Source organism: Rhinichthys klamathensis, unplaced genomic scaffold, assembly GCF_029890125.1.
Source record: "Rhinichthys klamathensis goyatoka isolate OS25496 unplaced genomic scaffold, OSU_Roscu_1.1 h1tg000263l_1, whole genome shotgun sequence".
Taxonomy (NCBI): domain Eukaryota; kingdom Metazoa; phylum Chordata; class Actinopteri; order Cypriniformes; family Leuciscidae; genus Rhinichthys; species Rhinichthys klamathensis.
The window spans coordinates 238,258-382,436 of record NW_026606784.1 but is presented as its reverse complement, the minus strand read 5'-3'; the positions used below and the strand labels follow the sequence as shown (position 1 = coordinate 382,436).

The window sequence follows — 144,179 nt, the reverse complement described above, 5'->3', positions numbered from 1 at the left end:
TTGTGGTGCTTAACTATTTTGGGGGAAACCGTCACACTATTTTTTCAGGATTCTTCGATAAATAGAAATCGTTTATAACAATATAAATGCCTTTGCAGCCACTTTTGATCAACGAATGCATGAAAAAAAAAAGCTTACTCTAAACTTTTGAACAGTGGTGTATTTAAACGCACTGAGAGATGTTACAAAAATGCCTCGCAAATGGCTTCCAGTATTACATGTATAGCCTATGTTGTGTTATGATGAATCTGAACTGCCATCATAAATTCAGTGTTTATATTAAGCGCGGGGAACGCTCCTAAACAAGAAATGCATTTTGCCACTTTTTTTTTCTTTCTTTTTTTACATCTTCAACTCCACTGACTTCTTCAACCCACGTGCGCATCTGCGTTTTATCACTCACCTCCTTAAACCTACCTTCAGTTTAGCCTCTTTTCCCCACGGGTCCACAACATGTGTAGTTACTGAGTCATTTCGGTACCAGTACCACATTGAGGATGCTGAATCATGTCTCTCATGAACCTGCCGTGAGCGATAAGCTCTTCTGCCGCCTACTCGCTCAGTGCAGCATCCCTATATAAACCCATCGATTAGACCTGTCATTTGCATGGGCGTTTGTTCCACACACACACACACACACACACACTCATGGGAAAGTCCCACTGCTATCCATTTTGCTCAAAGTGCAAAGATAGCCGTAATTGCACAACACACGTATAGCCCATGATAATAGACCCACGTCATACCACCGACTGTTGCAATCACGTTTAATGGATAAAGGTTGATCGAATAACATCGTTTTTCCGTCGGTATAGCCTGTTATTGCAGACGAGGCGACGTTTAAGCGACGCTGCTGGTGTTGAGAAAACCCCAACCGCCAGAGCAGGAGGAAATGTTGGTTAAGTATTTAACGCACCATTTCCGCTCTGTAAAGTCCGTGGGTTGAGACGGGGAAATCCTAACCCTGTTCGGTTTGCCAATCAAGAGTGCCATATCTCGTCCTGCAACTGTCGCATATGGCCATTATTAGATGAGCTTTTTCACGTTCCTGATTCATATAAAGAGTTGTTGTTCGTCCCAGTTTCGAAGAGTACCAAAACAATGCAAAATATCAAACCTCCTGTTTTGAATATCACTCGCTTTCACTGCGTTTCCTTACGAGAATGCCCTGCATTCAGCTTTATACACTGTAAAAAGTACTAGTAACCTATTTCTATCTGATTCAACCCAAAAATGTGATTTGTTGGTTGGCCATATAAAGTAATGTTTGGTTCAGTTGTGTTAAATAATATTGCTGACTAGTTCATTTAGATGTTACCGTTTTAGGTTACCACTTTTCGATGAATTGTAACCATTTCATGCGTTTCTTAACCATTACAACAGCAAAAATATGTCTGTAAAGGTCACAAACAAGCTGGGAATGTCCTGACATGACTTTTCGTGAGTTGTTTTTATGATATCGGTCATCATGACTTTTGGCCATCTTGCGCCACTGAGTTTTGTCTCTCGTCACATGATGACAGAGGAAGTGAGTCAGGCTACAGATGACCTGAAGTCACAGGCCACTCATGACGAGAACACAGCGTATAAATAAACGCTGACCTTTAAGAGTGCGAACGTGTGAAAGCAAACATATAAGACCACTTCGAGACGCCATGGCCTGGTTTCACAGACAGGGTTTAGATTAAGCCATGATTAGGCTTTAGTTCAATTAGGACATTTAAGTAGCTTTTATAAACGTGCCTTAGAAAAAAACAAACATTTAAGATATTTCAGTGCAAGTTGCTTTCAGTTAAAACAGCTCAAGCCTTGTCTGTGAAACCGGGCACAAATGTTTATAACCAAATAAGCATTGGTTTTATGTATTTTGGGTGAAAATGTCAATGACTGCAATATTTAAAACTGTATATTTCGACAATATTTCTTTCTTTATTGTATTATTTTAAGAAATCTTAGAAATGTCACAAATGGTGCAAATCAATAAATAATGGTTTCAATTTTAAACATGATATTAAATGTATTTGAATCTATTGTAACCTTTCAGGGTACAAGGGACATTTCCTGGACATGCATCAAGTCCAATCATCAGGTTCCTGGCACTGGTCATTGTGATTTTCTAAGAAAATCCCTTTTAATCTTGAGCATAATTATTATTGTTTGGGAAATCAGTGGCTAAAGGGGAATTTCTCCCTGACCCAGAACTAACTAATAACCAACATACAGTCTGACTGGAACTCTATTTAAAATATCAAAAGTAAAGTAAAACTACAACTCTAATTTCTCTACCAGATTTAAATGTGTTTAATTGAACTATTTCATGTTTTTAATATTTTTATTTATATGAATTGAATCTAATTTTATTGAATTATTTAATACAACTCATTGTTCAAAAAAAGATAATTCTCTTGTGCTTTCCATTTTTAAAGTAGCCTATTATACATACATAATGCAGGGGAAATATTAATTAAGTTGTGACTATGCTGATATATTGCAAGTGCAATAGGAGCTCTCAGAAAATTCCCAGCTCACAAGTTGTAATTACGAGCTCTACGAGAACTTGAACACTTTTTACAAGTTGAAATCCTGTAATAATTTCGAGAACGTGTCGAAATACTCCTTTAAACAGGACACTAACAGCTATTTGTGTCCGAAACCATGGTGGACGTTATTGAGTGCACTCATTCAATCCCATAATGCACCGCAATAACGAGTGTGCAACGGTTAGGGAATACCCATAATGCACTTTGAGAGTCGTGGAAATGAATTCATCCATCCATTTTCCAAACTGCGTAATATCATACAGGTATAAATTCCTTTTTAATTGGTTATTAAATTGTTTAAATAAGATTTATACATAGTTCCATGACCATCCACTGCAAAGTTATTATTATTATTTACTATAATAACACTATACTTTGTATTATATAACATTTACTTTAAATTACAAAAAAACTAATTTCGAATACAGTGGATTAGGTCCAAATGACATCTTTCTCTCTTCTGACTGCCGTTATCAATCTCTATCTTTATTTTGTTCCTCTTTTTGAAAGTTGTGAAAACACTATTGTGAAGTTTTTCTTTTGCTATTTGAGAGAATAGGAACACACACAAAATAAAGTAATCTCTCATTCATCGCCATTCAATTTGACCCATGACGACTTCCACTTCTGAGAAACCTGGAAATGTCAAATGTACCTGCCAGATATCACCTGACTCCTGGCTGAGAAATCAAACCTGTGAGAGCCCTCTTTACAGTAAATGGAAATTAAAAGTAGTTAAGCCATCTTTTAGGCATCTTTCTGTCTGTCAATGCCTTAAAATGTCTTTGAAAGGCGGTGTTTTAAATATGCCGTACGATTGAAGGGACTGGACGGTCTAAATCAGTCGCTGAAATCGCTTTTGGCACCTTTTAACTTCCAATAAAAACTAAATCTAATAAGTTGGTTTCAAGAAGCCGTTCCATCTTTGTGCTTTAGCATCCCGGTTGAAAGAATGTTTCTCCTATTCCGATTGGTCAGGCATTTATATCGCTCCGATTGGTCAGAAGAGAGTCTCTCAGAGAGTCTCTCTTGCTCTGATTGGTCAGAAGAGAGTCTCTCTTGCTCTGATTGGTCAGAAGAGAATCTCTCTTGCTCTGATTGGTCAGAAGCGTGCGCATGAAAGATCACGCGCCCTTGTTGTTGCCGGTGGACAGTAGCAGACATTTATGCGTATAGCTTTTAAGCGACATTTATTAAAATCATCTCATACTTTGCGTGTTAATTCCTTTCTATTACAAAGCTGAGAAGAAATGCATAAAGGCTCGTGCATTCATTTAACAACTGTTAGCTTGAGCGCACGTGCATCCTCTGTTCATTGGAAGTAACGTTAGTCTCGGTTGTTATAAACAAACATGAATCAGTATCTGCTTGTTCTTCTTTCTTTTGTGCATGTATTGTCGGATTCGGATTTTGCTAAACAAGATGGTGCCCCGCCTTCTAAAATAGGTAGGCCAAAAAGTGAGTGATATTAATAATAAAGGTGTTTATGCTGCAGTGTGAACACTCGTGCTGGTGTGTTCGCAGCTGTTGTTGGAGCCGGAATCGGAGGAACCGCTACAGCTCATTTCCTTAGGCAACACTTCGGGCCAGAAGTGAGAATTGATGTATTTGAGAAAGGCTCAGTCGGTGGTCGACTGGCAACTGTTACCGTAAACCAGCAAGACTACGAGTCCGGGGGATCCATCATCCATTCCCTCAACCTGCACATGCAAGACTTTGTCCAGCAACTGGGTTGGTTGTAGTCATATTGCTAAAATGTTGAATTGAGTTATTAGTGACTGAATTAGTCCTCCTCCTGAGAAAACACGTCTTCAGTTGCTCATACTTCGAGTAAGGTGTTTGTTTTTAGTCATTCTGTTCTCAGCCCCACTTTATAGGTGTCTTTAACAACTATGCACTAACATGAATCATTTGATGCAATGCGATTATTTTGTTCATACATGTTTTTACATTGTACTTTCTATGTAAAAAAAAAAAAAAAATACCTGGATGTAATTGCATCTGTAATTTCACTGTTGACCCTTCCCTTACACCTTAACCCACCCTTAACCCTTACATTACCCGTGTCACACCTCAATAGCAGCACAAGTGTTTTGTAATACAATATGAACACACAATAAGTACACTGCACTTAAAGGGATTGTGAAAATTCTGTTATTAATTACTCGCCCTCATGTCGTTCCAAGCCTGTCAGACTTTCGTTCATCTTCAGAACACAAATGAAGATATTTTGAATAAAATCTGAGAGAAGATTTCTGTCCCTCCATTGACAGCTACACACTTTGACGCTTCAAAAAGTTCATAAAGATATCTAAAACTATCGAGCGGTTTAGTCCACATTTTCTGAAGAGACTCGACCGCTTTATATGATGAACAGACTGAATTTGTTAGTTCGAATGTTTTGAAGCATCGAAACTACATTTTGGTCCGAAAATAACAAAAACTAGGACTTTATTCAGCATTGTATTGTCTTCCGGTTCTGTTGTGGATCCGCGTTCAGTGACGCCGCTGACGTAAGACGCTGCTGACGTGTGTCTGGTGTGTTCATGTATTCGGGTTCAAATAAATATGGCTGGGCAAAAAAATGCAAGTCTTCCTCTGTGTGGAAATCCTTAGACATGTTTGCGAAGATTGTTTTGTTTACAGCGTGTGTCTCCCTCATACTGTAAATGAAGCTCGGGCGCACCAGACACACACACACACACACACACCAGACACACGTCAGCAGCGTCTTACGTCAGCGGCGTCACTGAACACGGATCCACAACAGAACCGGAAGACAATACAATGCTGAATAAAGTCGTAGTTTTTGTTATTTTTGGACCAAAATGTATTTTCGATGCTTCAACACATTCTAACTAACCCACTGATGTCACATGGACTACTTTGATGATGTCTTTATTTCCTTTCTGGACAAGGACAGTATACCGTACATACATTTTCAATGGAGGGACAGAAAGCTCTCGGACTAAATCTAAAATATCTTAAACTGTGTTCCGAAGATGAACAGAGGTATTACGGGCTTGGAACAACATGAGGGTGAGGCATTAATGACATAATTTTCATTTTTGGGGGAACTAACCCTTTAACATTTTTATTAACGCTAGTACAATTAAAGACACGTTATCTAAAGTGTGAGCCTGTTCTCGTCAATGCTCATCTCATGCCACCCGTCCACAGGGCTGAAGTACCGTAAGAGCGTGGCTGGGAAAACAGCCGTGTTTAATGGAGAGGAGTTTATCCTGGAGGAGACTGACTGGTACCTGCTGGATCTGTTTCGCCTGTGGTGGCGCTACGGGATCAGCTTCATCCGCCTGCAGATGTGGGTGGAGGAGATCATGGAGAAGTTCATGAGGTGAGCGAAAGGGTGGAGGACATTAAAATCCTTTTACTGACAGGTTATAATCTTTTTAAATTTGCTTGCGTTTATAATTAAGGACACAATTCACCCATTTACTCACCCACAAACCTGTATGAATTTCTTTCTTCTGCTGAACACACAAGAAGATATTTTGAAGAATGTCGGTAACCAGACAGTTGATGGCCACTGACTTCCATAGTATTTGTTTCCCCCCAATCTCTGCCTGTTAGAATTAAATGTTATAATAACCACCTGAAACCAGCGCCGCCGCTCCCACCACGCGCATCACGCGCTGTGCGTAGGGCACCAAGTGCTGAGGGGGCACCAAAAATAGCCTAATGAAAAACCAATCATCAAACTTCTTGTTATAATCAGATTCAGCGCGTTCTTCCTCTTCACTCCGCAGCGGCGCCGAGCAGAGACAGAGAGCACGTCAGAAACACAGGACAGGGTGTGTGTGTGTGTGTGTGTGTGTTCATGTGTGTGTTCATCTGAGCCTCATTGGTCTGTCACTGCTCGTCAATGTCAGAATATTTGAGATGACCAATCAAATCAAAGTAGGCGGGCTTTGTTCACAGACGCTGAGCGCGAATTTTAACAGTGCAACTCGACGCTTCAGTGTACGGTCAAGTGCGAGATAAGATGTAAGTAGCTAAACTTAACTTTATTTGACAGTTTTTTTTAGGTCATAAATGTTAAACGAATGACAAAAAATAATTAGCCAAACTAATATAGTTTTGTCTAATTTCGCTATTTTGAACTGAAAATAGGCCTATGTAACATGTAGCCTAGTGTAATAGTTTAGGCTACTGTCATTGTGAGGAGACAAGAAACATGAACAAAGCCGTTTTCATCATGTTAGGCACAGGATTTATAATGAATGTGTACATATTGAGAATAAAATACAAATTGTAACCTTTAGTAAATTAAAAAAGCCAACTTTAGGAGGGGAAAAGACAGGGCAAGATAAAAACAAAGAGAAAAAGAGTGTGATGCTGATGAGGAGAGAAAAATAATCAGCTGCCTACTGACATGGTTTTAAAGCTGTTGTTATCGAATTTTTTATTTTTTTTTGCCTTCACAACATCTTAAAATGCACATCTGTAGTTCAGAAAAATCCAAAATTTCCCCCGAACACCCCTAACTAACCTGCCTCAAATTCGGGATCCCAGTGATTATAAAACCATGCCATTGCATGGTAATGAAACTAGTTAATAGTAAGCATTAGACCCTAATCTAAAGTGTTACTTTTTAGCTTTTTAATTTTTTTTATAAATTATACCCTCATTGGGGGCTTAGCCCCCCTAAATGAAAATCCTAAATGAAAATGTTTTTTTTTAGGGGGGGCATCATAAAGGAATTATGCTTAGGGCACCAAAATGGCTAGCAGCGGCACTGCCTGAAACTGAATAGCAAAAGCAAGAGGTTTTGTTGGGCTGCGACGTACGGCTGTTGCATTTTAAAGTGCCCCTATTATGCTATTTTAAAGGTTCCCAATTATGTTTTGGTTGTCTCCTATAATACTTTTACATGCATCCAAGGTCAGGGAACACTTTATTTTCTCATAATATACATTGCAGCAACATATTATAGAACATAGATATTGTACAACTTACCAAAATCCATATCATGTTATCACTCAATGAGTGTTTCAACCGCAGAACGACGTCAATTAAACAGCTTGTAAACACTATGTCACGTAAAATCACATTAACCTCAGAAAAAAACATATTTAGTGACCTTAACTCGTTAGTCTAGAAAGGAGCATTTTGATAAATATATGCACCACATTACATATTCATTATAATTTTTAATGTTCTTAAATATTTAATGCATGTTTGAATAAATCTGTGAAGTTTTTAAGACAGCCACCATTTAAATGTTTATATTTAAAAAAAGAAAACTAATTGGAGTAGACATATGATTATGTAATTGTAAAGTTTTTATCTTTAATATTATTTAAAAAAAACCATCCCTTTTAATGGTTAAATTACATTTTAGTAATAAAAAAACATAATTAATTAAATCTAATTACTTGAAATCATGAAACTTTAACAATTTATTAAAAGTTTAACAAAAATGACATGTTTATGGCCCTATGATTACTTTTTATTTTCTCAAATTCCGTTTTCTTTTTACCAAATTCTGTGTTTTCTGTTTTAAGATTCCATTTTAATTCAATTTTAATAATCAAAGTGCATGTCTAATTAATTAAATCCGTGAACTCATAATTCATAATGTTTAAAAAATATATTTCTATATAATGTTTGTTTTTTCCCTCCTGAAATTCTGTGTTGTGTAATTTAATTTTTCCAGCAACAGCTTTCTCTAAGATCTTAGCAAATAAAAGATAGATTTGAAATGGGTCTAAAATGAGAGCGATGTCTTTTCAACATCGGTCTCATGTTTACAATGATCTGGAACAGAACCAGAGAGAAAGCTCTTGTTTACAATCGATAGGATACAAAAAAATTGTGCAAATATATAATTATGCAAATTTGTTACACACCTACATAGGTTCACGCCGGAAGTAAGACTGGAATGACTGACGACTCGTTTCAGGAAGTTCAGGATCGCTTCTTTCTTTTGGGACACAATAACTGTGAACTTTGATCTTTTTACCTTTGCAGACCTTTTACAGTCACAAACAGCTTTATTACACACTGCATGAAAGCTAATATTCGAAAAAGCACAAAAGGGGCACTTAAAAAAAGCCTTTTGATCAAATCCTCAATAGGTAATACTGAAAAAACCTTGAAAGAAAGAGGCACTTCTTGGGAAATTATCCAGTTGATGCATTCTCTGTTATTTGAAAAAGACATTACATACGATGATTTAACTGTAGTGTTGGGGAGCCTTAAAATCGGCAGTTCTGTTCAGCTGAGTAACAAGTTTTTGTATTTGATTTTCATTTACCGAATGAACCATCATCCTCTCTTTTCCTGTCAGGATCTATAAATACCAGGCCCATGGCTACGCCTTCAGCTCGGTGGAGGAGCTGCTGCACTCTCTGGGCGGTTCAGGCTTTATCAACATGACCCGCCGCTCTCTCTCCGAATCTCTGCTCGAGCTGGGCGTCTCCCAGCGCTTCATTGATGAGGTCATCGCCCCCATCATGAGGGTCAACTACGGCCAGAACATCAGCATCCCTGCGTTTGTCGGTACGCACAGCCCTTTCTTCATAGGGGTTCGAATTATTCTCTTTTATATTATACTCTACTTTTCATTCTAAAAATGGTGAATAATAATCACATAATACATATTTAAAGCACAAAGTGTATAAATAGCTAGATATAAAGAAGAGTATATAATAAACCTCAAACATTAAAGGGCGACAAGATCTTCTTATTAAAAATCGTAAGGTGTCTTGTCATCATGTAAATATTGTAAAGTTTTTGCACCAAAAACATAAGCATCCTTAAAAATCTATTAAATATACACGACTATTCAAAAGTTTGGGTACAGTATTATTATTATTTTTTGAAAATGTAGCATTTTTAATGCATCAAATGTGGCAGTAAAGACATTGCTACATTTTTTATTAATATAATGAGCAACTGTTTTAACAATAACATGTTCATCTTTGTTATCACGGGAATAACTTGCATTTTTTTAATTTACTCAAACACAAAACAGCCATTTTTAGCCCTTTAACTTAAAAAAAACAAAATATTTTGAAACATTGTACATTTTTTATATATTAGTTTATTTAATTTTGTGACCATGTACGTGAATTTTTAAATGTTAAAAAATTAAACAAGCTGATTTCTTAATGTTTTTTTTTTGTTGCTTAGTTAAAATGAATGGGTTTTGGACAGAGTTCAAAAAGTTTATATGGTATATGACATCAAAGTTTTAATGATTTGCCACTTTTAATACCGGTAACACTTTATTTTAAGGTGACATGGTTACGTTACTACATGTACTTACTATAGTCATAACAGTAAATGATGCATAGTTACAAGTAACTAGCCCTAAACCAAACCCTAACTCAGTCCTTCCTTATTTGAGTAAGTACAACGTAACTACATCACCTTAAAATAAAGTGTAACCTTAATATCTTATCAACAGTAGAAGAGAAAGTTCTGAATGATCCTGCAACAAAATGTTGGTCATAGGCCATGTTTAGTGGTGTTCTCTCCATGTGTGTGTTTCTCTGTGACAGGTGCCGTGTCTCTCGCTGGTGCACAGGCCAATCTCTGGGCCGTGGAGGGAGGAAACAAGCTGGTTTGCTCAGGACTGCTTAAACTAGCAAAAGCTAATCTCATCCAGAGTCCAGTTACAACCATTAGCCTACGATCAACAGGTATTCCACATGACAATCTCTGAAGACCTCTGAAGGTGTGTTCATACTGACAGGCAAAAATACTGTTCGTGGATCTAATTAAAAAAGCTTAGAAAATCACGCTTTTGTCAAAGACTTTGTCCGGATCGGATACAGAACAAACAAAAAAGGCAGTTTGAATGAATGATTCAATAAGTCGCTCATAAATACTTCTTGTTTCAGTACTGGATGAATCAGCATTTTTGAACAAATCTCTTGAATGAATGATTCAATGACAAAGACATTGGCTAAATCCAAAACCGCCGCCTATACCCTCAAATAGGGCGTTATTTGAGGGGGCAGCCATTTGTAGTGGTGTCCCAAACCATAGTGGACGTTATTGAGTGCACTTATTCAATCCCACATTGCACCGCAATAACGAGTGTACAGCCGATGTACGCTCAACTACTGTCTGGATTCGCTCACTCGACACGTTACTTTTAAAAGGTGATTTTGCTCTATTTTGATCTCTACCGTAGACATCAGTGTTTATATTCAAGCTATAAACTTTTATCCTAGTACTTCTGTGAAAATATGAATTATTGTAACACAGAAATTACGATTCTGTGTGGTTGAAAAGACTGTTTGTGAATCATGCCGCTTCTATCCAGTGTTGCCAACTGTTTTCAAAGGAAACTAGCTAAATCCTGCCCAAAATGTCACTAGATGACGTCATGCGTCATCGATTAGCGTATTCGTGACATTGTGTCATACTTGCATCTTGTTTTCTCTTCTTATCCGTGCTCACACATGTCCAATAAAACTGTTCTCATTTACATATTTTCTGTCAGACAGCAGAACGAATATGATGTTTGTCCAAAATGTCACTAGAACAAACTTTTTTGGGGCAAAAAAGTCGCTTCTTCTGGGTTACGCAGATCTTCCTCCATTGTTTTTGGATCAGAAGATTCTGTACTATTTCAGAGGGTCAGTAACAACAGTGGAAACATGGATTGCCTGAAATTTGTCAATGGCAGGAAAGTGGTGTCATAAATGATGGAAAATCTCGCCAATGGCAGGGGAAGAATTACGGATTTTTAAGAATTAAGTTTTTTCACATGGTTTTCTTATCTGTATCTGTGAGTGTTACAATGCAGCAGCGCATTAGTTTAGAACGGCGATTAACTTGCCTGTGCAATCAGCTGTTTAAACCATTCACCGGTCAATTTTGAGCATCCAGATGGTATAATGCCAGTGTGAACGCACCTTAAAAATGTGGTGGTCTTATTGAATAATAGGGCTGTCACTTTACGTTCGAAAATCGATTGCACAGTCGATCGGACCAACCAACACAAGTTTCGAAAAAACGAAAACAGGGAATCGATTTTAACGGCCTTCTCTCGGAGCGCGTCCAGCTCGTCACGATACGCCCGCAGCGAACGCGCGTCACACAGCAACTGCAGGCTCTGACAAACACACATAACAGCAAACTATACTTCTGCATAATGAGTCTCTTTTTACAACATAAATGTGAATTCCGACGGTATCCAGACAGTCTCATGGATACAGATACAGAGTCGGGCTTTTCTACAATCGCCTACGCAGGTGAAATTTGTTTGACATTTCTAATCGTAAACGCAGCCATGTTGAAGCCTGCAGTTATGCTTTTCATTGATGTTATGGCAGTCCACTCTGCTTATTGTTTTTCGAGAATGTTACACACCTGTTTGTCATTGTGCACGAAACTTCACGCCAATAAATCATCAGAAATATTGCTGACTTGTCTCAAGCGCCCTCTTTACGTTCGCCCTAATGCCTGTTAGGTGTCCGTGGATTTGCCTATATTTGGCGTTGAAAATGGAAACGTCTTTAGACGTGGAAAATATCGATTTTACAATCGATTCAATGAACATAAAAAATCAAACAGGATTTTTTCACAAAAGTGACAGCCTTATTGAATAATAACTAAAACTGCAGTTTGTTTCCTCAGGAGATTACCACCAGTATGAGCTCACCTACGACTCTCAAAATGAAAAGACATCGGAGCTCTACGATATTGTAGTGGTAGCAACGCCTCTCCAACAAAACGTCAACTCCGGCATCTCATTCCAGGGCTTTGAGCCACAACTCCCAGAAATGACGGGCTCCTACCACCAAACCGTGGCCTCCATCATCCACGGCTACCTAAACTGCACCTACTTCGGCTTCCCCGACCCAAAGCTTTTCCCGTTTTCAAGCATCCTTACCACAGACACTCCCGGACTGGTCTTCAACAGCGCTGCCAGCGTGTGTCCCGTCAACATAACCTCCGGCTTCCGCAGGAAACAGCCTCAGGAGGCCGGGGTTTACAAGGTGTTTTCCCCAGTGCCTCTGGGGAAGAATGAGCTGAAGACCCTTTTTAAGTCCTATTACTCCGTGCAGGTCACGGATTGGTTGGCGTACCCTAGTTATGGAAGCACACAGGGTTTGCCACCGGTGGAGCTGCACGATAACTTGTACTTCCTCAACGGAATCGAATGGGCTGGAAGTGCGATGGAAATGAGCTCGGTGGCGGCTAAGAATATAGCACTGTTAGCATACCACCGCTGGAACAGACAACTGGAGATGATTGACCAGAAAGACCTCATGCACAAAGTGAAGACAGAACTGTGACACATTCATCACATGTCGTTATAAAGACACTCTGGAATTTAACAAGGAGGATTAAACTTCCACAACAGCCACACAACACGGCGCATGTCTCGGTTTTACTATTTTGATGCAAAAACAGTTGCATGTCTGCCAGATGTTTGGCGAACACGAACAGGAGTGTGGTCTCGGGCGAAACGCTTGATCTTTAATGTGTGGGACGTCTTCTCCATGACTGACCGACTTCATGGGTCAGTCATGAAGAGATTTAAGTATTTTTATGTTTGCTGAAGAAGTCGTATGCCCTATTCGGATGGGATTTGTTTAACAAGGGTAGATGGAGTAATAATGTAATTTTACCACAGGACTAACGTTACTGTAATATTAATGGCCAATACGCACGGTATTAGAAATCTCAGTAAAGCAGCAGAAGTGGGAGGGGTAACTCTATTTACACACCGCCGTCACTCCTGTCGTCATTTGCTTCCTAATATCACCTGCGCAAACACATATAATCTATACAACCTATATAATAGGTACTTACCTAAAGCTAAAAATAAGTTCCTGAATGGTTTTGTATGTGGAAAACATTTTTGTCACAGATTGTCCACCTCTAGAACACAACTGAATGCTTTTTCAAGCGCCTCCATACCTGTAAAAACCGTGGAAAACTACTTTTAATCAGGAAATGGCGGAATATTTACGTACATATTTACAGCTTGTATATTTAGACGGCATTAGTATAACCTGAGGTCATTTTTCTGGACCTTTTTCCAGAAGGTAAAAGTCACCGTAATATTCACTGATGTTGTCCGTAATGATAACTGAGATGGCACATTCAGACGGGACAAAAATCACTGGAAGCTCTGGTATTTATTACTTTACCCCTCCTCTCCATGTTAAACTAATCCAGTCCGAATAGGGCTTTAGTTTCACAATTTTATGTTTTACATGTTATGTATGTGGAAAGTCTTAGCAGGTATTCATCTTTAAAAACGATTTATAATGATAGCTTAACTTTCTCATTTCAATAACGGTTGGCTTGTGGTCATCTTGTGTCCCGTGTGTTGAATTGGATTCTGCGTTTGGTATCTCCATGGTGATGTAATACAAGTCAACTAAAGGATTGGTGAATGCGAAGTTTATTGAGACAGAATACAAAACAAACCTTAACATCTAGAACACATAATTTAGACCTGACGAAGACAAATCTCAGCAACAGTGAGTGATTACATGAACAAAGCTAGCTATTTATGCACAAAGACTAATGATTAACAATAAACCAATGAGAAAACAGAACTGAGAAACACATGACTAAAGCAACCAATCAGAACATGACAAGGGAAGCACATGAACTGCATGACAAACAGGAATGACTCTGAATTTTTACAAGACATGAAAACAAACTAAACAAAATGTGACTGGTGCATAACTGGTCTTGTAATGTATTTAATTATTTTTATTTATTAAAAAAAAATGTTATGTCCATTCAATTACATAAACGTTCTTATTATAATCTTATTCGATCGTAAAATGTATGTTTTTCAAAGAAGTCTCTTCTGTTCTCCAAGGTTGCATTTATTTACAAAAATATATAGTAAAAACTAATATTTTGAAATATTATTGTGATTTAAAAGAACTTTTCTATTAAATTTTAAAATACAATTCATTCCTCTGATGGCAAAGCTGAATTTTCAGTGTCACATGATCCTTCAGAAATCATTCTAATAAATAAATAAAAATAAATTGTGATTCTTAATATTATTGTGTAAACGGTGATGTTTCTTCAGTATTCTTTGATGAATATTCACTGTTTAAAAATAAAAATGTAACCCATCTTTGCTGAAAAACAAAACCAAACAAATTGACTGATGTCAATGGTTGTACATATGAAGCAGACGAGGACAAATATAACAATGGACCAGTCTTTAATGAAATATCTCGCGTAACCGGTAGAAACAACCTCTAATACCGAAGTAGACTGAACAGAAGAACACAGGGCTTAAATACACAGAGCAAACGAGGAACTAAACGGCTAATTCACTGGACAACAGATGAACGGAAAACATCAATCACACATGAAAACTGGGTCACAGGGAAACAGGGAAAAACACAATGAAACAGAATATATACATTACAACTGACCACAGGCTTTGGAGTATATAATGTATGTATGTATACAGGACTGTTCTTTTGTTTTTCAGTCTCAAAAACTTGATAAAATATTCCCATACTGTATTTATCAGATTAGTAATTATAATCAAGAAACTAACATTTCTTTAAAAATAAATTATAGACAATATCTTTGTTTTCTTTTTTCCTGTTTAATATCAGAAATGACAGAGGAGGGCGCTGTTTCAAGAGATGAAGATTTTCCGCAAGATTGTCTAGTTTCTCTGCTCTAAGCTTGTGGAAAACATAAAGGCCTAGTCATAGTGTGTTAAAATGCTGTGAGAAACTACAGAGATTATGAGCGGCATTAACAATGTAAGCTTTGTCTGCAGATGTGGGACTTTTAATAAAGACACTGAGCAATGCCTCTACGTTTGGATGCCACACAGTGCTTGTTCTTTGGTGGAAAAACGTCAAATGTGTGGAGTTTCATAGATTAGTAAAGGAAAGGGGTTTATGATATTAATAACTGTAAAATCCATGCAAATTGTATTTATTGTGTCTTAATCAGTTTAACAACCTCTCAAAATACTTGCACAAACAAAGAAAGCACACTATCACGGCGGCAGTGACGCATGGCAAAATGTAACAATTACGGTAATTTTTATGCCATTCTTAAATACTCAAATATTCTCTAATACTCTAATCAACGATTCTGTTGTTTTCTGATATTCAGTGCTCTGATGTACACACGCCCAGGCATCTAACGTCTAGTGTGAGCAGAAATCCTGACCGCTGAACTGATTAGAACAGTCCATCCAGACAAACACTAAACCCTTCTTTCCTCTTCATTTGTTTGCTGAATCTATTTACATAGTAACCCGCTCATAAATACTGAGCTCATTTCGAAACCATATTCTGCTTGTCACTGTGCTATTGTGTCCACAGAGCTGTAGCTTCAGGTCTTCGGGAGACTAAAGACAGAGGAGTGATGGTTATGCTTGCGTGTGTGTGTGTGTTTGTACTTACTTAAAGGTGCTCTAAGCGATGTCACACGTTTTTTAGCCCAAAACATTTTTTGTCACATACAGCAAACATCTCCACACTATCCGCTAGCTTTGTCCCCTGAACACACTGTAAAGAAACGCGGTCTCTGTAGACACCCCAGGCTCCACAAACAGCAACAAAAACAAACTGGGCAAACCCCACCACGAAACATAACAAACTATTCAGCCGATAGCCGACAAGAAGGGTTTGGGGGCGGGGTTAGTGTGCAGATGAGGAGGAGGGAGGGTCGAGCTAGCCTCAATGGCTAGCCTCTGTTTTGTTCATAGACGGTAAAAGAAAGGTTTTGTTTGACAATACTTCGAACGTCAACAGGAAGTGACGTCAGCCGACACAGTACCTTTAGGCCGGATTCACATATAGCGCCTAAAAACTACTGCTTCCATTATGAGCGCGCATACCGCGCGCCTACATTTGAAATAACGAACTTGAGCGCGCAAAAGACGCGATATGTGAGCAGGCCCTTAACCATATTTTACCAAGTGAGTTTTAACAAACCTGACAACTTTTTTTTTTATGACATACAAATAAAGTAAATGCATTTAATTGCAAGTCCCCCTGCGGTGAAAATCTACATGTGGTGTCTTCGTAAAACTGCAGTGAACCAAAAACAGTGGTTTGAAATTGCTGGTGTTTCTGATGTCACAAACGACCTTGTAACCAATCAGGTCAACGAGTGGATCTCTGAGCTGCTGTGAGTGAGTGGAGGCGGGGCTCATTTGCATATTCATAGATCCGCGTATACTATATGAGGTAAGGGTGTCGAGTTTAAGCCATTTTAAGGCATGAAGAAAAATATTTCAAGGGAAAAAAAATGTTTAAGTATGTCATTTTGGTGATCAAAGATGAGTTTTAAGGGATAAACAGTGACTAGGGGGACTTTAATTGTAAAAATGGAGAAAGTTTTCTGGTAGGGTTAGGTTAAACAATGTCCCCATTTAGATAGCTAAGTGTGTGTGTGTGTGGTTCAGGTAAATAGACAAAATATCCCCATAAGGATGGCAATTTCTGAAATCCTTGTGGGGATTTTTTTTTTTGTCTTAATCATTCAGAATTATGTTGTTTAAAAATGTAAAAATACAGAATGTTTTATGTGATGGATTGGTTTAGGGGTAGGGTTAGTGTAAGGGGAGAGAATATACAGTTTGCACAGTATAAAAAACCATTATGTCTATGGAAAGTCACCATAAAACATGAAAACACAACGTGTGTGTATAAATGGGAGACTTCTTTAAAACTTAAAAATTTAAAAATTCTTTGAAAATGATATATATATATACACTCACCTAAAGGATTATTAGGAACACCTGTTCAATTTCTCATTAATGCAATTATCTAATCGACCAATCACATGGCAGTTGCTTCAATGCATTTAGGGGTGTGGTCCTGGTCAAGACAATCTCCTGAACTCCAAACTGAATGTCAGAATGGGAAAGAAAGGTGATTTAAGCAATTTTGAGCATGGCATGTTTGTTGGTGCCAGACGGGCCGGTCTGAGTATTTCACAATCTGCTCAGTTACTGGGATTTTCACGCACAACCATTTCTAGGGTTTACAAAGATTGGTGTGAAAAGGGAAAAACATCCAGTATGCGGCAGTCCTGTGGGCGAAAATGCCTTGTTGATGCTAGAGGTCAGAGGAGAATGGGCCGACTGATTCAAGCTGATAGAAGAGCAACTTTGACTGAAATAACCACTCGTTACAACCGAGGTATGCAGCAAAGCATTTGTGAAGCCACAACACGCACAACCTTGAGGCGGATGGGCTACAACAGCAGAAGACCCCACCGGGTACCACTCATCTCCACTACAAATAGGAAAAAAAGGCTACAATTTGCAAGAGCTCACCAAAATTGGACAGTTGAAGACTGGAAAAATGTTGCCTGGTCTGATGAGTCTCGATTTCTGTTGAGACATTCAGATGGTAGAGTCAGAATTTGGCGTAAACAGAATGAGAACATGGATCCATCATGCCTTGTTACCACTGTGCAGGCTGGTGGTGGTGGTGTAATGGTGTGGGGGATGGCACAAAGCACAACAGAGGCAAAAGCATACCGGTCACAGTCAAAAAATTAACCACCGCATATCCTACTAATCGAGACGGAGGCAAGGAGCAACACTGTTCATGCAAAGCTGGGTAGGTCTCTATTCACTTCTATAATCGTTTTTACAAAGCAAACGGACTACGCGAGTATAACGTTGTATTTATTAGCAGCGTGTGCTAGCTAGACGACACTTGTCAGGATTTGACTTCGGTTTTGGGAAGGGAAAAAAACGCACACCCCCCTCCAACCTCTCTGGGAAACACGTATCTGTGTTACAAATTCCCCAGGCACAACGTTTAACCATATTTTTGATAAAACTACGACGCTAATAGCCTGCCGAGACCAAAAATATGAGACGCCTGTGTTAAAGTCAATGGAGCGCTGTGAAAAAGTGTCGGACCTCTGTGGGAGCTCGTTCTTGGCTGCGCTGTCATTGGTCAATATACATTCTAGGGTGTGGCTTAGCCAAAGGCGAATTGGGCATCGTTTAAATGCCACGGCCTACCTGAGCATTGTTTCTGACCATGTCCATCCCTTTATGGCCACCATGTATCGGCCATCCTCTGATGGCTACTTCCAGCAGGATAATGCACCATGTCACAAAGCTGGAATCATTTCAAATTGGTTTCTTGAACATGACAATGAGTTCACTGTACTAAAATGGCCCCCACAGTCACCAGATCTCAACCCAATAGAGCATCTTTGGGATGTGGTGGAACGGGAGCTTCGTGCCCTGGATGTGCATCCCACAAATCTCCATCAACTGCAAGATGCTATCCTATCAATATGGGCCAACATTTCTAAAGAATGCTTTCAGCACCTTGTTGAATCAATGCCACGTAGAATTAAGGCAGTTCTGAAGGTGAAAGGGGGTCAAACACAGTATTAGTATGGTGTTCCTAATAATCCTTTAGGTGAATGTATATACAGTATACACTGATCTATATAATGTCATTCTATATAGATCAACGACAGTGAGTATATATCATTTGAAAGTATTTATAGCAGTAAATTTACTGCTGATTTAGTTTTTTAAATATTGTATTGAAGTATTTTTAGTGAGAGGCATGACTTCATGAGAATTATCATTATGGGAAAAAGAATTACAAAAACACGTCCAAATGCATTACGCTAATGACAGCTGACAATGAGGAAATAATGCCACAATGCTAAAACTATTAATAGTTCTTAATAATGCAATATATATATAAATATTTATTATTATTATTATTATTTTGGGGTGAAATAACATTCTGGAACATTTCTAAAAAAAAAAATTAATAATGTGTCAGTACTGTGGTGGTATTTCTAATATATTTGAAACTTTCCATAGCATGTGAAGGATCGCTTTTAGTTTATGCATTGAAACTCGATACTTAATCGCATTGTACATCTTTGTCCTTCCATTTTTGTTTGTGTACAATGCGTAACCATGGCGACGTGGACCATTCACTCTCTCGGAATCCTAAAGAATGCAGAGTTTTGCACACAAAAGCAAGAAAGCTTTTGGATTTATTCTGACATCACTGTTCTTGTTCTTTCTCACTGGCCCAGCTGATTCCCTTATTTGGAGCACCACGGAGCAATGACACCATTACATACCTGCAGTTCATGACACTAAAAGTACAAAACCACCTTGCTTAGACATTAAATCCAGCTTCTGCACGATTCAGAACATTTTGAGGTCAGGTGACGTAAAATTTGTCCTATTATAGCCTACAGTATGGCCCTGTTTCTTTTGATGGATAGGTTACACTGGCAGCAACACAAAGCCTCTTTCATCTTCGTGGAAGTTTAAGTTTTGTTTCCTTCTTGGGAGTAATAGATGCTATTATTTACTAAAAGGTTTGGCGTGCAGGCTCCTGCGGCCGGACCCAAGCCATGTGCACAAGCAAACCGGCCCTTCCCTCTCAAGGAATCTTGTGCTCGTTCCACTTGGAATCAGTGAAACTTCTTAAACATATTATATATTGAAATGCATTCTCAATTCTAACCTTTTAGGGCTACATTTACACAACAACAATGTACTAAAAATGCTATATGATTCATGCCAGATCAGTAGTTGGTGATGTGACTTTGCGAAGAAACACTACGTGCCTATAGACTGAATACACATGCGCCACCACCATTTTCACAAATTTGCGTTCGGAGATAATAACGCTATTATTTTCAAAAACTTGCACTTTGAAACGGTAGCCGGATGGTTAAAGCAAACCTTTCCACATATACTACAGTGCTCACTGATCTATTCAAGAACATCTGGAATAAAGACATCATCCCTGAAGATTGACCTAGCATACACATAAACATTATAGACTTCTATAATTCAATGTTAGGCTGCATAGATTAGGTCAGCCGGAACTGGGAACACTTCCCTTAAATCCAGATGTACTCGTTACATCATAAGAAGAATGGCATCTACGCTAACTTTAGTGTCTTTGTTTATACCGAGGTTTTCCCGCAGCCTGCCGGATCCAGGCCGTATCCAGATCTGACGAAGGAGATTCGTCTGGACCCGATGACAATGCAGTGCTGCAGTGTCAACTATCCTCTCCCTATGGAGGATCCCTTTCCCACTCTACAGATAAAGCGTTGTTGAAAATCCGGTTCGCGTACCCCGAAGTGATAAAATAAAACAAAATTCTTTATCAAATGTATAGGCAAGACAAGTAGTTTGTTTAGGCATGGTTTGTAGGGAAATTACAAACCTGCGCACACATATTCAAACGAATATAACTATAGAATCAATTTTTAATGCGCATTTGAACGACATCAGGTCACAGGTTCGCGTTTAAAGTCTGTTTAGAGAGAACGCCGTCGTCTTAGTGGCCCCTAATTTGATAACAAATGATAATTTTGCTGGAAGAGAATCAATCAAAACCAACTTTAGCTGGAAATAACATTATTCAAAATCGCTATAAAGCCAAAACAATCTCTGTTACCGTAAATTCAATTGTATGTTTATCTCTGTAAAGCTGCTTTGAAACAATCTCCATTGTTAAAAGCGCTATATAAATGAAGATGACTTGACTTGAAGATTGGTCCAAATGCCTCATTATCAAGCTTTCCAAGAAGGGCAACCTTCAAAATTGTGACAACTGGCAGCGCATCACACTACTTTCAATACCATCAAGCGAATTATGCAGAATCCTTCTGTCCAGAATTGACGTATTAGCCCCTTGTTGTTGTGACTTTTATTTTGATGCCACTTCATTAGTTTACAATCTGTTTAACAGTCCTGTCTAATTCGTTATCTGATAGAACTGCATACAAAGAAAGTCGACAGTATATGAAAAAGTATTAGCGTTTGCCGTGTGGTTGACGCTCAATGTCGCTAGCTGAGCTGAAATACATAATCATGTTTCGATTGGTCCCCTCAAAGTTGCGTTGGATTTTCTCCTTAGCGTAGAGGTTAAGAAGTCCATCACTGTTTTCCATGTTTTTAGAGTTAGTTTGTGGAGAAATGGAGAAAGCTTTCTGGTAGGGTTAGGTTATGCAATATCCCCATTTAGATAACTAAAGCCGCGTTTCCACCGAAATTACCCAGGAACAATTTGTCCCAGGAACTTTTTGCCGCCCAGACCTGTTGCTCTCCGCGTTTCACCACGGTCTAAAGTACCGTGAAGATTAGACAAATTATTCCGGAGACGTAGGACTGCGTGGACCACAACATGGTGAAATTAAATGCTGTGTTAACTCAACCAATCAGTGTGTTCAGTGCCCATGTCCCACCCCTGAAATTCATGAACTTTGAAAAATTACTACCTCGCAAGCAGGGACTTTCTGAGCGGGAAATTCATTTAGACCCTGGTTCCTGCAGTCGAAAACACACAGAGTACCACCCCAATGTCCCTAATTCCTGGGGAAAGTTCCTGCGTTGGAAACACCGCTTAAGTAAGTGTGTGTGTGTGTGTGTGGTGTTCAGGTAAACCTTACGTTATTAAGACAAAATACCCCATAAGGATGGCAATATCTGACATCCTTGAGCTTGTGGGGACATATTTTGGTCCCCATGAGGAAAACAGCTTATAAATCATACACAATTATGTTTTTTGAAAATATAAAAATGCAGAAGGTTTTCTGTGATGGGTAGGTTTAGGGGTAGGGTTAGTGTAAGGGCTGAGAATATACAGTATAAAAACCATTATGTCTATGGAAAGTCCCCATAAAACATGAAAACACAACGTGTGTGTGTGTACATGTTTTTCTATCCCGGTGGGGACCTGAATGCACACGGACTCATGGGGACTCATGTCACTGTGGGGACCTAAATTGAGGTCCCCATGGGTAAACACTCTTATAAATCATACAGAATGATTTTTTTTGAAAATGTAAAAAAGCAGAATGTTTCCTGTGATGGGTAGGTTTAGGGATAGGGGCTGTATAAGGGGAGAGAATATACAGATTGTACAGTATAAAAACCATTACATCTATGGAGAGTCCCCACAAAGATAGTAAATCAGACAGGTGGGTGTGTGTGTGAGTGTAAATGTACTGCTGATTTTTTTTTTTTAAATATTGTATAAAAGTATTTTTAGAGAGGGATTATAATGAGAATTATTATAGGAAAAAGAATTACAAAAACACATCCAAATGCATTATGGTAATGTAAATACATAGGCTATAATCTGTGTGTGTAAATGGCTTTTTCAAAAATGGCGGGTGCTGGCGTTTCGCGTGTGTTCAGCTAACAACCACCGGTAGTTCCTATTGTGCTGGGTTAGACCCCCGAAAGTCGTTCCTAGAACTAAGATCGTTTTCAGTTCCTGCGGTGAAAACACACCAAAAAGTGGGTACTTTCACCATTAGTTCTAGGAACATAACTGGTTCCTCCGGTGCGAAAGCCCCTATTGACCTCAGGCTGAGACAAGAGCAGGCTGGTTTCAGGAAGGGGAGAGGTTGTGTACACCAGATTTTTGCTCTAAGAAACATCATCGAGTAGTGTCTGGAGTGGAATATGTTAACTTCATTGACTTCAAAAAGGCTTTTGACAGCCTAGACGATGTAGCTCATTTGTCATTTACGCATGCCCACCTACAAGAGAAGACTGACAGTCAACTTTGCCAAGAAAATAGGCAAGGCAAGGCAAGTTTATTTATATAGCACATTTCATACACAATGGCAATTCAAAGTGCTTTACATAGAAGAAATTAAAATAATCAAAACAAGTAAGAATAATTAAAACAGTTTAGAATAAAAAATCAAATAAAGTAGTACTGGTCCACCCCTATCTGAGATGGAAGAGATTGAGCCGGTTTACGGTGCCACTGGACCTCTAGCCCAGGGACGTACTCTGCTGGGGTGGTGCTAAACCAGTAATGCCCAGCGGGGCCCCCACAGAGCACGCTTCGTGTGCGCTGTCTGCTGCCGTTACCCTTAACGACTCTCTCAGCGACTTCTTATACAGCAGTATAACTTACTCCTTCACTCGCCTCATCGGAGTGAAGACTCTCCCGCTCTCCTTCAAAATCTCTTCCAGAGATGATAAAAATAAATAAATTAGAAATTAGAAAACAAACAAAGACAAAACCAGTACAGTAAAAACAGTCGGACGAACAGTGGCACAGTGCTCATTCAGTAAATGCACAGCTAAACAGAAGTGTTTTGAGTCTGGATTTGAAAGTGACTACTGTAGGAGCACATCTGATCTCCTCTGGAAGCTGGTTCCAGCTACGGCTGGCATAATAGCTAAAAGCAGACTCTCCATGCTTAGAGCGAACCCTTGGTATATCTAGCTGATGTGATCCTAATGATCTGAGTGATCTGTTAGGTTTATATTCAGTGAGCATATCTGCAATATATTGAGGTCCTAGCCCATTGAATGATTTATATACCAGTAATAATACTTTAAAATCAATCCTAAATGTAACTGGGAGCCAGTGTAAAGACCTGAGGACTGGTGTGATGTGTTCATATTTTCTGGTCCTGCTCAGAAGCCTGGCAGCAGCGTTCTGTATGAGCTGCAACTGTCTTATGGTCTTTTTAGGAAGGCCAGTGAGGAGTCCATTACAGTAATCCACCCTGCTGGTGATAAAAGCATGCACAAGTTTCTCTAAGTCTTGATTGGAAACAAAGCATCTAATTCTTGCAATATTTTTCAGATGATAGTATGCTGATCTAGTTATTGCTTTTCCATGACTACTGAAACTAAGATCTGACTCTAGAGACACACCAAGATTCCTGACTTGATTTTTAGTTGTTAGACCCCTAGCGTCATGCATTCACCTTGAGAACTTCATCTTTGTTTCCAAACGCAATGACTTCAGTTTTGTCTTTGTTTAACTGAAGAAAGTTTTGGCACATCCAACTGTTGACTTCATCAATGCATTGGCACAGGGAGTCAATGGGGCTGTAGTCGTTAGGCGATAGGGCTAAGTAGATCTGTGTGTCGTCTGCATAGCTGTGGTAAGCAATTTTGTTCTTTCTCATTATTTGGCTCATTGGGAGCATATACAGGTTGAATAGGAGTGGTGCAAGAATTGAGCCTTGAGGGACTCCGCAAGTCATGGATGTCCACTCAGACTTATGGTCTCCTATACTCACATAATAACCTCTCCCTTCTAAGTATGACCTGAACCATTTTAGGACTATCCCAGAAAGCCCCACCCAGTTTTCCAGCCTGTCAAGAAGTATGTCGTGATCGACAGTGTCAAATGCAGCACTGAGGTCGAGTAGTACCAGCACTGATAATTTGCCTGTATCAGTATTTAAGCGAATATCGTTTATTATCTTTATGAGCGCTGTCTCTGTGCTGTGATGCGATCGGAAACCAGATTGAAAATTGTCAAAGTATCCATAGGCCTCAACATAAACACCACCTAAACCCAAGTGATGCGCATTAATGTAAGATCTCATGAACCAATTATTCTGAATGGAAATCCACTTGAAGATGTTGAGGAGTTCATCTACCTTGGCAGTCTGTTGAGCAAGGATAATGCTGCACATTAAAGCAAGACTAGGTAAAGCCCGCAGTGCATTCATTAGACTCCAGCCCATCTGGAAATCTGCAGAGTACAGCCTCAGAACAAAGAAAAGACTATACAATAGCAATGTCAAATCGGTTCTGGTTTTCAGACATCATGAGAATAACGTTATACTTGGTATTTTAACGTGACATGTTATAACAAGAATATCAATAGCAAGAGCTCTTTTCAGTCGCTGCTTTCTTTTCCTCATGATGATTTTAATTTTTCCTTTGCAATCCGCTGTAAAAGTATGAAAAAGGACAACATATACGGCACATTTGTGGTCTGTTCTCCCGAATTTAATTTACGATAATAATTCACTGGAATGCACGAAGAATCTCTCGTTATTCTCCTCAAATCCTCACGTTTCTTTCCAGGTTTGTTTTCCAGGTGGGTCGCAGGCCAATGTGGGCCGGCCCATCCGGTACACAAATATTTTTTAAAAAATCGAAAATCATAATATTACATCTCTTTTCTACGCAAATGGATGAGAGAGTCGATCGCGCGGGCGCGGCCGATAAAGAGTGTGTTTTGTGTGCATGTGAGTGTGTTGCCCTCGCTAGCTCCCTCCCTGTTAATTAGTTTGGTCTACTCCATTGTATCTTGAAACACGCCCCCTTTCACGTCTAATTTACAGAGAGAGAGATTGATCCATTAAGCCTGGAACACACCAAGCCGACGCCGACGGATTATCGCCGATGAAAGCCGACTGTGTTGTCGCCTCTCGTCGGGGTAAAAAGCTGCACTTGAACACACCGAGAGAACTACAGCCGACTGTCAGCTAGAATGCGCGTTCTGCGCCTGCGTGTAAATGAGACAACTGTCTATTTCTGCAGATATATTCTCTATATTTGTCATTCAAAAAGGGGAAACCGACGCTGTCGGCTGCAGATACACAAACCATAAACAAAGCAGTGCGTGCTTACCGTTTTAAATATCAATCCTGCTAAACACTTAATTTATTCCACTCCGCTCGTGTTAATATTGAAATATTCGCCAAGGAACACCCAGGTAAGATGACATAACATAAGAACAGCCTTAATTCTATCTGTAGAGTTTTGACTTCTTTGCTCGCTATTTTGCTATTATTATTCTCTTTCACTAAGCTGACCAGCCAATCAGAGTTCCCTCTTTCACCGACGGCCCGACGCCGATTCAACATGTCGAATCGGCCGAAACAAAGCCGACGAGGACCAATTTCAGCCGACGGCACGGAGCCGTGCGGAACACACCGAGGAAACTCAGTCGGCCGACGCACAAAAACTGCCCGACGGCGACCGTCGGCTTGGTGTGTTCCAGGCTTTACAGCGAATTTCTCTGAGCAGATAATTACAAATAAATGTCCATGGATAAAACGGGGAAGAAAAAAAAAGGTGGAGCTGAAAAGTTGTTCCGAGCAATAAAACAATCCAATATTGTTTTCTTACAAAAACGACTTCCTTGTTTTATGTTTTAAAATTTAACTTAATAATTACATAATTTAAGATTTTGATGATCCTCGAATGTTTAAAATTGAATAATTCGCATGTTATAGTGTTTGAGAGAAATTGTAATTAGCTACTAACCTTTAGATTTTGTAGCTATCTTCATTGCAGATAGGACCAACTTACACAATAAGTTTGCACCTTTTTGTCCATGTGACTTTCTGGGCAGGTTTTATGAGTATTAGCCTAATATTATATGTCTTTGGCTATTTGCTTTGTACTTTATTTTACATTAACAGATATTTATTACAGATAATGCGGAATAATCCCTAATCTGTTCACTGTAAAACCTGATGAGTTAGTTCAACTCAAACCGTTTGAGGAAACCGATTGCCTTAAATCATTTAAGTTTATTAACTCAAACAATTTAAGCTTAAAAAAAATTGATTTGTGTTCAAGTAACTCAATAACTTATTGTTAAGATAACTTGGGTAAATAAAGTTAATAGTACTAATTCCATGCAGTTAATATAACTTAAATCTATGAAGTACACTGTTAACCCTAACTGAAGTACTAACTGTTAAGTTGGCAGAACTCAAAATACTTTTACTAATATAAACTTAGTTAGCTTTAAAAAGCTAATCTACTAACAAAGTAAATGCTAACATATTAGAAATAGTATGTTATACAGAAACACTTGCTGTATGAGTACAGCAATATAAATGTATTATTTGCTCTCAAATCAAGCTGCACGCACCACTTGTCACCATGATGGTAACTATCCTAAAGCCAACATTAACAGAAATTCTTCTAAATTAGCATAACAAAACATGAATCACTACTAAATCTCACACATAACAATAATCTTACACACACAAAAACATTATATTACACTTAATTTGAGCATTTACTCTCCCTTTCGAGTGCCATCGGCAAAGCATGCTGGGAAATAGACATCCCAGCTGTTTCAGTTAAACTTAAGTTCGTCTAAATTAAAAGAAATAATTTCATAAAACTCAAAACAATGAAACAGTTCAGTTTACTTAAAATATATCAGTTCAGTGAACTTGAAAGAAAGAAAAAGAAAGTGCTAAATACTCATAAAAGTTAATTTGACTGAACTAATTTGTTTAATTTAAGTTTGTCCTACTCAAACCAATTAATTATTTTGAGTATTAGGGTTTACAGTTTTGTCTCCTTCAAAGGAATCATTTCATCTCTTATACACACAAACTCTGTTTCTCATACACAAGCTCATTCAAATGTACACACACACACACACACACACACACACACACACACACTCACAAGCCATCTCCTCCTCCTCCTCATAAAACTCTCTCTGCTGAATTTTCAAAAATATAAATATTTTCACTCTTGATTCAGGAGTTGTACAGCTGAGTGGTGCAGCACTAGGTGTATCTTACACTGCACTCAAGAGGACTAGCTGATTTGCTGTCTTGATAGTTTTATATTAAAGGTATTGTAGGTAGGAATTTTTTTTTAAACTTTTTGCCAAATTTGTTTAAACTTTCTATATATATCAATGCATAATTAAAATATAAGTACTCTGGAAAAGAGAGTATAAAAATCGAGTGTCTGTAGTCCTCTCAGGGCTGTAATAAACACAGCTACTTATCTCCATTCACTTCCACCCCCTCCATTCTGGGCTCCTTCCAAAACCACGCCCCCAAAACACATGAACGCGCGATGCCGACAGCTCACAGCTGGAGGACGCGCTTACCAGCGCCGAGCAGAGAGGAGCAGTGCATGTAGTGACATCATGTCAGACTCACATGTAATAAAATACCTAACTTTATCATTATGAATATAAACAACTAACATGGCTGTTAGTACTCACTATCAAGCTAGCATATCGATACTGGTAAAGTTTAAAATATATTGAGTTTGATTCGTTAACGAGCTAGTAACATAAAGCAAAGCTAAAAACAGGTTGCATTGATACACGTTTTCCCATTACAATCAGTTACACTGTGATGAAGGTGAATTTCGTGTAAGATTCATAACATATACGCCGTGTTTTGCATGTAATTGTGTCTCTTACTAGCAGTGGCGTAACGAGCCAACACCGGGCCCTTATGCAGGATTATCAAGGCGGGCCCCCTACTACAACACGTGATGACGCAATGTCCACGAGTAGGCTTTTGCATGCAATACGCAAGGAACTGTTTACACCTGGCCACTTCATGCTTTTTCTGTGATCGTATAGCTATCCGATCGTGAAAAGACCAGGTGTAAATTTCGAAACGCATTCGAGACGGATTTGAATCCGGTCGCTCAAACCACTTCAGGAGGTGGTCTGGGCCGCATTCCAGACGAAACTGGACAAGTGTAAATGCATCTGGTTGTTGAAACCACATATGTCAATTTTACTCCTCTAAAAATGCTAAAAAAATAAACGTGTGAGAGCGTGTTATAGGCTATATGTCATAGTCAGATATGACGACGCTTCTGCAACAACACGCATCACCGCAGATGAGCATCTCTTCATCAAGCCAACGCACAAACTATCGCAAATCAAAGTGAAAGTAAGTCGCAGACGCTCGCTTAACACACAATCATCTTCATTAAAAGTAAAGAAACGAAATGATCTTACCAGTACTGTTGCCGCTCTCTCTAATTGCGGTCTTCGATTTAGAAATTTTAGCTGATGATCAATAAAATGCAGCTTATCTGTTGCTTTCGGTGACGTGAACTCTATTAAATCTGCATATAGCGCAGAAATTGAAGATCGGATTTATATCTGTTTTGCAAAAACACATTTATGTGACCAGCTGTAAATGGAATCGTTTTGATAAATCAGTAGCCATCCGATCTGAGAAAACGCATGAAGTGGCGCGCGCGTGTAACGTTAAACAGCCGACCCGGGGATTCCCCAGTCCCAGCTCAAAACAAATTACACCAAAATCCATGATTGTTCGTTTCACACATGTATTTAATGATCTGTAAAATATGTTGTTGTCATTATTTATTTAAAACAAAATCGTGATAAAGTAAAATGCGATCAAACTAAAAGTAGTAATATGCGATAGGGGGCCCCGGCTGTCAATCAATATCTTCCAGTCAAGCGGGCCCCTGATTGGTCCGGGCCCGTAAGCAACCGCGTACCCTGCTTACCGATAGTTACGCCACTGCTTACTAGTCTCTTGCCCTCCTCGAGTCAAACGAGTGCGCGCATGTGGGCAGCGCATGTAGCAGCGGGGGTGTTGCCATGGTTGCGAGAGAGTGACAGTCGCCTAAGCCAATCCATTGTTTCGTCCCGGAAGGAAATAATGAGCTGTGTTTAGTGCAGATTAAACGGTCTAGAGTCACTCGATTTTTATACTCTTTTTATCAGAGTACTTACATTTTAATTATGCATTGATATATATAGAAAGTTTAAACAAATTTGGGAAAAAGTTTTTTAGACCAAAAACGACCTACCCTACCTTTAATAATGTTGTATGTCTTAATGTTATTCTGTTTGTTTCCCTTTGTTTTACAAATATGACCTAATATATGGTGCGTTACTTATAAATAAATGTTTAAATAGCATTTATTTTTGTATTGTGTTATATTTTTATGCTAGAAGTGGTGTTAAAAACTATTCTGCACATTAATGAGCCAATATGTGGTGGGCTGCTGTGGGCCAGAAAGTCCAGGGCCACTTTTTGGTCCCAGTCCGCCCCAGGCTGCATCACAAGTCAGATTGTGGATTGGTCTCAGTCAGAATATTTCATCCGGCTCCGTCTTCTTGGAGATCGGGATATGTCATGCTGGCATGTGGTGGGGAGTTGAGCCTGGCCTGGGTCTGTGCAGAGGACTAAAAGCTGAAATGAGCTTTTAATCTAAGCCTAGTTGTCTCTGTTGTACAGTTCAAAAATACATAAACATCCCCCCAATAAAAGAATAACGTACCAGTACATTTATCTGTGAAATATCATGTGTATTTTTCCGCATAGAGAAACCGGTGTGATCCATAAAGCACAAGCCTTCACTATATGGGCTTGGGTATATTGAAGAATGCCTGCATTGACACCATTATATGAGAACTGAACTCAGCTGGACGATGACATCACTGTTTTCTAGAGCGGCTGTATAAAATAACTAAATTAATATCTTTTTTACTACAAAAAAAGATATAAACATCAAGCTGAACTACAATATTTTCTTCTGGAAACAAACTTTGTTGCATTATTTTCCTGTTATCTCTGTAAAGCTGCTTTGAAACAATCTGTATTAAAGCACTATATAAATAAAGGTGACTTGACTTGACTTGGATACAAATATTGATTTAAAAAGTTGATGACAAAAGAAAGTTCACTTCTAACCTAGATTCCTGTTCTGAACACTGGGCTTTCACTCAAACTACTTGAGGTACATCCTGAGATACGGTTCCAACATTCCTGAAGGAGTTCCCATGTGTGCCGAACACTTCTTGGCTTTTCCTTCACAATCAGCTCCAGAAAAGGTAGGTTTGGTAAAGAAATTCACACAATGGCACAGCAAAGCCAACAAAACTTTATTACATTACATTTTATTGTATTACATTACATTATATTATATTATATTATATTACATTATATTATCCCTGGTGTTTGTATTCTGGGGGTACAGACATTAGAGAGGCTGTGGGGAAAGGCAAGGAAAGTTGTAGGTCTCATTTCTTGGTTTCATGGTGAAAATGGTGTGTTTTTGTGAGTATTTTAATGTCTGGTGACATTCTTTGTTAAGCTTGCGGGCAGCATTTAAAAAAAAACATGACCTGTTGTGGGAAATCTACTCAGCTTCAGATAAAAGTTGATATATTTCACATATTTACAATATTTGGATGGGGCTTGCATGTTAAAAAAGTTGTTGTATGCGTATGTTGAAATTTTCTGTATTTAATTTTTACATTTTTCAAACGTTTTTATCTCAGAGGATATGTTGCCCTTTTGGGGTATACAATGGCTTTGCATTGCAAAATACTGATAATTAAAAGTTCCCCAAAAGCCTTTCGTGTCTTATGTAACATTAACATCATTTTTCTTTAAAGAATTAAAAAAAATTGTGTATGAATAATCAAGTAAACCCGAGTTGATTCAGTCCAGTAAAGGTTAACAGTAAAATCTTACATTTACTTTATAAAAATACTTTATTTGATAAAAAAAAAAGAACTATCAATCAGATGACAGGAGTCATGAAGTAGATTGTGTAACAACAGGTTTTTTTCAGCAAAGTTTTGATCATATTGATAATTTATAGGCCATAGAAATTTGCATATTAAATATCATACAGTAGGCTAATATATTCATAAATAGGCATTATACTTATTGTTCAACATAATTTTTAAAAGAATGTTTAGTTTAAGTCTTGAGAGAATACTTTTTTTTTTTTTACAAATGTCGCTAAAATGTAATAATTGTAATACACATTACATTCTTTTTTTAGTGAATTTATACCCCCAAAGGGGGCGATACAAACATTAATAAAAAAATAATAATAAAAAAATCATGAAATTATATCATTTGTGTCCTTAATAAGATGGAAAATAGCAATAAATTAATTTTCTGATGTCTCTTTATGGTCTTGTTCTTTTTGGGGTTATACTAAAATATAACATAATGTAATAATATAATTATAATATAATATAATATAATATAATATAATATAATATAATATAATATAATATAATATAATATAATATAATATAATATAATTAATATTATAATATAATTAATAATATAATATAATATAATATAATATAATATAATATAATATAATATAATATAATATAATATAATATAATATAATATAATAATTGTATGAAACCCCACTTTCCAGTCGAAAGTATTTAAATAACTTGTTTTGGGACAAGAACGAGCGCTCGCCTTGATTGGTCAGCGCAGAACCACGTGACAAGGGAGTCACGCGCTTTCCAGGAACCCGTCAGGAAGAAGATAAACAAAACAAACCAGAGAGAGGAAGACGGCGTGGATTGAGAAGAAATGACATTAAGTTTTCATAGAGACGATTAAAATTGGGAGTTACTACCATTTCTTCTAGTAAATGGGTTGCTTAAAGGTGAGTCATCTTTTTTAACTATGCCAACGCCGCGAAGTGTGCAAGGATAGTTGTTTAATGATGATAAAAACAGTGTGTCTTGTAGTTAGCTCTCTGGCTAAGTTATGCTAGCAGAGGGGAGGGACGCGGAGGCCATAGTGTTGAAGCAGCGCTAGTTCCTCTAACCCGTTCTCGTCTGTTTATCTCACTGGGTTCAGAGCGATATTTTATCGTGTTTCGCAGCTTGAGGTGCCCGTTTGTCCTTTCAGATCAATATTTTCCCCGTGTTTGCTTAGCTGGCCAGTCATTGGTGCTGAGTAAGGGCATGAGGTGTTGGTTCGCTTTCAGTTACGTTACACAAGAACTTCTAGAACATTGCAGGACCCCAGAGTTTTCTTTTAGTGTACAAACCCAGTCCAGATATCGACTAATAAGCTGATAATATAAATTAGATGCATTAAATAAAGCTTCTCCGAATTGGGAAATCAGAGATTTATAGATTTTTTTAAAAATATTCATAGATTCTTTTACGGTGTCTTACTATAAGTCTGCAAGGGTACACGCCCCCATCATGCACGATGCAAAGCGAAATGACAAAACACGATAGTTTTTGCGTTGTCTAGAATGTTTTTGGGACATGGACACCTATCCCAACTGATTTTAATGTGTTTTGATCGTGCACCAAAAAAAAAAAAAAAAAACCCGCATTAAAATGCAATTTCTGGTCAGTTTGACCGAGTCTTTTAATCTCAAGTTCATTTGCCTGCTGTCTTGGAAAGGATTCAAAATTGAGCGTTTGTCTGCAAACTAAAAGTTTGCGGAAATAATGTTTTGCATTCCATCTGTTTACGTAACGTGTGGAGGCCTGCGATATTGTTTGTTGCTCGTCGTGTCAACCGAGCTTAGTGGGGCGGGTCTTGATTGACTGCGAATTGGTGCAATCATTAATACGCGGAGGCGGGTTCTGAGTTTGCTCACAGCCAATCAGAAAGCGCCGTTGCGTGGGTGTTGGCGCAGTTTCGCAGTGGGTTAGGTTGACGCTATTTGTTTTTGAAGGGTGCCATGTTGAGTTCAGGGTGTTGTTGTGAAGTGTTAGTAGGTCAGAATAAAGTAGGATCTCGCCCACAACGCTAATCTTTAAAGCAACATTCCCTTGGTTTAATGCAGTTTTTGCGGATGTGTTAAATCTGTGAGGTCTCAGAAGTGTAGAAATGTGTGCAGTCGAGAGATGTTTAGTAGGTCATTCTGTCTTCATGTAAACATTGCAGGGGCGGTCACCTATAAGAGGGATAGCATTACATCTGCTTGCTATATATTCAGGTTTTTATTAAAAACCCATGTGTAGCCTGATGAGCAGACAAAAAAGTGAGCAAGCACTGAATTTTGAGTGCAATGTCATGGCAAAAGGGTTTGACTGGGACTTCACCAAGAGGCCTGTACTTATAGTAGATGAACATGTGACTTTTTTTTTTGCCATGAAATATTAAAGTGCTAAAAGTCAAACAATCAGCTATGAAACGGAGCTTGTATTTCCTCTAAAGAGTGTTTTCGTCCTAGTTTGAATAAGTAAATGATTATGTGTTTTACCCAACCTAAGGTTAGAATTTGTCAAATACCTGTTGTAAAATCAAAAGATTAGTTCGCTTCAAAAGTTTAACTCATTTATTTTTTATTCACCTTACCCTCGTGCAGGGGCAACCTTCTTCAGTCTTAAAAAAAAAAAAAAAAGGATTCAAATATAAAATAATCCCATGCAACTCGTCCTGTATTCCATGTGTCCCGAAGGCATACAGTAGTTATTTAATTAATTATCAAAGAAACATTATTTTACATTTCAGTGTTTCTGTAAAAAAATTATTTAGGTGCTTCACTAATGTTGATTATTAAAAAATTCTCCATTTGTATTTCATATGAAATTGTGTACATTTAGTATGACGTGATGAAGTAAATTATATATATTTTTTTTATAATTATACAGTCAGTCAGTAGTTTAAAGCAATAATCCACAACCTAATTAAAATGTTCAGAGAGCTTCAGTTGTCCTTGAGTGCAAACCTGAGAAGCAGAGGCATTCGCCTGTGTGTAAGGAGTGTGTGTTGCTCTCTCAGCGAGCAGAGACCTCTGACATTTGCAGAATAAGTCTGTGCATTTGAAGCCTGGACTGCAAAATGCAAGCTTGTTTGTAATTAGCTCAGACTGTCATTTTCAGGTGCAAACAGACATTGGAGCTAATAAGACATGTCTAAACATCAGCCTAAGCAAGACTGTCTCCAGTCATACTTCCTGAGTATTAGCCACAGTGTGTCTGTACTCTGTAGATTTAGTGCAAAGGCCACCAGTTTGATCAAAGCACGCCTACGCATAAGATTCTTCAGCTTGTGCATAACAAAGTGACGACCTGCAAGTGCAAGCTGCAGAAAACTAGTATGTAACAAAGTGTTTTAGTTTATGGACATTTAGGGGTGAGTGATGTGACCAAAATCTTATATCACGATATGAGTAATTTATTACACGATAATGGTATCACAATATATTCCGTAGGTTATTTTTTCTTTAAATAAGGTTTTTATGATATTACAATTTTGGATACCATTTGAAGTTTCATAATTCTTGTCACAATTTTCAATATCACAAAAAAACTAATACTAGCCTAAGTAAAAAAAACAAAAAAAAACTAACAAGCTTACTGAAGATACGTAAACTGTGAAAAAGAAAGAAGAAAATGATTACAAGCATATAGGGGGAGAAAAGAACAAAAACTCAAATTAAATACACCTACATGAAAAACTTCAAGCACTAGAAATAAATATTTCATAAAATCAAATCAAATCGGTGCCTTCACGGTGTGAGTAAATATATACATTTTATAAAGTTACAAAAGTGATTCAGTCAAGAGCAGTACGAGATTTTCTCTTTTTTGAAATAAAATATTTTTGTTGTTGTTTGATTAACATTAATAACAAAGACAGCAACATTGACAGACACAATTATGCTGCTGTCACTTTAATAGTGATGGTGAAAAGAAGCATTGTGAAGCACCAAGGCTTTCCCCTCAACTATCATAAAATGATTCATTACTCAAAGCTTTTCAACATGGTCCACACTAGCGACATCTTGTGGTCAAAAGGAGTAAAATCGGCATTTTGCGTCCCAGACGACCCAGCCATTCTTCATTGTTTTAAATAATAATTCAGTTTGTGTTGCGAAAACCATATAACGCAATGCAAATATTGAATCTATATAAATAACAGTCTTTCAGGTGTCTTTACTTGCATAATGTACCAATAAATGTGAATAAATATATGAAAAAATACATTTACAAATCAATAAATTAACTAGCCTAATTGTGTAGGCTACTTTAGTGTTGTACAGTAGCCCACTGTAGCAATTTTCTGCTTCGATCAAGCAGCCTTATTCACATTAACTTTTGCCAAAGTCCTAAACATGAGTTCATAGACAAGGTTCGTGTAGGAATATACGATCAAAATAAATGAATATTTTTGTGGAATGGTCAGTTGAAGTACTTGTGAGCTGGGCATTAATACTGAAATTGAAAATGCACAAAACTACACATGTAAATATTCGTATTATGATTTATTCTTATAAAAGAAACGAATGAAACTTGAGCTGCGCAAGGTGTTCGCGCTATTTCTGAATCCGCATACGAATCAGTCACGTGGCTGTGTGCGAAACCGAAGCTTTGGATGTCAGATCACGTGGTTATGGCAAAACGAATCAAGCTCCGGTGCAGTGCTTCAATGTGAGATGTCAAGTGCGCATATCTCTCAGACAGCACTGAGAAACAGTCTCTCTGACAGTATGTATAGCAAAATGAGTTGTCTTGCGCTGCTTACTGCGCATCAACAGTTTAAAATTGTTTTTAAATCGCAGTACTGAACTCATGCATCAAGCTGCCTCGGTGTGTAGCTCCACAGTTGTTTTACTGTTTTTGTTAGTTTGTCCTGTCTTTAGTTATTCCTCTCAGTTTCACCAGGGACGAACTGGTGAACATTCGGAAGTACACACCACACAATCTTTCACCGGTTTTCATTATTCGGACTGTGGCCGGCAGGGCGGGGCTGAGAGCCACGAGAACGGAGCGAGGCCGGTGTTGCGAGTGCTAATAGCGTCACCTGCGCGCCACCGTCTCGAGTCTTACGGAGGAGCTCTGGAAGGATAAAAGAAGGAGTGACGACATTGCAAGATATGAGAGGATCAGGCCTGGACTTTACTTTGTATTTTGTTTATGTTTGTGCGGCAGTTGTCCCTGAGGGTTTGCCGCTTTACTTTAGTTTTATTGTTTGTTTATTTTTGGATTAAAGTTTTATGTTAAATGTTTGTCAGTTCTCTCCTCCTTCTTCCCTGAACTATGTACTTTGTTACATTGGTACCGAAACCTGGGAGGAAGGAGAGAAGCGCTGTCATAGAGCCCTCGCCGCTGTGGGGAAGTCGAGGTGCCATTGAGTTGGATTGAGCAGAATCTGCCGCCGAGGATGCTAGAGGCGGTGGAGCTGGAGGGATCGGTGAAGGGACCGATATACTCGCATCTGTCCACCAAAACATGGAGGGGTGGCGGCCGTTGGGTCGGAGGAGACGTCACCGTTTGCCAACATCTGGGTCTGCATCCAGCCGCCAGCATGTGGAGGAGAAGGTGCAGCGTGAACTGGGCCTCGCTGGCGGACTCCAACGAGGAGGAGCCGTCACCGGCCATCAGGGGAAGGGGGGAGAATAAGGCCGTCCACCTTGGGGCATCCGGTGCGAAGAAATTCTCTCAGCTGGTTGGAGACCTAGCGGCAGTGCAATTTGGGAACCGGACCAAGAATTTTTGATCCCTCTCTCTCCTCACTCATCTCTGTCTCTCCTCATCCTTCCATCTCCTTTTTTTTCACCTCGTCTGTCCTTACCCCCAGGTTCTGCGGGCGCCGTGACGGGCCCCCCAGAGGGTGGGGGAGTAGAGCGCCCCCTGGCCTGCGAGGGGGATGGGAGTATTTGGGAAGCAGTGCGGGGCTGAGAGCCGTGGGAACAGAGCAAGGCCGGTGGCTCGAGTGGTAACGAGCGTCACCTGTATGCCACGATTTGTGCTACCCGCTGAAATATTGCTACCTCCCATTAAAACAGTGGGTAGCACAATTCAACAGCGAAAAATACTACCAGCATCATTTTCATGTGGTTTTAGGCTTTATTAACGTCCATATCAACCCTGCCCTAAACCTACCCTTAAAACAATGCAAAAAAATGGTTGGTAGCACAATCTGATAGGTAGCATTATTTGTAAGAACACCAGCGTGCAAGTGAAGCTCTGACAGCGCTGCTTCAGAACGGTGTTGCCTAGCATCCATCTGGCAAACCTCCGCAACGAACGGACAAACTTCTTCTCCTGTCCTGAACAAATAAGGACTTTTTAAAACTCTGATGCTCATAGCAGACCGATTTCTACATCTATGAAAGGTGGTGTACAGATGTTAAAGCACTGAAGAAGATGTGCTGTCCCGATCTAGGATTACTCTTCATCAACTGAAAGCATTGAAGAAGCATTCCTGCCTTTCTACTCACCGTGGGAGTTTTCCTTGTTCATTCTTGCAAGTGTTTACATTCCTCCGCAAGCGTGTGTGAACGCAGCGCTGCAACAGCTGGCTGATCAGACAAAACCCATTCTCTTTTATAATTATTCTTTGGGACTTCAGTAATGCAAATCTCTCTTGTGAATTGCCAAAATACAGACAGCACGTTACATATCCCACTAGACTAGAGACAGTAATATACTGGACCACTGCTACACCACAATAAAGGATGCACATCACTCTGTCCCACATGCAGCTTTGGGGCTCTCTGATCACTGTCTGGTTCATCTTATACCTACCTACAGGCAAAAACTTCATCTAAAACTGTAGTAAAGACTGTGAAGACAAGGACCAAAGAAACAGATCGGGCATTACAAGCCTGTTTCGAGTGCACAGATTGGAGTTTTTTTGAAGCTGCTGCCACCGATCTGGACAAGCTCACTGAAACTGTTACATCATATCAGTTTCTGTGAGGATATGTGCATTCCTACCAGGACTTAATTAACACAACAATGACAAACCATGGTTCACAGCAAAACTCAGACAGCTTAGTCAGGCCAAAGAAGATGCCTACAAAGGTGGGGACAGAGTCTTAATCAGGCGAAAAAGACACTCACAAATCAGAGTGGCTAAGAGAAACTACTCTACAGTTTTCAGCCCACGACTCTGCATCAGTGTGGAAAGTCCTGAAAGACACCACCAATTACAAGACACCAACGCCATCCCCATACTGTCGAATCAACAACTGGCCGATGACCTGAATGAGTTTTATTGCAGATTTGAAAAACCCGGTATTACGCCCCACACCCGATTTAACCTTCTCTCCAAGCATTCATTAACACCTTCAGCAACCCCCTCTCTCAACAATCTGTGAAGAGGATATGTGGCAGGTCTTCCCGAAACAGTAGACAAGGAATACACCAGGCCCAGATGCCGTTTCACCAACCTGTACCTGACCATCCGGCCCATCCGGCCCCAGGTCACTGATGTTATGCGAAGTACGTTCCTGCTTCAAATGCTCCACTTTCTTCCCCATTCCAAAGAAACACAAAGTCACAGGACTAAATGACTACAGACATGTTGCTTTAACGTCTGTCGTCATGAAGTCATTTGAAAGACTGGTGCTGGCACACCTGAAGGACATCACTGGACCCTTGCTGGACCCCCTGCAGTTCGCTTATCGGGCAAACGGGTCTGCGGATATCAACATGGGACTGCACTACATCCTGCAACATCTCTCCAGACCTGGGACTTATGGGAGGATCCTGTCTGTGGCCTACAGCTCGGCTTTCAACACTATCATCCCAGATATCCTCCTGACTAAACTTACCCAGTTCTCTGTACCCACCCCATCTGTCAGTGGAGCATCAACTTGGAAATTCACATCCAAACCCTGCACCATCAACACTGGCGCCCCCCAGGTTGTGTTCACTCCCCACTGCTCTTCTTCATGTACACACCAACGACTGCACTGCAAAAGACCCCTCTGTCAAGCTCCTGAAGTTTGCGGACGACACTACACTCATTGGCCTCATCCGGGACGGTGACGAGTCAGCTTACAGACAGGAGATTAAAGACCCACTCCGATGAAAATAATGTTTTTCTAGGTGTTAACATGTTCTTGTGGCATTTTTCTGATGTTAGAGGACATATCTTGAGAAAAATAAGCTCAAAGTTGTATTTCAGAGTATTTCTACATTCAAATGGCTGTGAATCAGTAGCAGACGCCAAAATGCCGGCTAAAATAGACTGTAGTTGTGACGTAGTAACTCCACTGGGCGTCTCCACACGCGACGTCTTGGAGTGAAATAGTGATCGGTGATAACTTTGATTAACTTCGGATAATAATAATTAACGTGTATATAATACTGTTGCCCCACCGGTATTGGGGGTGTAAGCTAGCGGGAGAGACAGAGCTCTCAGCAACGGGCAGGGGGAGGGTCGTCTCCGTGCCAACGGCTCCGCCCACAACGCAGAGGCGAATTGCTAATGAGCAACTGCCGCTCTGCTGAAGCGAAGACCCAGAAAACGGCACAGGTTTTGTGATTTTGGCTAAAAATGGCATAATCATAATTTAAAGACCACTGGGAATGTTTAAAAATAGCTCAAAATATGATCGGAGTGGGACTTTAAAGAACTGGTTATCTGGTGCAGTCATAACCTGGAGCTGAACACGCTCAAAGCAGTGGAGATGATTGTGGACTTCAGGGGGAACACCCCAGCACTCCCCCCACTCACCATAATGAACAGTACTGTGGCAGCAGAGGGGCCATTCAGGTTCCTGGGCACCACCATCTCTCAGGACCTGAAATGGGACACTCACTTATGCTCCATTGAGAAAAAGGCCAAGGCAGAGGTTGTACGTCCTTCACCAGCTACGGAAGTTCAATCTGCCACAATCTGCTACTCTTCAGTCTTAGAGTCTGTCATCTGCACTTCTGTAACTAGAAGTTACAGGCTCGGCTACCAAATGAGACTTCAGAAGACTACAGCAGATAGTCAGGACTGCTGAGAGATTCATCGGTTCTCATCTGAGAATCATCACCAATTCCCAATCTCCAAGAATTATACTCATCCAGAGTTAGTAAAAGGGTTGGCAAAATCATTCTGGAACATTCTGGATCATTCACATCCAGGCCACTTTCTCTTTGAACTGTTGTCGTCTGGTCGGCCCTACAGAGCACCGAGAACCAGAACAGCCATATATATTTATTTTTTAATTACTTATTTTATTTTTATTATCTGTGTTGTCGCTGTCATTCTGTTTGTGCACTGGAAGCTTCTGCCACCAAGACAAATTCCTTGTATGTGTTATGCGTACTTGGCAATAAAGCTCTTTCTGATTCTGATTCAAACGATAAGCCTTCGTGACTGCGTAGCACAGCAACGTCATTTGAGCGTAACTGCGATAGAGACGATAGTCCAAAATCTCTACCGGTTGGCAGATTTCTACCTTTATACAGGCAAAGTTTGAATATTGCAGATAAAGTAGATTATTTTTTAAATATCGATTATTTTCAAGGTTTCATTCTTTGGTCATTTTATTCATTGTTTAATACATTTCATATAATTTCATTTCTCATGACAGGACTGCAGTTTTTTTTTTTTAACCGTTCATTACAACTACTGCATTTCTGGTAAAAGCTTTCAGTGGCTTTCAGAGCTATTTCTTTTTATGGCTTCCAGCTGATTAAAATAATAAAAGAAAAACAATTATTAGAATTGTTCTGTATTAATGTGACTCATCGAAAATATTGATTCAGCTAAAATTCGCCTTATGCTAAAAGTACATTTTTGCATGCACGCACTTTTGATCATTTTTTTGGGCGCACAAACGTTTGAGCTTCTGACAATATTTGATGTGCACTATGTATGTGCTGCGTAGATCAATGTTTATATGTGAATAAAATAAATAAAATCTGTTCATCATAAAGTGATTGTGTCTTTTCTGAAGACTTGGATTAAACCACTCGCTTCATATGGATTAGTTTTATGATGCCTTCATGAACTTTTTCAAGCTTCAAAATGTTGATTGCCTAGACTTTTAATGAATAGACAAAAATTAGATTATTGATATCGTCATTTGCGTTACAAAAATGAACAAAAGTCTTTTGGGTTTGAATGACATTTTCGGGTGAACTAGTCCTTTAGTTAATAATTTGGCAGTAAAACAAAATAAATAAAGGAGTGACTTTGTTCATATAATATTATTCAATCTGTTATATCAGTGGTTCCTAGTTGACTAGAAAAGCAAAAGACTCTTTAAAATGGTAGGAGAAGGGATTTCTGTGTAATAATCCATTAAATTCAGCTGACGCTTGGGAGAAACTAGACAAAATAGGCAAATACCAACATGGATAGGTAAATGAGAGGACAAACGAGACTGCATTAAAAACAGGTTTATCATGGTTTGTGCTGACCACAGTGGGTTTTGTGTGGTGAATTATTTGCTGCCAAGAGCGCCATTGAACCAACTAAATGTATATATATATATTTTTTTTTTTTTTTTATAAATAATTGGTAATACATTTCAGTATTTAATTGTAAGGATATTTTTGTGTAAAAATGATTTAGTATGTTGGGTCCACTTGCTGGATTTGAAGTGTATCTGTTTCACTGGTAATAATCTCTTTACGAGTCTCCTAAGACGCTGTTGGGCGTCCTACATTTTGATGGAAGTGTATGTTTATAGGAGCCACTGTGTTTGGGTTTTTCCTGGAACTAGGCAACTACAGCAGATCGTAAACACACTTGACCGGAAACGAGTGACCCATAGTATTTTAAATTGGAAGTATGTCATGAAGCTCAGTGTAAATAGTTCATTCAAAGGGTTGATTTTAAATCTACAAGCGCTAACTCAAAAGTTATCCATTTTGGTTTTCTTTACAGATTTTATTTTGTAATAAAAAAAAGGTAAGCGTTGCTTTGATTTGTGTCATATAAATTGCCGGATATGTCTGCACAATCAGGGAAGGCTCTTTAGGCTGTGTGTGTAGTCAAACATTCGTTCAGCTTAGGGGCCGTTTACACAACACCATTTTCAACTAAAAACAGAAACCTTTTTAGCCATTAATTTACACAACAGTGGCATTTTGGGGCCCTGAAAACGCAAACTTTTGAAAATGGGTTTCAAAGTGCACTATTTTGAAAAGGATAACGTTATCGTTTCCATGTAAAGTACAAAAACGCGAATTTGTGAGAACGACGACATCATGCGCATGTATATTACGTGTTCAGTCTATTGGTGCATAGGGTTTCTTTACAAAGTGGCATCGCCAACTACTGGCCTGGCAGCAGAATACAGCGTTTTTAGGTGTTTTCGTGGATCCGTGTGAAGGGGGATCGCTTTGACAACGTTGTCGTCTGTACGCGTTGTCGTGTAAATGTACCTTAAGTGTTGTAAATGGAAATTAGAGGAAATGAATGATTGAATTTGGTCTGAGACAGTACAAGGAGCTTTAATGGGTTTGAAAGTAACTTTCTTTTCACCTTTTGTTTGCTTCACTAGTACAAATGTGCTTTGAATCAGATCCTTGTTTAGTTCTCAGCTAATTATAAACCAGGACCTGGATCATTACCTGTTGGACGTGTTTGTATTCAGTCTGAATCATGAACAAGTCATTCAGACCAGTTTTGTGAACCTGTCCAACTCATTTCAAATATTGCTGCTAATTGTATACACCACCTATAAAATAAATTTGGGACTGTAATATAAAAAAAAAAAAAAAAGAAATATACTATTTTTATTCAGTAAGGAAGGAGGTATTATTGATTAAAAGTAAAGATTTGTTACATTGTTAGATTTGTATTTTTTAAACATTTTAAATAAAATTTCTATTCATCAAATAATCATGAAAAAATGTATCACGGTTTCCACAAAAATATGTGGAAGCAGCACAATTGTTTTCATCATTGATAATAATAAGAAAAGTTTCTTGAGCAGCAAATCCGCATATTAGAATCATTTCTGAAGGATCATGTGACATTGAAGAAGAAAAAAATTAGCTTTGATCAAAGGAATAAATTACATTTCACAATGTATTCAAATATAAATATTAATTTTTTTTCTTCTTTAAAAAAATGCAGCTTTGGTGAGACTTCTTTCAAAACGTTAAAAAATTATGAACCATAATTTAAAACTCCATCAAGTAACATTTTAGCAAGGGTATTCAATCCAACACCAACACCATAATTTCTAAAGCTGAAATCATGTTTCCTCTGGTCTATAGTCTGTCACTCCCAGATCATATTTCCTTTCCTATAGACCTTTCATTACAGCCGCTCAGGGACGTGTATTCATGAGAACAATGCTTGTTTACTACACAAGATAATCAGTATCAGCTGCTGTCTTTTCATCCGTCCTTCTATATATTTTCACATCATCCAACGTGTTGCTATTAGTCTTTGGTAAGCTATGGCCTAGTTTTGATAAATAACATGAAGGCTGATTTCTTCAGTGAGACTGCACTTTTGATGTAAGTCTGCTGGGTAGACGTTCCTCCGCATTGCCTTCCTTCCCGTGATCTTGCTGAGATTTTATGAGTTATATCACAACAGGTGGATAACATATTATGGCAGGATTGCTCATACAGAGAGCCTGTCTCTCGTCCTCATTTCAGTTTCCTAAGGCAGGTGTCTCATCACTCTTGACTAAATTGCCCCATAATGTCCATCGATAGCCCAGCCCTAGTTTTGACCAATGTGCGTGTTGGTTGTTGTGGTAGAGCTCAATGCAAACCACTATTATTATCACTCACTCACTCACTCACTCTTAAAAATGAAGGTGGCTAAAGTTTTTTTTTTTTTTTTTTTTTTGGCAGTGTTGCCATAGATTAGAAGAACCATTTTGGTTCCCCAAAAGAACCTTGTGCACAGTTCTTAAAATAACTATCTATTTTTCTTAGTGTGAAGAACATTTGGTAACACTTTACTTAAAGCCTTTATGTATAATGCATTATACAATTATTTTTAATTTTTCACAATTGGAATTTCGTCATAGTCTTTCGTAGCCAGACCTTCAGACTGACAAGCAGACAGTGTTAACTTTCAGCTTTTATTGGCCAAGGACCACACAAGAGGCCGTCTGAATGACATGTAAGGCAACCAATCACAGTTCACCGTTGTGTTTAGGGGGTGTGACAATAACAGACCAGTGTCTATGTATGCTGTGAAGTTCACATACTTTTGAAAATCTAGAGTTTAGTTGATCACGATAAGCGCTCAGTGTAACATAATCTTGTTACAGTTGTAAACACTACTGCTTCCTTCTTCCAAGATGTGGTTTGGTGTCACGGCAGCTTTGTTTCCAGGTGGACCATTAAAGAACGTGACACACACGTCTCCCAGAAATCCTGTAGAATTCAACCAATTAGATGACGACCTCAAAACTCCCAAAGTGTTTCCCATTGTGTGCCTTGTGCTGCATCCACACGGGGCATCAGCATCAACGCTTGACGGATGGCGTGTCTGAAACTTGGTGCTGACGCGACCGTCATAGTGACGACAACAGCCAATCACATTACTTTTCTGGTGTTGCATGAACGCAATTGGCTAACGTCTGCGCTGGGGTATTTGCATAGGCGATCTGATTGGCTGACACCTGCACGGCGCTTAAAAGTTTTCAACTTCTGCCACGAGCAATGCCGGTGACGCGACGCAACGGAACCGAAAATTCAGTTCAACTCTCCAACTTTCCAACTCTTCTCCCCTGGCCTCAAGTGATCGTAAAGTGTCCATCAGATGCATACTGTAATCTCGGTGGAAGTAGTAGGTCATCCTGGCACTTTTGCCTACAGCTTTATGAATACTATTCGTGCGTTCAGGTCCTCTTGGGAAGTTTCCATTAACGAATTGGGAAGTCGCAATTACGGCATTAGGTGCGTTCAAGTCGCTTTAGTCAGAGCAAGATGGCGATGTAGTCAAGTCAAATATATTTATATACCGCTTTTCACAATACAGATTGTATCAAAGCTGCTTCACAGTATCAATCAAAACAACTTAACAGTGTTTGTTTATTACTGGAAAAAGACATCCAAGTTTGGTAGAGCTGATCAGTGGTATGATGGGTCATTTAATTTGAATATCCCCAACTGAGCAAGCCAAAGGCAACAGTGGCAAGGAACCGAAAAACTCCATCAAGTGACCCGATGGTGTCCTAAAACTCCATCAGATGACCCAATGGAGAAAAAAAAAAAAAACTTGGGAGAACCCAGGCTCAGTCGGGGCCAGTTCTCCTCTGGCGTTTATGAAGTAGAGGCCGAATTTACTGTACAGTAACTGTAAGATAAAAAATTTAAATGAATGCCTGGCTAAATAGATGCGTCTTTAGTTTTAAACTGGGAGAACGAGTCTGAGCAACGAACAATATCAGGAAGGCTATTCCAGAGCTTCGGAGCTAAATGTGAAAATGTTTTCTTAAAAAAAATATATATTTTCTTAAAAAAAATTCTTAAAGAAACTCTAGGCTCAAAAGAAAATTCACAGTTTCCCGCTCATAATTACGACATCATGATGGCTTTTCCGTTTATATGGATCCAGTGTGTATACACAATCTTTCTGACGTGACTTGAACACACCATATGAATCCGGAGATACTACTCCATCCATGTACTGTTTTTGCTTACTCTATATTAGGGAAGTAGGTATTTTCGAAAGGAGGGACAGCTGTCTTTTTGCTAAAAATGAGCTATACGAAGAAACGCTTTTGTATTTAAATACAATGGTGTGTGTAATCTCATATCATGAACAAGATGAACAATTATCAATGGTTTAATCAAACTTGATACGTTTTTTCATGCTTATTTTTAAAATTCTGTGTATAGAACAGTAAAATCACAGTTACATGAACTTGCCTCAAATACAGTATCTCGTTGGAGACGTGGGCATGTGAGCTCTACTGACGTCACTTCATTTGGTAGTTCGTTTGCATGAAGTTAAATTTAAAAGGTAAATTCCCACACCATGTTGTCAGTGGTTACACTCACTCAGTCGTTGAAAATGACTTACTGCAGGTCGCTTTGTCGCTGCAGATCGCTGTCATTGTGAACACTCATTTTGGGCTAAGAAAAATAATGATACCTCAAATTAAGTGGCTTGTTTAGGCCAGTAAGTAACTACCCTAGCAATGCCCTAGAAACCACCCAGTGCACACTAGCAACCTCATAGCAACGTGCAAAAAAACCCAACCAGAACACCCTACAAATCAGTCAAAACAAACCACATTTTCGTCAGAAAGTGTAAATCAGTGAGTATGCAGTAGAATAGTGAAGCACTAAAGGAAATATTTTTCTCACTCTGTTTCTGTTGGCTGTATGCAAACCCTGCCGTGCACAAAGCCAAAGGGTGATAAGACGCTTATTTGACTTGCTCGGTGCACCAGGAGGAAATGATGTCATCAAGCACAAGAGAGACAGGATTGTTTTGCTCAGCGTTGAAGCTGGCCAGCACAAGCCTCACATGCTCTGGCATATTTCTGTTGATTTGTTATGCAAAGAGTGTCCAGCGTTTCGGGTCTCACTGCCTATGGCTGTCTGCGAGTCTAGGGGAAAGGGTGCCGCTGACGTCGTTTTAAAAATAGCCATAGTGTTCGATGCTCCTGCACTATTGCTGCCCATCAAACTGATACGATTTAGGGCTCCCTTCTCTTCCTCCATGGATCTCAGGCAACCTCCCGAACTTTTTCGACCACGGCCATACAAAAACCACAATGTTTCTGCGGATGTTTGCAGATGCAAAAAGCATTGATGCCTGTGAGACGAACCTGTCTGCTGCTGTTCTAATGTCAGCACACAGTTGTTGTTAGTGTTTCATAGTCTGTGCCATTTCGCAGCTTGTAAGTGACATTTTGTTTCATGGACTTGCGTTACCAGACTGCGCAGGCTTAATGTCCTGTATTGTACACTGGTGTTTGTACAGATAATGCGTGTTAGGGTAATATTTGTGCTAGCTAACCTCTCTCCTGTTCTGTTTTATTTCCACAGACAACCGTCAACTGAGGAGGACAACTCAGCCATACTTAAACGTGCTGATAAATCCTCCATATTCAAAACAAGAATTCTTTTCTTTTAATCCTTAAAATCTAATTTTCATCCAGAGATTGACGAAAAGTGAGGAAGATTAAGACAGGTCGCATAAAAGTTTCCTTCAAGGAACTGAAGATCTGTGCTTGGCAATGCCTCAGGTACAGGCCCTGTTGATCAAATTTGGTATCAAAATTGAAACATTCAGATTGAGGTGTTAAATATGTCTCATGGCATGCTTCTGCTTCTTGCTTTCATCTTATAGCCCAGCATTAGCGGTATGGAACCTCCCTTTGGGGATGCATTTCAAAACTGCTCTTTTGCTGACCAGGCACTGACCAGTACAGACCTGTTGGCCAACAATTCTGACCCAGATTTCATGTATGAACTGGTGAGTAACCCACAGTACCCTCAATACCCACAGTTTTATTTATTTATTTTCACATTACAGGCCCTGCACATAACTTGCAGCGGGGAAAACCCCCCAAAGAACAGAACAATTATATTATGGCGTTGTATTGATTTGTTCCCTTGCTTTAGTTAAATCATGGCCACAATTTCACTTAATTGAAAAGAGGAAACGACCTAGTACAACATGGCTGCGCTTTGTCTAAAACGTTGAAATCTAATCTCAATCTGTGGCCACGCTAGCTAATTTACATGACTTCTCCAATTCTAAAAAAAAATCACATTTTTAAAATTATGCTACCTAGTTGGGAACCCTGGTTCTTCAGAGAAAAAAGGTAGTGAATTAAAATAAGAAATACCTTGATTGTTTAGTTACTTTTGCTTATTTTAAAGCTTGCTTTATTTATTTTTAAGTCATCTTGGGGCCCTTTTGGAAGATTGATGGGCCATGTGAACTGTGTATTTAACAAGAATTATTTGATTAAATTTGAAGATTTGATTACCCATTGGTCAGTTACATTTTTCATGTTTATTTGTATAGAGCTTTTCCCAATACAAATAATTTCAAACCAGCTTTACAGAAAATGCAAAATATTACAGTCAACAAGCCAGAGGTGACCATTGGCCATTAGGTAGTGGAGAAAAACCTTGAGAAGCTCCAACATCATCAGGGGAAGCTCATTCTCTGGCAAAAAGTAATGTCCATATGGCTGTAATATACAGTTCATGCAATGGAAGTCATGACTTTATGAACATTGAGTGACAAATTGACTGCATTACTTTTGTATAGAGTTTCCGAAAACTGTCAGAAGTAGTTGTGGTGACATTTCCACAAAGGGATAAGCAGTTATTAAACCAGGTTGCATCGTGTACTTGTGCGGTAAAAGTTACTAACCTCAAGAATGTTAACCCAGGGCTTACGAAAGATCAGTGTGAAAAGTTGAAACCTGACAGCCGAGCATAAATTACAAACCCAAGGTGAAGTTTAGACATGCAACAAGATTTCCAAAGGGTTATGTAAATGACACTGGGTTATTATTTTCACGTGTTAAAAGCCCGCCAGTTTCTTTAGTGTGCCGTATAAAAGAAGTGACATTTTTAATGTTCGCAGGATCGGGACATGACTTGCCGCCAGAGCCCTAGAGGAGACATTTTCACAGTAGGGGACTGCAAGGACATGGACAGCATGGATCATCTACCTGAGCTGGCAGACAACGACCCCGCTTACAGCTCAAACTTTGAGCAGTGGGACACGTACTGGGAGGACTTGACGAAGTACACCCGCCTCACCAGTTGTGATATCTGGGGCACCAAAGAAGTTGATTTCTTGGGCCTTGATGACTTTTCCAGCCCTTACCAGGACGAGGAAGTGATAGGTCGGACGCCTACCCTTGCCCAGCTCAACAGTGAAGACTCACAGCCAGTTTGCGACACTCTTTACCATCCGGACTTGTTGGTGGGTCAAAAGCAGCTTTTGTTTCCACCTTCCACCATGGCAAAGAACGCCAACAGACTCAGCAACTCTGCAACCAGCGCCTCATTGAGTCGCAACCCTCTGCCGGACTTCGCCGAGGGATCCCAGAAAGCGACCTGGCCTGTTGCCTCCAGCACTGACACAATGGCCAAGGCCCTGTTTCAGGGCCCTTTCAAAGCCCCACCTGGGACTCCAGACAACATGGATTACGTTCGCAAAGCCAAGGTGCGCATCAGCGTACCGCGCAAGCCTTTAGTTGAGAGCTCTACCCAGCAGGTTATTGTTTCCACCGTTCCTCAAATCGAGGAGCAGGAGTCGACAGCTTCAATGGTCTGTGAGGATACAGCCATTGCCGCTAACATGGCATCCTCCATTATCTGTGAGAAGAGCGTTGAGACTCCTAAACGAGAGGTACCACGCAGTCCTGGTCCTGAAGTAGCGACTCTGAGGGCAGTGCCACACAAAGTCCACTTCCCTGCTGCTGCCGGAGGTGAAACCAGCGCCCTCGGATCTGACACTTCCGCCGCGGACAAAAAGAAGGAGGAAGAGCACAACTACTCGTTATTCTTGACCAGGGCCAGACTGGCAGCGAAGGCCACTGTTGACATGGAAGAAGAAGAGGAAGAGGAGGAGGAGGAGGAGGAGGAAGAAGGCGGCGAAGAAGAAGAGGAAGAGGAGGAAGAGGCAGAAGGACTGGACCTAGATGATGAAGACCATGATGAAGGGTTCGGCAGTGAACACGAGCTCTCAGAGAATGAAGAGGAAGAGGAGGAGGAGGAAGATGAGGACTATGAAGGCGACAAAGATGACTACGTTAGTGATGCATTCTCAGAGCCAGGTGCGAAACTACGTTTTTTTTTTTTTTGATGCTGTTATAACCAAATGCATAAAAACATACTGGTATTGATACAGATCTGATGCTGTTGCTCATGTGCTGTATGTTCTGTACATACAATGTCCTTTTTAATTCAGAACCCTAAGCGTCACACTTCCAAAGGTACAATATTCAGTGGCACCAAGCGAGTACACAGTACTTTCAGCACACAGACCTAAAACTAAGCGAGCTGGAAGAGCGAGATCTTAATCAGGGTAGCGTCATATTTGAGTTTTGACAGGAATGTAAACGAGGCTGTGAGGTTGAAGTACAGTGCGTTCAATGGATTGTACTGTTGTTTAACAGCTGACAAATGTCTTTTCGGGGGGAAAAAAACAACAACTTTCAATGGACAAAACTCCATAAAACCATTTTGGAAGTTGTTAATGTGAAAATTAATTGATCTAGGACTTTTAAACGGTGCTTGACATTGTAAAGACTGTAAGTCTATCCCTCACTTTCTTGTTTGCATCCACGTTAAATATAATATGGCATCTAATCCGACTAAGTCTGTGTCACGTTGGTTCTCCTAGAATGTCATCGCTCTCAATTAGAATTGGGAAGTTCGTTTTAGGACTTGGATACTTGGAAAGTGCATCGTAAGGTTGTGTGAAGATAACCCAAGGGAAGTGAAAGTAACAGTTGATCTTACCCAATACATTTACATGTATGCATTTGGCAGATGGTTCTATTCAAAGTGACTTACATTGCTTTCAAGGTACTCATTTTATCAGTTCTTGCTTTCCCTGGGAATCGAACTCATGACCTTGGTGTCACGCGTTTACACGTAAAGGGTCTTAAAGGCACAAATCTTTTTGTGAGCGGCATTATGGAGCTAATAATTTAAGCATTTTGCAATAATGTGTATGTCTGTTTGTGTACCTACTTAAAGGGATAGTTCACCCAAAAATGAAAATTCTGTCCTCAGTTGTTCACCCACATGTTGTTCCAAACCCATAGGACTTTGGTTCATGCGTTGCAATAGCATCTTTTAAATTGAACCTGAGCGATTTCTGTCCCTCGATTGAAAGTCCATTTCACCAAAACGTGTCAAGAAGCTCAGTAATCCATCTGATTTGATTGGTTTAATCCTAGTCTTCTGAAGGGATGTGATCGCTTTATGATGAACAGATTTGATTTAGCTCATAGGCTCTTGTGTGTCAAGCAAGCACATGTCAGTGTCTGTTTACCATATTTGATGTCTATGGAAAGTCTCCATTTAGATAGCTAAGTACACATGTGTCTGTAATTTATTTATTTATTTATTTATTATAATTTGTTATTTTAAAATGATACGTATGGTTTACTTACGCTTTTGACCTCATTATATGATTAATTACAGCAGTTTTTTAGGGTTTGGATGATGCTTTGGCGAAACCTAGTGACTCTTGTTAAGAAGCCTGAAATCTTTCAGATAGGGATTGTTGGAGTGTCATCATTTGTGTCCAACCCTAAATGTGTCCTCATCCACCAATCCTGTTGGAAACTGAAGAGACCCAAATTTCCACCTGTCAGAATTTGTTTTTGGAAACGCCACTCACTGCAACTTTTTCCCAAAGTTTTTTTTTAGCTTGTCAGCTCAAATTAAATGAAGCTTCTTTTCAGGTTGCTCTCAACAACACAGAAGTGTTGCAAACATTTTGTTTGTAAACATTGTAATTCCACCTATTGCCTAATGATACTGCAGTCTCCTGTATTTGCTGTGGAAGTTGATATTTAATGAAAATATTAATCATCAGTCTCGCTGGACTGTCCTCGAAATTTGTAGCATTCCTGAAATACAGGTATACGTAACAGCAAATGCCAAAACAGAAGTATCAGTACTCGTATTTTTCCAAAAAATTATGAGAATTATGACTTTTCATTTGCTAGATTAAAGTGATTCTATAAATGCATGTTAGGAAGATATCATTGCTCGTTTCTTTCTTCCTCTCATTACAATCTCTTTTAAACAGGATGTGACACTGATATGGTTGATGATGTCAAAGGCCTGACAGCTGGGATTTCCAGGAAGAGGGGAAAGCGTCGATACTTTTGGGAGTATAGTGAGCAGCTCATCCCGTCCAAACAGGAGCGCATGCTAAAACCCTCCGAATGGGACCGAGAAACTCTTCCCAGCAACATGTACCAAAAGAATGGCCTGCACCATGGTGAGATATTTACTGTCCTTCTAATAGGTTCCCTCTTTACATTTATGGTCGATTCAGTTCATTCTACAGATTATAATCACAGAAGATCACAATATTTAAAGCTTTTACAGAATGTAGGAAATACTAGCAATTATTTTGAACATCTTCCAGTATCTCCCAACAAGCCTTATATATATTAATTGCAATGCTTGACCGACTTGTTTAGGAAAATACGCATTGAAGAAATCACGCCGGACGGATGTGGAAGATCTCACTCCAAACCCACGGAAGCTGCTTCAGATTGGCAATGAACTCCGGAAGCTCAATAAAGTTATAAGTGACCTGACGCCCGTTAGTGAATTACCACTAACAGCTCGGCCTCGATCTCGCAAGGAGAAGAACAAGCTCGCATCCAGGTAAAGCCTTGCTATTTGAACTACTACTAGCGCTTTCATTTCTCAAAGCCAACACCCCCAATGACTTCTCTTAGATTATTTATTCTTATGCAACGCAATACCAGCATAGATAGACTGGTCAAACTGTATAGTCAGTGGATGGATGGTTAGTGAATAAAATGCTAAATTACAGTGCACCATAAAAACTCTAATACCTTTATTAATGAAGATGGACATTTTCTTGATTCTTCTTTTTGGTTGTTTTCTCCACCAGGGCCTGCAGGCTGAAGAAAAAAGCTCAGTATGAAGCCAACAAAGTCAAGTTATGGGGCCTTGGAACTGAATACGGTATGTTTTGACATTGCAATCAAATGTTAAAGGAAGTGCCTGAGATTGTTTATTATTTGCTAACCAATGGTGTGTTTCCCAAAAGCATGGTCAAAAGCCAACTATGGTCGCATCCTTATCAGCGCAGTTCAACGAGTCGTTCAACCATCGTTCCGACGAACATTCGCAAACAGCATCACAAAGTTGTGTGGTTGGAACGACAGCAAATCCTTATCTTGAGCAAAATAAGCAAACTGACAGTCAGTGCAACCTGTATATTTCATTTCGGAGATATACAAATCTTAGTTTGTCAAGAGATACAAAGCACCGTTTTTGAAGAATACGCATGTGCGTACGTGCTCTAGTTCGTAAGAACGAGCCTATGATTGAATCTGGAAATAAACCAAAATGAGAATAAGTCTGTCTGCAACTTATAGCAAAAAATTGCATTAATTTGATCTCAAATGGACAAATTAAAAGAAGTTATTACACCACCACCTGCATTAACCTACGCGGTCGTGTGACAATACGGTTTCGGGAAACAGTCGTGACTAGCTAACCGCTAACGCATTGTTCTATGGTAGTTAAAGGGATAGTTCACTTTGAAATTATTTTTTTATATGTTTTAGCTTACCTCAAGGGCATCCAAGATGTAGGTGTCTTTGTTTCCGCAGAAGTTTCAGTTTTTATATTTTTAGGTCAAACCGTTCTTGTCTGTCAGTCATATAATGCAGGTCTATGGTCACCACCTCAAAGAGCATGCACAGAGAAGTCCAAATTAAACATGATTTAATGACTCGTAAATGTAAGTACACATTGATGGTCTAAGACACGAAACGAGCGGTTTGTGTGAGAAAACGAACAGTATTTATATCGTTTTTACCTCTTGTAAACACAGCCACGTCCAAGTGATCTGAGGGCGCGGGCGCTTCGGTCTGTGCGTTACAAGAGGTAAAAACGATATAAATACTGTTCGTTTTCTCACACAAACCGCTCGTTTCGTGTCTTAGGCCATCAATGTGTACTTACATTTACATCAAAATTGAAACTTCTGCCGAAACAAAGACACCTACATCTTGGATGCCCTTGAGGTAAGCTAAAACATACCAAAAATGTATTTCAAAGTGTATTTCATCCCTTTAAGCAGCGAATTACATTGTTGTATGGGAAATGGTGTAACCACCATGCCAACCTTTGAAATAGGGCTGTTAAAGGAACACTCCACCCATTTGCATTAAGCTTTCCATTGTTAGAAACCCAGTCATACTATTGAATGGTCGTGAAACACTCTCTCATTTTCCCCTGAGAGGAGAGAAATCCGCTATTTACCTTTTTCACTTCCTCCTACAATGACGCAAAAATCGTCATTTTACGTCATTGTAGGAGGAAGTGGAAGAGGGGGGGATTTCTGTAAAGACTACAAGCACTAGTTCAAACCCGCCCATAGGGGGTTGGACCTAATGCGCTAACAGAGCTATCACAGATCAGTGGGTGGGACTTCACTTGTAGATACTGAAATCAATATCAGCCATCTTGTTTATAAGCTAAGCTAACAAGCGCTGTGGAGATAGGAAGTTATGACAATGACGGAAGAAACTAAACATGATATGGAAGAAACTAAACATGATATGGAAGTAGAGGATTTTGAAATTCTGCTGCTCGAATCCGCTGTTCGTGGCTATCTTTACGAGCCGCAATTTAGTGAAGAGCAGCTGAGCCTGATGGAGGAACAGGAGGCGGACGAGGAGCCCGGACTGGGCGGACTGCTGGTGCCTGTGCTCTCGCTGTGCGCTGTGGACACAGATAGAGTCCGTCTGCTGCAGAGAATTTCAACGATAGCAATTTCTCCTGGACGGAATCTCTGAATCAGACGAGCACACGGACGTTAGTGTTGTGATGTGAACCATCCAGGGGTGTAATTTGTGGGGGGGATGGGGGGGATATAACCCCCCCAATATTTAAATCTATGCATTACAACCCCCCCCATTATTTATACCATGATCACAATATCAGGAGGCATACCCAAACTTCAACCCCCCCAATGTTCAAACCAAATCTACGCCCTTGGAACCATCCTAGTGTCGCACCGCATATGTTCTGACTGGAACATCCAGGTATCATGCAATAATTCACCATATAGAAAGAAATACAAACGAGGAGTAATTCACTAATGAGTTTGCCAATGTAACGGGGTTCGTTGTCGTGGGAAGGAGGAGGCGGGAACCGGCGCACATTTAAACATTTTAATAGTAAAATAAACAAATACAAAACAAAAGTATAAGCCAGCTGGCCACACACAACAGAAACAAAACATAAAATCAGGCCTGTTCCTTTTGTGCTTCCGCTCCTCCGTGAGAGATATGAGACCGCTGCGTCTCACAGGTGTCATTCATTATCACTCGCGCCGTCCTCTCACGTCCCTCGTCCTGTCCGCCACAGCCAACTAACTAGACATTTTGTGTGAAATGAATTTCAAACTCTTTTGGCAGCAAGTCTTGTAGACGGAACGGAAGAGTGATTTCTCTGTTTGCGCTGTTCTGGATTAGTGGGAGTGGCTTGCGGAGCTGTGCAATGTGGTGCATTGTGGGAGTTGTTGTCTTACATACAAATGCGCCCTAAAGTTATTTTCTGTCTTTTCTCGGTCAAGATGGCACCAAATTCAAAATTTCTTTTACATTTCGACTACATATATAACCCACTTTCAATAAAGATTAATGTTGAAATGGGTGGAGTGACCCTTTAAGTTTTACAAAGTTTTGCAAATGCATCCATGTATGCCAAGAATGAAACAAAAATATGATTATCTTCTTTTTTTTATCAGATCGTTTGCTGTTTGTGATCAACGCAATCAAAGAAGAGATAGTCAGCAGAGTTCAGGATATCTCAAATGACAAAGAAACAAGCATGACGGAGAAGTTGGATAAACTCATTGATGATACCTTAGGTAAGAATATGTGCTGCATTACACCTGCATTACACATTATTAACACCTGTAAAAGGGCATTTAGCATTGACTAATTATGTGTGATCTTGCACAAGCTGTCTTCAAGTTTTCCTCAAGCACACTAGTAACAACTAGATCGGCATGCTTTACAAACGTGATCAACAAGCAGCTGATATCCTTGTGCCTTCAAGAATTTGAAGAGCCTCCACTTTGCTTTGCTCTGTTCGCTTTTTGTTAGGGACAATGAGCAAATCACAACGCCACAAAATTGACCCTCATCCTACTGTTGTCGCACTTATCAAAACAACTTTAAAAGACCATAAGATGAACGTTTTAAACCTCTTCTTGTCATTATCACTGAAATATTTTCTCTTAACCGGGCCAAACTGAAACCACACAACAAAACAGGGTGGAAGCTCATGAACTTGTCGCCCAAGGCTGGGAAATAAACTCTTCGGCAATGTTGGTAAAGTTTTTAGAAATGGCAATCTTGTGAGTTCCTTTACTTTTTATAGGAGTGTTTATACAACCTCAATTGAAAATTGAAATTTCACGACGAGGTGCAAAAAAAAAAAGTCAATTTTCCATTACTAGTGTAGCGATGTATGAAGCACAGCTCACACATAAGCCACTTTCAAACCAAGCATCTTTCTGTTTATCAACGTGGCGAATTCGCGTGACCAACTTGAACGAAATCTGTGTGGGGAAATCTTCCGCCCTCACGTGACATTCCGATGGATTTCACGTGGATTCCTATTGAAATGGCTGGATTTCACCCATGAAAATTTGCTGAAAAACGGTAAATGTGACGGCAACTTTAATTCCTGGTTTGAAAAAACGTAGACTCATCACTAAGGTGGCAATATTAGTGTATTTTCTGTGCACTCGTCTTAATGGAACTGTTCAATATTATGTTTACAAACTCTTATTGAAAAAAAAAAAAAAAAAAAAAAAAAAAAGTAATAGCTTTTCTTTGTCCATGCAGTGAAGCCACCAGTGGCCGGCCAGACTTCAGACTTCGTGAATCAGATCCTGGAGAACACTGGGAAAGGAGATCCCACCGGAGGGCTGGTGGGGTTGCGTGTGCCCACATCGAAAGTGTAAACCTCGGAGCACACATGAAGCCATCCGCGCCATTCTTGTCCCACACTGTATCGGCCCAACACTCTGCATGTCCATTTCACTTGGAGACGCACCCTCACATTTAAAGTGAATACATGCATACGGTACCCGCCTGTCTGTGCATACGTATGTATATATTCACCACTTGCACACCAATGGAAATGAAACTATAGTAGTTAAACTTTGCACTCAGTAGTCTGTTTCCTACCATGTGTGCATGTGGCTGGTATCAATCAACAGGCCGCCATGTTGCAAATATTAAAAGCCAATATATGAGAGACCTCCTACAATCGAGAAAAAGAGAGAAAAAAAGCTAAATTAGCACCAGTCTTTGCTGTAGCCATTTTCCTCTTGCATCCAGCTAAATCTGTCAAATGCCCATAAAGAGTTTTGAAAAGCGGAGGCGCGCTCTGCAGAGAAACTACGAAGGCATTAGCTCCTTTGATTTAGCGCTCGGAAAAAAAAGGTGTAAACGCAGACTTCCCGAGCTTTTGAACACGGCATTTCACCTTCGAGATACACCTCCTTTAACTACAACAATGCCGAGGGAAGTGCTGAAGAACGCAAAAACTGACGTTCAACGAAGAGCAGTGCAACGTTACTGAAGTTCGGTGTATATATGTAGGATAGGGATGCGTCAAAAGAGTAGGAGGTGTGGAAACGGGCCTCAGACGCCCACTTCCACACATTTGCGATCGTCTCAGGTTGGAGAGAAAGAGAAAGAGTGTGTGTGGGGTTTTTTCGTTAGTTTTTTTGACTTGAGAAGATGGTCAGTTAAACCCCTTATTGTAAATAGGCGGGATGATTATTAATATATCCACTGGTGAAACCTTTTCCTTTCTACGCTTTGGTTGAAGTGCCCTCGCGTCAAACCACCCTTGATGTTGTTTTGCAAATTCTCAGCGAAAGGGGCTTAAAAAGTTGATTCCCAGATTGGGTTTTGTTTATATTTGTACTTTATATATAAGTAAGATTCATTGTGCCTTGTAATCGCGGCGGAGTTGAGGAAAAATCTAACTCAATAGAGAGCGCAAATGGACCATTTTGCAGAAAGCAAGTAGTCGAGGCGAGGTTTGTAATGTAATTCAGCTCTTTGAAGATACTCTGAATGTACATAGGAACATGGAAAATATATATGCCACAGAGTCTGTGCTTTGTATCAAAAGATGGCTCTGGCAAAAGTCTTTTTTCGGTACTTCGTTTAAGAGGGGACGGGGGGGGTGGGCGGTGTCGTACTATAAGAAATATTCACATATAAAATACAAAAGTGATGTTTGCACACTATATTTTGATTGTTTTGTTTTTTGTACCAAAGACACATGCAACTTAAAATGGCAACTAGCCAGTCTAAGTAAGGTTTTGCACAGCTTACCTGACACCGTATTGAATGTAGGAAAAATGGTAGGGTCAGGGATTTCTAATGAACTGTGAAATTTGCTTGGGTCCAATTCTCTGCAGAAAGAAGCGTTCATTTGCATCCTCGTTTTGTACTGTTCTGTTTTTGTTCTCAAATATATTTCTTTGAAATGCTCGGTTTCCCTCCACGAAGTTTTGTCGCGTATTTAAAAGATGAGCTATAGAGTTAATCGAGATGTTTCTATTGTGCCCATAGGAAGGCATGATCACGAAACCGAAAGGTTTACTACTCTTCCTATAGTTGTAGAGAAGAGTGCATACACACAAATAATACTCAAAAGTCCATGTCTTGTTTATAGTTTGTATACGCATTAATCAATATTAAGATGCCTCCCTCTGAACTGATGAGTTACTCAGCATGAAACATTTCTATGCTTGTGTCGTCTCACTCTTGTTGTTGAAATATTGAAAGAGAAATGTAATTGCGTATATTTTTGTAAAGAGATTGCCTTTATCTTTCCTCTCCTCGCTGCCCACATTCTGAAATGTTTTTGAAAGCACTTATCTTGCTAAGGAAAATCAGACGATCCTGTGCAAATCTTCATTGTATTTAGCGCAATCAGTTACTTATACGTACTTTTTCTGGCTGAATCTCATGATAAAAAGTCCAGGTTATTTTTCAACCCCAAGAAAACAAATCCAAAAGTAACCATGACAGTTTACGTCGAATAAATGAGAAGAATCACTTTAACGAGAATCGAAGTGGAAAATTTGTTCATTCTGAAAAATCTCTCTTCCAAAGGCCTTTTAAAAGTGACTTTACGCCGAAGCTTGCGGAGAAGGTTGTTGCTCAAATGTCTTTTTGATCAAAGAAGGGAGAATATTTTTTCCTTTAAAATCTAAACTGGTAGAAAGAGTTTTGTAAAGCTATTTTTCTGTATTTGCTTTTGGTAGCATAGTAGAGATTCTATATACCGTCCATGATGTGTTGTAACTTTTTTTTTATTTTCCTTTTTTTTGTACATAGAAAGGAATTTAGATTTAATCTAAATGTGGAATATATATATTATATTATATATCTATAAATCTATAAATGTACAATAAGTTCTATATTACATGTAAGAAAGCAAAAGCACTTTGTCTAGACAAAAAGAAAAAAACAAAACAAGACAACAACAAAAAAAAAAGCTTTCCCCCCTCCCATTTGCTGCTAAAAACCGACCTCGTTTGAATGCTGCGGTGCGTACTTGACTTTTGCCATCTTGACCAGAGCAGTGTGACGGAGACAGACATCGGTATGCGTCTCGTTGAGGAGTGAGGTCTCGGACGTCACAATCTTCATTTGCCTTCAGTAGACATTTCCTATGGAAAAATACAAATTCTGCTTTGAATTTTTCTTCAGGTCGATGTACAGTGTTGACATTCTCTCTGGCCAGAGATAGGTATTGTTGTCATTGATTTTTTTTAAAGTAATTTTTTACGTACTGAGGGAAATCTGAGGTATCGGAGAATAATATAATATATATGTATATATATATAAAAAAATATAATATCGCTGTACTGTAAGGCAGTTCCATTTGCCACGGGGAATCAATTGGACTAGTCTTTATTTTGTTTTAGTTTATATATATATATTTTTCTTTAAGAACCCATCTATTCTCAAAAGACAGAAAAGCCATTTGTTATGGCGAACAAGACTGGCCTTTCTTGTGCCAAGTCATTAGCTCTAAATGATGATGATTGTCCTGTACAATAAGCTTGATGGCAAAAGTGACAATGAGCAAACGGAGACGGAGATGTTGTGCTTCTGTCGACGGCCTGCTGTACCGAGTGGTTCTTGTAGTTTTGCTGTCGCAAGCTCTCGCATTCAGCGTGATGTTGTGAGCTGTGCCGTTTAGTGTTTTAACCGGGGGACTCTGTGGCATTCAAACAGGAAAAGGTTGCTATTTAAAGCCAGTATTTTATATTTCTTTCTTTTTTTGTGCTGATAAGCTTTTTATATAAAGAAAAGATATTTAAGGAACACATACACATATACACGCACACATTTGTATATGTGTGTTTGTTTTGTTTCATAGCGTGATTAACATTCATATGAATTAATTGTTTATTTTATAATCTTGGGGAAATTACTTCTGCCTTCAAAAACACAGATATATGCATTGAATAAAAAAAAAAAAAAAAAAAACGTTCACAAAAAGTACAAATAATTCAATGTTTATACAGCATTTCATATATTTCGCAGTTTAATATGTTTCTTGCGTAGTCGGACATTTAGCATCATATTACTTTTTTTTCTTTTTTTTTTAAGGGAAATAATGTAGCTTTCTGTTTCTGAACCATTTGCGTGATTTGCTTTATTTTGATTGTATTCTTTGCCGAATTTTATTAGAAATCGACCGTACCGTGATATTCTAATGTATCCTAAAAAGAAGAAGAAGAAGAAAAAAAAAGAGTAAGCTAGCTATTTTCAATTTGATTGATTGATTGATTGTTTTTCATTGTCTGCATATTGTTGATGATTCAATAATTTTGGACGCAAAGCTGCTAAATCACGTTGTATAGTGAATCATTCCCTGTTACATTCAAGCTACGAGCAATGAGTTTTATATGATAAACAATTATTTATCAAGAGATGGATCTTACGCCACTATCTTTATACCGCGGATTCATCAAACGCATTTGGGTAATTCACATTGGATTCTTCTAAAATGGCTACAGTATATACTCAAGAGCATTCAAACAAGCATCTACACCTTTCCTTTTCAATGGCTTGTGTAGATGTGTTCGCTATATATATAAGAAAGATTACTCCTATTGGTGCACTATGCAGGTTTTCCTCTGTAGAAAGACAGGATGATGCTTTCGTTTACAGCACTTGTATTTTTTTTAACAATTGTATCTGATTCATGGGTATTGTAAAATTAGTTATCGATGGTAAACAACGTGGTGACTAAGCTGAGAACTAGCATTTCACGGAAGGCGGCCTGTCTTATTGTTGCTAAATAAACATGCTCTTTCCAATGTATTTAACCTATTGAATGTTGTAGTTTTGTTTTGCTTCTTCTTTTTTTTTTTGCTTTCCTTTTGTGCTGTTGTTTAATGGACCTTGATGAATCGTTTTACCATTCTGTGCATTTTGTTACTCTGTATCTTGTGTTCTCGTTTCAACTTGAGTGTTCTTCTAAAGTAGAAAGACCTTCAGGCTTGAAGGTTTAGCAGCAGAACCCGAGCATGCATTCCTACATATCATGACTCCGGCTGCTCGTAAATGTTCCATTCACAACTCTGTATGATCCCTTTACATATGATATTTGAAACCATGGGTATGTTTGTTTGCGCATGCTAACCTTGCTAAATTGATATTCATGGAGCTTTTGCGAACCGACAGGCTTTGTTTTAACCAATGAGCACAAATGGGGAAAAGAAACTCTGACACTTTGACGTAAATCGCCTCCATCACACTCAGCTCGCGAGCTGAAAAAAGACCCGCATTGCACTTGGTTTTACAGAATTTACAATGTTATTTTTGAAATGTTGCCTGCAAAATCAGGTGCCTTATTCAGAAAATCCAAACTTGATCTATTGACTTTTTTTTACGAAAATGAGATTTTGCCCATTATGCCAAGAATTAAATCACAAGATTCCTCTGAAATTCTTTTTCTCTTTTGTTTGTTTTCCTGCTGCGTCTAGCAGTAAGCTTGCTTCAGATGAGAACTGTTGCTGCTTTTGCCCTCTTACAGTTTTCATTGAAAGATGAATGTAGTCTTCCTTCAGTGGAGTCCAGTATGATTAAGCGTAAAGACTTTGTCCCGTATGTTTGGGTTGAGAGACTATCCAAAGAGTGCTGCAATCATAGACTCATTGTTTTTTTTTTTTAATGTTTATATCATATAAACCATGTGAGATTTCTTCTGTTTAGGTTCTGGTGCAAGTTTTTACTGTCTCTGCCTTTGTTTTGACCTCGTCTGGATTTGGTAGAAGTAGGTTAATCCATTCATACATGATACATTGTAACTTTTATACGTTCGACGTGCGTAGTGGGAAGCCCTCGGAGTGGAAGAAGCAATGTAAAACCTTATTATTGTGTCCCCTCACCAATGCTCAAGATTATTGTGCCTCCCGATTCTTCTGGATCTTCTGTTCCTCAGATTGCCGGCTATGACCTGGAGCAGAGTCATTCACTAACCAACAGAAATGGCCTTCAGCAGTTGTTCTCCATTGAACAGAATCAAGGTTTTCCACAAACGCAAAGACGACACAAGCAGAGGTGCGCATTGCTCGGCCTAGATCGACCTGTGGTGGAATTCAAAGACGTGGAGGGCGGGAAGTCTCGGTGGATATCTTTGGTGCGGTCGGGACGCTTTCCTTACACTCAGTAACTCCCTCAGAGAAAAGTTGAGTCTTCTTTTGGTGGTTTCTGCTGCATGGCTCCCTTCACGGCAAAAGGGGGAAAGAAGCTCTTCGTTTTATTGGGTTCAAAGAAACGTGGACATTGGGTAGGAGTCCTGTCTCGCCACCCATGGTGCTGAATTTCAAAAAAATGTACTTGAACACCCTCGGAGCTATGACTTGGCATGTGTGGTCAGGTCTGTGAACTCTTCTCCCTCCCCGATCTTACGCTAAAAACCGTTCCGAAATAAAGTTGCTCTTACGACATCTGCTCAAGCCACTGCAACAGCTGTGCCAAGACCTGACCCCATACCGGGCGCTCATATTGGACTTGGACCGAACCAGTGGTCGAGCGGGAAAAGGGCCGTGATAATGTAGCGGTGATAGCTAATTTTGATTGTCTGTTTGTTTGTTTGTTTGTTTGTTTCTGTTGAGGAAGACATGGAGAGCTAGTAGGGTCACTTGGACTGTACGGCCCAGATCTCTTGCACTGACGTGCACCGGACACACTCGAATCCCTAATGGACTCTAAAACCAACGTTACCAAAAAGGTCGATGACGAATGCTCGCGCCTGTCTTGATCGCATACTTTTCTACACAATTAAGCTGCAGTGATTTACATTCCCTTCCAACCTTTGCCAAATTTGCATCGAAGTACTAAATTGACCTTCAACATTGGAAGCGGGTTTGCGAAAACTTAGCCAGGGCCACCAAAAGCTTTTTATTTCGATTCCTTTCGTTTCTTTAGTTCTGAAAATCCATACAACATTCAATTTAACAACGACTGACATGAAGTGTCAGTTTTTTGAAAAAGAATGAAGAAAAAAAAATAAAACACAATACGTGAACTTGTGCTTCTAATGTTGTATGGTATTCTATTTGATAATTTAGCATGGGATCTTTAAGTAGCTAGTATTGTGTGTGTACTCCCCAAGTGTAATATCTCTTTCTCTTTTTTGTTTTGTTTTTTTGTTAGTTTTTTTGTTTGTTTGATCCAGTCATAGTAGGAAGGCTGTATTTCATTGCTAAGTGCTCTGTCATAGATCTCTTGGTGATATTCTTAAGCAAATCTTTGCAGAAGTGTATCCTACTGAAACTAACAGTTACTTGATCCTATTAGCAATGTCTATATTTGTAGTTCACATATATGCCTGTTCAAATTCAATATCTTGACAGTTGTTCTATTTATGTTTCAGTGTTGTGCTGGGTTTTGACTTTTTCTTTGACTTTTGTTTCTTTTGTTTCGACGTTTTTTTTCGGCACAACTAGTTGGAGAACAGCTTGGTTTATCGAGCCTTGTTAGTGTACAGATGTGAAGTAGGCTTATAAGCAGTTGTGATTGATCTTCAAAATGTGTCTGTTTGTGTTATTGTGCCTCTTATTATTTGATTTAAATTTTTTGTATTATCCTTAATTGTCACTGCATTGTATCAGCCCGGAGTTGGTACCACAATTCTGCTTGTAACCATGATAGTCTAATTCTATTACTGATTTTACTATCAAAATAAACATTAGAAACTGCAGCACTTCATCTGTCGTGTGTTTTTACTGCATTACCTTAAAGGGATAATTCACCCAAAAATACTAATTCTGTTTTATTCTGATTCTGATTATTTACTCAGCCTCATGTCGTTTCAAACCCCCAAGACTTTCGTTCATCTCCAGAACACAAATTAAGATCTTTTTGATGAAATCTGAGCTACGCAACTACCACTTTGACGCTTCAAAAAGTTCATAAAGACATCGTAAAACTAATCCATATGAATTTGAGAGGTTTAGTCCAAATTTTCTGAAGGGACTCGATCTCTTTATATGATGAACAGATTTAATTAAACATTGATCAGCAAACATAAACGGAAGCTCAACCGAACCTGCTTGATGCACAAGAACAAACCTCTTGCTGAAGCTCAAACGTGCTGCGTAACACTAGAATGAACCTCATTGGTTCTTGCTGAAAGCTCAAACGTGCTGCGAAACACGAGAATGAACCTCATTGGTTCTTGCTGAAGCTCAAACGTGCTGCGTAACACGAGAATGAACCTCATTGGTTCTTGCTGAAGCTCAAACGTGCTGCGTAACACGAGAATGAACCTCATTGGTTCTTGCTGAAGCTCAAACGTGCTGCGTAACACGAGAATGAACCTCATTGGTTCTTGCTGAAGCTCAAACGTGCTGCGTAACACAAGAATGAACCTCATTGGTTCTTGCTGAAGCTCAAACGTGCTGCGTAACACGAGAATGAACCTCATTGGTTCTTGCTGAAGCTCAAATGTGCTGCGTAACACGAGAATGAACCCCATTGGTTCTTACTGAAGCTCAAACGTGCTGCGTAACACGAGAATGAACCTCATTGGTTCTTGCTGAAGCTCAAACGTGCTGCGAAACACGAGAATGAACCTCATTGGTTCTTGCTGAAGCTCAAACGTGCTGCGAAACACGAGAATGAACCTCATTGGTTCTTGCTGAAGCTCAAACGTGCTGCGTAACACGAGAATGAACCTCATTGGTTCTTGCTGAAGCTCAAACGTGCTGCGTAACACGAGAATGAACCTCATTGGTTCTTGCTGAAGCTCAAACGTGCTGCGTAACACGAGAATGAACCTCATTGGTTCTTGCTGAAGCTCAAACGTGCTGCGTAACACGAGAATGAACCTCATTGGTTCTTGCTGAAAGCTCAAACGTGCTGCGTAACACTAGAATGAACCTCATTGGTTCTTGCTGAAGCTCAAACGTGCTGCGTAACACGAGAATGAACCTCATTGGTTCTTGCTGAAGCTCAAACGTGCTGCGTAACACTAGAATGAACCTCATTGGTTCTTGCTGAAGCTCAAACGTGCTGCGTAACACGAGAATGAACCTCATTGGTTCTTGCTGAAGCTCAAACGTGCTGCGTAACACTAGAATGAACCTCATTGGTTCTTGCTGAAGCTCAAACGTGCTGCGTAACACGAGAATGAACCTCATTGGTTCTTGCTGAAGCTCAAACGTGCTGCGTAACACGAGAATGAACCTCATTGGTTCTTGCTGAAGCTCAAACGTGCTGCGTAACACGAGAATGAACCTCATTGGTTCTTGCTGAAGCTCAAACGTGCTGCGTAACACGAGAATGAACCTCATTGGTTCTTGCTGAAGCTCAAACGTGCTGCGTAACGCGAGAATGAACCTCATTGGTTCTTGCAGAAGCTCAAACGTGCTGCGTAACACGAGAATGAACCTCATTGGTTCTTGCAGAAGCTCAAACGTGCTGCGTAACACGAGAATGAACCTCATTGGTTCTTGCAGAAGCTCAAACGTGCTGCGTAACACGAGAATGAACCTCATTGGTTCTTGCTGAAGCTCAAACGTGCTGCGTAACACATGAGAATGAACCTCATTGGTTCTTGCTTAAGCTCAAACGTGCTGCGTAACACGAGAATGAACCTCATTGGTTCTTGCTGAAGCTCAAACGTGCTGCGTAACACGAGAATGAACCTCATTGGTTCTTGCTGAAAGCTCAAACGTGCTGCGTAACACGAGAATGAACCTCATTGGTTCTTGCTGAAGCTCAAACGTGCTGCGTAACACGAGAATGAACCTCATTGGTTCTTGCTGAAGCTCAAATGTGCTGCGTAACACGAGAATTAACCTCATTGGTTCTTGCTGAAGCTCAAACGTGCTGCGTAACACGAGAATGAACCTCATTGGTTCTTGCTGAAAGCTCAAACGTGCTGCGTAACACTAGAATGAACCTCATTGGTTCTTGCTGAAGCTCAAACGTGCTGCGTAACACGAGAATGAACCTCATTGGTTCTTGCTGAAGCTCAAACGTGCTGCGTAACACTAGAATGAACCTCATTGGTTCTTGCTGAAGCTCAAACGTGCTGCGTAACACGAGAATGAACCTCATTGGTTCTTGCTGAAGCTCAAACGTGCTGCGTAACACTAGAATGAACCTCATTGGTTCTTGCTGAAGCTCAAACGTGCTGCGTAACACGAGAATGAACCTCATTGGTTCTTGCTGAAGCTCAAACGTGCTGCGTAACACGAGAATGAACCTCATTGGTTCTTGCTGAAGCTCAAACGTGCTGCGTAACACGAGAATGAACCTCATTGGTTCTTGCTGAAGCTCAAACGTGCTGCGTAACACGAGAATGAACCTCATTGGTTCTTGCTGAAGCTCAAACGTGCTGCGTAACGCGAGAATGAACCTCATTGGTTCTTGCAGAAGCTCAAACGTGCTGCGTAACACGAGAATGAACCTCATTGGTTCTTGCTGAAGCTCAAACGTGCTGCGTAACACGAGAATGAACCTCATTGGTTCTTGCAGAAGCTCAAACGTGCTGCGTAACACGAGAATGAACCTCATTGGTTCTTGCAGAAGCTCAAACGTGCTGCGTAACACGAGAATGAACCTCATTGGTTCTTGCTGAAGCTCAAACGTGCTGCGTAACACATGAGAATGAACCTCATTGGTTCTTGCTTAAGCTCAAACGTGCTGCGTAACACGAGAATTAACCTCATTGGTTCTTGCTGAAGCTCAAACGTGCTGCGTAACACGAGAATGAACCTCATTGGTTCTTGCAGAAGCTCAAACGTGCTGCGTAACACGAGAATGAACCTCATTGGTTCTTGCTGAAGCTCAAACGTGCTGCGTAACACGAGAATGAACCTCATTGGTTCTTGCTGAAGCTCAAACGTGCTGCGTAACACTAGAATGAACCTCATTGGTTCTTGCTGAAGCTCAAACGTGCTGCGTAACACGAGAATGAACCTCATTGGTTCTTGCTGAAGCTCAAACGTGCTGCGTAACACGAGAATGAACCTCATTGGTTCTTGCTGAAGCTCAAACGTGCTGCGTAACACGAGAATGAACCTCATTGGTTCTTGCAGAAGCTCAAACGTGCTGCGTAACACGAGAATGAACCTCATTGGTTCTTGCAGAAGCTCAAACGTGCTGCGTAACACGAGAATGAATCTCATTGGTTCTTGCTGAAGCTCAAACGTGCTGCGTAACACGAGAATGAACCTCATTGGTTCTTGCAGAAGCTCAAACGTGCTGCGTAACACGAGAATGAACCTCATTGGTTCTTGCTGAAGCTCAAACGTGCTGCGTAACACTAGAATGAACCTCATTGGTTCTTGCTGAAGCTCAAACGTGCTGCGTAACACGAGAATGAACCTCATCGGTTCTTGCAGAAGCTCAAACGTGCTGCGTAACACGAGAATAAACCCCATTGGTTCTTGCTGAAGCTCAAACGTGCTGCGTAACACGAGAATGAATCTCATTGGTTCTTGCAGAAGCTCAAACGTGCTGCGTAACACGAGAATTAACCTCATTGGTTCTTGCTGAAGCTCAAACGTGCTGCGTAACACGAGAATGAACCTCATTGGTTCTTGCTGAAGCTCAAACGTGCTGCGTAACACTAGAATGAACCTCATTGGTTCTTGCTGAAGCTCAAACGTGCTGCGTAACACTAAAATGAACCTCATTGGTTCTTGCAGAAGCTCAAACGTGCTGCGTAACACGAGAATTAACCTCATTGGTTCTTGCTGAAGCTCAAACGTGCTGCGTAACACGAGAATGAACCTCATTGGTTCTTGCAGAAGCTCAAACGTGCTGCGTAACACGAGAATGAACCTCATTGGTTCTTGCTGAAGCTCAAATGTGCTGCGTAACACGAGAATGAATCTCATTGGCTCTTGCTGAAGCTCAAACGTGCTGCGTAACACGAGAATGAATCTCATTGGTTCTTGCTGAAAGGTCAAACGTGCTGCGTAACACGAGAATGAACCTCATTGGTTCTTGCTGAAGCTCAAACGTGCTGCGTAACACGAGAATGAATCTCATTGGTTCTTGCTGAAAGGTCAGACGTGCTGCGTAACACGAGAATGAACCTCATTGGTTCTTGCTGAAGCTCAAACGTGCTGCGTAACACGAGAATGAACCTCATTGGTTCTTGCTGAAAGCTCAAACGTGCTGCGTAACACGAGAATGAATCTCATTGGTTCTTGCTGAAGCTCAAACGTGCTGCGTAACACGAGAATGAACCCCATTGGTTCTTGCTGAAGCTCAAACGTGCTGCGTAACACGAGAATGAACCCCATTGGTTCTTGCTGAAGCTCAAACGTGCTGCGTAACACGAGAATGAATCTCATTGGTTCTTGCTGAAGCTCGAACGTGCTGCGTAACACGAGAATGAACCTCATTGGTTCTTGCTGAAGCTCAAACGTGCTGCGTAACACGAGAATGAACCCCATTGGTTCTTGCTGAAGCTCAAACGTGCTGCGTAACACGAGAATGAATCTCATTGGTTCTTGCTGAAGCTCGAACGTGCTGCGTAACACGAGAATGAATCTCATTGGTTCTTGCTGAAAGCTCAAACGTGCTGCGTAACACGAGAATGAATCTCATTGGTTCTTGCTGAAAGCTCAAACGTGCTGCGTAACACGAGAATGAACCTCATTGGTTCTTGCTGAAGCTCAAACGTGCTGCGTAACACGAGAATGAACCTCATTGGTTCTTGCTGAAGCTCAAACGTGCTGCGTAACACGAGAATGGACCTCATTGGTTCTTGCTGAAGCTCAAACGTGCTGCGTAACACGAGAATGAACCTCATTGGTTCTTGCTGAAGCTCAAACGTGCTGCGTAACACGAGAATGAACCTCATTGGTTCTTGCTGAAGCTCAAACGTGCTGCGTAACACAAGAATTAATCTCATTGGTTCTTGCTGAAGCTCAAACGTGCTGCGTAACACGAGAATGAACCCCATTGGTTCTTGCTGAAGCTCAAACGTGCTGCGTAACACGAGAATGAACCCCATTGGTTCTTGCTGAAGCTCAAACGTGCTGCGTAACACGAGAATGAACCCCATTGGTTCTTGCTGAAGCTCAAACGTGCTGCGTAACACGAGAATGAACCCCATTGGTTCTTGCTGAAGCTCAAACGTGCTGCGTAACACGAGAATGAACCCCATTGGTTCTTGCTGAAAGCTCAAACGTGCTGCGTAACACGAGAATGAACCCCATTGGTTCTTGCTGAAAGCTCAAACGTGCTGCGTAACACGAGAATGAACCTCATTGGTTCTTGCTGAAGCTCAAACGTGCTGCGTAACACGAGAATGAACCCCATTGGTTCTTGCTGAAAGCTCAAACGTGCTGTGTAACACGAGAATGAACCTCATTGGTTCTTGCTGAAAGCTCAAACGTGCTGCGTAATACGAGAATGAATCTCATTGGTTCTTGCTGAAGCTCAAAAGTGCTGCGTAACACGAGAATGAACCTTATTGGTTCTTGCTGAAAGCTCAAACGTGCTGCGTAACACGAGAATGAACCTCATTGGTTCTTGCTGAAAGCTCAAACGTGCTGCGTAACACGAGAATGAATCTCATTGGTTCTTGCTGAAGCTCAAAAGTGCTGCGTAACACGAGAATGAACCTCATTGGTTCTTGCTGAAAGCTCAAACGTGCTGCGTAATACGAGAATGAATCTCATTGGTTCTTGCTGAAGCTCAAACGTGCTGCGTAACACGAGAATGAATCTCATTGGTTCTTGCTGAAAGCTCAAACGTGCTGCGTAACACGAGAATGAATCTCATTGGTTCTTGCTGAAAGCTCAAACGTGCTGCGTAACACGAGAATGAACCTCATTGGTTCTTGCTGAAGCTCAAACGTGCTGCGTAACACGAGAATGAACCCCATTGGTTCTTGCTGAAGCTCAAACGTGCTGCGTAACACGAGAATGAACCCCATTGGTTCTTACTGAAGCTCAAACGTGCTGCGTAACACGAGAATGAACCCCATTGGTTCTTGCAGAAGCTCAAACGTGCTGCGTAACACGAGAATGAACCTCATTGGTTCTTGCAGAAGCTCAAACGTGCTGCGTAACACGAGAATGAACCTCATTGGTTCTTGCTGAAAGGTCAAACGTGCTGCGTAACACGAGAATGAACCTCATTGGTTCTTGCTGAAGCTCAAACGTGCTGCGTAACACGAGAATGAATCTCATTGGTTCTTGCTGAAAGGTCAGACGTGCTGCGTAACACGAGAATGAACCTCATTGGTTCTTGCTGAAGCTCAAACGTGCTGCGTAACACGAGAATGAACCTCATTGGTTCTTGCTGAAAGCTCAAACGTGCTGCGTAACACGAGAATGAATCTCATTGGTTCTTGCTGAAGCTCAAACGTGCTGCGTAACACGAGAATGAACCCCATTGGTTCTTGCTGAAGCTCAAACGTGCTGCGTAACACGAGAATGAACCCCATTGGTTCTTGCTGAAGCTCAAACGTGCTGCGTAACACGAGAATGAATCTCATTGGTTCTTGCTGAAGCTCGAACGTGCTGCGTAACACGAGAATGAACCTCATTGGTTCTTGCTGAAGCTCAAACGTGCTGCGTAACACGAGAATGAACCCCATTGGTTCTTGCTGAAGCTCAAACGTGCTGCGTAACACGAGAATGAATCTCATTGGTTCTTGCTGAAGCTCGAACGTGCTGCGTAACACGAGAATGAATCTCATTGGTTCTTGCTGAAAGCTCAAACGTGCTGCGTAACACGAGAATGAATCTCATTGGTTCTTGCTGAAAGCTCAAACGTGCTGCGTAACACGAGAATGAACCTCATTGGTTCTTGCTGAAGCTCAAACGTGCTGCGTAACACGAGAATGAACCTCATTGGTTCTTGCTGAAGCTCAAACGTGCTGCGTAACACGAGAATGGACCTCATTGGTTCTTGCTGAAGCTCAAACGTGCTGCGTAACACGAGAATGAACCTCATTGGTTCTTGCTGAAGCTCAAACGTGCTGCGTAACACGAGAATGAACCTCATTGGTTCTTGCTGAAGCTCAAACGTGCTGCGTAACACAAGAATTAATCTCATTGGTTCTTGCTGAAGCTCAAACGTGCTGCGTAACACGAGAATGAACCTCATTGGTTCTTGCTGAAGCTCAAACGTGCTGCGTAACACGAGAATGAACCTCATTGGTTCTTGCTGAAGCTCAAACGTGCTGCGTAACACGAGAATGAACCTCATTGGTTCTTGCAGAAGCTCAAACGTGCTGCGTAACACGAGAATGAACCTCATTGGTTCTTGCTGAAGCTCAAACGTGCTGCGTAACACGAGAATGAACCTCATTGGTTCTTGCTGAAGCTCAAACGTGCTGCGTAACACGAGAATGAACCTCATTGGTTCTTGCAGAAGCTCAAACGTGCTGCGTAACACGAGAATGAACCTCATTGGTTCTTGCTGAAGCTCAAACGTGCTGCGTAACACGAGAATGAACCTCATTGGTTCTTGCAAAAGCTCAAACGTGCTGCGTAACACGAGAATGAACCTCATTGGTTCTTGCAAAAGCTCAAACGTGCTGCGTAACACGAGAATGAACCTCATTGGTTCTTGCTGAAAGCTCAAACGTGCTGCGTAACACGAGAATGAACCTCATTGGTTCTTGCTGAAGCTCAAACGTGCTGCGTAACACGAGAATGAACCTCATTGGTTCTTGCTGAAGCTCAAACGTGCTGCGTAACACAAGAATGAACCTCATTGGTTCTTGCTGAAGCTCAAACGTGCTGCGTAACACGAGAATGAACCTCATTGGTTCTTGCTGAAGCTCAAACGTGCTGCGTAACACGAGAATGAACCTCATTGGTTCTTGCTGAAGCTCAAACGTGCTGCGTAACACGAGAATGAACCTCATCGGTTCTCGCACATCAAGCGAACAAGCTTGAGCTTCCGTTAACCCAAGCTTTTCCGTTACTAATGTGTGCACTGATCAATGTTTATGTGAATAAAAGCCTAAATTAAATTTGTCCATCATATAAAGCTATTGAGTCTCTTCGAAAATGGATATGGATTAGTTTCATGATTTCTCTATGAACTTTTTTAAAACCTTCAAAGTGGTAGTTGCGTAGCTGTCTATGGAGGGGCATAAATCTCTCAGGTTTCATCAAAAAAAATCTTAATTTGTGTTCCGAAGATGAACGAAAGTTTTATGGGTTTGGAACGACATGAGAGTGGGTAAGTAATGACAGAATATTCAGTTTGGGGTAAACTATCCATTTAATAAATGCTAAGCATTTTCTCTAAACCGCAATATCTGTCTTAACTCAGATCACACAGATTTAAATTGTGCAAGCTGTAGATTTATACTTTCTTCATAAATATCAGGTTGACAACATTATAACTGTCCCAATACCCAACTGTCTCATTCTGTTCTTCCTTTCTTCTCTTCCTCACTCAGTTCTTGGATGCCTGTCACTTCTGGCAACAGTCATGCATTTCTCAGTCAAAACGAAACCACAAACTTTCCCCTGCTAATATGTCAGTAGTTATGTGTGGGGTTTGGTTATCTTTCACAGTATGTTTGAATGTTAAGAACTGCGCAAAACAATCCCAACTAGCTTATTTTAAATAAATAATATACATTACATTTGGCACTGAAAGTTGGCTATGGTATTCTATCTTAAAATGCTATTTATTATTGTATTCTTGTGAGCCATTACTCCAGTAGAAAGTAGAAAAGAGCATCACATACATTTTTTTTCTCAACGTAATAAACCCTATATAAATACACAAGGCATTTGTTTTTAGGAAAATCGTATTATAAAGTATCATGTATGCACCGCATTCCTCTCTTTTCCCAGGACAGTTTTGCAGGGCGCATCAAGAAAAAAGGCGTTATGAAAATGCGTTAACGCCTGGACCTTCTGACGTACCGTATAACAACAAAGATGGCGTCCTCTGCCGATGTACACGTCCGAATATGTGGACAAGAGATTGTTAAATACGATCTGGAAATTAAAGCTCTTGTTCAGGTAGACTTCATTCTTCCTATTTTCATAACAGCCAGGATTTTGCTGTCAAGTTCGTCCGACAAAAACTAACTGTAAATATAAAGATGTGGCCACAATTGCCATGGCTTTGTCAGTCAGCATGAATGGAAACAGTAAATTGTTTGTTTTTCTCGTGTCAGGATATACGAGAGTGCTGTGGGCCACAGGCGGTGCTGCTGGATCTCAACTCCACTGTCAAAGAGAAGTTCAACCAGTTAAGACTGAGGATTCAGGTAAGTTACATCCAACCAGTAAGATACATGCCAGGGCAACAGTAACAGGGCCAAACTACGATAATAATGATATTCAAAATACAAGGCGCTTCCAGAATCAACGTTACTTTCGTCTTTCTGTCAGTTTTTTATTTATTTATTTAAATAATTAACTTTTTTTAAAATGATCTATAATACAGGTTATTGTATATCTACATTTATTTTATTTAACCTAGTTTGTATTATTATTAAGTTTTTAATGACTGTGGATAATGCCAAGTTACTGTTATTGTTATTATGGTAACATTTTTGTGATGGACAGCTGGATAATATCCATCGTAATTGTATAATGATTATAATTGGATTATTGAAATTTTCCAGGTATTTACAGTACCAGTCAAAAGTTTGGAAACATGACTATTTTTAATGTTTTTGAAAGAAGTCTCTTCTTCTCACCAAGGCTGCATTTATTATGACCAAAAAAAAAACAAAAAAACAGATTTGTGAAATATTACAATTTAAAATATTGGTTTTCTATTTGAATATACTTTCAAATAAAATTTATTTCAGTGATGCAAAGCTGAATATTTAGCATCATTACTCCAGTCTTCAGTGTCACATGATCCGTCAAAAATCATTCTGATATGATGATTTTATACTCAGTTATTATTATCAATGTTGGAAACAGTTTAATCCTGTGATGCTTTTTTCCAGGATTCATTGAATCCTAAACCCAAAATATAAATCTTTTCTAACAATATAAATCTTTACTACGAAGGAAAAGACAGACGGAAGGATGAGGAGAGAAACTTTCTCTTTTTAAATTCTGTAATTTGTTTAAAAATTCAATAAAGTTCCATTTAAAAAAAAAATCTGAGTAATATTGGATTTGTTAACATGGCTGATTTCAGCAAAACGAAACGTTTTTGATAGGACATGGAACAGATGGCAAAAGAACAAGACCGAGAGACTGAAAAGCAAGCTCTCTTGAGTGAAACGCAAAGCCATCGGAAGCAGATGTTAAGGTTAGAGAAACACTTTTTTTATTCTCCAATCTTTTTTTCTGATTATGTATTGAATGTCAGATTTAATCTCCGCATGATCACTACTCTCATCATGTCTCAGTAACCAGATTGCCTGGAGGAAGGCGAATCTGGCCTGTAAGCTGGCCATCGATCATCTGGAGAAGGATGAACTGCTTCAAGGAGGCGACTCAGTGAGACAAAGGTAAGTCATGCTGCTATTTCAGCCAATTAGAATCCAGTTTGACAAAAAAAATAATAATAATAAGATTGTATGTAGCATTAAGTTTTTTTACTCCTCGACACTGTTAGCCAGTGCTCTTTTATCCATGTTTCCTCAATCCGCCGTGTTGTTCCTGGTTCAGGAAGGCCACTAAAGAGAGTTTGGTGCAAACGTCCAGTGACATCACCGAGAGTCTGATGAGCATCAGTCGTATGATGTCACAGCAGGTGCAGCAGAGCGAAGAGACCATCGGAAGTCTGGGTAAAAAAAATTATAATCATATCACCATCATGATATCAAAATGGCCATCTGTTAAAGGAATAGTTCATGCACAAATTAGTAGACATTTAGCAAATTGTCATACAGGTGAAACTCGGAAAAATTATAATATCGTGCAAAAGTTCATTTATTTCAGTAATTCGACTTAAAAGCTGAAACTAATATATTATATAGACTCATTACATGCAAAGTGAGATATTTCAAGCCTTTATTTGTTATAATTTTGATGATTATGGCTTACAGCTTATGAAAACCTTTTCACAATATTCTAATTTTGAATTTGGGGTTTTCATAAGCTGTAAGCCATAATCATCACAATTATAACAAATAAAGGCTTGAAATATCTCACTTTGCATGAAATGAGTCTATATAATATATTAGTTTCAGCTTTTAAGTCGAATTACTGAAATAAATGAACTTTTGCACGATATTCTAATTTTTCGAGTTTCACCTGTATGAGTGATTTATTGCTATCGCTGATTAACAAGGTTTTACACCTAAAGAAATGAACAACACGTCTGAGAAATATCATTAGTCTATAGAGGCCGTTTACACGACACGGTTTTCAACTAAAAACAGAAGACGTTTTGGCCATTGATTTACACGACAACGCCGTTTTGGGCGACTGAAAACGCTAACCTTTGAAACCGACACCCTTATCATCTCGGTGTTAAACCACAAAAACATGAATCTGGAAAACTGTGACATCATGCAGATGCGTATTATATCAGTGTTTCCCCTAGGATTTTTTTTCAGGGGGGGAGGGGGGGTGAAACTGCTAGTGTTGCAGAGCGGGTGTGTTACGGATACATGGTGTAAATTTTTTAGCAATCAAAAAGTGTGTCTTATTAATTGAAATAATGTATTATGAATCATTAAACTTATACAACATTTAAAAAAATATATGAAAATAAATTTCACCAACTCTGTGTTGTGTTTTTTCTGGTAATAAAATGAAGACATAAAACACAAATTTGATCATTTATCATCAATTTTAATCATATGAAATTAAATAAACTTTTTTGTCAAATAACGTGCTGCACAATGAGCTTTACTGTTAAAATTAAAACATGGATTATTCCTTAAATTCAGTTTTGATGATAATTTATTTGGATTAGTGTTAGTATTATTACATTGGGACATATCTAAATTCTACCATACAACGGTAATATATTTTTGTCAAGTTAAACCGAACTTTTATTTTGACGGGTTGCCGTGAAGACCTTTTGAGTTTCTGTGTTTATGTCATGATGATAGTTTTTCTCAAATGAAGCGGTTAAATGATCTCAAAGTGATTTTCGGAGTGGATCTAGAGCCTGGAGAGGAAGTTCATGCATTTGTGTCTTCATATAGGCAAAAAATTGGGCCGCCCCCTAAATCAATGGTAGGGGAAACACTGTATATGTTTAGTCTATAAGCTTTTCTTTCTTTTTTTTGCAAACGAAAGGATACAGATATCAGCCGTAAGAAATAAGTGGGGTGTACGGACATCATCATCACAAGTGGTTATAAGAATTACACAAATCACAATATAACATTTTGTCATCATGAAAAATGAAAGGTTCCTTACAACAGACTCAAGGATGATACATGTTTTCCAAGCTTGTGTGTTCAAAGGTTTTGACATTTTCTTAAAGGAAGTAAAACGGGACTTTATATCAGAGGAGGACATTCTACAATTGGGATTACAGTGAATGTTTCTGGCTTTGTGAAGATGAAATTATATAAATATATATATATACCGTACTTTTCCAGTAATTAATTTAGTGAAATAAGTTTTTTTTTTTTTTATATCTAATTTAAACTTGCAGATTCAATTTTGATAATTGAGTTTTTAGAATCTGCGACGCATGATTTGAGATGTGAATCTGGCCTGGTATATTGGTATATGAAGTATTAATTTTCCTCCAGTTAAATGTAAATCGTTAACATTGGATTATAAAACTTTAACAACATGGAAGACGTTGCTTGTCGACAGCCGTCTGTCTTACATCTGCTCTTCTGTAAAGTCTCCGCATGACCAAAACAAGCTGATGATCACGTGACCCACCAGACCAAACTGAACAAGCACGAGTGGAAAAGTAAAGTTTCCCAACAACAGAGGTCACGTCACGATGTGCTTTTAACCTTCTGGAGGGACATTACTTTCCCACCAGTGTTGGGGGTAACTAATTACAAGTAACTTGAGTTACGTAATCAGATTACTTTTTCAAGTAACTAGTAAAGTAACGCATTACTTTTAAAATTTACAACAAAATATCTGAGTTACTTTTTCTAATAAGTAACGCAAGTTACTTTGTTTTCCCCTTTATTGACTGACTGCTCTTCTGTCCTAATGTTGAGACAAATCGAAGTGCAGAGGCGTTGTGTGTAAACATGATGGTTATTAATAGTTCTAGATTAAATGTAAGCGTGGATTTACTCATCTCACTTGCACAAAAAAGATTCAATATTCCTCAAAATGAATAAACTCAGTGAAATGCAGAATCAGAACACTATGCAAACCTCCAATACCTAAATATGTTAAATAAAACAAATTGTTATGCATTTAATCTTTATTGACCAAAGTACTTGCTTCTGACCTCCGATTTGTCAGTTAAACCATAAGCAAAAATGACTATAGATTTTTTTACATGTTTTTATTGGTAAAGTAAAATAAATTTGTTTCTCCTGCATCCTCTTCTTCTGTTACCCAGAACAGCAGCAGCTGAAAGGTTTGTTTGAGCGGCCCAAATTGTTCTTTACATTTGCCCAAAAATATATCTTTTTTGGTATAAAAAACAAGCCCAGCCCAGGTGGAAAAAAAGTAACGCAAAAGTAACGTAACGCATTACTTTTCTAAAAAAGTAACTAAGTAACGCAATAAGTTACTTTTTAAGGGAGTAACGCAATATTGTAACGCATTACTTTTCAAAGTAACTTTCCCCAACACTGTTTCCCACCATCCTTAAATGTATTTAATTGTCTCTGTTTCCAGCGACATCATCGAGGACTGTACAAGAGACAAATGAAGAGTTTAAGGCCATGACGGGAACCATTCATTCGGGGCGGAAACTCATCCTGAAATATAACCGGCGTGAGCTGACCGACAAACTGCTGATCTTCTTAGCTCTCGCTCTGTTTCTGGCCACAGTGCTCTACATCCTGAAGAAGAGGCTCTTCCCCTTCATTTAGTGGAGAAGTGAAGTGTGTCACTGGCCCAGCCATTCTTACACTAACACACTTAATGATGACAGAAGCGTCAACACTCTCCAGGGACACAATTACTGAAGTGACAATGGAGCAAATCAATGCACTTTAATGCGCTATCTTATGCTTGTTGCTGCATTAGTCTTACTGATTGCATCATCATCATATTCAGGAGCACATTTAGTAATCATTGCATTTGTTTGTACAGTAATGAAATGTTTCGAGTTCATGTTAGTTCTGTAACTACAATGTGAATACAGTTCAGGACAACCTTAGATGTTCATGCCATATATAATGAATATTAATATGAATATTAAAGATGTCAGAGCATGATTTTAGTCATCCGACATGTTTTAGAGTCTCGCATGTTCTTCAGTGGAGTGAACACTAGAGGGTGTCGTATCTCTTTTTTACTGTAATGTGCGTCTGGATTTGTCTTAAGTACATTTACTTTATTTAGAAGCGGGTTCGTTTTGTCCCTTATTCAGATCAAAAGTTTGAAATAATTAGCATTTCTTATGCTCACCAACTTACTGGTTCATATGAACAAAAATACATTAAAACCAGTAATATTGTGAAATAATATTTCGATTTAAAAGAACTGTCAGTAGTGTTGAGGAACGTTACCTTTTAGAAGTAATGCATTACAATATTGCGATACTCCCTAAAAAGTCACTAATTACGTTACTTTTTATGGAAAGTAATTTTGCGTTACTTTTGTGTTGTTATTTTAATAACAAAAAAAACAACAACAACCAAAAGTTCTGTTTCAGGCAAATGTAAAGGCTCTTTCACACCCTTAAGTCAATTGTTTAAAGTCCCCCTGTGGTGAAAATCAAGTTTTTAATGTTGTTTATGTCTATGTGTTGTTTTTAATATGCTTTAAGACAAACCATGTGTAAACCATGAGTATTTTCTTCTCCTTAAAACTGCATGCAGTGAACCAAAGACAGTCTCAAAAACACGGTTTGAAATCGCTGGTGTTCCTGACGTCACACACGACCTTGTAACCAATCAGATCAACGTGTGATCGTCAACCAGTGGATCTCTGAGCTGAGTGAGTGAGTGGAGGCGGGGCTCATTTGCATATTCATAGAACCGCCTATACTAAATGAGGGGTTTAGAGTTACATTCAAGATAAGGCATGAAGAAAAAAAATTCAAGGAAAAATAAAGCTTAAATATGTCGTGTTGGTGATCAAAGATGATTGACGACAGGGGGCCTTTAAACCTCCGTTCACGGCTGTCCAGTAGAGGGCGTCGCTCAAACAAACCTTCAGCTGTGCTGCCATTCTGGATGCAGAAGAGGAAAGTTCAACACTTCAGGTAAACATCACATTTATTGCTAAAGTCATTTTTGCTTATTAGTATGGCTAAATGTGGTTGAGTATGATCAAAGGTCAGCAGCAAAGACAGTGGTTAATAATGTGAGATTAAATACTTAAACCCCTCGTTTCACAGACAAGGTTTAAGACTAGTCCCAGACTAAACTGGATGTTTGAGCTGTCAGCTGAAAGTACTGATATATCTTAAACTATGTCAGTGTCAAGTTTGTGCAAGTGAGATGAGTAAATGTACACATTCAGTCGAGAACTACAATTCTCTCAACGTGGGGACAGGAGAGCTGTCAGTCAATGAATGGGAAAAGTACTTTATTAGTTACTTGAAAAAGTAATCTGATTACGTAACTTGTGTTACCCCTGAAACTGACCGTTAGCATCTGAAGGATCATGTGACACTGAAGACTGGAGTAATGATGCAAATAATTCAGCTTTGATCACGGGAATAAATTACACTTTACAATACCGGTATGTTAAAATAGAAAAGTTATTTTTAAATTGTAATTAAATAATATATCACAGCTGTTTCTTTACTTTATTTTTGATCAAGTAAATGCAGCCTTGGTGAGCATACTTCAAAAGCATTCAAAATCGTAATTATTTCCAAACATTTGACTGTGTATTCACTCGTCTCGGAAGAAAGGCTCCATTTCATGGTCATTTATATCTCCACAGTTGCAAAAATGAGATAAAAAAAAAAAAATGCAGTCACATTCTTCATCCCTTTATAGGTTCTAATTGTGTTACATTAAAGACCCAGAGGCCTGATGTATTGAACGTTGATGTGTGTATGCCATTTTTTCACATACATAGCCTATCGGGATTTATAAAAAAAAAAAAAAAAGGCGCCGATTGGGTTTTATAAAGCGAATTTTGTGCAGGTTCTTACAGAAGCGTATTGCATTCACTTGAGGAAAAATATCTACTCTGTTTTCCTGAATTAACGAGTTCATTATCTCAGAATTACGAGATAATTTTTCATGGGAAAAAGTTTTTGCTATGTTTTTCTAAATTAATGACTTAAAGGTACAATATGTAAGCATTTTGTAATAAAATATCCAAAAATCACTTGCACAGTGTGATATATTTCCTGCAGTTGTGTATTTACAATATCCCAAAAGTCTCCAAAGATTTTTTATTTCAGAGAAATTCCAATTTTAAATAAGTGGCCGTCCCGGAAAAAAATGTCGCCTGTCAATGACGCAATATCCGCGCTATCCTCGGTTTCCGTTCATACTGCCATAGCCATGACGTAACCATGGCGATAGACGTGGACAGCTGCGTAGTGCGTAACGTTTAGCGGCACACAGTTCTTGTTTCTTTCAAACATAGACCATGGCAAGCAGACTTTGGGACAAACAAGGAGAACTAAAATGAGGATCAATATCAGCGTGGCGTTTTTGAGATGCCGAGAGCTCCACGTCCGCGACTAACTTGGACTCGACAGAGCTTCACGAGTTGACAACTTTATTAGACAGGTGAGCAAATGTACATAAAACAAATCAATGTAAGTTATATAACGCTAGCTCAACATGATGAAATGTTAGAATATGGTCAGTATGTTATTCTAATGTTGATCTAGCTTACTGCTAGTTTCGTATAGTTCTACTAGTTCAGTAGAATTAAATGTCCTTATTCCTTTATATCCGCGGGACTCGCGTGTGATATCTGTCTCTTTAGCAATCGCGACCTGCTTCATACCACTGCAATTTTAAAACATGAATGTTTGCACTCATCCATAAACATTATTAGATCCATCAGCTTGACAGCAAGTCCCATCATTCAGCTCATCGCTGCGACATCAACCCACGCCTTTGCTATTGTTGGAAACTGCGCCCTCTTGTGGCGAAAAAAACTTACATATTGTGCCTTTAATTATCTAAAAATTGAGTAATTCATAAAATCAGTGAAAAAAAATGTTTTTCAAGAAAAATTTATCTCATAATAGAATTCTGCGATATTAACTCGTTAATTCAGAAAAACAGAGCAAAAAAAAAATTTTCATGAAAAAATATCTCGTAATTCTGAGATAATTAACTCGTTAATTCAGAAAAACAGAGTACATTTTTTTTCCTCAAGTGAATGCAATACGCTTCCGTAGGTTCTGGCATGTCCATGGTTTAATAAATCTGAAAACTTTAGTGCGTATGCACACTTTTAGGATGATGAAATGAAATCTACAGAGGTTTATACACAAGACCTGTTTTCTGAATTACAGTAGAGCCTTGCTCTTATGTGAAGCTTTGCTGTGATGCTGCAGTGTATTCAAGTGTGTGTGTGTGTGTAAAACAAATGTCTCTCTGCTCTAGGTTTCTGATGGTAAAAAGTTACCCAAGTGCCGGATGGTAATTTTGCTTTATTGCTTTATCTTCATAACTCATTCTGTCAGTATTGAAGGCACTGATGGCCAGAGAGCGAGTATGAGGTTCATTTATTGGGGAAAAACATTTTTTTTCTATGGATACATTTGATTACTTTGATACATATCCCAAATTATTATTATTTTTTAATATTTGCTAAACAACATAACAGTAAAATAAAAATAAATAGCTCAAGCATGTATATAAAATGGCTTACCAACACTCTACAGTGGCTGCAGTAAAACACTTCCACAAGATCCACTTCATGCATAACTTTGGGGAAATTAATTTAAATTAAAAAAAGAAATATCTACAAGATACACATTGAAACAGAGGGGAGTGAGTGTATGCATTGACCAAGTTGCCTTGTGAAAATATGGGGATACATTCTAACAAGTTTTATGCAATACATTAAACAGTATATCAGTACAGGTGCGCGTTACAGAGATGAGGTAGGTCCAAAATCGATGTTCTGCATATTATATCACATTTTAAAAAATGCTTGCGAAGGTGACTAATCTATCCGAGAAGGCATAGGTTCTTATCACGTATGAAAAATGTCCATTCTGAATTCCAAGCAAGAAAAATATGAAATCTGATCTTACATATTAGATGTGTCACATTGCCTTGACAACAGCAAGACTGCAGTGGACACACGTGTGAAACCCTCGGCGTATATCTCAGATCTCGGCGTATTAGAGCTCATATCTCGGTGTATTAGAGCTCATATCTCGGTGTATTCGAGCTCATATCTCGGTGTATTAGAGCTCATATCTCGGTGTATTCGAGCTCATATCTCGGTGTATTAGAGCTCATATCTCGGTGTATTCGAGCTCATATCTCGGTGTATTCGAGCTCATATCTCGGTGTATTAGAGCTCATATCTCGGTGTATTAGAGCTCATATCTCGGCGTATTCGAGCTCATATCTCGGTGTATTCGAGCTCATATCTCGGCGTATTAGAGCTCATATCTCGGTGTATTAGAGCTCATATCTCGGTGTATTAGAGCTCATATCTCGGTGTATTAGAGCTCATATCTCGGTGTATTAGAGCTCATATCTCGGCGTATTAGAGCTCATATCTCGGTGTATTAGAGCTCATATCTCGGCGTATTAGAGCTCATATCTCGGCGTATTAGAGCTCATATCTCGGTGTATTCGAGCTCATATCTCGGTGTATTAGAGCTCATATCTCGGCGTATTAGAGCTCATATCTCGGTGTATTAGAGCTCATATCTCGGTGTATTCGAGCTCATATCTCGGCGTATTAGAGCTCATATCTCGGTGTATTAGAGCTCATATCTCGGTGTATTCGAGCTCATATCTCGGCGTATTAGAGCTCATATCTCGGTGTATTAGAGCTCATATCTCGGCGTATTCGAGCTCATATCTCTGCGTATTCGAGGTCATATCTCGGCGTATTAGAGCTCATATCTCGGTGTATTAGAGCTCATATCTCGGCGTATTAGAGCTCATATCTCGGTGTATTAGAGCTCATATCTCGGTGTATTAGAGCTCATATCTCGGCGTATTCGAGCTCATATCTCGGTGTATTAGAGCTCATATCTCGGTGTATTAGAGCTCATATCTCGGTGTATTAGAGCTCATATCTCGGTGTATTAGAGCTCATATCTCGGCGTATTAGAGCTCATATCTCGGTGTATTCGAGCTCATATCTCGGTGTATTAGAGCTCATATCTCGGTGTATTAGAGCTCATATCTCGGCGTATTAGAGCTCATATCTCGGTGTATTAGAGCTCATATCTCGGTGTATTCGAGCTCATATCTCGGTGTATTCGAGCTCATATCTCGGCGTATTAGAGCTCATATCTCGGTGTATTCGAGCTCATATCTCGGCGTATTCGAGCTCATATCTCGGTGTATTAGAGCTCATATCTCGGTGTATTAGAGCTCATATCTCGGTGTATTAGAGCTCATATCTCGGTGTATTAGAGCTCATATCTCTGCGTATTCGAGGTCATATCTCTGCGTATTCGAGGTCATATCTCGGTGTATTAGAGCTCATATCTCGGTGTATTAGAGCTCATATCTCGGTGTATTAGAGCTCATATCTCGGTGTATTAGAGCTCATATCTCGGCGTATTAGAGCTCATATCTCGGTGTATTCGAGCTCATATCTCGGCGTATTAGAGCTCATATCTCGGTGTATTAGAGCTCATATCTCGGTGTATTAGAGCTCATATCTCGGTGTATTAGAGCTCATATCTCGGTGTATTAGAGCTCATATCTCGGTGTATTAGAGCTCATATCTCGGCGTATTAGAGCTCATATCTCTGCGTATTCGAGGTCATATCTCGGCGTATTCGAGCTCATATCTCGGTGTATTAGAGCTCATATCTCGGCGTATTAGAGCTCATATCTCGGCGTATTAGAGCTCATATCTCGGTGTATTAGAGCTCATATCTCGGCGTATTAGAGCTCATATCTCGGTGTATTAGAGCTCATATCTCGGTGTATTAGAGCTCATATCTCGGCGTATTAGAGCTCATATCTCGGTGTATTAGAGCTCATATCTCGGCGTATTAGAGCTCATATCTCGGTGTATTAGAGCTCATATCTCGGCGTATTAGAGCTCATATCTCGGTGTATTAGAGCTCATATCTCGGTGTATTAGAGCTCATATCTCGGTGTATTCGAGCTCATATCTCGGTGTATTAGAGCTCATATCTCGGCGTATTAGAGCTCATATCTCGGCGTATTAGAGCTCATATCTCGGTGTATTCGAGGTCATATCTCGGCGTATTAGAGCTCATATCTCGGTGTATTAGAGCTCATATCTCGGCGTATTCGAGCTCATATCTCTGCGTATTCGAGGTCATATCTCGGCGTATTAGAGCTCATATCTCGGTGTATTAGAGCTCATATCTCGGCGTATTAGAGCTCATATCTCGGTGTATTAGAGCTCATATCTCGGTGTATTAGAGCTCATATCTCGGCGTATTCGAGCTCATATCTCGGTGTATTAGAGCTCATATCTCGGTGTATTCGAGCTCATATCTCGGTGTATTAGAGCTCATATCTCGGTGTATTCGAGGTCATATCTCGGCGTATTCGAGCTCATATCTCGGTGTATTAGAGCTCATATCTCGGCGTATTAGAGCTCATATCTCGGTGTATTAGAGCTCATATCTCGGTGTATTAGAGCTCATATCTCGGTGTATTAGAGCTCATATCTCGGTGTATTAGAGCTCATATCTCGGTGTATTCGAGGTCATATCTCGGCGTATTCGAGCTCATATCTCGGTGTATTAGAGCTCATATCTCGGTGTATTAGAGCTCATATCTCGGCGTATTAGAGCTCATATCTCGGCGTATTCGAGGTCATATCTCGGCGTATTAGAGCTCATATCTCGGTGTATTAGAGCTCATATCTCGGCGTATTAGAGCTCATATCTCGGTGTATTAGAGCTCATATCTCGGTGTATTCGAGCTCATATCTCGGTGTATTCGAGCTCATATCTCGGTGTATTAGAGCTCATATCTCGGTGTATTAGAGCTCATATCTCGGTGTATTAGAGCTCATATCTCGGTGTATTAGAGCTCATATCTCGGTGTATTAGAGCTCATATCTCGGTGTATTAGAGCTCATATCTCGGTGTATTAGAGCTCATATCTCGGTGTATTAGAGCTCATATCTCGGTGCATTAGAGCTCATATCTCGGTGTATTAGAGCTCATATCTCGGTGTATTAGAGCTCATATCTCGGTGTATTAGAGCTCATATCTCGGCGTATTAGAGCTCATATCTCGGCGTATTCGAGCTCATATCTCGGTGTATTAGAGCTCATATCTCGGTGTATTAGAGCTCATATCTCGGTGTATTAGAGCTCATATCTCGGTGTATTAGAGCTCATATCTCGGTGTATTAGAGCTCATATCTCGGTGCATTAGAGCTCATATCTGCTGCTGTGCCTGGGCTCAAACGCTCACACATCCATGTCACCCCAAAAGAATACTAATAAATAAAAGGATGACGTGGAAAAGACTATATTATTTCAAGTATTTAAAGCATGGCAGGATTTGAATAAAGATTTTCAGCAATTATATCCTCAAAGTAAAAATTATTTCCATTGAAAAAAAACAACAACTCTAAAGTATAATGCATTACGGTAATGACAATTTAGCCATTTTAATGGTCCTAAACACATCTTAATTTTAATTCCTAATACACTACCGTTCAAAAGTTTGGGGTCGGTAAGATTTTTTTCATGTTTATGAATGGAGGCTGCATTTATTTGATGAAAAATATTGTGAAATATTATTACAATTTAAAATATCTGTTTTCTCTTTTACTACGTTTACACATGTAGTCCATTCCTGCGATCAAAGCTGAATTTCCAGCATCATTACTCCAGTCTTCAGTGTCACACGATCCTTCAGAAATCATTGTAATATGCGGATTTGATACTCAAGAAACATTACTGTAATTGTTAGTTTTCTTATTATTCCTCCCCAATGGGAGTCTATGGCAGCCCTATATGAACCGCAAGTAGGAAAATCTTGAACATTGGCACACTTGTAGTGATGGTAATAAATAGTGATCTGACCAAATTTGGGGTGTCTAGGACCAATTCTATAGCGCCACCATTAGTTAAAAGAAATCACATTTGCATGAAACGGTTGAACGCTTCGATCTAGAAAAATGAAACGTAGTTCACCTGATTCCTCTCATCATGCTGATCACATTCAACATCATACATTAAAACATTGTCCATTACAGTAATGGCCGTTTTGAAAAGACGTACCTGATAAGTTTGAACACAGCGCCACCTAGTCTTCCAGAGATACACGTTTAAAAAAAAAAAACATTGATAACAATAATAAATATTTCTTGAGCAGCAAGTCATCATATTAGAGTGATTTCTGAAGGATCATGTGACACTGAAGACTGGAGTAATGATGCTGAAAATAGTTTTACTGTATTTTTGATTAAATAAACTTGGTGAGCAGAAGAGTTTTTTTAAACATTAAACAAATATTTTTCCAAACTTTTGACAGCAACTGTAAATGTGCCCTTTCTGAATAAAAGTATTCTAAAAAACCCAAACTTTTGAACAGTAATGTAATAAATAATTTTTCATTATTTTAAATTGTATATTTTTAAATGAATATACTGAGCCCCTCACATGAAATGCAGTTTGAAAAAATGCCACGAATTAACATTTAGTTACCAAGACTTACTAATACGTCAGCACGTTTACTAATTCATTCCCTTGTTTTAAGTAAATGATGCGTATAATAATTTGTTCCATCGTTTTACTAAATCGTGGCCACGTTGTAATCATTTGCTCACTTGTTTTAGATCAATTAAAACAAATAAGTACAACGCGGCCACAATTCACCAGAACGTGAGAACGAATTCTTAATTCGTGGCCACAATATGTTGCTGGGCTCCAAAATACATTCATATATATAAATAATTCCTTTTTATTTTGATTTTGGGGTGACATGTGACCCAGACATGTTTCTGTGAGCTTCACCCAAATGGCCAGGCTTCAAAGCAGACAAATACTGAGCTTATGGAATGATGTCATCACAAAAACACAAGGCCCGGTTTCTGCAATAATGCTCTTCAGGCTGAGCATTCTGGAGAGTCTGAGGAATGCACTTAGTCCACAATCTGAAATATTTGAGACTCCTATCAAATACTGTCCCAGTCCATGTTCTCACAGAAATACCCTGTCGTCGCTGGTGCTCTTGTAGAATCACTGGAGCTGATCTGTCCTTGAGTGAGGCAGTGAACTAGCCTTTCTCTGCACCGCAGGTCAAGAGTTTGGGCATCGTTTCTCTTAAAAGTCCCTCACCAACGCTGCATGCATTTGATTAAAAATACAGTAAAAACAGTAATATTATGAAATATTATTTACCCAAATATTACAATTTAAAAGAATTGTTTTCAATTTTAATAAATATACAAATGTAATTTTGTAAAAAAAAAGCTGAATTTTCAGCATCATTACTCCAGTCTTCAGTGTCACGTGATCCTTCAGAAATCATTCAAATATGATGATTTGCTGCTCAAGAAACATTTATTATTATTATCAATGTTTTTGTTGCCTAATATTTTTGAAGAAACCCTGGTGCGCTTACCAAAGATTTTTTTAAATAAACACTTTAATTCAGAAAAGACGCATTCAATTGATCAAAAGTGACAGTAGAGAAATTTATAATTTGACTATTTTGAAATAAACAATGCTCTTTTGAACTTGCTATTCATCGAAGAATCCTGAAAAAAATGTTGTATGGTTTCAAAACCATTTAACCAAAACAAAATCAGCATATTACCATGATTTCTGAAGGATCACGTGACATTAAAGACTGGAGTAATGATGCTGAAAATGTTATATTTTAAAATATATTCGAATAGAAGACAAAATAAAATTTCACAATATTACTGTTTTAACTGTATTTTTGTGTGCATATGAGAAACAACAGCCTTAATTATTCCAAACGCTTGACCTGTAGTGTGGGCTAAAGGCACGAGGTCTTCCCTTCACCTCCTCTTGGTGGCGTTCAGAGCCCTCTTGAGCTCTTTCTCCACCTCAGAGGCGTCGTCTTGAGGACCTGAGGACTGATGTTCGTCTTCATCTCCTCCTGTGAGCGTCCACACTGGTTCCCCGTCAGGCTCGGGGAGGAGCAGGCTGGCGGGAGGGAGGGAGTTGCTGTTGGATCCCGGTGGGGTGGTGATGTCTGGGACAGGGGCGAGAGTGGGACTGGCCTGGTTCTCCACCTTCCCGAGGGCACAGAGACTCAGACTCCCGCACAGAGCTCCCCAGTTCTGCTCGCACTGAGTTCGTATTCGCCGGCCGATGGCGACACGCACCTCCTCGCCGCATCCCAGCAGGACGTTCACCAACTCCACGTGGGGCCTTTCGGTGGAGGAGAGGAGACGGTTAGGACAGAAAAAACACTGTTACCCACGTCTGATATTGAAGTAGGGGTGTGCGAGATGTAGTGACTATGATCATGTTTTAAAATTGTCGTAGAAAAGTCCCCCTGTGGTGAAAATCAAGCGTTTAATGTTGTTTATATGTCGATGTGGTGTTTTTAATATGCTTTAAGACAAACCATGTGTAAATTCATAAGTCGACAGCATTGCTGAGTATTTTCTCCTTAAAACTGCAGTGAACCAAAGACAGTCTCAAAAACACGGTTTGAAATCGCTGGTGTTTCTGACGTCACAAACTACCTTGTAACCAATCAGATCAACGAGTGGATCTCTGAGCTGCTGTGAGTGAGTGGAGGCGGGGCTCATTTGCATATATTCAAAGAACCGCTTATAAATCAAGCAAGGGTGTAGAGTTACATTCAAGCAATTTTAATGCTGCGTTCACACCGGACGCGAATAGTGCGTCAAATTCGCGTCTACCGCGTCTAGTTTGACGCTTGACCACTTTGTGTTAATTCGCGCGTCAAGAGTGAAACTCCGCATAAAAAAAAAAGTTTGAAGCGAAATTTACGCGCGTCAGATTCGAAACCTGTTGGTGGCCATCTTTTTTATTTTGATCGAGCATTCATCGGGAGAGTCGCCGCTCTGTATTTGCTCTGGAGAGCAGAACAGCGGCGTAGGGATCATCGTCGCCGTATTTGTGTCCACCAGACCCTTCGGAGGCGAACCCAGTTTGGCGAGTTTCACCATTTGCTCGCTCCAGGAGCTGCGCCAGGAGTACTTCCGCCTGTCCCGCGCCTAGTTTGATGACCTGTTGTCCCGCATCGGAGGGAGGATCACCCTCGCCCTCACCCACCTAATATGTAATTTATTTTTGTGTTGATGATAAATGGAGCCAGCCCCAAAAAGTGATTAACCTGTCCTGTGATTTTCTCTCTCTCACACAACACTGTCCAGACAAGAACTTATGCACTATAATATGTTGGTTGTCTTTACATTATAATACCATTTCATATAATCTAGATATGGAATAAATAGCATTCAATACAAAATGAATGTCTCATATATTGAAATCAAGTTTTATGTGATAAAATATTTGATTTGTTGTGCATTAGAACCACACCAGGCATTTAGTCATATTACAACATAATTTATTGAAGCATCCAGATACTTCACCACGTGACAGCAGCAAGCAGGCTCCTGATTGGTTAACGCGGCGCGAATTGACGCCAAAGTTCAGATTTTTCAACTCGGGCGGCAGACGCGAATTCGCGTCAAACGCGTGAATGCACAAAATGCTATTCGCGTCCGGTGTGAACGCAGCATAAGGCATTAAGAATTTTTCAAGGAAAATAAACATTTAAATATGTCATTTTGGTGATCAAAGATGAGTTTTAAGAGATAAAATTACTGACTATAGGGAAACTTTAAACAATTAGCTGGCATTATCAAGTATGTCTTAATAAGTATGTCTGCAAAAGTGCGTAAGTGTGCTGTTTTTTTCCAAATTAAATAAAATTTTAATTTTTGAACGAATAAATGGTTCACTTGCTTCGTTCCTGAATGAATCAGTCATTTGAATGAATCGGTTGAATCAAGTCGGCATGAAACGGAAGTTGTGATTTTTTCTATTACATACATCTGAGTGAAACGGCTACTAGAACAATAAGAAATGTAGGAAAGGGTATAGATTGGATGGTTATGGTTTGCTATTGGTTGATCACATGTGAGTGACAGGTTGCCCCGCCCTCGTCCTCAGAGAAGAGATGTCGCTGCAAGAGGGAAGGGAAGTTATTTTGATACATCATTTATAGTAAACACTGCAATAAGAATTGTGATTTCATGACTTAAAAAGTATAATTTCATTTTTTAATATTAAAAATATGTATTTTTTTTAAATCTCATTCATACAATTGTAATTTCATGCTTGTAGATGCTTCTTTAAATGCAGCTTGTGTTCCACTTCTGCATTGCAAGATGGATTTACTTGCTACTGATTTCTACTGACAATGGAGTTTAAAAAATATGACCGATGACGAGGTTCAGGCTTTCTTAAGCTTAAATTCAGAGGATGAAACCCAGCCGGAACTGAAAAGTAGCGAGCAGTCCTACGTCACCGGACTATTTGCCTAATCTTCACGGTACTTTAGACTGTGGTGGGAATGCAGACAGCAACAGGTCTCTGGGGGAAAAAAGCTCCTGGGACAAATGGTTCCCGGTAGTCACGGTGGAAACGCGGCTAATATTGCACAACCCTATATTGAAGAACTCACCCTTTAGGAAACAGGTCCTTGAAATGGATCATCTCCACCATGACGTTGACGTTCTCCGTCACGGCCGAGCAGAGGTTGTGTTTGACGTAACACTCGCGCTGCAGCTGGAACACCATCTCTTTGACGGCCAGACACTTGCGGCTGACGCAGCTGAACCTGTGGCGGAGTCCGTGGGCCATACACTTCAGCGCGTCTTTGATGAACGATTTTCCCTGCGGTGATGCAGAAGTCCTTCATCAACCCGGAGCCGTTAGCACGTGCAGTTAATGGCAAAATGCTGACCAAGAAGATTTCAGCTCAAGTATGTCTAATGATATGAACGTAGTGAGCAAACTGCCAGCTCTTAGTAACGAGGTGCTGTAGGTCAAAGTAGGCTAGATACCACTCCAACAATTAAATTTTTATTTTATTTAGCATTACAGTGTACATACCGCATATTGGGATTTGAGTGAATAAGTCAGGATCATACCTGGGAGTCAAATTTGCCTGCGTTGTGGAGGAATGTCATGCAGATGTCATGTAGTCCTCGGATCTCGCAGGAGTTGTTGTTAAAGCACTCGAACATGCCGCAGCCCACATCACCTGCGTTCACCAGACACTGCTGAATCTCCGCTGGAGAAAGTTTGAGGGACAGAGAACGCTAGTTTTTAGAGCAGTTACACATTACTCCTGCCATAGTAGCTCACTACATTTACAGTAAATAAAAAACGGCCTGACATTGTTTCAGTTTTAAGGGATGTATGTGTGCTGTTTCACTGAATAGGTGCCATTTCTGTCCCCCATGTACAAATATGCATGAGAATTAACTCTAAAATACATTTTATTATTAGGCAAAGTGTCCTGCACATTAATCTAACTGCAAATGTAAAATATATAATTTAAAACATTAAAAAAACTACCTAAAACACTGAAAAATAGAATTTGTTACCTGTCCCCACTCTCTAACACTACATTTCAACATGAAATATAATCTTTCAGATTTGTTTTCCCTTTTGCACTGTTGTGTACCTCCATATCCCATCTTTGCTTTAAACAATTTTATTTTAAATCTGTAATATTTTAGATTAAAAAAACACATTTTAGTTGTGTCTCCTCTCCAGGTTTTCACTCATCCCTGTTACCACGCATTCCACCGTTTGAAAAACTGGGAAAATTCCACAAGACACATTTTCAACAGGATATTGCATCATCTGGATTTTCTGAAGGCCATTTGAAGATCTTTAAGTATACAGAAGACCTGTATATTTGATAATATTGTAACTACGACTGGGAAGGTCAATCTTAACGTTCTCTCCTGTTACCTAAATTATTTATTAGATGTTTGTTCATTTTAAAAATACTAATTTATGGAATTTGCTCAGTGTCCTCATACTATTCACATGTATGCCATGAGGGTATATTAAATGTACTTGATAATTCTTTCCGAAAAACTCAGTCCCATTACTTTGAGTCCTTTTACCCATATAAAAAGTAACAGGACTGAGTAACTCTAAAAGGAGTGAGTAGTGTCCTGTGGTGTATTGATTTATTAATGTGATTATTAGGCTATATCCACATAAATCTAGATAAATTAAAAAAAAACATATTTTTCTCTGTTTTAGCCTTCCATTCATATTAAGACAACCTTTTTTTGTCCAGCGAAAACTGCTTTTTAAAGACTCTCTCCCTAGTGGATAAATCAGAAAATACTGTTTTCACGTGTTTGTGTGCCCATATAATCTTAGCATGGTAAACAGGTTTGGCTTGCTGTCTGCTATAGAGGGGCTCAGTGAGGTTATTCTACTCGAGCTCCAATTGCCCTCCAATTATAAAGGCAGAAAATACAAAACGAGAAAAGGAACGTTGGAGGAAAGATGCTGAAAGAACTAACAACTGGAAGTGGTAAGAGGCTGATTTTTATACCTTGGTATTAATAAGAAGATTAGATGGGCGTCCTCCTCTTTGAGTTTGTGTGCCCATATGATCTTAGCTTTAGTGGTAAACAGGGGCTCTTTAGAGAGGTTATTTGGTCCCACTTTATACTAAGTGGCTTTAAGTACTATGTACTTACATCGAAAAATAAGTACAATATTGTGCTCATGTTGTATTGTAAAACACTTGCTGCTATTGAGGTGTGATACGGGTAATGTTAGGGACAGGTGTGGTGGTATGGGTAGGTTTAAGGGTGGGTTAAGGTGTAAGGGAAGGGTCAACTGTGTAATTACAAATGTAAATTACATAACTTAAATTACAGCTGCAATTACATGCTGGTACTTTTAAAATATAAGTACAATGTAAAAACATGTATGTACACAATAAGTCCATTGTATCAAATTATTAATTTCAATGTAAGTACATAGTACTTAAAGCCACATAATATAAAGTGGGACCGGTTATTTTACTCAAGCTCCGATTGCTCACCAAAAAACATGAATGCAAAAATCAGACAGCAAGAAAGCGTTACTGGATTGAAAAGCTTATTGCTATCTAAGGAATCAGCATGTATAATTATTTCAACAGTCTGGAAGACCCCCCAACAATTGGAGAAAGAAGAAATGGAAGAAGGCACTGTAGCGGCAGTATCAAGTTAAGCAGGGCACTCCAGCGGCAGTATCAAATTGGGCGGGCACTGGTTGGATTGGGTTTTGTGGGGCAGCTATCTTGAGAAGATTGTAACCAGATTAAAAACAAACGAGAGTTAGATGGTATTTTGTTTGATGAGGCTGAGGTTGGAACGAATGTAAGAATGAAAGGCGTCTGAGGACCAGCGACCCAGTAATTTAATTGGATAATCAGGCAGACCTTTTTGGTCTGCGGTGGTAACTGCTCTAATACCTAGTGACTGAAAGATTGTTTTCGTCAATGAAAAGGGGGTTGAGCAGGGAGGAAATCTGAACCTTCCAGTGTGCACGAATGAAGGAAAGAGATTGATATGGCTGGATGGGGGTTGGTAGATTGAAAATATGGATGGGAACATTAATTAATCAGTTTTGCTACGTTTGATGAGAAAAAATGGATGGTGTCATTATTTATTAATTTAAACCTTTATTTAACCAGAAAAAAACTCATTGAGATTAAAAATATCTTTTTCAAGAGTGTCCTGGCCAAGACAGGCAGCAGTACTAAACCACATATACAGTACATACAAACATAAAATATGCAACACTAGAAACATAAAACAACTGACACAGCAAATCTTTCAAAGTCAACCAGAATCATAAAAACACGTTAGGTAAAACATCTGCAGCCAGATGTGGCTGCCTCTATGTCAACCAACAACCTCTTAAAAGCAACCAATGAGACAAGCTCAGTAAGTTTCAAGGAACACAAAAAAAGACAGGGTTAACATCCAGAGTTCTTGCTGTATCGGGGGGCAAATGACTGGAATGGAGGAAAGTCAGGCATTTAGCGTAGAGATCAATGGTTAAAGGTTGCCTTGATTCCGGGAGAGTGGGTTGGTTTTTTGGATTCCTTTGATTAGTAATGTAATCTGGGGGTTTGTTATGGAGGGACATGGCCGTAGATTAATTTAAAGAAAAATTGAATTCCGCTAAAATAGACTTTGATGGTACTGGATTGGATGGACTTAACTTGGTTGAGATATGTGACAAATGAAGAAATTGAAAGGAGGGAAAAGTTGGGAAAAGGCTGGTTGTAGGAGGAATGGAATTGTTTAAAAGCTCCCAATGCTGTCCAGTTGGATTGTAGTGTTCTAGGTGAGACAGCGTGGAATATTGAGTCCAGAGATAAGGTGTGGAGGTGTTTGAGTGGGTGAGTTATGGGAATATCAAGTCTGAATAGGGAGGTACTGGGGCTGGGGCTGGGGCTGGGTCTGCCTCCGGGGCTAATGCTCAGAATTTTTTTAATAGAAAATGAGACGCGAGTGTGTCAGCAGTTTGGTTTTGGCGGCCTGGAATATGAACGACTTTGAAGATGAACTGTTTACAGGTGGATGACCAGGTGAGGCATCTTAAGAGGGGCATGATTTCAGGGGAATTTGAACAGCCTTTGTTTATACAGTGAACAGTCGCCAGATTATCACAGTGGAATTCTGTTTTTAAAAGACCATTCGTGACCCTGCAAAAAGGCAGCTGTCACGATCAGATATAACTTAAAAAGAGCTGAGGATGTGGCGCACCGATTTGACATAGAGAGCGAAGGAGGTCATGTTGAAGCGAACCAATGACTCTTGTAATAACTTCCGAAGCCTACGGAGGGAGTGGCGTCTGTAAACAGAGGGAGATCACTAGGATGAGATTGGATGTCATCGTAAAAGAAGGTCAGGCTATTTCACTGTTCTAGAAATATGATCGATAGATTCAGATCCGCGAGGCAAGAAGGGTTTTAGAGATTTGATATTGTCTAGTGCCAGAACGGAGGATGCAAGAGACAGCAAGTGGGAGATGAAAGGACGTCATTGGGGTACTATACGCATGGCGTAGTTTAAATGGCCTAGCTGGGATAGCAAATCATGTTTGCTGCACTGAGGTGCTTCGAGCAGATTGGAGGATATTGCGATTATCATATCTATTTTGTCTTTGGGAAGGGAACTTTGAATTTAACGGTTAATTCCAAGGAACTCTAGGGATGTGGTAGGGCCCGATGTTTTCTCTGGGGACAGTGGAACTCCTAATTCAGAAAAGATTCCTGAATGGTAGAAAGAGGAATGGCTGGAGGATAATGACTTGGGGTAATGGTGAGAAAGTCATCCAGAAGATAAACCAAGTAAGAGACAGCGTAGTTGTTTTGCAAGATTCCAGCAGAGCACTTTTGACACTTCTGACATTGCAGCCAAAAGTAAAGCATACTGCAAAATAGAATTTCCCCTTCCAGCAAATGCCAAAAATCTGGATGTATGGGCATTGCATTGAATGCTGAAGTAATGTCTACTTTTGCTAACCAGCCTCTGAAACCGGCATTTTTAATTAGATGGATGGCTTGGTCTATGTTATGGTAGCACAAGGATAATTCATCTAGCGGGATGATGCTACTTATGCTTGGATGAGTGCCGGATGAGCAGAGAGATCGAGGATCAATTGTTTTTTCCCAGAAAATTTTCTTGTAGCTACACTGATGGGGCTTATTCTGAATATTTTGAAAGGTGTGGAGTCAAATGGCGCTTTTCCACTGCATGGTGCGGTACGGCACGGTTCGGTATGGCACGCTTTGGTGCTTTTCCACTGCATGGTACGTTACGGCTCGGCTCGGTACGGCTCACTTGTGGTGCTTTTCCACTGCATGGTACGGTACGACTCGCTTCGGCTCGCTTTAAATGGTACCACCTCTGTTCAGGGTCCAAGCGTACCGTACCGATACTAAAATGTGATGTGAACACACTGCAGATCACTGATTGGTCAGACAGAATTGTCACTACCAGCGTCATTGTATTTTAGCGAGACATCAAACCCGCTAGATTTAAATAGCCAGTAACAGCCACCGCTGTAGCACCAGTTTTAAAACTACTTGCTTGACTTGCTTTAAGAAAAAAGAAAGGAAAAAAACGTCCCCAAAAAAAATGGCTGAATCGTGGTCAGTGGACGAAGTGCAGACGTTCCTCTCGTTGGTTGCCGAGGAGCGGATAAACTATAACGATCAGACTATAATCCCACCCACTTTGACGCGGTAATAACTGCAGTGGAAAAGCAAACCGAGCTAAAGCGAACCGAGCCGTGCCGAGCCGAGTCGTCCCATGCAGTGGAAAAGCGTAGCGAGCCGACCCGAGCCGAGCCGCACCGTACCATGCAGTGGAAAAGCGCCAAAAGGGACCGATCTTGAATCCGGACTAGATATCAAGGTGTCGACTACTTTTGGGTTTGGCTATTGCAGACTGTATATTTTTGCAAATAAGGCTATTAGTAGGTAAGCTTTCCAGACCTGGATTAATACATTCCTTGAGACCTGTAAGTAGGTATTGTGTAAAGTTTTGTTCGGGGTGGTTTGCTAATTTGTGCGCTAAAGAGGAGACAATGATAGGAGAAGACAGATACTTTCTCAATTTTTTATTGGAGTTGCTAAAGAGCAATAAGACAAGGCACACAGAGCAAGCATGAGCTCCACCACAGGAATTACATACATGTAGATATTTGCAGCATTGTCCAGTCTGCCTGAAGTGAACCTGAAATTGTGGCTTTTGGAATCGCCTTTAGACTGTGGTACATAAGATGTAGAACTGATGAATTGAGACGTGCCTGGATTAGTGTCTGGATTGCTTGGAGGGGTGGGATTAAAAAAGGGGGCACGAGGACGGCTCATGTGTGGCGGAATTACACAAAACGCAAGACACACTTCGGCAGCGCAGGAAAACCTTATGGTAAAGCTCCAGGTCAAGAGCTCCCCAGTAAGGACATTGATTCCACTAGGTGGCTCAGGCTATGCATTTGGCTGACAATAGCCTGTAATAGGTGAAAAAATGAGTATCGCCATAGGAGTGAGACAGTGTCGCTATGATAAACAAAAATTCATTCAGTTCTTTGCGTCTTGAAGGGAAGACAAAACAAATTATTTCTGTGTATCTTCAAAAATCAATGCAAAATTCAGCCATAGTGAGTATTCGATTGGATTTGGGATTTCAATTTTTAGGGTTGATAATTATGGGACCACAGTCAAGGGTGCGATGGGGTTCACTAATTAAAACAGGGGTCAGCATTGGGCACCCTGACTGGTCTGCGGCTAGGCAGCCTCATACGCAACAAACTACAATGCACGGTGTATTCTGACACTTCTTCTATTAGAAACAGCATCAACTTCTTGAGCAATTTGAGCTACAGTCAATCGGACCACATGGGCCAGCCTTCGCTCTCCACGTGTATTAATGAGCCTTGGCCGCCCATGAACCTGTAGTAGTTCCTTCCTTGGACTACTTTTGATACTGACCACTGCAGACTGGGAGCACCCCATAAGAGCTGCGGTTTTGGAGAGGCTCTGACCCAGTTGTCTAGCCATCATAATTTGGCCCTTGTCAAACTCGCTCAAATCCTTACGCTTGCCCATTTGCAAAGGCAGCCACACGTTTTGGTTTATTTCACAGCTAAGTGGATTTGATTGAGACTGAAAGGCAGGAGGGAGAGAAATATCAGAATTGTGGACAGAGGAAGCAATAAGTGTCTCACTTGTGGGTGGAGGAAAGGTGAGAGTCACTATCGGAGTGGCCACAGAACTATAGCGAGTGGCCGCGATAGACTCCGGCTGGAATGAGCGGCGGACGAGGAAGCGGTAGCAGCGGCTGAAGGCTGAAACTGAGGCAGGTTGGAGGCGAACCGTATGGATTGTGATTTCCTGGAAGTCAGTAAAAATGGGGGTTTGGGTGTGCCAAATGCTGAAAGAACTAACAACGGGAAGTGGCAAGAAGCACATTTTTATACCTTGGTATTAATTAGAAGATTAGATGGGAAATTACATTTAATAACTTCACTTCGTGTTGTTTGTGTATACTTTGAAAGCGGAGGTGTTCGAAACTATGACGCCTATACATACATTTTTGTATACAAAATTATCCTTATTTAAAACTTTATAAACTATAATCACTGGTTTCCGGCAACGGCCGTATCGTTCATGAGATAATCGAGTTCCGGCGAAAGGGTGACCTCTGACCCAACCCGAGAGACTTTTTACTTTTTTTTTTCACCATAAATTGGGTTGATAATTATGGGACCACAGTCAAGGGTGCGATGGGGTTTACTAATTTAAACAGGGGTCAGCATGGGCACTGGTCTGACTGGTCTGCGGCTGGGCAGCCCCATACGCAACAAACTGCGATGCACTGTGTATTCGGACACTTCTTCTATTAGAAACAGCATTAAAGGGTTAGTTCACCGAAAAATGAAAATTTTGTCAGTATTTACTCACCCTCATGTTGTTCCAACCCCGTAAGACCTTCGTTCATCTTCGGAACACGAATTAAGATATTTTTGATGAAATCTGAGAGCTGGATCACTCCTCCGTACTAGTCCATAGGCTTCTTCAGGGATTGAACTTGCCGGCCTCGAAAAGTTATTAAAGACATCGTTAAAATAGTCCAAGTGACTACAGTGGCTCAATCTTAAGTTTATCAAGCGACGAGAATACTTTTTGTGTGCAAAAACAAACAAAAATAACGACTTTATTTTAACTATTCATTTCCTTCTCTTTGGGCCTCTAGTCAGTTAACGTATTGTGATTCCGTAGAGCTACGTCAGCTGACGTACAACAACAGAAGCTTACGCTATTACACTAGTGAACTGACTCGAGTCGAGGCCCACAGAGAAGGAAATGTATAGTTGAAATAAAGTCGTTATTTTTGGGGGTTTTGCGCACAAAAAGTATTCTCGTCGCTTGATAAACTTAAGATTGAGCCACTGTAGTCACTTGGACTATTTTAACGATGTCTTTAATAACTTTTCGAGGCCGGCAAGTTCAATCCCTGAAGAAGCCTATGGAGGAGTGATCCAGCTCTCAGATTTCATCAAAAATATCTTAATTCGTGTTCCGAAGATGAACGAAAGTCTTACGGGGTTGGAACAACATGAGGGTGAGTAAATACTGACAGAATTTTCATTTTTGGGTGAACTAACCCTTTAACTTCTTGAGCAATTTGCGCTACAGACCTCTGACCCAACCTGAGATACTTTTTTTTCACCATAAATAAAGTGATTCATAGTTTTTACTTGCAAAAAATAAATAATAATAATAATTTTACAGTATACCAGTAAAATTGCATATAATGCAATGTTAAACCATTTAGTTTTTTTCGCTGTATATGATAATGTTTTTACTGTAGCATTTTTACAGTATTTTCCTGTAATTTATTTTAAGTGTAAATGATGTTAAAAATGTTATAGGCTATTGTTTAAAAAAATTATACAAAAAATTATATAAATTATATATTCCCTTATTATAATTAACTACGCCCCAATGGATAACCAGGACATTTTCTGAAAGATTGTGATTGAGAACATTCAAAATAAATTAAATAATCATACTGTTCCATGTCCGTTATGTTTGCCGCATATGTATTTGTTTGTGACACTGTCCCTGTGTGGACTTTGGTAAGGTTCGAAATGCAGTGTTCTAAATTTATGTTCACCATTATGTAAATTGTCATTGAAGCTTTATGGCAGTAAATATTTGTTATGACAATTGAAAACATTTCACAGCGTTGCAGTAAGGTGACTTAGTAGAACGTTTAAAACATGTTCTAGAAACCATGCCACAATTGCAATTAAATAATAATGATGTAGCCCACCCAAAATCAGTGGCGGAGCCAGGATTTTTTCATAGGGGTGGCCAGGCAGGGGCCAGCAAACAGTCTGGGGTGGCACATAAATCTTAATTATTTTAACATAATAATTAGTTTAAATAATCTATTGGACTGTTCCTACACAACTGAATACAGTTCATTTGTATTCAATTGTAGCTAATTGAGAGAGTAGTGAATTAGGAATCATGGAATACTGAGTGAATTTGATTTTTTTTAAATTATTATTAGCTATTTACCACCTCCAGGAATAATAATAAAGGGGACACACACTATAGCTAAAGTTATTTAGTCATATAGTAAACTTGCTCAGTTAGCATGGTTCTGGTTCACAAAAACCCCCAACATTGTTCCACCTTCATGGATGAGACATGCAGATAACTACTGTAGTTCAAAGATTATACCCTTCATTGAATTTTATATAATCAATTAACTCTTCAACTTTCTATATTAGTAGTCAAAATAAAGAATCTAAACCGTTCTATCATACCTAATTAAAAAGGGGGGAAACATCTCTTTTGAATCGCTATGTGCAAGAATATGAAGTCAACATGTACATAAATGGCAGAATATAAAATTAGTTATTTTATGGATTTAAAAATTATGCATTTTATTTTGTCCTTTACAAATTAACGCAAAATTACCGCCTATCTTCTTGTACAAATGCACAGTGCTCACATTTATTTGTACATTAAAAAAACACATAGCCTGTCAGTTTGTGCCTTAAACATGGCAGAATATTTTAGTCTAGACATATGTGACGCATATATAACAAATACATACATGCATGCAGTTTTGACACAGATTGTATCGCCTTTTTGATTATTTCATGAGTTAATTGACAACAGAACTACGGCTACAGCACGCCACATTTACGCGTGATGTGCAAGTACAGTACAACGTCTGACAGGACAGTAAAAAGTTAGTTTAACTGACATTTGTTGACCTTGCAACATTCATCTTACAGCAGATAGCCAACTGATTCAGGACAACGCGCTTTTCTCCGCATCTGACGGAAGTGTCACAAGCTTTCACACAGATATCTTTCAAAATAAAAGTAGAATCAGAAAAAAAGAGAATTGCGTTGTTGTTTCTTTGACTGGACATATGCGACTCACTCAAAACGGTCTTGCAACTCACCAGTTGAGGAACATCAAATCTATCCACCTTATTCTGCTCTAAACAATGCGCGCTGCCATGACGACGACTCCGGTTGTCAACTTCCGGTTCGTAGCGATCGACCGGTAAGTTACTAGCAGAGAGAGAATGAGTTCAGGTTCCACATGTGCTGTTGTTGGTTGTTTTAACAATTCAAAGAAGATACAAAACTTTTTAGAAACTGAGTGCTTCGAGCATAAGATAAGAAGGAGAGAATGTCCGTGTCCGGTTCCGTATCAGCTACATTCAATGCCAGAGTGTAGACATTTAGAGTGGTTAGCTGCGCTAAAACTGAAACATCCACCGAAAAAGGTGTACGTCTGCTCGCATCATTTTGTTGACAAACGCCCCACGGATGACCATCCCAACCCGGAATTATACCTTGGATATGACAGACCAGTGGTGAAGAAGAGACGTGCAATTGTTCGTGTCGAAGCGACAGGTAAGCCACTTTTAATGTTGAATTCTGTTGAGTTAACGTTAGCTACCTCCGGTTGTTTACATTTTACAAAATATTTATTTTATCTGTGGGCAGCCTAACCTATATTTTTACAATCAATATGCCCCAGCCTGAAATATTCGTGTCATCTGTGGGCAGTCTAACCTACATTTTATGAATAATATGCCCATTATGTGGATAATATGTAATAATTTTATGTAACACTATGCCCATTATGTAATAATATGCCCATTATATGCCCATAATGTGTTTACATTTTTACGAGCTCCACCGGCCTGAAATATTCTTGTTATCTGTGGGCAGTCTAACCTACAGTTTTTTTTTTTAACAATATGCCATTTATGAGTAAATATGTTAAAAACATGGCCATTAATGGTTTATGCCTTTGTCCACCGAATGTTACTGTAGGTTTAATGCTATATGAGTGCTATCTTTATGTGGGCTAGGTAGTTGTTAGCCTGAGCGAGGAAGAGCTTCCATCACCATTTATCATAAGCTTTTACTATAATGTTGTCAGTGTGAGAAACATGGACAGAAAGAGTTTAACATGTAGCCTATGTGCTCTTTTTTTTTACAGCAACAGCAGAAGTGACAGACCAGGAGGATGAGGGCATACCTGAAGTGCCACAAGTATCATACAGCACTATTTCCACCCAGTGGGAAGATCCATTGCTTTGGGACCACAACTATGGTGAACAGCAGGGTGCTGATGAGACAGCCAAAGATGCCACAACACAAACTGAAGATTTCAGCTACTCCATGCTTCAGAGTGATGCCGATTCATTCCTCTACACTGGAGTCTCACTGGAAACCTTCAACTCTCTTGTTTCCACCTTAGATGGATTTGCTGAAAGGGCTTTTGTTTTGTCAGTGCGTGATCAGATACTAATGACACTGATAAAATTGAAATTAAATCGTGTGCTGGGTGACCTTGGTAGGCAGTTTCATGTGTCTCAGAGTGTTGCCAGTAAGGTTATCTCCTTCTGGATTGATAAAATGGAGGAGGTCTTGCGCCCTCTTATTATCTGGCTCCCAAAAGAAACCATTAAGGCCACTATGCCAACTGCATTCAAGAAGTTTTTTCCCAACACTACCTGTGTCATTGACTGCAGCGAAAGTTTATTACAGAAGGCGAAAAATCTTGACTCTAGAGGGGAGTCCTACAGCCATTACTACTCGCACAACACAATCAAATACCTTGTTGCTGTTGCCCCATGTGGCTTAATCATGTTTATCTCAACTGGATATGGAGGACGTGCCAGTGACAAATATATCACTATGAACTCTGGTATCTTGGACTATTTAAAGCCTGGAGACGAAGTCATGGCAGATCGTGGGTTCTTGGTTCGTGATTTGCTGTTTGAAAAAAGGGTCAAATTGGTTCTGCCTGCTTTCACTAGAGGGGGTGCCCAGCTAACTGAGGAACAAGTCACAGCATCTCGCAGGATTGCAAATGTTCGGATTCATGTTGAGAGAGCAATCAGACGACTTAAAGTATACAAGATCTTGTCTCAAGTAATACCAATAAACATGACCCCCAAAATTGAAAAAATCCTCAGAATCTGTGCGGCCCTCGCAAACTTAAGGGGTGATCTCATCTGTGAGTAATAAGTGAAAACAGTGATGTTCTGAGGTTGTAGTTTCATCTGCACACACACACACACACACACTTTACACATCTACATAAATTGCTCCTGTATATTTCATATTGACACTCGCTGCCTTTTTTAATTTTTGACTGTTTATATTTACTCTTTGTATGAAATTTAGCCTGAAATGGTTTTGGATAGTCATGTTAATTCAAAAAATCTTGTATAATATGAATTACTGTTTTTTTTATATTTTTTTTATATATATATATATATATATATGATATTTGTATTTTTGTAATTGAATTTGTCATGAAAATAGCTTTGAATGCTGATATGGCATTAAATAAAATAATCTGAATCTGTAAGAAATTTGTTGTTATTATTTGAGTTTGTGTACAATAGATTTTATCAGATTTGCATACAATTTTACATGAACAACATTATGTATTCATAAATATTCACTTATGTACAACAATACTTATGCTCAGCATTTTTACATGTATAAAATTGTTTGGGTAAAAAAATTAGTTTTCATACTGTTAACAGCAGCAGCACCTAACAGTTGTTTTGTGATTTGAACTAAATGTTTCTGAGGGATATTTTCTATTAATTCATTATGCTCATGTATCTGTTCTGCAGTTTCAGTCGCTGACCAACAAATTCATCCACAAGCTGGGGCAACATTGTTGAGAAATAAAATCTCTTCAGATGTCCTACCCTCTCCAGAACATAGGGCTCATCAAATGGTACAGTGAACATAACTGTGTCAATTGGGCTCCAGATAAACAATTTGGCCATCTTCAGACCGGCACAAAACATGCCTAATTGTATCTGCATGTAATATCCTCGACTACCGGTTTTCTGAAGTTGTGGTACTCCATCTACTAGCTTGATGTCACTGCAGTTATGGTCAAGTTGATCCAAGAGGGTAGAATGGAGTTTACTTGGGACGGGACATTTTATTTCGAGTAGGACAGATGAGTCAATTACCCCATCTGGGCTGGCTGACAACCATGGCTCTGTGACACTAACAACGATGCCCCTGTGTGTAATACTCATGCCTTGCTCTCGAAGTGCATTACCAGCAACCACCTCATTCTCCTTACCATAGTTTGTGGCATAGTTGCCACGAAAGGAGGGGTACAGGTGCTCTGCCATAAACTTATCAGGATTGGTGGATGCTCTAGAAGGAACCTTTTTAGCTGAACTTGCAGTTATTCTCAATTTTCTTGCATTGTGCCACAAATCGGAAGAACTCTGCTCCCTTGTTTCAGATTCTAAAGTAGAAGCCTGTGCACAGCTCACTTGAACATACAACTCATAGAAACTTTTACATGTCTCACATGTGAGATCAGAACCAGCATGTGTTTGATGGGGTCTTAAAAATCTTGCATCTACTGCAGTATTTGCAAGGCTACAAGGTTGCTCTACTGGTTTTACACTGTAACACTTGCCCAATAGACTGTTTTTTAACAAGAAAAGTGGCTTTGTTGGGTCTTTGTCTACATTATTTATCAATTCTGCTTGTGACATATATTGTGGGGTGTTTGGTAATGGCTGAGCACCTGACACACTAATGCTAAATTCATCTCCTGCCCTGTGGTGGCTGAAATTTATGTCCCTCAGTCGTTTTGGCTCAAGGTTCCTGACTGTCCCTGCATTCCACCTGCGCTGCTCATCTGTACATGCAAGCCCTGTCTTCCCGGTAGTAACTGCATTCTCAACCTGTCATGAGCACATTCACCTAAAACGTTACCAGAATCTGCTCTATATGCTTTTGCCATGTGTTTCAGATTGTGTCATCCCCACATCGCTAAACTAAATCGAAAAAAACATGCATCAAATGTGATCTGATCAAGTTATTTTTTATTAAATCACAGATAAAAACAAAATGAACTTTTTTCTTTTCTTCATACCTTCCAAAGGATAGCTGATGCATGACTGCACGATCGCCCTAATCCAGCAATACATGAACATCCGGCAGTCTCTATCACCCCCGACTGCTGCAGCATAACCCAAGCAATAAGCTTAGGCTGATTAGCACTTTGACTTCTGTCTACCTCTGCTTTCAAAAATAAATAGTCTCCGTGCTTCAGTAAGGAAATGCGCCCGACTTTATTACTAAAGAAGTAATTGAAGGCCTCTGTGCTTTTGTAATTGCGCATCTCCTCATGATCTACACCCTCCGAAAAAAATAAATAATTAATAATGTCAATATGGCTAACTCCTGGCCAAAGCTTCATGTCATCCACCCAACCTGTCAATTTTGAGGGATGTAGCACTCTGATACGGTCGCCTTCACGATCTTTTGTGATTTCATCAGCGGTGTGTAGCCACCGACTACTTCCCATCTTGACAGAATAATTATCTTATACTTTAATAACTACAATCTATCACCGCAGCCTTTACGCGAGTGCTAGCATTCTATGTAAACAAACACTTCAACCGGAAGTAGAAAACCGTTTAGTCAGTTGAACCCGCTATGAATCATGGGAAATAGAACGGGCGAAGAATAAGGTGGATATTTACTATGCTCCGGTCACTGCTGAAGCTGATTCGGCACTTGTACATTTCCGCACTCGTTTGACTTGCGCCTGGCGCTGAGGTGAAGTTGGAGTGCGCGTCTGAAAAGTCTCACGTTTTTTGTGGTCGTAAGATACGGTTCTGTGTTTTAAAAACGCAATTCTTGTAAAAAAAAAAAAAAAAAAAGAGACAGAGACAGAGACAGAAACGGCAGTTGTGAGAGGGGTGGCCAAAGGGGTGGCCAAGCTTAAGCCAAGGGTGGCCATGGCCACCCCTGGCCACCCCCTGGCTCCGCCACTGCCCAAAATATATATTTTTAAAAAAGTTACTATACCTACCTGTTTTTACTACCACAACAAAAAGCCAGATCAAACGTTTCAGGGTCGTTTTATTATGTAGCTACATACATTTGAATGAAACGTTACAGAAACAGACAATACAACCATGCCGATTTAAAACATTTTGAATGTTATTTATCTACTTTTTAGTAGACAACATCAGTGGAAAACCTGTCAAGTAGCCTATAAGAAAAAACAGAAGTAGAACTATGGTATGCCGGTTATTCAGATTACATATAACCAGTCAGAAATATAAGACGACAACACTAAAGAGTCATATTTGTTCTATATTCCTAAAGATATAGCGGCGCCACTCGAGGTGACGTGCTAATAACGTCATAACAACGTTTCCGCAACGGTGTGAAATTGCATATTTATTACACTGAAAAAACAAACCTTATGCCATCTGTCATATTAAGAAGGCTACATTGGATAAAAACGTATTAGAATTTTTTTTTTTAATCTTAGTTAGTTGTGCTAACCGTATGACATAATCTCTGGAGATAAGTTGTTTGATACAACAAAAGTTTGATAGGGCTTTAAGACCAAGAGTTCAAACAACCACACGCATACATGAGCTGTCGACTGTCGTTGATTTTCTGTGCATGCACTGCGCAAAAGCGTACCTGTGTTCTGCAGAGAGAGTCTTCTCTTCTGGATGTTCACTGATCTCTCTTGAGAGGTGTCATGAGCACTGCTGGAATCAGTCGCGTGTGTTTGCCGCACCGCCAAAAGCAATATAAACACTCCTATAGTCAGTGGCACACGCATGTCTCGTGAGGGTGATGAGAACGCTGTCTAAAACTGCGAAGATCTTCAGATCACTGTGGCATTACCATGGAGAACACAGCCCATGCGGTGGAGGGAGCAGAGCCGACGCGAAGTGAGGATCGGGGGTGTGTGGATGCTGACTATATTTCCTCCAACTCATGTCAGTTTGGATGAAGGAGGTGAGCAGGTGCTGACCAATCACAGACACCGGCGAGGCGTCCATTCGAAGTTCATACACACCGTATAGGGGAAACCGGGGCTAGTTGTCACAGACTGTTATAGTTGTATTTCACTAGTTATAAGGTTTGAGTGAGTCAAAACCCCGATTATATTTGTACAATTACATTTTGAATTATAAAAAAACTCTAAGATAAAATTTGATTAATGTGATATAGTTAGATATAGTTTTTCTTGTACGGTATGTTAATTCGGGGCATGTTGTCACACAGTTCATAGGCTATATGTTGTATTAATACTATACTATATACTATGATATACTATATACTAGACTATAATTAATTAACTGCAAATTCTGCTGACCAAACCATTGCTTTTTGCGACTTTTACTGTTTTGATTATTTGTGCTGTTGTAATTGGTTTGTGTTTCCCTTTTTTAGTGTTTACATTTTCCTGAAAAGATATTGAATAGTCTATATAACATGGGTTTTCAAACTGGGGTCCAGGGACCTTAAGGGGGCTAGGGGGTCCGTGAAAATGTTCAGCTGTTCAAATATTAATAATAATACATTTACAGAATTTGACAATTCCATTGTATTCTGTTTCCTAATTACTGGTCTGTAATAATTCGATTAATTGACAGTTACTTTGTTTTGTTTTTTTATGGTTCTCTTCAGATTTATACAACTTACATTGGTGGGTAGAAAAAAGGATACAGATGTTACTATATTTTCCAGATAATATTGTACACATTTCTAACAATTTGTTACTGTATATGGGTCTTTAAACATTATTATTATTATTATTATTAATTCAGTATATTATTCGTTTTTACAAAGGGAACACCATATTTAGGTGTCATGGCATCAAAAAGTTTGAAAACCCAATGGTCTATAATACATTTCCTAAGCAAGGAATCAAAAGAATGATAACTAGCCTCGGTCTTCACTAATGTCAGGGTTATGGTAAGGATTAATTTAGTTTTGGCTCCGTTTTCATTGTTCTCATTCACTGTTTTCCTGAGTTCTTGTTGCAAGTTTGTATGCATTGATTGAGTTTCTGATTGAGTTGCGCACCTGTTTCTCGGTACGTTAATTATCCCTTTGTGTATTTAAGCCTTCAATTCTTTCTGTTCATTGTAGGGTGTCATCTTTTGTTTGCAACTGGAAAGGCTTGTTATTCCCTTGTAGTTCTCCTGAGCGTTTGTCTAGTTAAATAAAGACTGTTACTTTGTATCTTCGGTGTTGTGCATTTTGGAAAGCCATACCATAGCTTGACAGAATACCGAACCTCAAAAAAGGATAATAAAAACAGCTATGGATATACCTGCAGTGCGCCTGCTCTTGCTTGAACAGGGGGGTCGCTCCCTGGAGTGTCACACAAGGGATATTCTCGATCTGGCATTCCTCAACCACTATCTCGGCCGCTCATGGTTATGCGTCTTCTTCATCAGTCAATGGCACGCCTGCACGTGGAAGGTCCTCAAAGGAGCTTTGCCGAATATGTGGAGTGGGTCCTGGTGACTCGCAATTCACTATCTGCCTCGTGGAGGACAACACCAGCCCCACTTCGAAACCAGAGCCCAGCCAGATGTCAGCCAATGTCAGGCACCAACAGCCTAAGCCTGTCGCAAACTCACCTGAAATGACTAAGCCATTTTCGTTTCGGAAAATTTTCTCAGTCGGAAAAGGGTGGCTTGCCCACTTCAGATTGGTGGAGAGTTCCTGCCTCAAGTGGAGGAGTTTAAGTATCTTGGGGATTTGTTCACGAGTGAGGGAAGGATGGAACGGGAGATTGACAGACGGATCGGTGCAGCTACTGCAGTAATGCGGTCGATGTACCGGTCTGTCGTGGTGAAGAAGGAGCTGAGGCAAGGCGAAGCTCTCGATTTACCGGTCAATCTACGTTCCTACTCTCACCTATGGTCATGAGCTTTGGGTCATGACCGAAAGGACAAGATCCCGGATACAGGCGGCCGAAATGAGCTTTCTCCGCAGGGTGGCTGGGCGATCCCTTAGAGATAGGGTGAGAAGCTCGGTCACTCGGGAGGAGCTCAGTGTAGAGCCGCTGCTCCTCCACATCGAGAGGGGTCAGCTGAGGTGGCTCGGGCATCTGTTCCAGATGCCTCCTGGACGCCTTCCCGGGAAGGTGTTCCGGGCACGTCCCACTGGGAGGAGACCCCGGGGAAGACCTAGGACACGCTGGAGGGACTGTCTCCCGGCTGGCCTGGGAACGCCTCGGTGTCCCCCCGGAAGAGCTGGAGGAAGTGTCTAGGGAGAGGGAAGTCTGGGCATCTCTGCTTAGACTGCTGGCCCCGCGACCCGGCCCCGGATAAGTGGAAGAAGATGGATGGATGGATGGATGGATTTTCGTTTCGGAGCATGGTCTCAATACAATTAATTGATGGATTGAAAAAAATATCATTCCCCACCAAGGTCTCCCATCTCTGCTGGCCCCGCCTAGCTACAAGTCTCCTTTGTAGCTGATGGTTTCGTCTTGTTCCAAGTCTCTTTCGTCAAAGATGTTCTCTCCCAGCATCCCTCTCCTGCCTCCTCTGCCAAAGCCATCAAGTCGTCTCTGGGCCCGAACTTTACTGGCTCTTTTCACTCCCTTGGCTCTTACTTTGGTGGCTCAACTGCAGTCCAAATTCAAAATATCAGAGATCATTGTTCCCCCCCTCCTTCTCAGACTCGACGCTCACGCGGGTTTCCAGTTTGAGGACACACAACAGGAACGAGCACAATTGACAATGGTAAGTTGATGATGAGTTGATTTATCCGCGTTTTAATATGCTCTGATTCATAGAGATTTATAGATGGATATCGAGGCTTTTTAGGTTATCGAGGCTTGACCCAGTTTGTTTGCACGTTTCCAAGGCTACGATACTTTGTGTTCCCTGCCAACTGGCATCCCGGGGTGTCGAAATACTTTAGGGTGAACTGGCAGTGGGCGGAGTCACACAGATCAAAACAAATCGTTTCGTTTTCATTGTTCCCTGTCACTGTTTTTCTGAGTTCTTGTTGCTAGTTTGTATCCATGGTTTCTGATTGAGTTACGCACCTGTTTCTTGTTACATTAATGATCACTATGTATTTAAGCCTTAGTTATTTTTGTTCATTGTTCAGTGTCATCTTTTGTTTGCGTGTGGAAAGCCATGTTATTCTCTTGTAGTTCTCCTGAGGGTTTGTCTAGTTAAATAAAGACTGTTACTTTGTATCTCCCACGTTGTGCATTTTGGAAAGTCACACCATCGCCTGACAACTATTGTAAATTTATAATTTAATTATAAAATCCATAGTTCCTGTCTCGTCTTCTGATTGGTCAATACAATGTTCCAGCCATGCTAAAAATTCATGATATAGTAACAGCCATGACACAAAACAGCTGTTCAATATATTACTGTGCAGATTATCCTCTCCTGTTATGTAAGATTTAACAACATTCAAAGTAAACTTTGTTACTGTATAAATTTCAAGAAAAGGTTTATTAATGTTTCATTTTGTATTCTCCTTATGAATGAATGCACTTAGTTTGGCACACTCCGGCAATATGACCCATTCTTTATGGTGCTTGAATGATAAGTTTTATTCAGACAGAGCTGTGGACACTTAACCAATGTAGAGTTATAAACGTTTATGTACTTCCAAGCCCAAAGTTTATCTTGACTTACTCTGGAGGGGGTCATATCCCGCCATATGCCCAAACCCCTTCGTAATGTGTACCCTAGTCATATGATAACACAGTAATGCAGCCTCCAGCTATCAGGTGGCGAGTACACATGTTAAATCTATTAGATGGACCTAATGGGATTTTTACACCCAGCCTCAATTAGTCAGTTATATAACCCAAGAGTGGACCAGGACCAGGCCTGGACTTCTCTCATCCTTCACTGTCGTCGCTCCCCCTTTTATGCTCCCGTAGCTCCTCCGTGAGCAACCCGATCTCATGAAAGGCGTCTCTATAGCACGCATTGTATTTATCGCGCAATTTATTTGTGAAAATTAGTATGTGCATATGATACGGTAAACCCTTTGGGCAGGATTAGTGGTGTGGGCTACGTGCGTATTACACGCCATAAAGTGCATATCATATGCATGTAAAAACAAATTTATGTTTCAAAAAAATGTTTCAGTGTTACAATCAATGTGTCAAAGTATGTCCACATTGCAGTAATTTAGGCTAGAGCTGTAAGAAATGAGGTTAGTAAATGTCATGTATTCAGTTAAGCAGACACAGTGAACAGGCTGCGATTACGGCTTGTGATCGCATGGGATTATTGCTCATTGCAACAGTGTGCACATTTTCTCAAACAGAAAACTTCCGAGAGAGAAGTTGTGAACCGAATGCAGTTTTGTTGCCGTGAATCAAACTTATTTACACTATCAATGGAAGTCACCGCACTGTTTTGCTTGAGGTGTATAACGGATGATCTGTTTACCAAGATCTATTTATTCATTCTGCTGGAGCAGTGGAGGAACGCGAGGTGAGAGGCAGATGAATGCTTTCGCTGGGGCCTCTTGCCAAACCAAACATATCCCCTTGGCATCCTTACATTAGTGTCAGTGGCTTACATCCATAATGCAGCAGCTTCAGAAATGAGACCCCAGCTGAGGAGGAATGGCAAGCTTATTATGGGCTAAATTTGACGCAGAAATTTGCTCCTTCCAGGCTGAAATTATAATAATTGTAACCACATTTGATTTACTTAATATCAGTTATTTTAATGACAATATTTAGCACTGTGGTTGACTGTTGCTTCATCCCTGGGTGACATGAACACCATGAATGGCCTATAATTATCTGATAATAAATATTACATTTATAAGAACTGTACAACAAGATTGCATGTTCACCATGAAATCAAAATGCATGTAACCTCAGAATCTTTCATTAAAATTATTTCCAACGACCTCTCTTCTCTTCTCTGATGATGATGTGTTTACTGGCGTGAGGGCGGGGCAACCTGTCACTCACTTGAGCTCCACCAATAGCAAACCACAACCATCCAATCAATTCCCCCATGGTCAACCTTAAAGGGATAGTTCACCCAAAAATGAAAATTAGCCCATGATTTACTCACCCTGAAGCCATCCTAGGTGTATATGACATTCTTCTTTCAGACGAATACAATCGGAGTTATATTTTTAAAAAATACTGGTCGCGAATCAGCCATTTTGCTTGAGTTTGTGGCACAGCCCTATTTGTTTGAACTGTGAGAGGCATCAAAGCTGACGCTACTCCTACATCCAACGCCATACACACGTCACGGGTTACTCTTGTGGCGCAAGTCGACTTGCGTAGTATGCATACGGTCGTCTGCCAGAAGCTAGTTATTTAAGATTATAAAGTTATAAATACGGGTATTTTTCTTACAAAAACCCATGGCTTTGCTTATCTAGATCTGTGGAAACCGATCTTAATTTGAGTAAGTTAAAAAGGTGATGTAACTTTGTCCTATTCCAGATTAATATGCAGCTCCACGTTTAGCCTGACTTCGTCATACTCGTCATACTAGTCAGAATGTGAGTCTGATACTGCTCCATAGGGCTTTAATTATGAGGCGTGTCTTAACCAAACCAGGGAAAAAAAACTCTGCACTCAATTCGCCTTTGGCTAAGCCACACCCTAGAATGTTGATTGACCAATCACAGCGCAGCCAAGAACGAGCTCCCACAGAGGTCCGACACTTTTTCACAGCGCTCCATTGACTTTAACACAGGCGTCTCATATTTTTGGTCTCGGCAGGCTATTAGCGTCGTAGTTTTATCAAAAATATGGTTAAATGTTGTGCCTGGGGCATTTGTAACACAGATACGCGTTTCCCAGATAGGTTGAAGGGGGTGTCCGTTTTTTTCCCTTCCCAAAACCGAAGTCAAATCCTGACAAGTGTCGTCTAGCTAGCACACGCTGCTAATAATTACAACGTTATACTCGCGTAGTCCGTTTGCTTTGTAATAACGATTATAGAAGTGAATAGAGACCTACCCAGCTTTGCATGAACAGTGTTGCTCCTTGATATTGTTAGTCCCAGCCTCCGTCTCCATTAGTAGGATATGCAGTGGTTCATTTTTTGACTGTGACCTCTATTTGGATGCCTTGTTGTTCCTTGCGTTTCACCTGTATGTCGTGAATATAGCCTTCGAACGTATATTGCAGCCCCTTTTGCCTACTTCTATCGGACACTTTATTTGCTGCTTTATAAAAGTTTGATACAATTTCAGCAGGAAGAGCTGTCACAGCATACGCCATGTTGATACCAGAGCCCAGATGAAGTTTGTTTGTCGGACGTAGCAACAGTAACTAAGGGGGGTGGGGTTTAGCCAAAGGCGAATTGGATAGACCTACAACCAATCAGAGCAACGCAGTAAGTGTTTTTTTTATGAGCTACGCAAACAAAGTTGTTAACAGAACTCAACTACACACACGCTGGAAGAAGCAGTAAAATAATGAGTGTTGCTTCTTTTACTTGGTCCTCCATGAGTGCGACCAAAGGGGAAACCACAACGACCACAGGGCTTTCATTGCGTCCCATCTTCTCAGCGACCATCGGAGCCAGCTGATAAATTAAACTTTTGCCGAAACCATTAGGAATGACGGCAAACACATCTTTCCGATCGACAAATGCCTTGATTGCAGTTCTCTGTTCGTCTTTTAAAATGAATGCGCTGTCGATTTCTTTTAAAACAGACGCAATAGCGGACTCTATACATCTCAATTCTCCAGCTGCAGTCATCTCTGAGGGAAACCAGTTCAACCCAAGCGCTCTTTGATAACGTGATGATTACGTAACTGCAGTTCATCTGTCCATCATCGTATAAAGCCCGCCCTGGCAATTTGATTGGCCCGACTAATTCTGAACCGATCATAATTACTCCTCAATGGATCGAGTCCAGACCGAATTTCCCGACCAAAAAATGTTGTGGGCGGGGTTCGGCCTGGCATCCAGGCTACTCTACGTTATCTGTAGGCTGATTTCCCCCAAACGCCTAAACACTTGGAGGCACTATATTAATATTAAAAGGTTAGTTCACTCAAAAATGAATTTTCTGTCTTTAATTACTCACCCTCATGTTGTTTTAAACCCGTAAGACCTTCGTTCATCTTCAGAACTTCAACGTAATTGCAACTTTCAAGGCCCAGAAAGGTAGTAAAGACATTGTTAAAATAGTCCATGTGACTACAGTGGTTAAACCTTAATGTTACGAAGCGACGAGAATACTTTGTGTGCCCTAAAACAAAAATAACGTCTTTATTCAACAATTTCTTGTTGCATAACGTTGATTACTACACAACAATTTTGACTTGTTCCAACTTTTTTCCTGCAAAAATGTAAATACTCACGGTTTTAATAGTATAGCCACAAAACATACCTGATGTGTGTATTAACATGATTTTTAGCATATAAAAATCCCTTACTAACCTTTTCTGTGTAAATATGTTATATCCCATTTTACAACGTTATCACCATGACAATTGACTACAATAAAACCCTAAACCTAAGACAACTGTAAATAGATTGAAATAGCTTTAACGTTTAAGTAAGTGCTTTTATAAAATTATTGCCTTCACATTTTGCTTACAATGTACTGTAAGTACCTCACATTAAAGGTGCAAAACGCAAGTCTCTGAGTTTTTGCAGAACTACGCCCCCTCTGGCGACAAGCGAAACTGCAACCAGAGTTGTGCACGCTCATGGACCACAAGCATCCTTTATTGGATATGTTTTATGTTTCATGTTGTACTATTCTTCCGAACACAATTCCTAGTTTATGAAACTGTTCACTAACAATGGTAGTAAAACCAATTCTGATTGTACATGTATCTAGCTTACGCTAAAGCATTACACATTTTACGCATCGTCATTTGTTGTCATAGATTTGCCGTATCAAACATTAGAGACTGGGCTATATCTTACCGTTTTATCAAGAAAAAAGCCAACTGAGGATCCCGTTTGAGACCAAGAGCAGACCGGGGTCCAGACCAATGCCTTCCCGAGGTTGACTCTCGTCTTACTCCGACGCCTGTCTGACTCCAATTTGGACCTTTTGGTGGCACTAGACAAAATTTTTCTTTTCTTTACTTTACGTGGAGTTTGCGTTGGGGTTTGGAATGGACTACAAGCCGGTCACTTTGAATCCATCTTCTACCTTTGACGCACGAGTTGTCTTCGCTGATGCGGAGAATGGCGGCGCCGGCGAATACACAAACCTGCGAGACATAGCCTGGTGAGCGTGAACGCGCATGACGTCACGCCCAGTCTCAAATTCGAGCCCGAATCCCTCTTATATATTTTACTGTACAGGATTATAGAGGCAATCTCAGTGCACAGAGAAGGGCTCATTCAGCCCATCAGGCAGTTCTTTAAGCATGTACAGGATAGAAAAACAGGTATTTTTAACATGAAAAGTTGCGCAATGCACCTTTAAAGGGGTCATAATATGATTTTTTTTAATTATTTTTATTTTAATGTTCCTTGAGGTTCACTTATAGTTGATAAATATTTTTTGCACAAATATATATGCAGAAATACTATTATTTTCCACCATTGTGGAATACTCATTTACATTAAAATGTTCTATTAAAAAAAATAAATGTGTAAAGTATTAAATAATGTGGTAACACTTTATTTAAAGGGGTGTGCATAAGACTGACATGACACTGTCATAATCATGAGATGACACGTCATGGATATGAAGGAGGTTTTATACATGTTTATGACAACTGTCATTAAGTGTCATTCGCTCAATTATGACATTTTTAACGCAAATATGACATTGTTTGAGATGTCTTTGTTATGACACCTTGACATTACCATTACCATTAATTATCAAACTTAAGAAACCACTTAGCTTTATGTGTTAACATTACATTCAACTGTCATGTGGTTGGTTTTGACATTGGCTGTCATGAGGCCATTATAACTGTGTCATGAATATTTTTATTGACCTCAACTACAGTGGTACAAATTGAATTTGTCATTAAAATGTTATAATGGCCTCATGACAGCCAATGTCAAAACCAACCACCTGACAGTCTAATGTAATGTTAACCCATAAAGCTAAGTGGTTTCTTAAGTTTGATAATTAATCTGCTATGTCATGTTTATGACATATTTATGACAGGTTGTGTTGTCTTGGTAATGTCAAGTTGTCATAACAAAGACATCTCAAACAATGTCATATTTGCATTAAAAAATGTCATAATTGAGCGAATGACACTTAATGACAGTTGTCATAAACATGCATAAAACCGCCTTCATATTCATGACATGTGTCATGTCATGATTATGAAGGTGTCATGTCAGTCTTATGCACACCCCTTCAAGTAAAGTGTTACCAATAATGTTTAATCTCATAATTTCAACGAGTGTTTAAAAAAAATGAATGGTTAAAAAAGTAAAGTAAAGTATTACTTTATATTTTCTACTTCTGTTTTGCCCATGCTACATTAACCGAGGATCAAATAGCTATATATTCGTTTAGGAAAACCTTTGGCAGTCAATGAATGAATCTGCAGGTTGTCAAGCAGTGGCCACTTTCTGTCTAGATGGTTTTTGCTCCTTAAATGAATCGCTGACTATGAAATTATTAAAGACATTTATTCAAAGACTTGAAATCCTCCAGTGGGAAGTAAATGCTAACAGAACATGGTAAAACAAACATGCTTGAGCTGGATCCAGAGGATTAGACTTGAAGTTTAAATACACGTTTCATAAACAGGTCCTTCTTTATCATCATTGTTACATCAGGTCAGCAGAGTCGTCTGTATGATAACAGATTTACCTGTCAAAGTACATTTTTCAAACACTGTCCATGAATTCATGTTTATTTCTCAAAGTGCTTCCACTCATAAATCAGAATAAGAGGAAATGAACGCTGACCTATTTCCAGCCTCATAGAGAATGAAAGTCATTCCATGACAGTCTTTCCAGACCAGGAATTCCATTTATTTTCCCTATAGGGATTCCAAAAAAAAAAAAGAAAAAAAAAAAAGGCTTTGTTCAAGCGTTATAAACCACGAAAGCCAACAAGCTACGAGGTGAATCACAACATTACACAAGTTTTATTTACAAAAAAAAAAAAAAGCATTTTGAAAATCAGACAAGGACAAAGGTATAGGACTGCATACTTTACAGCTTTAAAGAACTCCAATCCCATGAAACATTGCGAATGACTGAGTTGGAAAAAAAAATGAGTTGAAAAAATGTGAATGGATGGCTACAACAAAAGCATATACCATCGATTAACAATCTTTTAGCTTAAATTTTTAAGTTACCATTAAAAATCATTTCCCCTGTGGAGAAAATATAAATTTTTTAAATTCCCGGAAGCGGATTGTTGGAATCACTTTCTGATCAGAGTCCATTGGATTTAAAGAGCATGAAGTGCCAGATGACGTAACTGCAGCACATAAACGAGAGGATCTCTTGGTGTGAGTGAGTGGAGGCGGGGCTCATTTGCATATTCATAGAACCACACACACTAAATTAGGCAAGAGTTACATTCAAGCTATTTTAAGGCATGGAGAATTTTTTTTTTTTGGTGATCAGAGACGAGTTTTAAGGAATAAAATGATTGACTACAGCGGGACTTTAACACCATTGTATCATGTTTCTCGTTCAAACACGATTGCATCCTGTTAAACTGACTTGAAACGATTACTCTTTGACTTAACTCGATGTTTTCATGTTGAAATAACATGTTTCAATTAAGAAGCTCGATCAAATATGGAAATCAGGATTTCCATTTCACATCATACTTTGCATGGGGCTCGAGTAAATGTTGATATAAACACTGCGTCCATAATCGAATACTTTCTTATTGTATAGTCAAAAATAAAAAAAAATAGTATGCGAAGTCCCTGGAGGACGTACTGCTTCCGCCGAGATCCTGAAGTGTGCATTCGATGGACACTTTACTACCCCATGTCCGAATTTCATTCATACATTTGTAACAGTCGCAAAGTACATTCAAATGTAGTACCTACTCAGTACGCGATTTCAGACGCAACAAACTATATTCAAAATAGTTGTTATGTTGGCGTTTTCCGGGGTTTGCCATTGTGGTGTCGAGTGTGTGCTTGGGTAGCTAAGAATAATTCCAGATGCTTTAATAAAAAAGCAACTACTATGGGAATGCCATGGATGTAACCAGCACCATCTTCTTTTTGCCAACACCTAACATGGAGGATGAACTAAACTCAAATAACTCGATTCAATCAGGGTTCATCATTCATTCATGAAGTATTTGAGTAGCGATGCATGTTTCCATGATTGAATCAAGTTTAGCCGAAGATTTATTTTTTTGAGTGTAAATTGAATAAAGACTTACATTTTGGTTCTTTTCTTCACTCAAAGGTATCTTATGGCTATTGAAAACTAAAAAAAAAGAAAGAAAAAAAAAAGACTCAGCCTCATTCATTGTAATTGCATGGAAAAGAGTTTGATTCAAAAAGTGTTCTTCATGTTTCATGCAGATAAAGGTCAGACGGGTTTGGATGACACGAGGGTCCATAAATAATGACACAACTTTCATTTTTGGGAGAACTATCCCATTCTAGGCTCGTGGCCATTCAAGGGCAGTATCCAAATGGAGTACCCCGTTCTACGCTCCCGTCAGGTGACATTTCGGGGGAAGTCGTGTTTATGCGTTTAGTTTGCGCTGCTGAGTGTCTGATCTCTTGCCCACACACTGTTTTGAGAAGATTTACACAACTTGTTGGCGTTAACCTCGGTTAACCCCACTGTTGATCGGAAAATGACCCCTGTCCCACAAACACATTCTTACAAATACATGTACCCATGAACCCTTGTACTCTACTATGTTATGACCAGAGCAGCTGTGGCAAACAAAGAACTGAATTTTGGTTTGATAGGAATACATTTAGGCTTTTAAAAGGCTTACACTGAAAGAGATATAGTTCAACTGGATATAATTATTACAATTTTGATAGTCTTCTGTGTGGGAAAGACCATATTCAGGAAAAAATGTGATTTGTTTCTTATACCAGGTGTTAGGAACACAAACTATGTGTACGCACACTTACAGATGACACAAAGTATTCTGTTGGTCACGCCATTCAAACGTCATTTTGCTGCCATGACTACAGCTTGTATATTGTACAAACATTACGATAAGTTACGATGATTGTTATGGCCAAGAACATAAACATAATGGAGTATGTTCCAGGAAGAAGCGGGTCAAGGCTGTGAGTGGGCATTTGTGTATTTAGCATATGTTTTTTTTTTTTTACAGTGTACATCGTGCACACACACACATGCACTTTTGGGTTTGTACAGAATGTTCATTAGCACAAGACGCACAAGAGGTCTATAAAACAAAAATGGGCTTAAACGTACTTGGGTTAGCTGAAAAGGCATTAAAAAAGTATTAAAATTATATAGTGTATATAGTAAATATAAGCAGACAGTTATGAATAGCTAAGACATCTATTTATGAGTGTTTTAGGAAGGAAACGGGGTGGAGAGAATAAAACTCACATTTAATTGTACACTATTGAGGTTTATAATGAGAATCTGGAAAACATGGGGTTTTAAAAGTCTGAAAACATTTGAGGTTATTATGCATGTGGGCTGGTAACCCAAAGGTTAAAACCCTAGAAGAGGTCGATACTTAAAGGAGTAGTTCACTTCAGAAGAAAAGTTTTCTGACAATTTAGATGTTCATGTCTTTTCTTTCTTCAGTCAAAAAGAAATGAAGGTTTTTGAGGAAAACATTCCAGGATTTTTCTCCATATAGTGACTTCAACGGGAACCAACGATGTCAGTTTCAGTGCAGCTTCAAAGTCTCTACAAGATCCCAGCCGAGGAATAAGAGTCTTATCTAGCCAAACTATTGGCCATTTTCAAAAAAAAAAAAAAAACATTATATACTTTTTAACCACAAATCCTCGTCTTGCACTTGCACTAGGAGAAAAATCCTGGAATGTTTTCCTCAAAAACCTTCTTTTCGACTGAAAAAAGAAAGACATGAACATCTTGGTTGACGTGGGGATTGAGTAAATTATCAGGAAATTAAAATTCTGAAGTGAACTACTCCTTTAAAGGGTTAGTTCACCCAAAAATGAAAATTATGTCATTAATGCCTCACCCTCATGTCGTCCCAAGCCCGTAAGACCTCTGTTCATCTTCGGAACACAGTTTAAGATATTTTAGATTTAGTCCGAGAGCTTTCTGTCCCTCCATTGAAAATGTATGTACGGTATACTGTCCTTGTCCAGAAAGGAAATAAAGACATCATCAAAGTAGTCCATGTGACATCAGTGGGTTAGTTAGAATGTGTTGAAGCATCGAAAATACATTTTGGTCCAAAAATAACAAAAACTACGACTTTATTCAGCATTGTATTCTCTTCCGGTTCTGTTGTGGATCCGCGTTCAGTGACACCGCTGACGTGTGTCTGGTGTGTTCATGTATTCGGGTTCAAATAAATATGGCTGGGCAAAAAAATGCAAGTCTTCCTCTGTGTGGAAATCCTTAGACATGTTTGCGAAGATTGTTTTGTTTCCAGCGTGAGTCTCCCTCAGACTGTAAACGAAGTTTGGGCGCACCAGACACACGTCAGCAGCGTCACTGAACCCGGATCCACAACAGAACCGGAAGACAATACAATGCTGAAGAAAGTCGTAGTTTTTGTTATTTTTGGACCAAAATGTATTTTCGATGCTTCAAAACATTCTAACTAACCCACTGATGTCACATGGACTACTTTAATGATGTCTTTATTTCCTTTCTGGACAAGGACAGTATACCGTACATAAATTTTTAATGGAGGGACAGAAAGCTCTCGGACTAAATCTAAAATATCTTAAACTGTGTTCCGAAGATGAACGGAGGTCTTACGGGCTTGGAACGACATGAGGGCGAGTCATTAATGACATAATTTTCATTTTTGGGTGAACTAACCCTTTAACTGGAGAGTTTCACATCACCTGTATAAACTGGAGTAGTACATAATGCTCTATTTTCAATAACATCTAATTGTATGAACTTTGAAGTAAGCCACACATAGTAGTCATAGTACGAAATTATACAACATTTAATTCCAGTTCTAAAAATTTGAGCGGCACTGCAGAAGTCAAACATCACTGGGACTTTTCACTGCTTGTATCACTCCGCTTGTTTCTGTATTAGTTGCAAGCATTTTTCAGTGTCTTGTTCTGTAGGCTACATCGTTTCGCTAGTAGGTGACGACAAGCGAGTCATTTGAATTATTCACTTTATTCACTGTTTTGTTCAAAACACACAGATTCATTCATGAACAAAACAAATGAGATGAGTTAGTCATTGAATCATTCATTCAACCAATTCAATCAAAACACTGATTCATTCAGTCTGACGACTCAACGGCTGATTGAGCTTTGACTTTGTTTGGAGCCATCTCATATATTGCGTCTAATATGTAAGTTACTCAATATTAAATTATTCTTTATTGAACTGTTGTATAAAAGCAATAAGATTTGCATTTATCCATTCGGTAGACGCTTTTATCCAAAGGAAGTTAAAGCCGGGTACACACTGTGCGATTTATAATAGTCCTTTACGATTGTTTCTTGTCATCGCTGTAAGCCATGTCACACTGTACGATCTCAGTTGTACGACAGTCAAGACGCGTTAAAACGAAGACAATTTGACGGTCGTCGTAGGAGAAGTCGCACTGCAGGACTGAGAGTCAAATCCTCTGACACTGCCAGAATTTCGTCTGAGGTAAAAAATGTATCGCAACGGTCATTAATCGGCTGTCTTACGATCATAGACTTCAGATTTTAGTCTAGGATCAGAGGAATCTTTTCGGATTTGCAAAATTTGACTCAGATGGCCAAATCGTGGCCAAGATCGTACAGTGTGCACCATCCCATCACATTAGTGAAATTTAGACTGCAAAAAGTCCATTGTATAGTGTAATGATGTATGAAGCACTGCTTCTTATAAGTCTTTCAAACCAAGCAGTGTTGGTCAACGCAGGGAATTTGTGTAAGCAACTCGAACATGAGCAAAAAAAAAAAAAGACACTTTTTCACACTTGCATTGGAACTCATGCCGATTCCTATTGGAATAACTGGATTTTGCAGAGCAACGGTAAATGTGACCGAACCTTTATATTGCATTGAAGTTGTATATTTTATCAGTTCATGCATTCCAAGGGAATCAAACTCATGTTGCTAATGCATTGCTCTAAATAACTGCACACATTTACAATCACGTTGTTGGTCTGAATATTGGAACAGCACTCTTGCTCCAGTGATACTGCCATTTCAACGCAATCTCGCGACAAATTTGTACGAATTCTTACGAGTGAGTTCGAGCCGAGGTGACTAAATCATATACGATTTGTCTAAACCCCAGCGATGGGGTAGGTTTAGGCTCAGGGTCAGGGGTAGCTTATTCGTACGAATTCATACTAATTGGGCAACTCTTAAAATATATACGATTTAGCAAAAAATGTGTACGAGTGAGGTCGTATGAATTTGTACGACTTAAAATACGTACGAATTGCCGTGAGATCGACTTGGCTATTTTACCATAGAATGGCGTGGTTGAGATTGTAGGATCAGGATTTCCAGAGAGCTGTGCAATTAGAGTAACACTAAGATGTTACACACAATGAGTTGAAACCCGTTCAAAACCGGGATATTAGCAATAACCCGGTCGCGCGTGGCCATGTAAACACCTGCAAAAACCCGAATATGCTTATATCCCGGATTTTAAAAACCGGGATATGATACCTGGGGTACCTCTTTTCTAACCCGAATTTTTGGTCGTGTAAACGCGCATCGGCATATCCCCATAGTGATTTGTGTTCTGCGCATGTTCTATTCGCAAGGAATCTTGGTCTTTTGAGTAGAGGAACTTCTCGGCGCATACAGAAACCTGCGTGCAGTATACCGGAAGTAAACATGGCGAGACGCAGCACAGCATACTTTTGGAGCGAGGTCAGTACCAGCACCACAGCGCAAACAAAGGCGATCGCTATCTGCCCCGAACTATTCATTATCCGCGTGCTGCTGCTGCTGTTGTTGTCGTCTTTGGATACAGGAAGAAGAATCGGAAATGACGCATAGTGCGTCTTAAGGTTGTCCGTATGTCCAGACGCTAACCGTGCGTCGCCGTTTACATCGGGATATTGCAATTCCATGTATACAGGAGAAACTCTCTCTGCTCACGCATGTAAACGGGTTATTCCTAATGTTTCAGAAACCCGAATAGTGACCTTAACCCGACCATATCCCGAAAATTGGCTGCATGTAAACGTAGTCAATGAAGCATCCCAGGAAACTATTTAGGCCACCTTCAGCAACTCTCGACTCCTATGCTGCTCTGTTCCTACAAATAGCTGCGTTGGAAATTGCCTTTCCTGTCTCCAGTGGGACAATTCACTTGGGCTTCCTCAACATCTGGGCAGAAAAAAAAGTTTGTATGGGGCCGATATAGTTTGCCTCCGTAATGAATCTCCTCCACCATGGGGTGAGAAAATGTGAAGAGCAATTAAACTCAACAGATGCAGCAGTACTTTTTGAGGAATGGGGATTTCATTGTTGTGGCTTGAGTTTTGGAGGCAAACTCGAGAGCGACCAGCAGCTGTGTTTCGGGAGAGGCTGGGGGTGGATGGGCGGTTGGATTTTCTCCCATCCCCACTCAGTAATTACTCTGGTGATTTATAATGTCCAGAAGACAAATGCAATGTCAGCTGAGACGTTCCCCTAACCGATGCCCTAAACATACAATTTCACACTACATTACCGACCCTCTCCAAGGGCAGCGGGATTTAATTTCCGCATATCCAAGGCCAAAAGTGCTGTGTCACTTGTTTCTTCACACAGTGCAAGTTTTCAACATTGGACAAGTTCTTTCGACACTTTGAGAGCTGATGGGGGGATGAAATCAGAGACCGTAATTCATCTGCACTGTAATCTACACATAATTCTTGGAATAGCACAAGAACGGTTAACATAGCCGGCTCTTAAAAATCCGTCCTTATGACCCTTTCTTTTGCGCACTTACAACAATTATAAACTTTCAAGTGGGGTATATTAATAAAAACAATATCTGATGTTCCTCTAAAACCACGGTTTAGCAATTTAAAGAAACATTGTACGAAAAAAAGAGACATCATTTTCTAAAGTCATGTTGTTTCAAACCCATTTTAATTTCTTTTAGGCGACATTTTTAATGAAATATCCTGGACCTTCTTTTCCATACAATGAATGTGATATAGAAGAAGTGATACCATTAACTATCAATCACTTATATGTGGATAAAAGCCTAAATTCAGTCTGTTCATCATATAAAGCGATCAAGTCTCTTCAGAGAATTTGGACTAAACCGCTCAATTAATATGGATTAGTTTTACGATCTCTTTTTGAAAGCGTCAAAGTGGTAGTTGCGTAGCTGTCAATGGAGGGACAGACATCTCTCAGATTTCATCAAAAACTACTTTATTTGTGTTCTGAAGTTGAACGAAAGTCTTAAGGGTTTGAGTAATTAATGACATTTTATTTTTCATTTTTGTGTGAACTATCTCTTTAATGTATATACTATATACCAAACATAAACAAATGCTGTTTTGCATCAATAATGTTGTGAACATGCATCAGTAAATAAAGTAAATTTTGATTCGTTTATCACATTAAAGTATCGCATGGCTTCATAAGGTATGAAATAAAGCACATGGGTTGTGGGTTGTGTAGACCACTTCAATTTTGATTTCATGGTGACAGTAGATGTAAAGATGCTGTTAATTATTAAAATAATTACCCATATGCAATATATATATTAAAGCAATAGTGCTTTCTTCAGTCTCCAATCATTTTAATTGTATAGGAAAAAACGGTTTATAATCTAGAACATGCTTGAAAAAAACGTTTGTGTTCCATAGAAACATAATGATTTTTCATTCATTCATTTCAGTTTCTGAACATCATCAAACACGGTAAAACCACACCCCCTACTGGCCTTACTCTTACTCCGCTCAAAAACGTAAAGGTGAACACATGGGTTTGAAAGGTTGGTATGCTCCACCATGAGCTTGCAGACAAGCTCGGCACAGTCCCTCAATTCCCATTGTGGCTTTCAAATGAGAACAGCATCAGGTTTCATCAGATGGAGAGGAACAGCAGCAAAGCATCTTAATAGGCATGAATGAACGCTGGGTTCAGGACAGAGTCGGCAGTAACACTGCCAGGAACCAGCGCTGGAAACATGAGCTTGCACCTGGGCTATTAAACATTTCACTATCAAGCACAGTGGTTGAGGAGTATGTGGATGTGGCCTTACCAACAACAGTGTACAACCCATTATATCGACCATATTTACAACCCAATCTTCTTAGAGGAAATCGATTTTTTTTTTTTTAAGATTACTTATAAATCTTTAAAGGGAATATACAGTATATCATGAAAATCTGACTTTTTCCGTGTTTAAGTGCTGTAATCGGGTCCCCGGTGCATCTACCAACATAATGGCACATGCACTTTTTCAAGTTGATTGTAATGAAATGTGTGTTTGCAGTGCCTGTACACAACCATCATATAATGATAAAAATCTATCCAGTGTTTTTGTTTTAATCTCCTTATATGTTTTCCCCTGCCTCAAATCGAGCCGTTCAACCGTGTGACGTCACACGCTCGGAAGCCCCTCCCACGGTTGTTGATTGACAGCAGTTTCAACATAGACCCGCCCTGAGCGAGCTGTCATCATAGTCCGTCAGTAGGCGCGTTTCCATTACAGATTTGCGCAAAACTTTTGCGATTTTTTCTAAATGTCGATAAAAAACTATTGCGAAATGACGGCGTTTCCATTAACTGATGTTATGCGACTACAACGTCCTTTTTTCCCTCTCGCGATAAGTCATTTAAACATCAACGGGTAGGTTTATAGCCTATATCCCTATATCACAGCCACCACCACACTAGACATTATTATTATTAATGGAAGGAGGCGTGGTGTGTTATCCAAGCATTAATGGCAGGGAAAGACCCGAAACTGCGAACGGCATAAGGAGTTTCTGGGTATTTCTCCCTAATTTCTGCTCCGAGGTCTGATCGTGGCATTTCTTTGAGGTTTAGAATCCAGTAGGCCTATTCCTGTAGCCTATTGTTTCTTTTATGAATTTAATAAAGAACTCTGTCCAAACGGTCAGTGTACATTTGTTTCCATTCGTTTTTCCTTATTTAACCCGTATTGCAAAACGAAAAATGAACGGTGGTTGTTTTTTTAAAATGCAAAGTTGAACACCATTTTTTTTATTTGAACTGTACACAAATGCTGAGCAAAAATAAATAAAAATCGACTAAATTTCAGATGTATGTTTATGACTTTTTGCCCCTTTATTAAACATTTAAAATATTTACAACTTAATACAAAAAAAATGTAAGGCCAGGTTTTAAAAGGTTTTCTAAGGCCAAATTAGAACCTGAAAATTATATTTTTCCCGCAGCGCTGAAAGAGAAGAGCCATATTTAGTTTAGGCCTAAGTCTCTGGAACCACAGCCTACTGAAAGGTGATTTAGGTGAGTTATAGGCTAATGATAATAAATGTGTCTGAAAAAATAACGAGGCATTTTAATTTTATTAATGAACTATTGTTTTCTAAATTAGTGTCGGCTAAAAACATATCTCCATCTCCGCTGAGGCGCGCCGCGCGAATGCACCTTTAGAGAGAAATGCAGGTATTTGCTTTCGATTCAAATTTGTTTGTTTTAAAGTGGACATTTTAAGCTTTAGCCTACATAGGCTATAGGGGAGACCGGGGACAGTTTCAACAGGGGATGGTTGCAACATGTAATTTTTCTCCAATCAGAAACAAGCTAGAGTGATGACACTCACACTGCACATGCTCAGCTGGATGCCCCGCCTTCCAGAGAAAATATCGAGGAGATTTCTGAGCTGCTCCAGGATTTATTGACGAAAAACTATTTTTGAGATATGAAAGTATTTTTTTTCCTGAGTTTAAATGAGTGATATGTTAACTTTAAGCTAGTATGGTTAGCATGTATCAAGGTAGCCTTGTTTAGCTAGCACATGAGGTTTTATTGAACTGACAGGAACGGGGATGGTTGCAACAACTGTTGCAACTGTCCCCGTACAATGCATAAATAAATAAACAGACCACAAAAATGATAATATAAAAGTTTAAAAAAAATGTTTTACATGACAATAGGCTAAATAAAAGTTAATTGCCTCACAAATTGTTCCATTCTTCCTATGTCACTAAAAGCCTACTGTTTTTTATATCAGTTTGAATATTTGACATCTGCACATAAGGCCTAGTCATCTAGACAAATCTATAATTGTCATCTAATCAAAGCTGATGAATAAATAACACTGTAACATTATAATAACTTACATTTTTGATAATAATCATTTTTCTAACACTGACATATATTGTAATATATTGTATTTGTAACATGTTGCAACCATCCCCAAACAATGTTGCAACTATCCCCGGGCCCGGGGTCAGTTGCAACATCTGACTCCTTACATTCAAATGCAAATTGTGAAAAATGTAGATTCTGTAATTATCTTTAAATGGTTTAGACTATTAACAGACAGATGTAAGATTATTGTATAAACAATTGGTTTGTCTAATCCAAACCATCTCTGAGTAACAGAGCCAAATTCAAAAAGTGTTGCAACTGTCCCCGGTCTCCCCTACTTTGTTTCAGTTCTCGCGCTACAGTTCATGGAGATCATGAAAGCGCGCATGATTGTTTTATTTTATTTTACAAAAGCACAACGTTTTCTTGTTATTGTGAGTTTACACAAATAAAAGCATAGTTGCGAATGATGTATTATTATTTTCTGTATGACCAGAAATTATAGAGTATTTTAAGTTGCTTTCACTGTTGATAGGAAAACGCAAGTGTTTGCGCCCGCGTCTCCCTGCCTGCAGCGCGCGCTCCACACTCCCACAAACACTTGGATATGCGTCAAAATCTTGTGTTTATTTGTGATAATCTTAGCCCTGTATTATTATTGTCTAACCATTATGAATGACATTTGACGAATTGCTTTGTTCCTTTTTTTTGGATAAAAGCATCTTCTAAATATGTAGCCTAATAAATGTTATAATAAGGATGATAATTATTAGCCTATTATTATTTGCGTATACCACGGACCCCAAACAGACCGCGTCTTCTAAGTCAGGTGACTGTAAATTCGCAACAACTGTTTCCATTGCAGTTTTCCGAAATATTCCTTTTTACGAATTGCCTGAAAAACCTCCTCATGCGAGCGTAAAAACTTTTTTGCGAAATTGACGTGTTTCCATTGAGCGTAATTTCAATTCGCAATTTCAATTTGCGCAATTTGAAGGGTAATGGAAACGCGGCTTGATACGCTGGAGCAGAATGGCGTCTAAGTGATTGTGGTGTTCTGTTCTTGGGTGTAATAACGAACACAGCAGTCATTTTAATGTTCCTAAATCCGACCCGCTGAAGACGCAGTGGCTGAGTTTTGTTTTCGAAGGGAATATTCCCCACGATAAACGTCAATGCTTTCATGTTTGCGCGAATCATTTCTCAGCAGACTGCTTTATAAACGAGGAGGGTCAGTATGAGCTGGTTTTGCTAAGAAGCTGCTCATGAAAAAAGAATCTGTAGCAACTACTCATGTCCCTGATGCACCTCCAGAAGAAGTGAGTGTAAAATTTTATTAACCTTTTATATTAATCTTTGCAAATCGCTTGCACGCTTCACGATGAATGCGTCTAAGGTTTACACTCAGGGTACATTACGGCATGTTTTCTATGTACGATGTTCTCAATATAATTCATAATCCCATGTTTATAATGAACAACGCGTTATGGTTATTGTGTTATTACAAACTGAGTATGTATAACGTTACATCAGTAAACATAGCGTTAGTACATCTCACTAAGGTATTCTAACGTTACCCTGCCAGTAAGATAGATCAAAGTGACATTGTGTAAACCAACCATTCAGAAACGTCCTGTTCGAGCCTTAATTGTCGAACTTCTTCGGGGCCGTCATCTTGTTCCGGGTCCGACTCCGGTTCAAACTGATACGGTTGCACAGATGTGTCCTCAGAGACTCATTCTCTCTCCAAAATATACCCTCAACTGTTGTCAAGGCAACACTCCACGTGCGTTGTGTCTAAACGCCCGCAGAACAGAGGGGCGGAGTCAGCGAAGCTCATTATCATTTAAAGGCATATACACTGAAACGGCGTGCTGAAAACAGAGCTGTTTTTGACCAGGTAAAATTAGTGTTTTTTTACAATACTAATGAGAATTCTTAATTAAAGTATATTACAAACTTTTAATTTAGACCCTAAAGTCTAAGAATCAAATTAACTTGTATGAAAATGGCATTATATGACCCCTTTAAGCCTTTCTCTGACGGTACAGGCAAGTCGATGAGATGAACCAATGTAACTCCACAACTACTACATAAATATTCAGAAACAATGCAGTCTAAAAGTTGCAAATTCTTAAAAACGGCGCATTTTTGCTCACACCCAAAAAGGGGCAAATTTGACAAGCTATAATAAATGATCTGAAATTTCACAGACACATTCTGAGGACACCGTAGATTTATATTACATCTTGTGAAAATGGGCATAATGTCACCTTTAAAGGGGTGGTATAATGCCCTTTTCACAAGATGTAAAATAAGTCTCTGATGTCCCCAGAGTGTGTGTGAAGTTTTAGCTCAAATTACCCCACAGATATTTTTAACTAGCATGTTAAAATATTACTTTTTGACGGTGAGCAAAAACGCACCGTTTTTGTGTGTGTGTCCCTTTAAATGCAAATGAGCTGCTGCTCCCGGCACAGGGGGCGGAGCTACAAGAGCTCGTGTCCTTTTACCTCGCACTGTTTATGTTCAAACCGGAGTCAGACAAAGATAGAGAGACTCAAGAAGAAGGCCCAGTCCCAATTCTCGCTTGAGCCCTAAGGCCTTCCTGGAAGTGGACACTTGTTGAAAGTGCACTTAGCGGAGTAAGTGCGCAAGGGCCCAAAGCTGTGAAGAGCAGAATTGGGACAGTTTTGCACACGCCACTTCTGTTGTGATCAGGAGAGCAAACACCATTCATTTGGCTAATGTGTGTGTGCTGCTTATAATAGCTGTAACATGACACAATCCTTTGAATGAAGAAAATAATATCTTTTTTTACTCTTAGCTACCAACCTTTCTGTTAATGTTATTAATATTAAAACAGTTTTTGGCTAAGATAAATTGTGATTGGGGTTTACCTGAGCTTAAACTGCCTTACCGTATTCACAGCAATTCGAAATGCAATTTTAATTATGTTATTATGGAAATTGATATATGAAATTCTTCCCATCCCATACATGAAAAAATACATGACGTGTTGGTGATATATTATATATAGGCTAAGGCTATATTAAAAGTCTTACATAGGCTATATGAAATAAAATGACACAACCCTGTCTCTTTTTGTTAAATTTCAGTTTTATTGATCAATAATAGCCATTATTAAATTATAAGTAGCCTAAAAAGTATAAGAAGCTATATAAGTCAAGAAATAAAGCAAGTTAAAAGATTCAGTCAAACATAAGTCAACAGGCTAACGTTACAGTTAAATAGCATAAATATATAAAGTTATGAAACTTCACTTTGCCCTCAGCCAAAACGATTTGCCAGGGAACAAATCATAGATTAATGAGACCAAAGATCGCCTGTTAGATATACACAAGCCGATTTATAGCTCATGTTTAACCACTAGACACAGAGCCCGCGGGAAACGTCAGAATGACTAGCCGAGGTAAGGCTGTTCCAGGCGGGGTACATGAGCGCTGTGCGCCCGCTGATCCCTGGAACTCCGAAAAAGTCAGATCAAAATTTTAAATAGGCGCTATCTTTATAAACAAACCACAGATTTGAGCTTTAAACAACTATATTCTCGACTGAAAAACTCTTAAAACTACATTTCGTGACACGATAACACTAATATTTTAAAATTTCGCGGCCTTGAAAAACACTTCACCATACCGGTTTCCTTTATCTTCGGAGTTTCCGCTCCCGAACAGCACCATAGCAACCATTCTCCCCCATTGGTTAGCTGTTCGAAACGTCACAACACTACAAGGATTCTGGGTAATATCCCACAGCAAAGTGAGGTCTGATGCGCACTTGCGAAAGGGGTGCATTAAGTGCCCTTATGATCACCCCTGAAGAACACTATTAGAGGATCGGGACACCCTACGGTCTTGCACCCCTTAGCGAGAACGCGCATTGAGGGGCACAAGGGCGCAAGTGCGGGTATTGGGACAGGGCCGAAGTGACAACAAATAGAAGCAACAGGACATTTCTGAATGGTTAGTTGATGAATTTATGTGTAGTTATCTTCTAGTCATTGATTAGCATATTCTATCATGATAATGTATAAATCGCGTTTTGGGGGCGGGGTTTATTTAAATGTTAGGGTTAGTGATGTCACTAACCCGGGAAGTAGCTTGTGTGGTCCCTACCAGCCGTTTGTTGTAGTCCTTAAAAAACGATTTCTTTAAAAGAAAATGTCTTCCTTTGCTCTGAACTTTGAGCGTCGTAACCTTGCAGATGTTGTTTATGCTCAAACAGCAACATTAAACACTAACTAAAGTTAGAAAAGTGAAATCATAATCAACCACCCCTTTAAACAGACCAGAAAAGAGAACGGGCACCAATGCACTCTCATTCCTTTTAAGAAAATCTGAATAAGTTCAGCTGCAAAATTTAGATCCAAAGAGCTTCACTGCGACGACAAGACACGTGACCGCAGCTCTTTAGCAGTCCGACCGAGCATCTGACTGCACAGCACATTCTCAGCGCTGACGTGCTGAGAGACAGAAACAAGCTGGAACGGCCGACCTTTGTCCGAAGCCGGGACATGACACCCCTCCAGAGGCTCTTCCATTACCAAAAAGCTCTTCTCTGGAATTTCATGCCATGAGGACGCCGGAGATTCAAATGCAGTCTCGGGGTGGACAAGCTTTTAGCCTCAAATGGTTTCAATCATGTAACACTGTGTCTGCACTCTGCATGGTACAGAACATGGTGAACTCTTGAGGTTATTCGCTCTAGTTAATGTCCAGATGGAATCATAAAAAACGCTGGTGAAGACCTCCTGTCAAAAATGCCATTGCTAAAAGGAGTCCAGGACCATGTCATTATGTAGCATGTTTCCCACAACAAACCGTAACCTCTTGCAATGATTCAGAGGTTTTACAATACCACAAATGATGCAACCAACTTGGCTTTTCTTAAAAAGTTACATTTATTGTAGAAACAAACAATGCTATGAGTCCCATTGGAATATAGCAAGAACAAAAAGAGAAGAATTTCACAAATCCAGCTGTGTAAAAAGGATCATTTGCGTCTGGCTTCAGTTCGATGTACTTTTTTAATCCATGTTTTTTCAAAAACATTTATTTTAATTTGGACAAATAAGCTTCAGTTGTTCTTTAGCGCTGAAGATGTAATTTCATTAAACTAAACCAGACAGCATGGGCTTAACAACTTGCTTTTATGGAACATGCTAAACACACACACACACACACATTGTGCAAAACAACCCAATCTAACCACTTGAATTCAAAAAGTTCCGGTGCTCAGCAAATGTTCGTCCGCTGTAGCCAGTCACGGAAGGACAACTTTTGGTGATCTCCATGTGAAATAGCAAAAATGTATTCTTGTACCTGGAAAAACACCAAGTATTACATTGTAATTACATACATATTGCCCTTTGCCACAAAAAACTCAATATTAAGGGTGCACCAATACATTTTTTTTTATTCCACTAATATATGACATGATAGAAGCTACTTATTTCTCAAGGTAACTTTACACCGATGAGTCAAAACATTACAACCATGACATGCTGTTGATCCTCCAGGTAGAGTTGCCAAAAAGTACCGACTTCGGTTCCAAGTTGGTACTGAAATTCAAACAATGTGACGCTTTGAGCGCTGTTGAGCAGAATCGTAAACACCTCTGATTGGCCATTGTACTCGCGCGCTCATCACACATGTCTGTGATTGGCTACAATGATCCACGCTTCAAAAACATGTTGTAAATATACATCAATGACGCTCTTCACCGAGCGCTTACACAAATACACACGGGACGGGAGCGTTTGAAAGCATGCGTCTATCAGTTAAAATTTGGTAAACGAAGTCAAAGTCTGTACTTTTTGACAACTCTAGCTCCAGGCATGAACTCTACAAGAGCCCTGAAGGCGTCCTGTGGTCTCTGGCACCAAGACATCAGCAGCAGATCCTTCCAAGTCCTGTAGGTTGTGAGGAGGAGCGCTGTGGATCGAACTTGTTGGTAAAGCACATCCCACAGATGCTCAACTGGATGGAGATCTGGAGAATGGAGGCCAGGACAACACCTTGAACTCTTCATCATGTACCTCAAACCTTTCCTGATCAATGTGTGCAGTGTGATTCTCCGGCTGAAAGAGACACTTCCACCAGGGAACACCATTGTCATGAAGAGGTGAACAGTGTGGCACGTGTCAAATTTGTGTCCACACGGATGGCCGGACCCAGGGTTTCCCAGGAGGACATTTCTCAGAGCATCATCAGTCTCTCCACCGGCTTGTCCTCGTCCCACAGTGGATCCTGGTGAATCACTTCCTCAGATAAACGCTGCACACGTACACGGCCGTCCACGGGATGTAAAAGAAAACAGGACTCATCGGACCAGACAACCTTCTTCCGCTGCTCCAAGGTCCAGTTCTGCTGCTCGCTTTCGATGGTGGACAGCAGTTATCAATGGCATCTGGTCCTCACAGACACTCTGATCGGTCTACAGCTACGCAGAGTCGTGACACATTCCTCCCATAACCATCATTGAACTTTCGTGTGACTTGTGCCACAGTAGATCTTCTGTTGGCTCAGACCTGACGGGATGGTGTTCGTTCCCTCGTGCAGCGATGAGCCTCGAGCGCCCGACACCCTCTCGCCGGTTTGTTGGTAAATCCTCAGCACTGCTGACCCGGAGAAACCCACAAGCCTCGCGTTTTCAGAGATACACTGACCCAGTCGCCTTGCCATAACAATCTGGCCCTCGATAAGTCGTTTAGATCTTTATTCCTGCCCATTTCTCCTGCATCCAACACGTTGATACAAGAACTGACTGTTTGCTTGCCATCGAATCTATCCAGACCCTAATATGTGGCCTTGATAGGAAATGATCAACGATAATCGCTTCACCTGTGACTGCTCATAATGTTTTGGCTCATCAGTGTATAGATTAAGTCATTTTTTGGTGATAATTATGTTGCAACATTTCTTAGCATAAATGTATCTTACCTCATTGTGTTTTGGCTGCGGTGTTGCTGGTCATTTCCTGTTGTTCAGCATCGAGGGCTGAAATCGATGCACCCTCTTCTCTCGTCTCTGCAGATAGAAAATCATGAATGGCGTCCTCGATGTGTGGCCTGAAGGTATGGTTCAGCTTAGGGTCCACCACCTGAGTGATGATTCGGTCCACCCCTGATTCCAACATCCCCGACCTGTGAGAATAATCAAATGCTTTCAATAAAAATACAAAGGAAAATTATATTTTATTTAATAAATCTTGTGTAATGCATTAGACATTACACCTTTAACATGACATTTTTAAAACATCACACTGACGCAAAAAAGGTATCCTATTTTAACAGGCCTTGTGGCGTTTATTGAAAAAGTAAAATTACTCACAACTTTAAACACGTGTACATAGTGTATATAATGCAATGCATTAAAACAAAACTTCAGACTTACAGGACAGCATTGCACAATACAATAAAATGAACAAAAATAATAAAAGAGTTGATACATACTGGACTACGCTTTGTCTCAAGCCATTCCTCGCCTGGTTCTTGTTGATGGACGGATTCCATTCTTGAGTGCTGAGATGAGTGGACACAAAGTTGTCCACCTTCTGTCGCAGATTTTGATAAGCTGGCTGGAAAGAAATATGAATTCATGTCAGTTTAAATGAGATGGATACTGAATATATGGAGACAGACAGACAGATAGATATCATAACATACAGACAGACAGACCGATAGATGACACACAAAGACAGATATACAGACAGACAGATGATAGATAGATGACACATAAAGACAGATAGACAGACAGACAGACTGATAGATAGATAGATAGATAGATAGAGATAGATAGATAGATAGATAAACACACAAAGACAGATAGATGACATAAAGATAGATAGATAGATAGATAGATAGATAGATAGATAGATAGATAGATAGATAGATAGATAGATAGATAGATAGATAGATAGATAGATAGATAGAGGGATATGTGACATACAAAGAGACAGACAGACAGATATTGTTTCAAAACCTAAAATCTGCCTAAATGGACAGTGGAAATCATTTCTTGACACTTTATGGGCATGTTCGAGAGTAGAAAAGCGCAGATGACGCACAGAAATGCTGTCTATGACGGCAGATAACCAGCTTTTGAGACATGGCCACGACTGTTCAAATGTACGTCCATTCACATCACCTTCGTGTCCACGTCTGCCAGACAGTCTCTCCTGAACTCGTCGAACAGGCCTCTGTTCTTCAGGTGCTCCACTATGAGCGCGATGAGCTGCGGGTCTCCGGGAGGAGCGCTGCCCGGGTTACCGCTGCTGCCCTCGGCCATTAATGCTGTCCGCTCGCGTCCACTGGAGAACACACACCTCTCTCAACACTGACAGCGGGTCCTGGCGCGATAAAAGCTTTAAATAATGATAAAACAACAACAACCGAAGTTCTTAGATGACAACAAAAGTATGTAAATAAAGCACTTCCTCGTCTTCTTCTGTATTGCTGTCTGTTGATGCTTAACAAAAGACATACCGCCACCTACCGGACACAACGAGAACAATCTCAGACTTGTGTGGCCTCTTTATAATATAATATAATAAATTAATAATTAATATAATATAACATAATATAATTAATTAATATAATTAAACATAATATAAAATAATAATATAATATAATATAGCCTAATATAATATAATATAATAGTTAAACCATCCCTCACTACCCATTTCATTTTAACATAATTTTAATTTTAAACTAAATACAATTAGAAAAATTTAAAAATACTCAAATTTAAAAATACACAAAAATAGGCTTTCAACTGATCAGACGTGTGTGTGTGTGTGTGTGTGTGTGTGTGTGTTTGCGTGTGCTTGTGTGTGTGTGTGTATGTGTGTGTGTGTGTTTGTGTGTGTGTGTGTGTGTGTGTGTGTGTGTGTGTGTGTGTGTGTGTGTGTGTGTGTGTGTGTGTGTGTGTGTGTGTGTGTGTGTGTGTGTGTGTGTGTGTGTGCTTGTGCTGTTGTTATATATCAAATTAAACAAGAGAACCTGCTGATTCAGATTATACCAATCATTTAACATTAATTAACATGATCACAAGTCAAATGAATAAACCACACATGACAGTTTATTTCCATACCTCTAAATTATTATTATTCTCCTGTAAACCTTTATACGAAAACAGAGACTTATAAGTTCTGCTGCCACATCAGGAGGGTGTTCGTTGTACGATTACATTATTCCACCCCTGTAAGTGGTTAAACCTCGAGTTACAGCTCATCCCAAACTCCTATAGATTATCAGAAACTATGGTTACCATGGTACATTTTGAAAGGGTGAATTTTTCAAGGATATTTGAAGAAGCGTCCTAAAATGATTACTGTTGATGAAGATATAGATTCATTGTGATAATTAAATGGAATAATGAGAGGCTATCGCATATTATTTCAACTGAAATCACCCCATTGTGTAATTGGATGATTTTAAGTCTCGGCTTTGATGTTTGCTTCAATTGCAGGATGAAACGGTTGCCAAGCAACAACAGAGAGGAACCATGGTGACACTGATGATGGAAAGTGTAACAAATATGTCCCCCGTGGCCCCTCATTAGTGGATGACCATGCGTCTATATCACTCACAATATTAACAGTGTTAATAGACACCGATTTATAACACTTGGAGCACATCCACGTTTCATTTCCATATTTAAAGAGTTGCATTCTGAACTTATGGGGAACCACCATTGGATTTATTTAGATGTGGTGTAAACAAGTGTGTAACATTATCTCTGACATCCATGGAGTCAATTTCCCAATGGATCCATAAATATGTCTACTGGGTAATTACACAAATTCTGATCTTTGGCAAGGACACACCATAAAACTCACAGAAATTTAGCTAAAAATTGCCAAGAAGTGGAAATCTGATTTTGTGGTCCCTATCAGTTTTTGGTTATCTGAGGTTAACAACAGTGTACCTTTAAGAAAAATAACATACTGGTTAAGAAATAAAAGTCAAGTGTTTCATAAAATTTGGCAACCCTTTTCAATGTGGAAGATACGGAGCCGTAAAGGGACATGGTGAAGGAGATGGGAGGAAAGATTATTGGTCAAAACTTTTGCGTTCTCTCTCAAAAACCTTTTGCATTCCGCGAGAAACTTTGTGTTTTGTGCAAAGTTTATAGGGAAACGCAAAACTTTTGCGAGAGACCCCAAAAGTTTATTATTATTATTATATTTTAGAAAATAATTATTATATTTTAGGAAAAAAAGGCAGAGTCCACACCACAACTATAACGCTAATGGCACAGAGAAACAATATAGCTGGAATCACTTTCAGAATGATTTTATCGAGCTGATGAACGATAAAAACATTGACAGCCAATCAGAATCCATCCTGCTGTAACAAGCTTCAGCTTGAGGCCTGTTCACACCAAGAACGATAACTATAAATAAAACTATAACGATAACGCTCCGGTTACTAACATAACCTCGGTTCCCTGAGATACAGTACAGGAATTAGCATTGTGTCTCTGACGCGTATGGGGAAACTCCGTTTTCTCCAAATACTGAAGCCTGATTGGTTCACGTCTGTGCCCTTGCCAGAAGGGGCGGGGCCGACTGCCTATTTAATCTGCATATGTGCAGTAGCACAGCAAATGCAATGCTCGTTCCCGTATCTTACATTAGTAGCTTTCCCCTTCAATGCTGTTCACTTCGCATTGCATCAGTCTCTGACGCGTTTGGGGAAAGGGCCGTGCTACCAGTGCCGAACGGAGGCCGTCCTGTGAAGCCTCAGCAGAGAGTGAGATAACTTATGCCTTAAAGGCCGTGGGTTTAAGGACCACTTTGCTGTCGTTAGGCCCAAACTCAAGGCAGAAATGTCCACTGAGAGAGTCTGCAGGTCAGCAATTCGCTTGACCGATGCCAGAGCCACCAGGAGAGCGGTCTTTAGCGAGAGAGAGGCGGAAAGGTCGGCTGTCATCATGAGTGGCTCAAATGGAGTGCACTCAGGACAATGGACAGGTCCCAGGAAAAGACCGTGTTGGGTCAAGGCGGGTTTAGCCTCCTGGCCCCTCTGAGAAATCTGATCATCAGGTCATGTTTCCCAATCGACTGGCCAGCATGGCATTGTACGCCGCGATAGCTGCTGTGTATACTTTTAGCGTGGACGGAGTGCATCAGCCGTCCAACAGCTCCAGAAGAAAAGAGAGAATGGAAGCGGGACTCTATAAGTCGAGTTGCGCACCAGCCGGGAAAATATAGCCCACTTCTGCATATAAGGGCGCCTGGTAGAAGGTACCCTAAGCTCAGAGATCATGTTCAAGACCCTCCGGGGGAGGCTTGAAGGCTCCTGGCGAGAGGCCATAGGTGGAGGCTCCACAACTTGGGTTGGGGATGCCAGATGGACACTTTCCATTGGGAAAAGAGGTCCCTTCTCAGAGGGTTTGGCCGAGGTGCTGCAGATAGCAACTGGACCATTTCCTGGGAACCACGGCTGGTTCTGCAAGAGCGATGCCACGAGTAAGACTGAGCATCTGTCCTCCCTGATTCAGCTGATGACCTGAGGGAGCAGTGCTACTGGAGGGAAGGCATAAAGGCACAGAGGAGGCCACCTGTGGGCCAATGCCTCCTTTCTCCTAAGAAAAGAATATCAGGCTGTGGGTGTTCTCTTCCTACGCGAAGATATTCACTTCTGCCTGGCTGAAAATGCTCAGAATCATTCGGACCATCAGGGGGTGGAGTCTCCATTACCCTCGGGGCGGTCCGTTTCTGGGACTGCTCCTGTGTGCATGGAGCCTGGCACATGTAAAGCTCATATTGACCAGAGGCTGTCCTGTGCCCACAGGAGGAAGCAGCGTGCCAGTCTGTTCAGTGGATGGGACTTGAGACCGCCCTAGTGATTTATATAGGCTACCACTGTCCTGTTGTCCAGCCGGACCAGGACATGGTGCGCCTGAGCTCCTGCTAAAATTCCTTGAAAGCCAGGAGCACATAATTTGCAGGCAGTTGATGTGTCCGCCGTCGCACAGTGCACCTTAACCCGTCTTGGGGGTGTCTGTCATGACTACCTTCCTTCTTGAAACTGAGCCCAGTTCCACGGCCCTCCGACATAGATGGGGCGATTTCCAGGGGGCCACGGCTCCGGTACACCCGCGGCTCACCCTGAGAATAATACGGCTCTCGCACCAAGCTCAAGGTGGGACGTGCGCCTTCAACCAGTGTTGCAGAGACTGCATGTGTAGCAGGCCCAAGGGAACCAAGTCAAGTCAAGTCATCTTCATTTATATAGCGCTTTTAACAATGGCTTGTTTCAAAGCAGCTTTACAGAGATAAACATATAATTTAAGGTAACAGAGATTGTTTTGGCTTTATAGCGGTTCTTGAATAATGTTATTTCAAGCTAAAGTTAATTTTGATTGATTCACCTCCGTCGAAATGATCAGACTTTTAAACGCGAACCTGTGATTAACGCTGACGGCGTTCACATGCACATTCAGAATTGATTCTATAGTTATGTGCTTTTGAAATTATGTGCGCAGGTTTGTAATTCCATACAACCCAGCCTAAACAAACTACTTGTCTTGCCTATAAATTTTGATACAGAATTTGGTTTTATTTTATCACTTCGGGGTAGGCGAACCGAAATTCACAACGCTTTATCTCCTTCGTCATATCTGGATACGGCCTGGATCCGGCAGGCTGCGGGAAAACCTCGGGATAAACAAAGACACTAATATTAGCGTAGATGCCATTCTTCTTATGATGTAACGAGTACATCTGGATTTAAGAGAAGTGTTCCCAGTTCCGGCTGACCTAATCTATGCAGCCTAACATTGAATTATAGAAGTCTATAATGTATTATGTGTATGCTAGGTCAAAGAGATGTGTTTTTAGTCTAGCTTTGAACTGACAACCACTGAGGAGACTGCTGCCATGACGCCCAGTAGCTTCTAAAATGTCTTTAAGGGGAGGGTGCTCCCATTCTGAATGCCGTTGCTAACTGCTAAATTTTCAGGGAGTGATCCGGCGAGATCCAAGCCTGCATTTCAAGTACTGGAAAGACTTTTTAGATGGCTGAAGAGCAGAGACCTGTGCGCACACAGTTCCTCTTTTGATTGGGCTAAGAGCAGCCAATCATCGAGGTAATCCAGGACGCGAACTCCCCTCTGTCTCAGTGGGGAGAGAGCTGCATCCACGCATTTTGTAAAGGTGCGTGAAGCAAGAGACAGTCCAAATGGTAGGACTGTATATTATTGGTAAGCCACCCCCTCAAGCGCGAATTTTAAGAGCGGTCTGTGATGGGGAGCTATCTGGATATGAATGTATGTGTCCTTCAGATCCCCTGATAAAAAAACAATCCCCTGAGCAGATCTGTAAGAGAGGACTTGTTTCAAAGTTATCATCTCAACAGAATGTGGTCCAGAAATCTCAAGTCGAGGATTGCCATCATTCATCATTCAGAGTAGGATTGCGACAGACTGCTCTTCTGCTTCGCCTGCCGCCAACAACAGTGAAGCAGAACAGTGAGCGGTGGCCACATAGGGGATCATGTACGAATTGGTTAGGTTTCTGGACGGGGGGCTTGCTAATGGCGCCCCGGCTGCAGGAACCATTCGTTGAAGCTGCTAAAGGCGGGCACTTCCAGTGCCGACCACAACAAACCTGGTTTATGACAAGTTCAGGCCAGGCCTTAACATCGCCTGGCTCCTTAGGTGGTAGGGGGTGGAGTCCTGCATGGAGTCTGATCACACTTCTGTATTTAAAGCTGCCAATGTCATTGGCACATATTCCCCTTTGGCACCCTTAAAACAGACCAAAACGCTTGTAAAAGATAAAGGCGTTGGTCTTCGCGGGGTGGAAAGCATCGGGGTATCCCCTCGCTGCAGGGAGAGTGAGGCACACGGGTATGTTGAACGGCGTGAGCTCACTTAGTCCCATCCACTCAGTCCTGCGACTCCATTGTTTATTCCTCTTCTGAGAGGGAGAGAACAGTGGAGAATGAGGGACGGAGCTGCTTTCTTTAGAGAAAGTGAGAGTGACAGCATCCGTCTTTGACCGGCTTGGCATGGGCGTGTGGCATTTTGAAACAAACGTCGGTGAAAATATGCTCTTTTAGATTGAAAAAAGCTTGATAGACATGATAGTCGTAGGGGAGAAGCGCCATTCTCAGCTGTTGAGTTGTCAGCGGCGTTCTCATTCTCGCAGTGCGAGCAGCTGGTCTCACGGCGGGGGCGCGTCCCAGGCAAGCGGCGCACTCTGTGAGCTCGTCCGAGCGACATCTGACCAAATGGCCGTTTTGTTAGACTTAAATAGGCAGTCAGCCCCACCTTCTGGTGGGCTGAAAGGCCATTTGTCTGTGCAAGTGCACAGATGTGATCCAATCAGGCTTCAGTATTGTGAGAAAATTGAGTTTAGCCATACAGAGATTGAGGCATTCCCAAGTGAATCGTCTTGAAAGGGAACTATTTTAGCGTCCACACCAGTGTTCACTATCGTTCTGTTTATTCTAAACTGCTACAGTTTTGTTGTGTTTTGCTTTAAATGCTCGAGCTCTTTAAAGAATTATGGATTCCGATTGGATAATGATTTATCCTTCATCAGCTGGAAAAAAAAACGTTCTGAAAGTGATTCCAACGGTATCGTTTCTCTGTGCCGTAATCTTTATAGTTGTGGTATGGACTTGGAGCGGGTCAAGTAGAACTGGGTACACAAACACAACGTTTCTCGGCGGAACGCAAAAGTTTCTCAAGAGACCGCAAAAGCATTGCCAAATAATTTTTCCTCCCATCTCATATTGTTTTTCTTCACCATGTCTTTTTAGGGGCTCTGTATACTTTATTTTGTGTGTGTGTATGAGGTCTCACACTAATAATGTTACACTTTATTATTTCATCCTATTGACAATTTTATTTAATTTTTATATACACATTTTTATTTATTTATCTATATATATATATTTATTTTTTATTCTATTTTCTAGTATGCGTCTAGGTTTATTTTCTTGGGTTATCTAGTTTTAATCTAGTTGGTTCTTGCCATTATTTGTGCTAAGCTTGTCACCTGACCTAAGAGGTACCGAAATATATTGTGCCACAAGATGGCGACATATTATAAATCAGTGCCATTTTAGTGCACATCAGTGTCTGTCCTTTCTATCAATTCATATTACAGTTTTTCCTCAATGACTTTGGCTCAATTCTCGAATGGGAATTTTGTATTTCTCAAAACAATAATTCTGAAATTTTTTAATTTCTTATTGATTTAAGTAAATTGCAAAGACATGTGCCAAACTTTGGCTCGTCCGAGCTACATCTGTTGTCTTTTGCTTTAAATTATGTATATTCCATAAATATCTGACAAGCAAAGTTTGTAATGTCTAAATTGTCAAATGGCCTGCCATTGTAATGAAATAGCAATCACAATCTTAACAATCTACCAATAAATATGTATATATACAGTATATATGGACTTTGGCCATTATGTCACAATCCTAAACAGCAGCAACAGCATAAAAATGAACAAGCAACTATGAATTATCATTTTGAAGTCACTCCTTAATTCATCATCCCCCTATACTCTGTTGAATACAGCTGAAAAGATACAATTTAAAGAGAGGCAATGAACCATGGGTTAAAAGCATAATTGCATGGCAAATGCAGTCTAGAGGACATATCCAAATGAAATGTGTCAGATCAAATTTTCAGAAACAAGTCTCACAAGCGCCATCCTTATATTAGAGTGTCAATCAAATTCTGAAGGTGATTAATAAGATTATGACCTTTAAAAACATTCAATGGCTTTAAGCTTCCATGCCATAAATCAGACATAAGAACACATGATGTCAAATCAAGCATAATTAAGCAATTTAGCAATTCGACAAATGGCACCTTATATAACCTAAAAGATAATAAGCTTCATTTGTATACCAAGGCATTAACAGGATTGTCATGCGTTCATGTGGCTTCTGCTCTTATTGTTCAATCCATCGGATGAAAGTGGATACAAGATTATCAAGCTTGACAAAAATAGAAGATTCCCTGTCTTTCTCTATTCAGTCCACACAAAGTCACAGGGCT

General features: G+C 39.8%; 4 protein-coding genes across 4 annotated transcripts; 3 read left to right on the top strand and 1 right to left on the bottom strand.

The window, feature by feature from the left end:
- The first annotated feature begins 3,763 nt into the window (after nucleotides 1-3,763).
- LOC130101953 (prenylcysteine oxidase-like) lies at nucleotides 3,764-13,057 on the top strand. The gene is made up of 6 exons (XM_056267835.1): nucleotides 3,764-3,986; nucleotides 4,065-4,271; nucleotides 5,721-5,895; nucleotides 8,851-9,062; nucleotides 10,067-10,207; nucleotides 12,156-13,057. Exons 1-6 carry the CDS (start codon nucleotides 3,893-3,895, stop codon nucleotides 12,815-12,817), a joined length of 1,491 nt encoding a protein of 496 aa, XP_056123810.1. The 5' UTR covers nucleotides 3,764-3,892; the 3' UTR covers nucleotides 12,818-13,057.
- Nucleotides 13,058-47,570: 34,513 nt separating this feature from the next.
- On the top strand, nucleotides 47,571-57,657 carry crebrf (creb3 regulatory factor). Its single transcript, XM_056267834.1, has 8 exons — nucleotides 47,571-47,688; nucleotides 47,793-47,918; nucleotides 49,047-50,247; nucleotides 52,239-52,433; nucleotides 52,639-52,828; nucleotides 53,082-53,155; nucleotides 55,956-56,078; nucleotides 57,064-57,657. Exons 1-8 carry the CDS (start codon nucleotides 47,680-47,682, stop codon nucleotides 57,180-57,182), a joined length of 2,037 nt encoding a protein of 678 aa, XP_056123809.1. The 5' UTR covers nucleotides 47,571-47,679; the 3' UTR covers nucleotides 57,183-57,657.
- Nucleotides 57,658-73,450: 15,793 nt separating this feature from the next.
- On the top strand, nucleotides 73,451-78,670 carry bnip1b (BCL2 interacting protein 1b). The gene is made up of 6 exons (XM_056267836.1): nucleotides 73,451-73,736; nucleotides 73,895-73,987; nucleotides 74,900-74,991; nucleotides 75,092-75,193; nucleotides 75,354-75,472; nucleotides 78,468-78,670. Exons 1-6 carry the CDS (start codon nucleotides 73,653-73,655, stop codon nucleotides 78,662-78,664), a joined length of 687 nt encoding a protein of 228 aa, XP_056123811.1. The 5' UTR covers nucleotides 73,451-73,652; the 3' UTR covers nucleotides 78,665-78,670.
- A 10,161-nt stretch (nucleotides 78,671-88,831) lies between these two features.
- Nucleotides 88,832-136,643, bottom strand: LOC130101956 (uncharacterized). The gene is made up of 7 exons (XM_056267838.1): nucleotides 136,296-136,643; nucleotides 135,602-135,726; nucleotides 135,094-135,292; nucleotides 107,469-107,640; nucleotides 92,030-92,172; nucleotides 91,561-91,772; nucleotides 88,832-89,267 (listed from the first exon to the last, which is right to left on the bottom strand). The coding sequence occupies exons 1-7, from the start codon at nucleotides 136,434-136,436 to the stop codon at nucleotides 88,892-88,894; spliced, it is 1,368 nt and encodes a 455-aa protein (XP_056123813.1). The 5' UTR covers nucleotides 136,437-136,643; the 3' UTR covers nucleotides 88,832-88,891.
- Nucleotides 136,644-144,179: the final 7,536 nt, after the last annotated feature.

What these genes read in the sequence shown, in the direction of transcription:
- LOC130101953 (XM_056267835.1), top strand. Translation starts at nt 3,893, where the DNA reads ATGAATCAGTATCTGCTTGTTCTTCTTTCTTTTGTGCATGTATTGTCG. An exon ending in AGACTTTGTCCAGCAACTGG is followed by an intron (nt 4,272 to 5,720) that starts GTTGGTTGTAGT and finishes ACCCGTCCACAG; the next exon opens with GGCTGAAGTACCGTAAGAGC. An exon ending in ATCATGGAGAAGTTCATGAG is followed by an intron (nt 5,896 to 8,850) that starts GTGAGCGAAAGG and finishes TTTTCCTGTCAG; the next exon opens with GATCTATAAATACCAGGCCC.
- crebrf (XM_056267834.1), top strand. An exon ending in CAGATTTCATGTATGAACTG is followed by an intron (nt 47,919 to 49,046) that starts GTGAGTAACCCA and finishes TAATGTTCGCAG; the next exon opens with GATCGGGACATGACTTGCCG. An exon ending in AAGAACAAGCTCGCATCCAG is followed by an intron (nt 52,829 to 53,081) that starts GTAAAGCCTTGC and finishes TTTCTCCACCAG; the next exon opens with GGCCTGCAGGCTGAAGAAAA.
- bnip1b (XM_056267836.1), top strand. Translation starts at nt 73,653, where the DNA reads ATGGCGTCCTCTGCCGATGTACACGTCCGAATATGTGGACAAGAGATT. An exon ending in AAATTAAAGCTCTTGTTCAG is followed by an intron (nt 73,737 to 73,894) that starts GTAGACTTCATT and finishes TTCTCGTGTCAG; the next exon opens with GATATACGAGAGTGCTGTGG. An exon ending in AGAGACCATCGGAAGTCTGG is followed by an intron (nt 75,473 to 78,467) that starts GTAAAAAAAATT and finishes CTCTGTTTCCAG; the next exon opens with CGACATCATCGAGGACTGTA.
- LOC130101956 (XM_056267838.1), bottom strand. Translation starts at nt 136,436, where the DNA reads ATGGCCGAGGGCAGCAGCGGTAACCCGGGCAGCGCTCCTCCCGGAGAC. An exon ending in TGGCAGACGTGGACACGAAG is followed by an intron (nt 135,727 to 136,295) that starts GTGATGTGAATG and finishes ATTTCTTTCCAG; the next exon opens with CCAGCTTATCAAAATCTGCG. An exon ending in CAGGCAAATTTGACTCCCAG is followed by an intron (nt 91,773 to 92,029) that starts GTATGATCCTGA and finishes GCATCACCGCAG; the next exon opens with GGAAAATCGTTCATCAAAGA.